This window comes from Pinus tabuliformis, chromosome 6 (genome assembly GCF_031772625.1).
Source record: "Pinus tabuliformis cultivar Carrire ecotype Pingquan chromosome 6, CPIR1, whole genome shotgun sequence".
In the NCBI taxonomy this organism is placed as follows: Eukaryota; Viridiplantae; Streptophyta; class Pinopsida; order Pinales; family Pinaceae; genus Pinus; species Pinus tabuliformis.
In genome coordinates this window covers 911,211,355-911,355,533 of record NC_142292.1, presented here as the reverse complement: position 1 = coordinate 911,355,533, position 144,179 = coordinate 911,211,355, and the positions used below count along the sequence as shown (strand labels likewise).

General features: G+C 38.4%; 1 protein-coding gene across 1 annotated transcript; it reads right to left on the bottom strand.

Moving 5' to 3' along the window:
• Positions 1–56,295: 56,295 nt before the first annotated feature.
• On the bottom strand, positions 56,296–138,505 carry HCF164 (Thioredoxin superfamily protein). The gene is made up of 3 exons (XM_089423016.1): positions 138,040–138,505; positions 74,778–74,881; positions 56,296–57,089 (listed from the first exon to the last, which is right to left on the bottom strand). Exons 1-3 carry the CDS (start codon positions 138,364–138,366, stop codon positions 56,801–56,803), a joined length of 720 nt encoding a protein of 239 aa, XP_089279142.1. The 5' UTR covers positions 138,367–138,505; the 3' UTR covers positions 56,296–56,800.
• Positions 138,506–144,179: the final 5,674 nt, after the last annotated feature.

Sequence of the window (144,179 nt, the reverse complement as noted above, 5' to 3'; positions counted from 1 at the left end):
AACAACATATCTAAGCATTGGGGTCTCGTACTCATCAGGAATCGCTAAGAAGCATTGATGCCTCAACACATTAGCTTCCATTTCATCCATTAGGCCATAGATACATATTAATTCATTTACAAGTAAAAACATGATGAGATCCATACATAACCATTGTCATAATACATGTTCATAACCAACATAATAACAACAGAAATATCAAGGCAATAATAGTGATATAATCCACATATAAACTAGTATAATACTCATGAAATAACAAGGAGAAATAACCTCATAATACTAATGTAAAGGCCAACCAATTATGGGACTTCCACGAACCACCCAACCATAGACATGGTTGAGCCAAATATATCTTCATACAGTCACCTCCATGCCTTATTTCAAGCATGAATGTGGGATATCATAAAACACATCAATAAAAACCATCCAAGGCTTCATGAGGCCAAACCACCTCAACCCATCAAATAGTAATTCCACCTGACAATCGAACATCACAAAACCGTCATCATAATTGTCTCTACCCAAGCCTTCTAGGGCTTCAAAGTGTTTGTTCCAACCAAGGCTTCTAGAACTAGTAACTCAACCCACAGTTGTCGTAGGGTGTCCAAAAAAAATTTTCCACCAGGGCTTCCAGGACTAGTAACTCAACCCACCAAGGGCATCCAAAGAATTTTTCCAACCAAGGATTCCAGGACTAGTAACTCAACCCAATCTCTTACAGTGTTTCCAGAGCGTTTTTCCAACCAGAGCTTCTAAGAACTAGTAACTCAAACCAAGCTAAAGGAAACATGAGAACCAACCAGAAAAACAAAGAAATGAACCCACAACACCATGGTTATCCAGGAAATGGAAAGGCTAGGAAAATCCATTGTCAATGTAGGTAAAATCCTCCATGCATATGACAAATCATGACCAATAAACCACATGCATATGCCATGCATGCCAAAACTAGTGAGGAAAACATACATGCAACTCGGTACCTACAAGCAAAACCCTATGTAGTTGTTGATCCCGATGTCCTCTTGCACGTTCTTACTCTTCCTTTTCCTTTTTTCTCCAAAACTCCAAGTATGCCACACTCTCCAAGAGTGTTCCAAGAAAACTCTAAGTGTCCAAGAGTATGAGAGAGAGATAACTCCAAAACTGAACCGACAAAAGTCTATGAACTAATCCTTAGAAGCCTTTTTATTAATGAGGCGTCTATTTTCTTCATTTTCCATTATTTTCCTTCATTTTCCTCCTCACATGCAACATGTGACCTTTCACCTCCCTTTTCTCCTAATTTCCATTATTTTCATAAATAAATGTGCCAAAATGACATATTTCCTATCCAAAGCATTTTCCATTTCCTTTTTCAATTTCCTTAGCCATTAATCAATCACCAATGATCCCCATCACTACGATTTTTCCCAACATTCATCTTGAAATATGTGTTCCATCTACCGTGGTTATTATTTTTCCTTTATTAACTTTTATTACATGGAATTTCCACCATGGTTGTTACAAATTTGGACAATTGGGTCTTCAAATCTTGGATAATTTCTTTGTCATTTCCAATCAACAGCATATCATCCACATACAATACCAAATAAATAACATAGTCACCAATTAATTTAAAATACACACAGTGATCCTCTTTTATTCTGGTGAAGCCAAGTCCTCATATATATGTATCAAATTTATGATACCACATCCTTGGTGATTATTTGAACCCATACAGAGACTTTTTTAACATGCATACGAGTTCTCTCTTGCCCTTCACTACAAAGCCTTCAGGTTTCCTCATGTAGATCTCTTATTCTAGATCCTCGTAAAGAAATGTTGTCTTCACATCCATCTGTTCTACCTCAAAATCAAATGCAGCAACAATAGATAAAAGTAATCTATAGAAGCTAACTTGGCAACAAGAGAAAAAAATATCACCAAAATCCATTCCCGACACTTGTAAATAACCTTTTTCTACCAACCAAAATTTTTATTTCTTGACCTTGCATTTTTCATTCATCTTCTTCGCTAACACCCATTTGCTTCCAATGGGTTTCCTTCCAGGCAATAACTCCACCAAATCCCAAACCTTATTTTTGTCCAAAGATGTCATTTCATCAACCATGGCCTCTTTCTAGAGTTTTCCATCCTCTTAATCCACTGCCTCCCTGATAGTTTTGGAATCATCATCAGTAATAGATAAAGAAAATTTTGAACAGAAAGCAGATGGACTATACCTTTCTGGTTTCCTTCTCTCTCGAATTGATCTTCTCAAAACTGGAGTTTGTGGCTCTTCCTCTTCTGATTTTTGTTATATTGTAGAGTATGATTGTTAAGTTATGGTATGTTCTATGCTTATAACAGTTTACTTCTTTTTCTTATTATATTCCACCGATTAGCAATCACATGTACATAAAGTAAAGTGCAGATAGAACATTAAAATATCGACAGAAAACAAGCCAAGACAAGAGACACAAGATGTGGCGGCTAGCCAGGGACAAACCCCACAATGTGTGGGGAAACCCTTTGATCAAATCTTCTTTTATCTTCAATAATTCAGCAGAGAGAAATAGTACAATAAATTTGATTCATATCAGCAGTAGCAAACCCTAGATCAGTAGCATCAGCATTAGCGGCTTCATTATCAAACTAGGGCAGACCATATCTCACAAACCGACAGTCGGATTGACTTCATTCCACCACCAAAAGTTTCAGCTTCCAGAGGAGGTTCAGATGAACCTACAGCACAGTTCAGATGAGGAGATCTTCTAGGCCACGCAAGTCAATCTTTACTTCTGCAGTTGCAGCTTCAGTTTCAGCAGTTTCTGGTTTCAAACTAGGGCAGTCGATATCTTGCAAACCGTTCGTCAGATTGACTTCATTCCACCACCAAAAGTTGCGGCTTTCAAAGGAGGTTCAGATGAACCTATAGCGCAGTTCCAAAGAGGATATCTTCTAGGCCACGCAAGTCAATCTTTACTTCTGCAGTTGCAGCTTCAAATTCAATAGCTTCTGGCTTCACATGTGTGAGAGAGAGAGACCCATTTCAGCGCAGTAGAGAAGAGACTCATATCTGTGCAGTAGAGAGAGAGAGATGTGATGAGATGAGTGATTCCAAATGAGGAAAAGTCCTCTTATATTTATACACAACGTTGGTGGGTGAATAGATGCGACTGTTGGGCTTCTCTGCCTACATGAGTTGTAGGTCGGCTTGATAATAATTCCATAATCAAAATAAATTCATATCTCCATGAATACTTATCGGAATTGGATGATCTTTATATCAATCCTACACCTCTCAACGAGAGGAATCTAATAAAAATATTATTAGCCATGAATAAGATGACCCACATGAAGTTTTGCCCTGGTTGCCAATTTTAACACTCCCTCTAAACCATGGAGAACTTCATCTACAATCTGTCTATCGGTCGTTACTTATTCATCCATCAAATGCACTACCCTGTATAGCCTGACCCTTGCCCTGCTCTGCTCTATTATGCCTGTTCTACTTTGTCTTGTTCTGCCCTGCACTGATCTGACTGTTTTGCTCTGTTCTGCTCTGCTCTTGCATTGTTCTGTTCTACTCTGCTTTTGTCCGAATTATGAAGAAGAAGAAATGATCGAGGATGTATCATACTGACTCAAAGTCAGTCTCAGAGTATGTACCACTGGTCCCAGACCAGTCTCAACCAACCCAAAGTCAGCATCATAGTGAGTAAAACTCCAATGGTCCCAGACCAATATCATCCTCCACTGACTCAAAGTCAGTCTCAGAGTATGTACCACTGATCCCAGACCAGTCTCAACCGACCCGAAGTCAGCGTCATAGTATGGTACAACTCCTACCATTGGTCCCAGACCAGTATCATTGATCCCATATCAATGGAGGTCATCCTAGCGTAGGGAGTACGGTAGTTACAACGATGCGTCCATCGGTACTACTATGGTCCCTAACTTCATTTCCCTGCTCATTGATCAGATGAGAGGTACTTCCCATGAGTCCCAGACTGCATGGGTAGGATGCCTCGACAGGAGAACTAATCAATCCTATCCTCACAGGAGAACACATCAATCCTACTACAATTTCCATGGAGAACACATCAATCCAGGCCTCACAGGAGAACACATCAATCCTGCTACAATTGCCATGGAGAACACCTCTATCCAGGCTGCCATGGAGAACACATCAATCCAGGCCTCACAGGAGAACACATCAATCCTGCTACAATTTCCATGGAGAACACATCAATCCAGGCCTCACAGGAGAACACATCAATCCTATTAAAATCGCCATGGAGAACACATCAATCCAGGCCTCATAGGAGAACTAATCATCCTGCTACACAGGAGAGCGAATCATCCTGTTCCACAAGAGAGTGAATCATCTTGTCCCACAAGAGAGCAAATCATCTTGTTCCACAAGAGAGCTAATCATCTTGTTCCAGTGCACACCACCAGGGGAGGGTGAGTCACCCTGTGGTCATATGTTGCTCCAGTAAGAACCACAAGCCCTCAGAGCTCCTAGAGCTCAACATATGCAACATGCAGGACCCTTGCACAAGGGTTTCTTGCCGACTCCAAGTCATTTGGGAAAATCACAGATTAGATCTTTCCTCGGGGCTTTGACAAGATGTATCAACCTGTACATCATCTTAATGTGATGGAGCTTCCTTGCTCATCAACTTACCATATCCCAGATGATGTCTATCTGCTGGAGCAATTGACGAATACAGGATTCCTCAATAATTGAATCCCACCTCTGGTTGTTATAGAGAATCACAGTGGTATCCAATGTAAATCCAAACAGCTCACTGAAGAGCTTTCGCAACCAAACTGCCTCACACGAGGTTATGCTAGCAACAATATATCCTGCTTCGGCGGTGCTCAAAGCCACTGATTTCTGCTTCCTGCTCATCCAGGATATCGAAGCAGATCCCAAGGTGAAACAGTACCCGAAAGTGCTCTTACGGTCCACCACACTGCCTGCCCAATCAACATCAGTATATCCAAGTAGTCTCACATCTCTGCAGTGTATCTTAATCCATGAGAGATTGTGTCCTGAAGACATCTCAGAAGATTCCTGACATCAATTCAGTGAGGCTCAACCAAATATGAGCTCACAATGCTAACTGCAAAACATATGTTCGGACGGAGGTTCACCAAGAACATCAATGCGAATGAGTTTTTGAAACTCAGAGGCATTTCCAAAGTCTGGTCCGACATCACTACCGTATAACTTCTAAAAGTTAAGATCCTCGAGGTAGTCACAGGCTTGTAGTCCATCATACCGAATCTTTCCAATATATTTACCACATATTTTCCTTGAGATATGAAAATTTCCCTTGGCTTCTGCCACACTTCAAGTCCTTGGTCCTTCATTTCAAATTCAGAAGCCATCTCCCTCTTACATTTGTGAATGAGAGGGTTTGCACCTGTTAGAAAGAGGTCATCCACATACAACACCAGTATGAGAGGCTTGTCATCTTCAACCTTAGAGTAAAGGTTAGGATCAGCTTCACTCCTAGTGAATCCTAGCTTCATCAAGTAACTATCGATCCTCTCATACCATGCTCGGGGTGCTTGCTTCAGCCCATAGAGAGCCTTCTTCAACCTGCATACATGAGATTTTCGATCATAAATCTCAAATCCTTCGGGTTGCTCCACATAGACCTCTTCTTTGATCGAGCCATGCAAGAACGCAGTCTTGACATCCATCTAATGTAGGTTCCATCCTTGTGAAGCGGCAAGGGCTATGATCGAGCGGATGGTCGTATATCTGGCGACAGGTGCAAATATCTCATCATAGTCTATACCTCCCTTCCAGGATAAACCACGAGCAACAAAATGAACCTTATACTTTTCCATACTTCCATTTGCTGCATGCTTTATCTTGTAAAGCCATTTTGAAGTAACAATTGTCTTGTCCAGGGTCTGGGAACTACTTCCCAGACATCATTCTCCATAATAGACTCATATTCTATGGTCATAACATCCTTCCATAGTTAATGCTTGATGACATCTGAGAATGATGAAGGTTCATTTTGTATGATCGTGCTCATGATGGTCTGGTATCCCTGATACCTGTTAAGTTTCTTACTTTGATGGAAGGTTCCTCAGGGTGCAGCATGTCCTTCAGCATCATCAAGTATCCCCCTAAGCCATGAAGGCCTCTTCCTAGAAGAGGAAGGCTCATGTGGATGAGGATCAATCGGATCCATGGGTTCTTCTACATCAGGCATTGATTCATCATCCTTTTCTTTTGGTTCCCTGGTGTCGGCTTCTTGAGAGCTACTCAAAGTCAGCAGATTGTCCACCTTGCTGAGAGCCATATCTTTAATCGAGTTTAGGCTTCTGTGATCCATATCAAGTTAGAGAAAGATTTCGGCGAAAATCACATGGAATCTCATTTGTCAATGCGTTTCGAACCAACTAGTGTGGTTCATCGTCAGGACAAGATGAAGAAATAGAACTAGCTCCTCATGCTAAATAGTCTGAGCGGAGCCACAGATTGTCCACCTTGCTGAGAGCCATATCTTTAATCGAGTTTAGGCTTCTGTGATCCATATCAAGTTAGAGAAAGATTTCGGCGAAAATCACATGGAATCTCATTTGTCGACGCGTTTCGAACCAACTAGTGTGGTTCATCGTCAGGACAAGATGAAGAAACAGAACTAGCTCCTCATGCTAAATAGTCTGTTTCTTCATCTTGTCCTGACGATGAACCACACTAGTTGGTTCGAAACGCGTCGACAAATGAGATTCCATGTGATTTTCGCCAAAATCTTTCTCTAGCCATATCTTTTTCAAAGGTGACATCATGACTAATCACGACTTCCCTTTGACCGGTGGTGAACATTTCTTCAGGAGTTTAGGAACCTAATGCTTGATGAGGGCATTGATTTTGTACATATACAGGGGTGATTGTAGTTTCAGCCCATAGAAACTTTGGAAGTCTTTGATCATGTAGCATGGCCCGGACAGCTTCCATCATCGTGTGGTTCTTCCTTCCCACCACACCATTCTGCTCAAGAGTATGTGGTGTAGTAGTCTCCCTCTTAATGCCAACCTCAGGTATACCTGAGTAAACCAATTGTAATATATCGGAGGTCTTGCTTTGGCTTGAGGGGAATGGTCCCCTTTTGAGCTTTCCTTTGGCACATCCCGGACATACACCTTCTTTCTCTACTTGGAATTCGGGCATCCCTGTTACCATCTGTCTTACATCGGGTAGAGCTTTGTAATGAAGGTGGGCAAACCTCCGATGCCAAAGTTCGGACTAAAGAGTTGTGTCACAAGACATGACACCTAGCGGACTTCCATCGACATGATATAATGAATCAACACTAAACCCAAGAGTAAAGGCATATTTAACATTATTATTTCATATACACACCTTGCCATTGCTGAAGGTTACCTTGTAGCCTCTGTCTTCCATTGCCAAGATGGACACTAGGTTCCTTTTGAGGTCAGGTGCATTTAATACATCTTAGAATTTCTAGCCTTCTTGGTTTCTTGTCCTCTTCCTTGATTCCCAGCTCTCATCTTACCTTTGCTGTTGAATTTGTCATTCCTTTGATTGCCATCAGAGGGATTTCGAGTTGCACCACTGCATACTGTACCATGCTTCTCTATCATGATTATCATCATGCTGCCCATGTCCATGATTTTATCCATCATAATGCTGCTCAAACTAGTGTGCATCATCATCATTCTATCCTATATGTCCATGATCTCATGTTGCCCTTTATGTCCATGATCTCATTCATCATGATGCTCATGATCTCATACATAGTGACTTGCTTTATCGCAAATGTAACATCGTCATTTTCTTCCACCCTTAAATCCAGCCTTTCTTTTCGATTTAGACCCAGAATTATTTCTTTTCTTAGCATGAGAAGAAAAAGCAGCAGGAGGACCTTTAGGCAAGGGCATTTCCTGCTCTTCTACCCTTGTTTGTTCTTGAATGCATCTAGCCATTAATTCCTCGAAACTAGAAATTACATTATTGTTCAGAAGAGTAGTCCTGAACACATACCATTCAGATGGTAATCCTCCGAGAGTTGTGAGTGCCATTTCTCTGTCAATAATGGTTTCCCCAATAGATAGGAGATCGTTCTTGATCTCGGTGATTCTTAACAAGTATGCTTGCATACTTTCATCTTTACTCTTCTTGATTTCCCTCAACTTATTTCTAAGAAACAAAACTTGATTTGCATCATTAACTTTAAATAAACTCACCAGTTTGTCGTAGATTTCCTTGGAGGTGTCTAGATCAGAGATGTAGGCCACCAAGCGCTTGTCGATAGAGTCCCGGATGATCTTCTTTGTTTTGACTTCTCCATTTTTCCATTTGTTCCAGGCAGCAGCAGATGCATTTGATGAAGGCTCAACAATATTGCCTCTTACATGGTCCAGCACTCCTTGATCTTCAAGGGTTAGATCGATAGACATCTTCCATCCGTGATAGTCAGCTTTCTCACGGAGCTTGTCTTCGGCAGGAAAGAGTGTTGAGGACCCCATAGTTCTTTTAGGATAGCCTTGCCAATCTTCTCTTCAATGATTGCTCTTGCTCTTGCTCGGGCTTGGTCTTCACCTCAGCTCTGATACCATGTTAAGTTATGGTATGTTCTATGCTTATAACAGTTTACTTCTTTTTCTTATTATATTCCACCGATTAGCAATCACATGTACATAAAGTAAAGTACAGATAGAACATTAAACGATCAACAGAAAACAAGCCAAGACAAGAGGCACAAGATGTGGCGGCTAGCTAGGGACAAACCCCACAATGTGTGGGGAAACCCTTTGATCAAATCTTATTTTATCTTCAATAATTCAGCAGAGAGAAATAATACAATAAATCTGATTCATAATAGCAGTAGCAAACCCCAGATCAGTAGCATCAGCATTAGCGGCTTCATTATCAAACTAGGGCAGACCATATCTCACAAACCGACAGTCGGATTGACTTCATTCCACCACCAAACGTTTCGGCTTCCAGAGAAGGTTCAAATGAACCTACAGCGCAGTTCAGATGAGGAGATCTTCTAGGCCACGCAATTCAATCTTTACTTCTGCAGTTGCAGCTTCAGTTTCAGCAGTTTCCGGTTTCAAAGTAGGGCAGTCGATATCTTGCAAACCATTCGTTGGATTGACTTCATTCCACCACCAAAAGTTGCGGCTTTCAAAGGAGGTTCAGATGAACCTACAGCGTAGTTCCAAAGAGGAGATCTTCTAGGCCACGCAAGTCAATCTTTACTTCTGCAATTGCAGCTTCAAATTCAACAGCTTCCGGCTTCACATGTGTGAGAGAGAGAGACCCATTTCAGTGCAGTAGAGAAGAGACTCATATCTGCGCAGTAGAGAGAGAGAGAGATGTGATGAGATGAGTGAGTCCAAATGAGGAAAAGTCCTCTTATATTTATACACAACGTTGGCGGGTGAATAGATGCGACTGTTGGGCTTCTGAGCCTACATGAGTTGTAGGTCGGCTTGATAATAATTCCATAATCAAAATAAATTCATATCTCCATGAATACTTATCGGAATTGGATGATCTTTATATCAATCCTACACCTCTTGATGAGAGGAATCTAATAAAAATATTATTAGCCATGAATAAGATGACCCACATGAAGTTTTGCCCTGGTTGCCAATTTTAACAATGATTCTTCCTCCTTTAGCTCAAACTCTACCTTCTCAAGTTCCTTTGGTATGAATTCATGTTTAATAACATCTTTCACGTCTCTAAACACCACATCTCGGGTGTACACAACCTTCCTTGTTTCTAGGTTCCAAAGCTTATAATATTTTAAACCATCCTTATACCCAATAAAGATGCACCTTTCAGATTTACTATCCAACTTGGTTCATTTCTCCTTTGGAACATGTACATATGCATCACAGCCAAATACCCTCATATGTGAAAGAGATGGTTTATTACCAGTCCATACCTCATGTGAAGTCATATCCTCCAATGTTGATGAAGGTGATCTGTTAACCAGGTAACATGCAGTCTCCACTGCCTCTGCCCAGAATTTTTGTCCTAACTCAGCACCATTGAGCATGCTTCTTTTCCATCAACGTCTTGTTCATTCTTTTTGCAACTCCATTTTGATGAGGTGTGTATGGAGTAGTATTATGTCGTTCTATACCACACTTCTTAAAAAATCTTCAAATTCTTTCTTGCATAACTCTCCACCATTATCTATCCTCAACACATTGATCTTCTTCTCTGCCTAATTTTACACCAGAGCCTTAAATTCTTTAAACTTAATGGTTTGCATATTTATATGGTGTGGTTTTTGAGATTCTGAATTCAGTTATTCCATGGTCTTCATTCTACGTTTCGAGTCTAGAACAAGACTCATCTTCAACACTGATTTACAAAGAAGACGGATGGGAGCTAGATCAGATTCTCTTCTTTGTATCTTAACCCTTATCTTCTCAAGATCACGGACCTTCTTCCAGGTTTCCCCTCCATACAGGATAACAATAATGGTTTGCAGATTTCTGTGGTGTGGTTTTTGAGATTCTAAATTTGGATATTCCACAGTCTTCATTCTACGTTTCGAGTCTAGAACAAGACTCATCTTCAGGACTGATTTACAAAGAAGAGGAACGAGAGCTAGATCGAATTATCTTCTTTGTATTAACCCTTATCTTCTCGAGATCACAGACCTCCTTCCAGGTTTCCCCTCTGTATAGGGTCACAATAATGGTTTGCATATTTCTGTGGTGTGGTTTTTGAGATTCTGAATTTGGATATTCCACAGTCTTCATTCTATGTTTCGAGTCTAGAACAAGACTCATCTTCAGGACTGATTTACAAACAAGAGGAATGGGAGCTAGATCGAATTCTCTTATTTGTATCTTAACCCTTATCTTCTCAAGATCACAGACCTCCTTCCAGGTTTCCCCTCCATATAGGGTAACGATATATTTCTGTGGTGTGGTTTTTGAGATTCTGAATTTGGATATTCTACAGTCTTAATTCTACGTTCGAGTCTAGAACAAAACTCATCTTCAGGACTGATTTACAAAGAAGAGGAACAGGATCTAGATCAAATTCTCTTCTTTGTATCTTAACCCTTATCTTCTCAAGATCACAGACCTCCTTCCAGGTCTCCCCTCCGTACAGGGTAACAATAAATTTATGTGGTGCGGTTATTGAGATTCTGAATTTTGATATTCCACAATCTTCATTCTATGTTTTGAGTCTAGAACAAGACTCATCTTTAGGACTGATTTACAAAGAAGAGGAACAAGACTCATATTTAAACTTGTCAAAGACTTCAAATTTCTTCCTACGGGAATATATCCATCTATTACTTGAGAAGTCATCTATAAAGGAGACATAGTACACAGACTTACCCAGTGATGGAACCGACACAAGTCCAAACACATCATTGTGCACAAGATCTAATATCCCTTTCGCCATCTTAGCACCAGAGGGGAAACTCACCCAATTATGCTTCCCATATACATAATGTTCACAGAAATCAAAATCCAAATAGAAATTAGACATACCTTTTACTTTGGAAGCTTGTATAAAGTTCCAATATGAACTCCTTGCATCAATACCAGTGCTACCCGAATTATCTTGCAAGTATATTTCTCAAACACTAATTTTACACCTGCATTATCCATCTTGCTTATAGAAATCAGATTTCTAGCCAATTTAGGAATATGCAGAATAGTAGGAAGTGTTATAATCCTTCCACCTAGCAACTTTAGCTTGAATTTTCTGCATCCAATGATTTTGGCCTTCCTATCATTCCCTAAGAATACATCACCACCATCATATTTCTCATACTCACATAACCACTCCCTATGAGGAATGAAGTGAAAGGATGCACCTGAGTCAATCAACCATGCCTCATGTTCTACATGTGTACTTGAAGAAGAAGCTAACTACACATCCCCACCTTCATTTGAGGTTGGTTTCACCTCTGCAGAAGGAGCATTGTCAGATCCCTTCCCTTTCTCAAGAGCTTTAGATCTACAATATTTTTTTAGTGCCCTTCCTTTCCACATTTCTAACGTACCTTTACATATTTTCCTAGAGATTTAGATCTCCCACTCGAGGACTTATTTTTGTTTCTGTTCTAGGATCATCCTTGTACAGACAAGGCATCTCCATTCTGTCTCTCCATATTTTTCCATTTCATCTCTTCCGAAAAAAGCATGAGGTGTATTTCTACCTATTGTAACAACCAGACTATCCCAAAAATCTAGTAGAGAACATAGCAAACTAATGCACTTATCTTCATCTGAATTTTTTTTAATCAACAGATAACAATTGGCTTACCATAGTGTTAAAGGCGTTCAAATGCTCTGTTACCAAGTCTCTATCCTTCATCCTCGGGTTATACAGCTTTTTCTGCAGGAACAATTTGTTCACTAGAGACTTAGATTGGTACAAAGTCCCTAACTTGACCCATAAATCCTTCTCCATAGCTTCCCCTACTACATTCAACAATATTGAATCTAAGATACAAAACTGTATTGTGCCCTTTTCCTTCTGATCCAACTTCGCCTAGTCTTTTGTTGACATTGTCATTGGTTTAGTACCTAAATCTACCACAATCCTTTGATATTTATCCACCAGCAAATCCTCCATATTGATCTAACATGACTCAAAACTTTGACCATTAAATTTATCGATCTTTATCTTTCCATTGCTCGCCATCTTCTTTCACTGCAAGAATTGATCCCGCATATCTCCCACTAAACAGGGTCTACCACAGGCCCGAGAAAAACCCCTCAACAGCAAAGGCATCCCCTTGAAGCCGAAATAGCTATGATACCAAATGTAGATTTTAACCCTGTACAACAATTACCTACAAACAAATTATTAAATCATAAAATATACAATGGCGAGAACATAAAACAAATACACAAAGATTTTTCCCCTAGATCCAAAAAATGGGACTACCAGATTGATTTTTCATTATATTCCTTTCAATGTTGCAATACATATATATACATGTCGAAGCATTCATAAACCCCAATCCATTAACCTTGGATTAGAACATAACCATAGTTCCCTTGATTAGATCTGTAAAATATCATGGGCAGAAAACCATCATGCCCAAAATCATGTGCAAAACTCATGCACAAGACCATAGGTAGGTCCACCCACCTATTTTAGGGTCCAAAAAAAATATTGGGGCGCTTCCCCGGACCCTGTGCAAGGGGGCTATCGCCCCCCTGTAAACCCCCCGACAGGGGGAGCAGGATGTCACCCCCTTGTGACCCCCCTACTATGCCCAGTGCAATGTACAACATGTGGTGCTAGTCATAGAAATAATATAATACACACCCAACATTCATTTGTCCACCTGGCTTGTCCTCTCCCTACACTAGGAATCGTAGGTTGAGTGGGCCCCTCTAACTCTACTCTCTCCTCTTGTTCATGTGCTTTCTCATTAAATATGTGTTGGTCAGCCTGCCCAATAACTAGTTGTGATGAAGGCTAAGAAACTAGCTAAGCCTCATAATTGGGAGTCTACTCCTCCTCCTCATGTGTTGCACCTTGCTCATGCTTTAATTATTTCCTAAGAGCCCTTTCTTCCTCGAACATCGCATCATGTTTAATCAATGTATTCTTGAGTGTTGAAATATACACCTTTTATGCCTTAGATGTCACATTTTAGCCCACCAAAATGCTCTTCTTTGTCATGGGCTCCATATTCTTTTGATTATTAGAAGACACATGGTAGTAAATAAGGCTACCAATGATCCAAAAGTGAGATAGGTTAGGCTCCTTTCTTATGAAATCCTCCTCTTATGTGACTATTCCCAGAACCTTGTGTGGACTCTTGTTTTTCAAAAAGATTATAGTGTTTCATGCATTTTCCCAAAGAAATATAGGCATCCCCTGGTCATGTAACATAGCCCTAGCCACTCCAATAATGCTTTGATTCTTGCGCTCATCCACCCCATCATTTTTAGGGTTATGAGGTGCATTGAGCTCTCTCATTATGCCCTCCTTAGCACATAAGTCTCTAAATACGTTGGAGATTTAATCCCCACCATTTTCTAACCTCAGAGACTTGATCCTCCTACCATTCTAGTTCTACACCAAGGCTTTGAACTCCACAAAATTTGAGAAGACTTAATATTTCTTCTTCATGAAGAATATCCAATTCTTTCTTGAGTGGTTGAGTGGTCATCAATAAAGGTGACATAACATATGTATCCCATTAGAGATGGAGAGGAAAATGGTCTGCATACATCCAAATACCAGCTCCAAGATGCTCTTGGCCATGTTGTCTCTGCTAGAAAAAGATGTCTTAGCATACTTTCCAAGTGTGCAGCCCTTGCACACATCATGTTGATCTATATTGTATTGTGGAAACCCTACATTAATCTCCCTCAATATCATCAATGCTCCATGGTGTAAGTGACCCATACGTATATGCCAAATCTCCCCAAGGTCACATCTATGTGCATGGATCTCACTACTACTAAAGGTTGCTTTTGTATCAAATTGTAACCTATACAAGTTCTTCAACCTAACTCCAATATTCTTCATGACTCCATAATTTAAAGGCTTGAGGAAATCCTTTCCTCTACTAAAGATAACCCCATAACCTTTGATTTCCAAGGTTGAGACTGAAACAAGGTTTTTATTCAACAATGGGACATAGATGATATCTCTAAGGTAGAGAGGATTCCTTTACTCCCTCTCAAACTTGAAAAAACCCACACCATGTGCTAGGTTCCTATATCATCTCCCATTTCTATATGAAACTGCATATGCTTCTCTGTCAACGAGTTCAAATATACCTTGTTCCTAGTCATATAATAAGAAGCTCCATTGTCAGTATACCACACATTGTTGGCCTTTGATATTTCCATACAAGCTATCATAGAAAACCCCTTCTCAAACTAAGAAGTGAACTCCTCTACCTTTGTTGATGTTGCCACATGATCCTTCTTGGATCCATTCTTCCTATTTTCCCACTTGGTGTAATAGTGCCCAAACTGGACAAGAGAAGCACTTCACTTTACTGAGATCTCTCTTCTTATTGCCTCTTGAATTGGACTCAGCCCCTCTTGGGTTTTTCTTTCCCTTGTCCCTCACCCCCTTTCCAGCTAGGGAAAATTTTTCCTCTTCCTCAATCTTCACATGAGACCCAAATTTAGTTGTCTTTTGAATCAACATTGTCTATTAAGGTATCAATTTTGCCCAAATGACCAAAAATTGTTGGAATTCGACCATTTTTTTTTAAGATTGACAATAAGAGTGCTTGAATATTGATTTTGATGGTGGAAATGGATTCAACACCATCAAAAACCCATGGTGTGCCAAAAATATCAAAAATTGTTAGTTGTAACCCGAACTTTAAAAAATTTCATAATTTCCATTATTTTCCTGGAAAAAATTGATGCCTCTTTAGACTATGCTCTTCTACATCTCCTCTTCGATGCAATCAATCCATAGCCTCTCCCAATTTGGAATATTTTCTCTTCCACTCATTGCATCAGTGAAGTTTTCCCACGACTTGGGAAATGTGTATTTTCTAGCATAGTCAAGAATATGTTAAGTTATGGTATGTTCTATGCTTAGAGAAATTTACTTATTTTTCTTATTATTATCCATAGATTAGCTATCACATGTACAATAAGTAAAGTGTAGATAGAACATTAAACGATCAACAGAAAAAACAAAAAAAAAAAGCCCAAGACAAGAGACACAAGATGTGGCGGCTAGCTAGGGACAAACCCCAATATGGGGAAACCCTTTGATCAAATCTTCTTTTATCTTCAATAATTCAGCAGAGAGAAATAGTACAAAGATCTAATTTATATCAACAGCAGCAAACCCTAGATCAGCTAAACTGGGGCAGCAAACCCTAGATCGAACTTGTCAAGTCTCCTCCAATGAGTCGTTCACTGTGCACCAGTCCAAGATATCGCCGCGCACCAGAGAGAGAGAGAGATGTGATGATCAGTGTGTATCCAAATGAGAAAAGACCTTCTGTATTTATATACAAATGTTGATGATTGAATAGATGTGACTGTTGGGCTTCTGAGCCTACATGAGTTGTTGGTCGGCTTGATAATTTTTCCATAATCAAAATAAATTCATATTTCCATAAATACTGATCAGAATCGGATGATATTTAGATCAATCCTACACCTCTCGATGAGAGGAAACTAATAAAAATATTATCAACCATGAATAAGATGACCCACATGGAGTTTGGCCCTAGTTTCCAATTTTAACACTCCCTCTCAACTAGGGAGAACTCCATCTGCAATTCGTCTATCAGTCACTACTAATCATCCATCAAATGCACTACCCTATATAGCTTGGCCCCTGCTCTGTTCTGTTCTACCCTGTTCTGATCTGCTCTGCTCTGCTCTATTCTATTCTGCCCTGTTCTGATCTGCTCTGCTCTGCTTTATTCTGTTCTGCCCTATTCTGATCTGCTCTACTCTGCTTTGTTCTGCTCTACTCTACTTTGTCCGAATTATGAAGAAGAAGAAATGATCTAGGATGTATCATACTAACTCAAAGTCAGTCTCAGAGTGTGTACCACTGGTCCCAGAGCAATCCTCAACCGACCTGAAGTTAGCGTCATAGTGGGTACAACTCTTACCACTAGTCCTAGACCAGTATCATCCTCCACTGGCTCAAAGTCAATCTCAGAGTGTGTACCACTGGTCCCAGACCAGTATCATCCTCCACTGACTCAAAGTCAGTCTCAGAGTGTGTCCCACTGGTCCCAGACCAGTCTCAACCGACCCGAAGTAAGCGTCATAGTAGGTACCACTCCTACTACTGGTCCCAGACCAGTCTCAACTGACCCGAAGTCAGCATCATAGTGGGTACAACTCCTACCACTGGTCCCAGACCAGTATCATTGATCCCAGATCAATGAAGGTCATCCTAGCATAGGGAGTATGGTAGATACAGCGTTGCATCCATTGATACTACTACGGTCCCTATCCTCATTTCCCTACTCATTGATCAGATGAGAGGAACTTCCCATGAGTCCCAGACTACATGGGTAGGATGCCTCGACTTGAGAACTAATCAATCTTGTCCATAGGAGAGTGAATCATCCTGTCCCACAAGAGAGCGAATCATCTTGTCCCACAAGAGAGCGAATCATCTTGTCCACACGAGAGTGAATCATCGTGTCCACAATCGCCATGGAGAACACATCATCTAGGCCTCATAGGAGAAGTAATCATCTTGCTACACAATCGTCATGGAAAACACATCATCCAAACCTCACAGGAGAACTAATCATCCTACTACATAATCGTCATGGAGAATACATCATCCAAACCTCACAGGAGAACTAATCATCCTGCTACATAATCGTCATGGAGAACACATCATCTAGACCGCAGAGGAGAACTAATCATCCTGCTACATAATCGTCATGGAGAACACATCATCCAGACCTCATAGGAGAACTAATCATCCTACTATATAATCGTCATGGATAACACATCATCCATACCTCACAGGAGAACTAATCATCCTGCTACATAATCGTCATGGAGAACACATCATCCATACCTCAAAAGAGAACTAATCATCCTACTACATAGTCGCAATGAGGTATCACAGGGAAAGTTTGATTCTTTTCTTTTCTTTTTTTCTATACACGTACACCACTAGGGGATGGTGAGTCACCCTGTGGTCATATGTCGCTCCAAGAAGTACCCCGCACCCCCCGGAGCTCCTAGAGCTCAATACATCATACAGGACCCTCATCAGAGGGTCTTTGAACAACACCAAGTCGTTCTCGAAAAGTCAAGAATTTGACTTTTCCTAGGGGCTTTGTCAGGATGTCAGCGACCTGTTCATTTATACCAATATGTTGGATCCTTATTGCTCCTTGATGCACCATATCTCGAATATAGTGGTACCTGATATCGATATGCTTGGAGCGATCATGAAATATGGTATTCTCTGATAAACAAATCCCACTCTGGTTATCACACAGGATCACAGTGGTATCCAATGTAAATCCAAACAGATCATTGAAGAGCTTTCATAACCAGACTACCTCACAGGTGGCCATGCTAGAAGCAATATACTCTGCCTCGGCAGTGCTCAAAGCCACCGACTTCTGCTTCCTACTCATCCAGGATATCGAAGCAGATCCCAAAGAGAAACAACACTCGGAAGTGCTCTTTCGGTCCACCACACTGCCTGCCCAATCAGCATCAGTATACCCAAGTAGTCTCACATCTCCGACAGCGTATCTTAACCCATAAGTAATTGTGCCACGAAGATATCTCAACAAATTCTTGGCACCAATCCAATGTATGTGGTGAGGTCCAACCATATGTTGACTCAACGTGTTGACTATGAAGCATATATCTGGATGGGAGTTCACTAAGAACATTAATGCTCCGACGAGTTGACGATACTCAGTGGCATTTTGTAAAACATGTCCAGGAGCGTTATCGCTTAACTTCTTAAAGTCAAGCTCCATCGAGGTAGTTACAGGCTTGCAGTCCACCATACTGAATCTTTCCAATATCTTCACCACATATTTTCCTTGAGATAGGAAAATTTCCCTTGGCTTCTGCCAAACTTCAAGTCCTAGGAAATAGTGCATCAATCCTAGGTACTTCATTTTAAATTCAGAATCCAACTCCCTCTTACATTTGTGAAGGAGAGGGCTTGCACCTGTTAGAAATAGGTCGTCAACATACAACACCAGTATGAGAGGTTTGTCATCTTCAACCTTAAAGTAAAGGTTGGGATCAGCTTCACTCCTAGTGAATCCCGACTTCATCAAGTAGCTATCGATCCTCTCATACCATGCTCGAGGTGCTTGCTTCAGCCCATAGAGGGCCTTCTTCAACCTGCACACATGAGATTTTCAATCATAAATCTCAAATCCTTCGGGTTGCTCCATGTAGACCTCTTCTTTGATCGAACCAAGCAAGAATGCAGTCTTAACATCCATCTGATGTAGTTTCCATCCTTGTGAAGCTGCAAGGGCTATGATCGAGTAGATGGCGGTATATCTGGCAGCAGGTTCAAATATCTCATCATACTCTTTTTCTTTTAGTTCCTTGGTGTCAACTTCTTGAGAGCTCCTCACTATAGGAAGATTGTTCACCTTGCTGAGAGCCATATCTTCGTCAAAGGTGACATCATGACTAATCATGACTTCCCTTTGATCGGCTACATAGATTCTATAGCCCTTAGTATTTTCACCATAGCCCACGAAGATTCATTTCTACAGATGCACCCAATTTATTCCTTTTCTCTTTTGGCACATGAAAATATACAGTGCTTCCAAAAATTCTAAAATGAGATATGTCAGGTTTCTTACCAGTGAACATTTCTTCAGGAGTCTTGGAACCCAATGCTTGATGAGGGCATCGATTTTGTACATATACGGTGGTGCTCGCAGCTTCGGCCCAAAGAAACTTCGGAAGTCTTTGATCATGGAGCTTTGCATGGATAGCTGCCAAAATCGTACGGTTCTTCCTTTCTACCACACCATTCTGTTCAGGAGTATATGGTGTAGTAGTCTCCCTCTTAATGCCAGCCTCTTTACAAAAGTCATGAAACTCGATAGATTCATATTCAGTTCCATTATTAGTCCTTAAGATCTGGATCTTCTTTTCGGTTTGATTCTCGATCAAGGATTGAGATGTGTCACAAGACATGACACCTAGCGGACTTCCTCCGACCTGATATAATGAATCAACTCAAAACCCAAGAGTGAAGGCATCTTTAATATTGTTTTTCCATGCACATACCTTGCCATTGATGAAAGCTACCTTGCAGCCTTTGTCTTCCATTGTCGAAATGGACACTAGGTTCTTTTTTAGGTCAGGTACATATAATACATCTTGTAAGTGGATTGTATTACCTTGATTCAATTTAAGAGAGACATTGCCTACACATTTCACGTGATATTTCATATTATCTCCAAGGACAATTTCCAGGTTAGTTTCTTTCTCTATTAGATTATGGAGAACTTCTTTGTAACCACAAATGTCACATCGTCTTTTTATTCCACCCTTAGGTCCAACCTTTCTTTTTTATTTAGCCCTGAAATTATTTCTTTTCTTAGCATGAGAAGAAAAGGCAACAGGAGGGCCTTTAGGCATGGGCATTTCTTGCTCTTCTATCCTTGTTTTTTCTTGAATGCATCTTACCATTAATTCCTCGAAACCAAGAATTATGTTATTGTTGAGAAGAGTAGTCCTGAACACGTACCATTCGGATGGTAATCCTCCAAGATTCGTGAGTTCCATTTCTCTATCTATAATAATCTCCACAATAGATAGGAGATCATTCTTGATCCCGGTGATTCTTAAGAAGTATGCTTGCATACTCTCATATTTGCCCTTCTTAATTTCCTTCATCTTATTTCTAAGAAACAAGACTTGATTTGCATCGTTAACTTTAAATAAACTCACCCGTCTATTGTAGATTTACTTGGAGGTGTTTAGGTCAGAGATGTAGGCCACCAAGCACTTGTCGATAGAGTTTCGGATGATCTTCTTTGTTTTGACTTCGCCAGTTTTCCATTTGTTCCTAGCAGCAGCGGGTGCATTTGATGGAGGCTCAACAATATTGCCTCAAACATGGTCCAACACTCCTTGATCTTCTAATCTTAGATCGAGAGACATCTTCCATCCGTGATAGTCAACTTTCTCACAGAGCTTGTCTTCGGCAAGGAAGAGTGTTGAGGACCCCATAGTTCTTTTAGGATAGCCTTGCCAATCTTCTCTTCAATGATTGCTCTTGCTCTTGCTCGGGCTTTGTCTTCAACTTGGCTCTGATACCATGTTAAGTTATGGTATGTTCTATGCTTAGAGAAGTTTACTTATTTTTCTTATTATTATCCACAGATTAGCAATCACATGTACATTAAGTAAAGTGCAGATAGAACATTAAACAATTGATAGAAAACAAGCCAAGACAAGAGACACAAGATGTGGCGGCTAGCCAGGGACAAACCCCTATATGGGGAAACCCTTTGATCAAATCGTCTTTTATCTTCAATAATTAAGCAGAGAGAAATAGTACAAAGATCTAATTTATATCAGCAGCAGCAAACCCTAGATCCAACTTGTCAAGTCTCCTCCGGTGAGTCGTTCACCATGCACCAGTCCAAGATTTCGCCGCACACCAGAGAGAGAGAGAGATGTGATGACCAGTGTGTATCCAAATGAGAAAATACCTCCTCTATTTATATACAAATGTTGATGATTGAATAGATGCAACTGTTGGGCTTCTAAGCCTACATGAGTTGCTAGTCGACTTGATAATTATTCCATAATCAAAATAAATTCATATCTCCATAAATACTTATCGGAATCGGATGATCTTTAGAGCAATCCTACACCTCTCGATGAGAGGAGTCTAATAAAAATATTATCAGCCATGAATAAGATGACCCACATGGAGTTTGGCCCTAGTTTCTAATTTTAACAGAATAGAGTAGTTTTTCACAATTGATAACTACTTCTAATGATATTTCTTTACACTTAAATTGTCAAGTAGTTATACATGAAAAAATGTAACCATTCAATTCATTAATATAGCAATATAGATATCATAGTAGACAGTAAAGAACAGACAAGAGACATTAAGAATTACACTCATAGCCAAAGCAAAACCCATAAGGGGAAAAGCTAACCAAGTTATTTCCTTATGAGAGAGAATTATTTTCCATCAATAGTACATCAAGAATTCTTTCAATAAAATCCAAATCTGACCTTAATAAAGTTCTAATAAAAACCAATCAACATGAGAGAGAAAAGTCAACTATATAAGTCTACATAGTGAGGCTGAATTTTGGCCTTGAGGTAGCTAAACAGATAGGCCAAAATTCATTCATGGAGTAGCCACAAAAAGTCAACACACTAGAAAATAAAATTCGATCAAATCCACAGTTAAAGGATGTCGTTAACAATTGTCAACGTCCCAATGTAAGAGTGAAATCTCAGTCAACAAGAGTCAATGAATTTCTAAAGTATTTGGCCTTCCAAGATTATCTAAATAGAAGTCAAAATAGCTGCCAAGATGCCCAAGTCAAACTTAGTCAACACAACTCTAAGACTAAATTCAACTCAGATCTAAAAGAAGCATTTATGTCCTTCACATGTGTGGTGTATCTCTCTAAAATTACATGTTGAACTTTCTTGAGTTGATGCTCCAAATGAGTCCAATTGATTCCCTATTTATATGTGTGTGAGGAAGGGCTAATTAGTCTAGGTGGGTTTTACTTATTCAAACCATAATGTTGATTTTTATCCATGGTTTTTAATGAAAATTACCAACCGAAACTACTTAAATTTCCAACACTCCCTCTTAGCTAGGGAGGTAGTTTTCGTTCGAGTCTCTCAAGATCAACCTTCCTAACTAGTTCATATGTCTCACAACTCATAGACTAAGGAAGAGATCACAATCTAAGTCTCTCTCTCTTTGTCAAGTTCAATCTCCCCAACCAAACCATAGGTCTCATAGCACATAGCCTAAGGTATAGATCATTAGACTCATCATAAGAAAAGATACATAGCATCAATTTCATCTCAAAGCATCTTCATGGTCACAAGGTATCACAACACATAGCCTAAGGGAGGAACCACCAAATCAAGGCATCTCCTAGACCACAAGGTCTCGTAGCACACAGCATATAGGAATAATCATCAATACATCTCCTAGACCACAATGTCTCACAGCACATAGCCTACGGGAGGAATCACCAATACATATCCCGGACCACAAGGTCTCACAACACACAACCTACAGGAGGAATCACCAATATGTTTCTTGAACAACAAGGTCTCACAGAACACAGCCTAGGGGAGGATGGTCCATAATATGATGTTATGTAGTCAGTTCTCCCTCTCTCTCAGAGAGGGATTCTCAACAACTCCAAGTTGTTCTCTGAAATAACCAAACTTCATCCAAGACGAATTTTTCAACACATCAGCAACCTGCACATCAGTAGGAACATATTTGAGCCTCACAACTCCTCTCTAGATAATATTCTAGATGTAATTATATTTGATCTTGGTGTGCTTTGATATTTCATGGAACACTAGGTTGTCAGAAAGCTTTACACAACTTTGATTATCACAATATATGATGGTCAGCTCCAAAACTTGATCAAACAATCCAAAGAATCACTTTCGAAAACATGTAGCCTCACAATAGGCTAAACTAGAAGCAATATATTTCGCTTCAACCATACTCAAGCAATAGAGGTCTACTTTATACTAGGCCATGAAACCATAGAGGAGCCCAAGCTAAAACAATATTCAAAGGTGTTATTTTTATCATCGTAGCTACCAACCCAATCAACATCAAAGAAATCATACAATTTCCATTATCCATTAGAAGTATACATCATACCCATACTCAATGGTACATCGCAAGTATCTCGATATGTGTTTTTCTATAACCCAATGTACACGAAAGGGCTCAACCAAGAATTGGCTCAATGTATTCACAACATAACGAATATCAAGCTTGGTGTTCACAACATAATTCATCAAGCCAATCAATTTGTGATATATCATTGGATCAATCAAATAAGAACCACTATCTTGAATCTTCTTCAAATTCGTCACCATAGGAGTGTCCATGGACTTACAATCCACCATGCCAAATATTTGAAGAATCAAAATGGTGCACTTTCCTTGGCCTACAAAGATCCCATCAGGATTTTTCCAAATTTCCAATCCCAAATAGTAATGCATGAGGCCAAATATCGTTCATCTCGAATTTAGAAACCATCTCCCTCTTACACTAGGCAATCAGAACTTCAGCCCCTATCAGAAACAAGCCATATACATACAATAGCATTATCAGGGGTTTTATTTCAACAACTTTGAAATATAGGTATGGATTAGCATCGCTTTTCTTGAGGCTAAGACTCAATGTATAGCCATCAATGTGGGAGTACCATGCATGAGGGACCTACTTTAGGATATACATGGCCTTCTTCAATTTACAAACATGTGTCTCTTTATTATGAACCTCAAAACCTTGAGTTTGTTCAATATAGACTTATTCTTCAACTACCCATTTAGAAAAGAATTTTTTACATCCATTTGATACAATTTCAAACCTACAATAGATGGAAGAGCAGTAACAGATCTACTAAATGCATGCCTGGAAACAGGAGCAAAGGTGTCTTCATAATCCTCTCCCTCTTTCTGGGAGAATCCATGAGCCACAAATCTAGCCTTGTATTTTTCAACACTTCCGTCAACAGCATGTTTTATCTTGTATATCCACTTAGAAAAAACAATAGATTTCCCTACAAGTCTTGGTACATTTTCTCAAACAATGTTCTTCAATATGGATTGATATTCTTTAGTCATTGCATATTTCCATACTTGTTCTTCAACATCCTCTTCATAGGAGGATGGCTTGGACTCAATGATCTTGCACATCAAGGTTGTATAACTAGAATACTTCTTTGGCTTCTTGCTTTCCTTAAAGGATACACAAGGAGCATCATGTCCTTCAGTTTCCTTCAATGTATTTTCTAGCCAAGCAGGTCTCTTTCGTGTCTCAGGTACAGGAGCTTTTGGAGATTCAACAGGTTCATGATAAATAGATTATTCATGATGGGCTTGATTCATTGGTTCTGGTTCTTTAGACTTTGATTCCACATTTTTTGGAGCCACATGTACTTCATCATCAAAGTCCAAGTGTTAACCCTTGGACTTCCAAAATGCAACATCCTCATCAAAAATAACATCCCTTCAAGTCTCAATATATCATTTCCTTAGGATATAGACCCTAAAGGCCTTTGAATTCTCACTGTAGGCAAAAAAAGTACCCTTCTTCCTAGATGGTTCCAACTTTTTCCTTTTCTCTTTGGGCACATGAAAAGAAAAAGGACAACCAAAGATTCTTAAATGTTTAACTTTTCATCTCTGACATGTAAAGACTTCTTCGAGAGTATTATAATCCAAAATTCGATGTGGGCATCGGCTTTGAATGTAGACAGTAGTTCTTGCAACTTCTCCCCAATGAAACGTAGGCAACTCTTGATCATGAAGCATAACCTCATCCACTCCCATAATGTGTTGAAAATGCAACAAGAAAATCCTAATTTAATTTTGTCCTTGAATTAAATTAGGAAATAAATTGTAATTCTGCATCTCATGAAAACGTGTAATATTTAACTAAGTTAATTCGATTTAGTTGGCTCAGTTAATTTGACTTGAGGGTCTAACTTGAGTCATGTAGAGTGTCCTTTTTTTAGAAGCCCTGGTTGAAATTATTTTGAGCAGTAATTATATAATTTAGTTTAACTAAGTTAAAGTCAGTTAAACTAGTTCTAACTGATGGAGAAATTAGTGAGAGAACCAATAGCGGGGTGTAAGTTGCAGTGATCAACTAGTAAACTAAAGATTCACTCATAATTATCTCATGCATGTCAAATCAGAGAAATACCTAGTTGAGATTGGATTTCAGGGACAATGAACTATCAATTGTATAATCATCTGAATTGTACATGTGATGCATGCAATCAGAGGAAGGCCTATGAGGATTTCGCAATTCATAATTGTGGAATTTCCCAATTAAATAAGGTTTGATTCCCAAGAAAAATGTGCAAGGAAATAGGAGCTTGGCAGACATTAGAATTGGCTAAGTATTGGCTTGATTTTGTCTAGGAAGCAGTGAGATAGATAGAGATAGTGCAGAGGTTTCTTGGGTTTGAGAAAAGCATTGTAATATTCTCATATTTTTTTATTAATGCAATATACAGATAGCAGAGGGTTTTAGTTGTGGCTTTCCACAGAAAATTATTGTGTTATGTGTGATTGAATTCTTTCTCTTTTATGCTTCGTGATTTCATTGATCGTTTATTGTTTCCGCTAATGAGTAGAGTAGATTCAAGTCAATTTTTTTAGCATATTACAATCTGTAGTTTGAATCTACAAGGAATTTCTACATGGTATCGGAGTTGAAATCACTATGGAAGAGGAGAATATGAGTTTTTCTTTTGTAGGAGAAATCGAATTTGCTGTATCATACTTCTGAGTCAGGGGGATGTCGTTCTATGGATTGAGGCTCGAATATGCCCTTAAGGGTATTTCAAACTATATTGCTTGGAAGGAAAGGATGGAGGCAGTGTTGGAAGACAACAAGCTTAAGGAATTCATAGACAAAGATATTCCTAAGCCAGTTGATGCTCAATATCTGGAAGAGTGGAGAAAATGTATGGCAAAGGCGAGAAGGATTATCCTAGAAGGAGTTTTATATCATATTGTCTCAAGTCTTCATGTTTGGAATTCAAAATGTCATACAAATATCACTCATTACCATACATTTTTCACCTATGTTTCCATTATATCACTCACTATTCACCACCATGTCACTTCATTTTCCCTATTATTCACCATTAATGGGTCTCATTTATATTTTCCAAATATTATTTATTTTTAAGCATTTTTAAGAGAAATTCTTGATTAAATATTAGAAAATAATACATTTTACTTTATATATGGAAAGTGGGTTGTTTTTGTGACATGAGTAGGTGCCAAGGAAGCTTCCAAGACACCTTTATGTGGCCTCGAAGGATCAAATTCGAATTTGAAGAGATAAACCTCATGGAGAAGATTATGATCTCATGGAGAAGATCAATGACAAAAGGGGGTTATGTGTCTAGATGGTTGAGAGATGTATGGAACTAAAAGAGAGATTAGTGGATGATCATTATGAGTTTGTTACTCATCCCATTGTATAAATAGGAGTACAATCTCCTCCATTTGTAATCTTAGATTGTTGAAGTTTTGTAATGTTGAAGTTTTTGTAATCTTAGAATCTTGAAGTTTTTATAATGGAGATTTTTGGAATAAAGGATCATGCTTCAATTTTGCTTCTACATTTGAGTCTTCATTGAAGTGGTGTGGTTGTGGAGTTATGGAGGGCCCCCATGGCCTCACTTGCATGCTTATTTGCTTATTTTAGGTATAATTTGTTTTATGTTTTTTTTTTGTTTGATTTCAACTTTCAAGTTTTATTAAATGTTCTAATATTGGAAGGATCTTATTTGAAAGTGTTTTTGTAAAAGAACCATAAGATCTCATACAATGATTAGATCTAGGTTTACTTCATTTCAGCTTTTAAGTTCTTATTAGATGATCTAATTTTGGAAGAGATCTTGTAGAATATGTTCTTGTAAGAGAATCATAGATCTCAAACAATTGTTAGATCTAGGTTTGATTAGTTATTGAAAGAGATCTTAATGAATATGTTCTTGTAAGGGGACTTTAAGATCTTGGACAAATTAGGAATCTTTCTAGATCTATATATTTTAGATAAGCACTTCTAAGTTTAACTTCCCGGGTTGACATTAAATTAAGCTCTAATTGACATCATCAATTGGAACCAAACACTTCATGGTAATGAAACTCCATTTTCAATGTTGAAGGCCTTGATAGACCTGTTTCAAAATAGAACTGACCACAGGAAGCTAGCACTAAAGGAAAATCTCAGAAAAATCAAGATGGAGAAGGGTGACACAATACAGAAGTACTTGACCAAGTTCACCCAATGTCAGGATGAGCTTGGAAGTGTCAGTCTTATAGTTTTTTAAGATGATCTAGTGAGCCTAGAACTTTTAAGCCTTCCCAAGAGTTGGCACAGCTACCAAGACTCAATTAATGGGAGGGAGAAGCTACCAGAGTGGGAAAAATTATGGTCCGACTTGGTGCAAGAAGAGATTCGACGAAACATCAGAGATGGATCCTCATCCAAGAATGATGAGGAGGAGGATTGTGCCTTAGCTATAAAGGTGAAGAAAGGGAAGGGGAAGCCATCCCATTCCAAATTAGATTCTAGTCATGGCGGCAAGAAGAAGGACATGTCGAAGATTAAATTTTTTCATTGTCACGAGCTGGGACATAATGCCACAAAGTGTCTGCAAAAGAAGGTCGGTAAAAATTCCTCAGGAGGAGCGACAGGTGAAGCTATTGCTTCACAATTCGACTTGGATTTCACCCTCATCGCTTGCATGATGACATCAGTGATGGGTAGTGTGTGGTAACTAGATAGTGGAGCCTCATTCCATATGACTAGAAACAAAGAGTTCTTCAGTGACTTGGAGGAGAAGGACCTCCAAATGCACATCGAGATGGGAGATGATGGGAGGTATAGCGCGATCGGAATTGGTACTTTTACCTTTCAAAGGGAGTTTGGTTCTCCTATCACATTAAAATATGTCATGTATGTTCCAGGATTGAAGAAGAATTTGGTTTCAGTTTCCATGTTGGAGTACCGTGGCTACAATGTGATATTTAGCAAGGGAAAGTATTCCTTTGTCACATAGCCTCAATATAGGTGAAGCAGATCGAGGCTCGGGTGAAGAACCTCTACAAATTAGATGTAGAAGACTACACTGCTTTGAGCACAAAAGCAGAGAAGGTGCAGAGTCGAGACATCGGTGAGTTGTGGCACAGAAGATTGGGTCACTTTCACCACAGAGCTTTGAAGATTATGCAGTAAATTTCTACAAAAATTCCCAAGGGTACAATAGAGAAGAGAGACACATGCAAAGGATGTACACTTGGGAAGTACACCAAAGATTCCTTTCTTGTTGAGTGGGAGTATTGAAAATGCAACAAGAAAATCCTAATTTAATTTTGTCCTTGAATTAAATCAGGAATTAAATTGTAATTCCACATCTCATGACAACTTGTAATAGTTAACTAAGTTAATTTGACTTAGTTGGCTCAGTTAATTCGAGTTACAGGTATAACTTGAGTCATGTAGAGTGTCTCCTATTTTTAGGAGCCCTGGTTGAGTTTATTTTGAGTTGTAATTATTTAATTCAATTTAATTGAGTGAAAGTCAGTTAAACTAGTTCCAACTGATGGAAGAATTAGTGGGAGATCCAGTAGTGGGGTGTAACCTATAGTAGTCGGGTGTAACCTGTACTGATCAACAAGTAAACTGAAGATTCACTCATAATTAAATCATGCATGTCAGATCATAGAAAGAACCAGTTGATATTGGAGTTCAGGGATAGTGTACTATCAATTGTATAATCATCGAAATTGTACAGGTGGTGCATCCAATCATAGGAAGGCATGTGAGGTTGCACAATTCATAATTGTGGAATTTCCTAATTAAATATGGGCTAATTCCCAAGGAAATTGTGCAAAGGAATAGGAGCTTGACAAACAGAAGAATTAGCTAAGTATTGGCTTGAGCTTGTCTGGGAAGCAATGAGATATATAGATATAGTGCAGAGGTTGCTCGAGGTTGAGAAAAGCATTGTAATATTCTTATATATTCTTATTAATGCAATATACAAATAGCAGGGGTTTTTAGTTGTGGCTTTCCCCAAAAAATTATTGTGTTATGTGTGATCAAATTCTTTCACTTTTATGCTTCTTGATTTCATTGATCATTTATTGTTGTCGTTGATGAGTAAAGTATATTCAAGTCAATTGTTTTATCATATTACAATCTGTAGTTTGAATCTACAAGGAAATTCTACATAATGGTCTTGTTCTTTCTTTCAGCAAATCCATTTTGTTCAGGATAGTAGGGAATTATCAACTCCCTCTTAGTTCTAGAATTCCTATAGAAATTAATCAATTCATTGGATACATATTCCCCACCATTATAGAACCTTAGAGTCTTGATTCTTCTCCCTGTATAATTTTCAACCTCTGCTTTGAATTCACAAAACTTCTCAAATACTTGATCCTTGGTATATTATATATATATATATATATATATGTGTGTGTGTGTGTGTGTGTATGTATGTATATATATATGTGTGTGTGTGTGTGTGTATATATGTGTGTGTGTTTCAAGAATAATCATCAACGAAAGATATATAATACAAGTATCCACTTAATTTTTTATTAGACATGGGCACATAGACATCAGAATTCACAAGGTCCAATATTCCTTTGGATCTAGTATCACTTCTAGTGCATCTTCCCTTAACATTTTTCCCAAGAGCACATCGTTTGCATACTCCATCATGGTATGTTTTAAGTTCAGGTACACCTTTAACAAAATATTTCAATCTAGTCAAAGATTTGTAATACACATGAACATACCTTTGATGCCAAATCTCACTAAGTTCAGTAGTGTTGTGTAGAAGGGCTTGGATTGAGTGACTACAAAGATGATATAGTCCTTCAATTCATACCCCAGTGACTTTAGTGACTTCAAAAGATGAATTTTTCTTCCGTACTAAAAATTTTCCATCAACAAAAGCACCTTTTATATCCTTTGTCTTCAAGAGATGATATGGACAACAATTTTTTCTTCAAACCAAGAACATATGAAATATTGTTAATAGATACATTACCTCCGGATTCCAATTAGAACAATGACGTACCAATTCCCTTGACTTCATATTTTCCATTATCTCCAAGTTCAACCCTTTCAGCAATATTCTTTTTAGTCAATTCACATATATGTTCATAATTTCTAGTCATGTGCCTAGAGGCACCATTGTCCACTAACTAAATTTCATCATGTCCTTCAATGGAACCTGTAAGAGTAAAATAAAATGAATATTCAAAATCAGAATCGCGTTTCTTATGCCTTCTCTTTGAAGATGGCTCATTTAGATCAGCAACATAAGCATGATGCCTTTGTTGGAAAATGTAACTAGTTTCAATCTTCATAATTACCTTTGTACTTATGACATTGTATATTTTTGTTAAAAGAAGAAAAATAATTATTATTTTCTAGCATTGGTTTCATGCTCAACTTGATTTGTCACTAGGTCAAGCATATTCTTCATGCTTCTAGGGTTTGTCAAGTCAAGAAAATCTTTGTCATATGTATAGGACCCATTTGGGCAATTTGTAACAAGAAAAAGAAATTATTTTTGAGTCCAGAAAGTCAAAATGGCACCCAAGACCAAGTCATCCCTGCCAATGAAAATTAAGCCTAGGAGAGGCATATTCGACCTCATGAGAAGGGTATATAAAGGAAGATAATTTGACTCATCTGGACATACTTCAAGTTCGATCTAAAACAAGAAGACCGAAGGACAAGAAGACAAGATAAAGTCTAAGGAAAGAAGAAAAATCTAACTTTCATGCTTGGATTCTCTCACATGTGAAAGAATAGAGTTTTTGGGTAACTGCAGCAAGATGAAAAGACCGAAGGACAAGAAGACAAGATAAAGTCTAAGGAAAGAAGAAAAATCTAACTTTCATGCTTGGATTCTCTCACATGTGAAAGAATAGAGTTTTTGGGTAACTGCAGCAAGCTGAAAATTGCAGGTTTGAACTACAGGTCTAAAATAGAGGGTCAAAACTATGATTTAACCAAAGTTTTTGAAGTTTTACTTTCATTGACCTTGTTGAATTGAGCTTGTTTGAAGAATGAATTGTTGGAGGGTTGACTTGGTTCTTGAAGGTGTTGGGAAAAATATTGAGGGGGCGGGGGTGTGGGGTGAATTAGTATTTACAAATCATTAAACTTTTCAATTTCATATCCATATTTATGTATGCGACTTTACTGAAGGGAACTCGGGTATGTACGCGACTGTTATGCAGACAACTAGCGTATATCCAGTAAACTTATTTTTCAGTTAATTCATCATATGTTTAACTTGAGCCAGTGTATTAGTACCTCATTAAACATTAATTAAATAGTAACCATGTGCAGTAAGAACAAAATAAACCATCATACATAAGCAACAAATCAACACACATGAACACCAAGATTTTTAGGTGGAAACCCAATGTGGGAAGAAACCACCATTGTTGTCGTGTTTGTCTTCTTTTTATTATAAAGAAAACTTCTTACAATATTGTACTAGCGCAAACTCATACCAGCATCCAGGAACCCACCTGCCAAAGGCTACAACCTTCTCTCATTCTCTAGCACCCACTGGAAGGGAGCTCCAACCCCCGATCTCATTTACCAACACCCACCAAAAGGGAGCTCCAACCCCCTGATCTGATTTACCAGCTACCATTAGAAGGAAGCTTTGACTTCCTCATTGAAGGATCCAACCCTCAACATCTTTGTGGACCACATTTCATAAATTTTCATACTAGATCCACCTGCTACAAAACATCACAACTTGTAGGCCATGTTTCATCAAATTTTCATACTAGACCCACTACCAACATTTAAGCCCAATACAAAATATCAAAACTGAAATTGATCACTGCAACAAATCACCCAATCATCAATTGAAACAACCAATCTTTGAATCAACCAATCATTGAATCAAATGAAACCCAACTCAATCAACTTATTCTCAAACAACCAGAACAATTATGTCATTGTAACCAGAGTACTAATACTGAATCCAAACACTGCATCATCTTACTAAATCAACTAAAATCCCTTGTCAATAAACTATTAGAATAGATACGCTACTTTACTGTAGCAAACCCGCATGTATACGCACTTTCCATGAGGCAAACCTGCATATAGATCTGAGAACACTGGACCCTGGAACTGAACCACTATTACTCTGAAATAAACTTTGAATCATACACAAATACACTGCATCATTCTGAAATAATCATAGAATCATCATTGATCTTCAATCACAAGTAACTAATAGCTTCATCTTTCTTCAATCAATCAATCCTCAATCAAAGCATCACTATTAATCCCAGATCATCAAGTGAGACTTCATTGGCAGACAACAGAAACACAGCAAGACTAATTAAATTGGTCATAGATCCTTTTCAGCAAAACCCTAGTTTATATACGCGCTTTCTTCAAAACATTTCCACGTTTATACATGCTTTTCAGGAAACAAACCCGCGAACATATCAGAATATATACGCAACTTACCAATATTCAATCCGCGTGTGTACACGCATTTTAGGTTATCAAACCCGCATACATATTTGCAATTAATGGAACAAACCTTCATTGCATCACAGAACTTCAGACATACCCAGATCTCGGCATACACAAAATAATCACACGTCAAGACATTATCATCGCTAATCAAATCAACCCATAATCAAAATTGTCATCTCAGATCTATTGGATTTGATCCATCATCAAATTCTCAGGTTCATACTTAGTCTTAGATCAAACAAATCAATAATAGCCCATTACATGCACACTTGCTTCAGATCTTACTATTCATGAAAAGATTCAGCACTTGCACACCTAAACCACTTTGATGTTCATCTCCTTATATAGCTTAGCCCTTAGACAATACCACAAGTCAAAACCATACTAATGATGATGGTATTCTTAGATGGGATCAAATATTTGTTGTTGGGCTCAATACCACAAGTCAATACCGTGGTAAAGACCCTTGGTATTTATAATACTATGGGGAGGAAATTGTATGTGTTTTCCCTTCTTCATACCCACGTACGTATGCGGATTTTCTTTACATAAGCCGTGTATACTCTACTTTGCTTCACAAAACCTGAGTGTGTACACGACTTTTATTGATATAACTTGCGTATACTTAACTTTGCTTCACAAAACCTGCATATACTTCTTCAAACTTCATCTTTATCATTCTTTTGTCTCTGTACTGATAATCATTTTCTATCACATGTACACATATCATGTTGACATCTTCATCAAATAGGTTTCCATCAAAGGACAACTGATCAAGTAGGTTTCCATCAAGGACAACACATTAGTTATAATTCCAACAATATCCTCCTTTGGACTTGATGGCAACCACTTTGGTGTTTGGTCACCACCGCCTGTAGATACATGTAAAACACATCAAGCTAAGCACCAAGTTGTTCAAACACCAAGTTACTCTTTCCCTTTGACATCAAGGGAAAAGGGATGACCAATTCTGAATGAAGGCTACTTTCTTGAGTGTTGTAGATCTAAATTGCTGAGTATGAACACTGAATACTGACCATGCTCCCCCTGAGAATATGCTGAAATTTCTGAAGGATGTACATTGAAGTACATGACTCTATGACTCAACTGAATATGACTTTTCCTATCACTAAGGACTCAAACTTACATCAATCACCCAATCATAGTGGGTTTACATATTTGACTTCATTATTACATCAACCACCCAATCACAGTGGGGTTACAAATTACATCACATGCCCAAAAAGACTTGACCACAATACCTCATTCATGATTGAACTTTACAATGATTACATCATAGGTCTTTACATGACATTTACATCAAATGACAGATATGACATGTATAACCAAGACCAAATACCATTATAGTGAGGTAACAAGACCAAGATAGTCTTCATCAACAATCATATACTATGTAGGATTTGCACCATAAGCATCTGCTAGCAGCAGCATTAACAGCAACATGTACTTCTTCATCATTAATTAAGAACGGCAACAACATAAGAAACATCACCATTGATAGGCATCATTATGTATCAAGGAATTATAATTGCAATAATGCATTAGAATTATAGCAAATGCTCCCCCTGAACCTGTGCCATTTTTTCATACTATACTCAACCAATTCCAAAATTAGCAATCAAAATTGGAGCTTGTTTGTTCATTATAGCAATATATACGCGATTGTTCAGTTCAGAACTTGTCTATATACGTGACTTGTCTTTATAGGATCCGCGTACAGAAAGTGAAATATTGAAACCTCTTACCTTCAACTCTTCCTGAGCTTGTACTATCTGTGTTAGTTCACCTGAACTTGAAGAATCAACAGAGTGATTAAGTAGTGACCATTCCTAATTTATGTCTGATATATTCAAATGCATCACATGGAAGAGGTTTTGTAAATATATCAGCAACTTGTTCTTTTGAGGGAACATATTCCAATTTGACCTTTTGTTCAAGCACATGTTCTCTTAGAAAATGATATTTAATTGGAATATGCTTTGTCTTGGAGTGCATAATAGGATTTTTTGAAATACTAATGGCACTTGTATTATCACATAGAATTGAAATGGGTGGAGAACAATTGATTTGAATATCCTGCAATGTTTTCATCATCCAGAGAAGTTGTATACAACAAGATGCAATAGCAACATATTCTGCTTCTGCAGTAGATAAAGCAATTGAGCTTTTTTTTTTATTGAACCAAGATACCAAGTGGGGCCCCATATAGAATGATCCTCCACTAGTGCTTTTTCTATCATCAACATTTCCTGCCCAATCTGCATCTGTATAAGCATGAAGAGTAAGATCTACATCTTTGGGATACCATAAACCAAAGTCTTGAGTTCCTTGTAGATACTTGAAGATTCTTTTCACTACCTGAAGATGAGTTTCGTTTGGATTATCTTGAAATCGTCCAACAATCCCAACTGCATGCATGATATCCAGTCTTGTTCCTACAAGATAAACTAGACTTTCGATCATGGATATGTATTTTGGTTGGTTAACTATGGGAGAATCATCATGCGAACTGAGACTACATCCTTTCACCATGGGTGTGCATACTAGTTTGCAATCTTCCATTCCATATTTCTTGACAATTTGCTTGAGGTACTTTGTTTGTGAGAGAAAGATGTCATTCCTTGCTTGTTGTACTTGTCAACTAAGAAAGTATGTTACTTCACCAAGTAAAGACATTCCAAATTCTTGTTGCATGACAGAAGAAAAACCTTGACTCATGGATTTTTCATTGCTACCAAAGACGATTTCATCCACATAAATAACAAAAATTAAAAGTTTACCATCATCCACCTTTATATATAGGTTGCTATCTGTAGACCCCTTAGTGAATCCTTGTTGTTGAAGATACCTGTCAAGGCGATAATACCATGCATGAGGGGCATGTTTTAGCCCATATAATGCCTTCTTGAGTTCGCAAACAAGATTTTAATCATTTCCTAGAATAAACCCTTCAGGTTGTTCAATATATACTTCTTCTTCTAGGTTCCCATTTAAAAATGCATATTTAACATCCATTTGATAAACTTTGAAATGATGAAAGCTTGAAAAGGAAAGAAACATTCTTATGGCTTCAAGTCTGGCTACAAGTGCAAATGTTTCTTCAAAGTCTATTCCTTCTTCTTGAGCATAACCTTTTCAAACAAGTCTTGTTTTATTTCTAATTACTTCTCCATTCTCGTTCAAATTATTTTTGAATACCCATTTTGTCCCAATAACATTATTATCATGAGGTTTAGGAACTAATTCCCAAGTGTGATTATTTTCTATTTGGTCAAGTTCTTCATGCATAGCCTTAACCCAACATTCATCTTTGCTAGCTTGATTTAAATTTTGTGATTCAATTGTGGATAGTAAGGCTAGATGACTAGCAGTTCCAACAAGAGTTCTTCTAGTTTGTACTTCAGTTTCCTTACCATCTAGAATTTGAGATTCTAGATGATTTTTCTAAACATACCTTAATGGAGTCTTTTTTGGTGCTTCTGTATTGTCACTTTCGTCATCTGATGCTTCATTAATTCTTTCTTCCTCATTATTTTGGCTTGTTGTAGGAATATCTTCGTCATCTATTGGTGCTTCCCTTTTTATACTTGTGGATGCTCCTTCAATCACAACATCAATGCATTCAACAATCTTTTGAAGTCTTTTATTGTAACATTCATATCCTTCACTTCTAGAGGAGTAGCCAAGGAGAATTCCTTCATCATCTCTAGCTTCAAAATTTCCAAGTTTTTCATTATTATTCTTTATGTAACACTTACTTTCGGAAACTCTTAAATGCTTAACAGTTGCGGGTTTACCGTACCAAAGTTCATAAGGTGTTTTATCATTGTTCACATGGATATGATCTTTGTTAAGAATATTTACCTATGTATGTGTTTCTTTTCCCTAGAAGGTACGAGGTGTCTCGGACTCATCAAGCATGGTCCGTGCCATTTGTTGAATTGTTCTATTCATTCTCTCTGCTACCCCATTTTTTTAGGAGTCTTAGCTATAGAGAATTGCCTCTTCATGCCATGTTTTTCACAAAAGTCGAAAAAATCGTCTGATATGAATTCTCCTCCCCTGTCAAATCTTAGACATTTTATTTTCAAGTCTAACTGATTCTCTATTAAATATTTGAAGACTTTAAATTTATCAAATGCATCATATTTATACTTTAATAAACCAATCCAACACATTCTAGTAAATTCATCAATAAATAAGATGAAATATTATTCACCTCTAGGTAACCTTTTCTTCATTGGCCCACACAAGTCAGTGTGAATAAGTTCAAGGGGCCTACTTGCAGAACCTTCTTTGGCATTGAATTGTACCCTGGTTTTCTTACCGAATTGGCATGATTTGCATATAGTATTTTCTGGTAGAGAGATGTTGAGAAAATCACGAACTTCTCATAGCTTGCTTGACTTATGTATTTGAGTGAAGCTTAGATGTCCCAATATTTTGTGCCATAACCAACCTTCTTCTGTTTTTCTTAAGTAACATTGTTCTAGACCACCTTCCAAGACATAGACATTACCTGGATTTCTTGTTCCTTTTATTACGGTTTTTTCTGTATCGAGATTTCGAACCACACAATTCTTTGATCTGAAAACAACTTTATTCCCTTGGTAACACATTTGGATAAAACTTAACAAGCTATGCTTCAACCCATCAACAAATAAAACATTTCCAGGTTTAACCCTTTCTTGTAGCAAAACAGTTCCTTTTCATTTGATAGCAGCATGTGCATTATTTCCAAAGGTTACGTTCTTTTCTTTCTTTATTTCATTGAAAGTCATAAACTTATCTTTATCACCTATCATGTGTTTTGAGCATCCACTAGCAATGTACCACGGGTTTTCTTGATCCCCTGCATATAAATCTAGACCACAGTTCTCAGATTCAATGGTCTTCTTCTTCCATACCTTAGATGTTGTTTACATTTGCTTATCATGCAATATAGATCACCCTTTTCTCCTGCATTCAAATTCTTTATGCCCAAATTTATTGCAAAAGGATCATTTAGTTTCATATTGAAGAGGAGAGAAGGCATTGTAAGAGTATTTCTTTACCCCAACCTCATTCTTTTGTTTTCTTGCTTCTTTAGTCATGATAGTTTTGTAAGAAACACATTGAGCAGCCTTATGACCAAAATTGTGACAAGCAAAACATTATAAAGTAGAAGTGTTTTGGAGTATAGTACCTTCTAGTATTGTTTTCCTTTTGATTGAACCGAACATAGTTTACCTGGGAAGTATTTGGTCCTTTATTCTTTTGTTGTAGGATGGAGTGATGTTGACTGCTTCTCTTTACTGCATTGAGATAGCTTCCTGTTTTTGTAGAAGACTTTACAGTCTTTGATGTTTCTTCACAGTATCCAAGACCTGTCTTTATAAGAGGAGAGCATTGAACTTTGATGATTTCATCTAAGGTTTCAGATCCTTTAGCAAATATAAGATTAAGACTTTTTCTTTCTCAAGTTCTTTCCTTAGACTTACTATTTCACATTCTAGCTTCTCATTATGCTCTTCCTTTTCTATGATTTGTTTCTTCAAAGTTTCTTCTGCTAATTTAGCTTCTTCTAAACAAATCTTAAGCTAAGATATTTCTTCAATAAAAATATCCTTTTCTTCTAGGGAATCCATGAAATTATCATCATACTCATTACTACTTATATCTTCAAGTGCCATAAGTAATTGACATTCTTGATCAAACTCACCTTCTTCAACATTTGAAATACCATCACTACCATTATTGCATAGACAAGGAAATGGATCACAGTTAGAACAAAAGTCCATACCTGATAATGCTTTATTACCGTCTTCTTCATTCTTGATCAATAGAAAGCAGGTTGCTCCCAAACTTGAATATTTGCTAACATCTGTGACAATTACTAAATTTGAAACTATCCTTTGAGCTATCTTCTTATTTCCCATCATCTTGACGGATCTCCTTCAAGTGATCAAGCTTCTGTTGAAGGACCTGCTCTAATACCAATTGTTGGGGAAAATACTAAGGGGGGTGGGGGGGGGGTGGGGGTGAATCAGTATTTACAAATCATTAAAATTTTCAATTTCATATCCAAATTTATGTACGCGACTTTACTGAAGGGAACCCGCGTATGTACGTGACTATTATGTAGACAACTAGCATATATCCAGTAAACTTAATTTTCAGTTAATTCATCATCTATTTAACTTGAGCTAGTGTATCAGTACCTCATTAAACATTAATTAAATAGTAACCATGTGTAGTAAGAACAAAATAAACCATCACACATAAGCAACACATCAACACACATGAACACCAATATTTTTAGGTGGAAACCCAATGTGGGAAAAAACCATCGTTGTTGTCGTCTCTGTCTTCTTTTTATTATAAAGAAAAACTTCTTACAATCTTGTACTGGCACAGACTCATACCAACACACAGGCACCCACCTGCAGAAGGCTACAACCTTCTCTTGTTCTCCAGCACCCATTGGAAGGGAGCTCCAACCCCTTGATCTCGTTTACTGACACCCACCAGAAGGGAGCTCCAACCCCCTGATCTAATTTACCAGCTACCACTGGAAGGAAGCTTCGACTTCCTCATTGGGTCTTGGATTTCTCATTTGATCTGATTATATAAGAAAATAAGATATTATTTCTAGGTTTTCCCCTTTGGAAGGGTTTTTCCCTGACTTGGAACCTACTTCTTGTGTCCGTTGTCTTTTATGATCTTCACATTTTATTGGTCTTGATAATTTTTTGATGAAATTAATCTAACAAAGAATAATAAGCTAACATAATTTCACAAGATTTTATCAAGGATAAGAAGAATTGTTTAAATAGTTGTCACACTAGATTTCCCAACATGGTATCAAAGCTAAGGTGAGAAGAAGGCATCTTGAAACTATTGGTATAAGTAAGACATAATTTACTAAAGGACACAAGGAATGGCTTAAGGAAGAGGACCTATTGACCTAGAAGGAAGAAAACTATAAGCTCTCATTAAATTCTCTCTACTGCATTCCATCATCTTGAAGAAGAACGTATATCCTTCTCTCTTGGAGGCTCTTTGTTATTGAAGGATATCTTTGAAGTTTCATGAAGGTTCTAGAAAGCTTAAAAATAGTTGAAGGCATCATCTAGGACACTCATTTGCAAAATAAGTACCATGTATTCCATGTCTCAATCTATAGATCAAATGGCTAGATTTTTCAAGGAAAGAAATAAGCTCAGTGGATCAACAAATTTTCTACCATGGAAGAAAATAATTGGTTTGGTTCTCATAGAAAATGAAGTCATGGACTATGTAATAGGGAACATCAATGAACCAGAAAAAGAGAAGACTTAAGAATTGGAAAAATACCAAAACGAAGAAGTGAGGGCAGAAAGGATTCTTATTGAATCCATAAAGGATCATCCCATTCCCTTTGTTGTTCATTTGATTACATCTAAAGAAATCTATAATAAGTTAGTGAAAGTGTATTTCATAAGTACCTTAACTCCGAAAATATCCTTGAGGAATCAACTATATAAAACAAGGATATCAAGGAATGAAGATATGGCCACATATCTTATGAAGATCTCAGAGTTGAGGGACCAATTACAAGGGCTTGGGGAAGTTATCTTTGATTCAGAGATGACTACTTGTGTACTAAATGCTTTGCCAGCTTAATGGAGTAGTTTTGCAACTAGTAAAAAAAATATACTACTCCCTTTGATGAACTATGGACTGAATGTATCTTGGAAGAAACAAGATTGAAGGCAAAGGATGACACCGAATCAAATGAAAAGTCTCAAGCCTTTGTTGTAAAATCCAATAAGAAGAACGAAGTTTGGAAAGTCCAAAAGAAAACAAGATATGTCCAAGATACAATGTTGTGGGTGCAATGAATATGGACATTTTAAAAGGGATTTTCAAAACAATAAAAACAACAAAAGGAAGGAAAGGAGTGGATCTCACATAGCTGAAGAAAAAAAAGAACCTGAGAAGAAGCCGAAAAGTGAAGATCCAAAGGATCGATACTATTGAAGGAGCTCCACATCCATTAGGTTCATTTGCAATTTGTCTTTCTTTTATTAGAAAATAGTAGTTGGAGTGGCATACACTATTGCATTCTTTATAAGAGACTTGGTTTTTGTGAAGTATGGGATAATAGAAGGAAGCATATGATAGTATAAGATTTAGAGTCTGCATGATCAAATTTCTTTGGAAGAAGTCATCTAGCTAACATAAATCTAAATATTTGGACCATCTTATACATCACAGTTCATCCAAGTATTTTATAGCATAATGTTAGAGGTAGTCTTAGTGCAAAAAGGATCATTAAGATCCTCCAATAATAACCATCATTTAGGGAAGGTTCTACAATATTTGAAAGAATAATTAGGACATCTTTGATACATATTCCATTTAGTATGGAAACAAGAATGATAAAGGGATAAAGATGGTCAAGTTGTGTTTTGAAAGAGGGTTGAATTATTTCTCCTATTAGGAAGTGAAGCTTATATCTGATAAGGATAGAAGCAAGCTCATTCGAAGAAAATATGGCTAGATGAATGTAAACATATCTTCATTAACTCTTTTGCAAAAGGTAGAATTCATGTCTACTGGAATTTTGTAGAAAGAGTTGGTCGTAAGTATGTGCTCGATAACATGAGCATACGAGATCTTCCATGTGGTTACTTGATGCTTGGAAGGAGTTTGGTATGCTTTGAAATGACTAAAGATCAAGGTTCTTCCATAAGATAGCATGGCATAGACATGATGATATTGTTGAAACATCCAAATGGTATCTTAAAGAAAGAAAGAATATTCACAATGACAACTTCAAGGAGAAGATATTGTAGTTTTTTGATTAGCTTGCTCCACGGGTGCTTTGATTGAAAACTAAAAGCATGTAAAAATATATGGAAATAGAGCATGCATAAGGATGTTGATCTCAATGGAAATAAGTAAGCGGAATCTGACATCTTGACAAAAAGGCCCTCATGATGAGGTAATTATGATATTGATGTTTTGGTATTAGTTATTTGGTTGGTATATGGTTTTGTTACCTAAAAGATTGTTGCAAAAATGTGTAATGGAAGTTGAGATTTGTGTGTCTACAACTGTTTGTTTTGAACTAAATTCAAAGAATAGATGGATTGAGTGGACAAATTTGGTAATCCTTGGAAGATGATATAGCCAAGATGTCTACATCATCTTGGGATTGAAAGGTAGCAATGAAAAAAGATAACCTGATGTTTATGTTTCAATGACAATGAAGATTATTTTCATGATTAGAGGGAGCTATGACTAGCTCTGCTTTGATTGGCTCAATATAATGCCTTTTTTAATGATGATTGGAGGAAAGTGATATGAAAGGTTGATGGCATGAACTCTATCATAGATTGAAGAAAGAACTTGGATCCATAACATTTTAAAAGATAAAATCTCAATATGATGATATGCAAAGAAAATAAGGAGTCATGCAGCTACTTGAAGATCTCCATGAAAGAGCTAATAGTTGATGTATTGATAAAGCTTCTGACAAGCTAAAGAGTTTGTGGTTAGAGCTTGTGGTTATGGCTTCCTAGTTAAAAGGGAGTAAGGAATCTCCTCTATGCTTTAAAAGGAGTAAAAAGTCTACTTAAATGTTTAATAAGGATAAAGGATCTATTCCTTGATCAAGAGGGAATGAGGATCTCTTCTCTGGTTGAGAGGGAGTGATGATGGACATCATATTCTCTTCTTCATGTGTCATGCACTAGTTCAGGACTAACAATTGTACATCTTGTGAAGGCCATGGAGGGAGAATGGTGAATAGAGGATTGGATATGCATTTAGGATTAGTACTCCTTGAGGATTGGGAATTCCAAGAAAGGAAGTAATCATGTGGACCAACACTCTTTGAGGATTGGACAGGGTATCCAAGACAAGAGTGGTCATAGAGGACTAATATTCTTTGAGAATTAGGAATTGAAGATAAGAATAATCCTAGAAAAACATACCTATTGAACATCTATATGGAGTATGTGCCCTGAGAGGTAGTGTGGTGCCTCACATAAAACCTCCTAGCATTGTGCTCTGATCTAGTGGAGAGATAGAGTTTGTTAGTCAAGGCCTTGATATGTTGACAATGTTGGTTATGATGTTAATGCTTAAAGATGGCTTATCAATATGATTATTCTTATAGAATATTTCAGTTTGAGAGAATCCTTGTACTGATTATGTAATTATGAATACCTACCTAGTTAAGAGGGAGTGTTGGAAAATGTAACTAGTTTTGGTCTTCATAATTACCTTTGTACTTATGGCATTGTATAGTTTTGTAAAAAGAAGAAAAATAATTATCATTTTCTACCATGAGTTTCATGCTTAAGTTGATTTGTCACTAGGTCAAGCATGTTCTTCATGCTTCTAGAGTTTGTCAAGTCAATAAAATCTTGGTCATATGTATAAGACCCATTTGGAAAATTTGTAACAAGAAAAAGAAATTATTTTTTAGTCTAGAAAGTCAAAGTGATCCCCAAGACCAAGTCGAACTTGCCAGTGAAAAGTCGGCCTAGTAGAGGCATATTCGACCTCATGAAAAGGGTATATAAAAGAAGATAATTCAACTCATTTGGACATACTTCAAGTGCGATCTAAAACAAGAAGAAGGAAGCAAGAAGAGTGAAGGACAAGAAGATAAGAGAAATTCAAAGGAAAGAAGAAAAATCTAACTTTTATGCTTGGTTTCTCTCACACGTGCGAGATTAGGATTTCTAGGTAGCTACAGCAAGTTGAAAGTTGCAAGTCCGAACTCCAGGTCTGAAATAGAGGGCCAAAACTCTAATTTGACCATAATTTTTGAAGTTTGACTTTCGTTGACCTTCTTAACTTGAGCTTGTTTGAAGAAGGAATTGTTGAAGGGTTGACTTGGTGCTTGTAGGAGGTCTTGGCTTTGGTCTTTGGGTCTTGTATTTCTCGTTTGATCTAATTCTATACGAAAAGAAGAGATTATTTATGGGTTTTCACATTTGGAGGGTTTTGCCCTAGCTTAGAGCCTACTTCTTGTGTCCATTTCCTTTGATGATATTCATGTTTTATTGGCCTTGATAAATGCTTAATGAAAAGAATCAACAAAGAAAAATAAGAAACTAATATAAGTTCACAAGCTTTTATCAAGGATAAAGAGAATTGTTTAAATAGTTTCCATACTAGATTTTTCAACAACCTTCCTCTTATTTTATGATCATTCCTTTCATAGTCATATATCTTATTCTTATGAGGGCAATGAGCTTGATAGTGACCATAAGCTTAACAACAAAAACATTGAACATTTGTTAGATAATTTCTATCTCTTCTGTCACTTTTATATTGAGAGGGAGGAGGAGGGATTCTTTGTGAAGTGGATTCCTTTCTTGGAGCAAATATAGAACCTTGTCTTTTACCATAACTTCTTTGAAACTTTCCAAAATTAGGTCTCTTCTTGTTACCCTTAGCATAGGATACAAAGGCTTCCTCATTTGGATATTCAACAGGATCTCTAAAATGGATTCTTAATTCCTCTTGAGTAAAGGCAACCCATAGTTTGTCAAAATATTGGAGCATTTTCCCTTGCACTTATAATTGATGCAAAAGAATCCAAACATCTAGGCAAACCACCCAAGGCAACAGCTACCAACTCTTTGTATATTTCTTCATCAATGGCCTTGAGTTGATCTCTTGATGAAGTAATATGCCACTTTATCATTCTTTCTCATCTTTATATTGTGAAGTAGACCCCTTAGATTGATGTATTGGTTGACATTGTTGATAGTGTATAATACAAAAATGCAATCAAACATGGTCTTGGAAGTTTTATGCTCAACAATATACAGAATTAAACGATCCATAACAAAGTATAATATGATGCTTCTTGTCAAGATATCATCTTCATGAAACTTCTCCTTTCCTGTTTGATCAAATGGTTTAGTAACTTTACCAGTGAAAATTCCCAATACTTTGTCCCTTTCAAGTATAATGTCAACCCTAGCCTTCCATGATCTGTAGTTATTAGCTCCTTCAAGTTTGCTTTTAGTCTTCATGTAGGAATTCATGATGAAGATGAAGATGACCAAGCAAAATAAAAAATATGAAGAACCCCAAATGCCTCAAAGATGTTCCCAAGGTGATCTCTTAATGCTTTCTATTCACCAAAGCTCTGATACCATGTTGATTTTTTAGCACAGTTAAGACTAGAGTAGTTTTTCACAATTGATAACTACTTATAATGATATTTCTTTGCACTTCAATCATCAAGCAGCTATAAATGAAAAAATTCAACCATTCAATTCATCAATAGATCAATATAGAGATCATAGTAGACAGTAAACGATAGACAAGAGACACCAAGAATTAGGCTCACAACCAGGGCAAAACCCACAAGGGGAAATCCAACCAAATTTTTTCCTTATGAGAGAGAATATTTGTCCATCAATACTAGATTAAGAATTCTTTCAAAAAAATCCAAATCTAACCTCAATAAATTTCTAGTCAAAATCAGCCAACAGGAGAGAGAAAGTGAACTTCTGGTCAAATATATAAGTCTTCATTGTGAGGCCTAATTTCAGCCCTGAGGTGGTTGAACAAACATGATGAAATTTGTTCCTTAGGTAGACACAAAAATTCAATGCGCCAATCAATAAACTTCAGTCAAATGTATAGTCAAAGGATGTGGTTAATGCTATTCAATGTCCCAAAGTAAGAGTGAAATCTCAATCAACAAGAGTCAATGAATTTCTGAAGTATTCGACCTTCCAAGCTTATATGAACAAAAGTCAAAATAAATGCCAAGATTCCCAGGTCAAACTCAATCAACGAAGCTCTAAGGAAAAGTTCAACGTAGATCTAAAAGAAGCATTTCTATCCTTCACACGTTTGTGTCTCTCTCTAAAATTGTAGATCGAACTTTCTTGAGTTGATGCTCCAAATGAGTCCAATCGATGCTCTATTTATCTGTGTGAGGAAGGACTAATTATCCCAAGAGGGACTGACTTTTAGGGTATGAGGGACGACCTGTTCAAACTACAATTTTGAATTTTCTCCAACAGAAAAGCCTAATAGTGAAAAACTAGCAAGGTCTATGTCTAGGTCTCCCCAACTCTAGCTAATTCATCCCTCACATGGGTGAATCTAGTAAGGTATGAAATCACTAGCTTAGGCTTGGTCATCTTTATATTTATGAGTTTATCTCTGAGTACCAACTTCCTAGCTTCACTCAAACCTTACTATAGCCCTACGATAGTTGTCCACATGGCCTGAGTTGTCTTTTTTCTAGAAAGGTGAGGCATGATGTGATCCTTGACTCCTTCAAGAATTATTTTTCTAGCCTTTGCATCCTTCTTATTGTGATAGGCAAGTTGTTGAGGGTCTTGTGGTTGGGCTGGTGGACTATCCACAAACTCTCAAACTCCTTGCTCGTCCAACACTACAACAATCCTCTCCTTCCAAGAACAGAAATTTGAGGCACCTTAAAATCAGTGCTCAAATCTCAACCCCAAATATGTCATTCCGCAAGTTCAAATTGCTTAGAAACCCTTACACAAAGCCTACTTGGAAAACCCTACATAGATTATGCCTTAGTCACGCAACTAGAAATCCTAGAGAAAACCTGAAGTGAATTATGTCCCCTTTCCTGCATCTTTCACTTGCTCCTATGAAAAATAACATGTTTTCTGGTCTTCAATCATAGACCCACTCTGATACCATGTTAGCTTTCTAAAAAATGAGATGAGGTAACTGAAAATTGAACTCCAAACTCTTTTACTAAATATGTTGAGTATTCTAACAAATAATAGTAGCGGAAAATAAAATAACAAAGACACAAGCACACAATAAATAATACACCAGAAATTACCCAGGAAACCCCAACTAAGGAAAACCTACCAACTTATGTATTCTATTATTATTCTTCTCAACAAAAATCTCTGAAAATTTATTACAAACATTGGGAAAAAATCCCTTTCAATTAATTGTCCCTAAACACATTGTTTTACGTCTTTCTAACCAACTTGGCCTTTGCATATGCAGTTGTATGGACTCATATAGGCTATTCATCCCTCCAGTGCAGGATGACTCGACCTTGGAAAGTGACCACATTGGTTGAAGAAATCGTTGAGGTTATTCGACCTTTGTCTTTCTTCCCTAGCACTCTGAACTGGAACCTCTTCTTACTGAGGTAAAATACACACGTCTCTAGTGCATAATTTGATTAGCCAAGTTTGTGCCCTTCCCCTTTTATAAAATCGAACTGAATCATCAACACAAGTCAAGATGGCCCAACAACTCAAGTCGAATGGGCTCAACAAATCAAGTCGAACTTGTTCAACAACTCAAGTTGAACTAGTTGAGATCAATTTACTTTTCTACTATAGGAAAATTAGAATTTTCCTAGGTCAAAAATTAAGAGAAAATATAAGTGTGCCTTAGCTTCACTTGTGGGTCCCACTACCAAATTTAGTGCATTTCTAAATTTAGGGGAACCCTTCCATCTCTAACTTCAATTAACATGATTGGTAATGCAGCCCTTCATAATTGTGTAATGTCAATCTATCTAGCTCTAAGGAATAAGAGAATGCCCGATTCGACCATTGATTTTTAAATATTCCAATCTTAATTTGCACCCTTCATTAGTACATAAGTCTGCATCTTTATTAAGATCACGAAGAACATGGAAATATGTTATTGAAGATAACCCTTCTACTACTTTCCTAATTATCTGCATAAGAATTTTCTAATGTTTTGTCCCTCAAAGAGGATTCCTTCACTAAATATTGAATAAGGAGGGAGTCTCCCAAAACAGTGAGAGAAGTTACATGTTTCTCTTTGGCTAATTGAATCCCTTAGTAGAGGGAATTGGTTTTAGCTTTTGTTTTTCATGCATCCTAAGCCCCATAAATACTCTGCAACTTAACTTTCTCAGAGCCATAAAGAACTCCTCCCCCTCCTGCAACTCCTAAAAAGAATATATATATATATATAAAGAACCATTTGACCATATAGATTAAAATAATGATTCAAATTCATAATGATGTTGCTTCATATTTAAAGTTAATTAATAAGCTTATAAATATTCAATATTTTAAATCAATTGTTTCCAAAATTATGTATTTATATCATCAATGTTATGCATATTATGTTAAAAAAAATATTATAAAACATGTTAAAGAAAAATGCCACATATATGTAACTATATGTATGAATAGTGTTTTAATAAAATTAAAAACAATAATATTTTATATAGAGGTGTAAAATTTATATAAATATAAATAATATTATTAAGAACTATTTTGCATTCATCTTAACTTGAAATCTACCAAGTGCTAGTAGGAATCAAGTATGCAAACATTTCCTCACGCGCTCAAAAAAAGGTTTGCATATTGAGAGATTTGATTCTTCCCGACTTTTGGTAAATTCAAAGTTATGATGACTCTCATCGCAAAAATATTAAAATTTATAATATTTGAATTTTAAAATATTGTTTTTATATTTTTAAATATAAGCAATAATTATTTCAATATCCTAAAAAATTGTAATAAAATTAAACCTTATAATGAGTTAATATAAAAATGATTTTTTTAAGGCGTTGTCTAAACATGTTAAGTTTTGGAGCTTTTGGCCAAAATCTGGCGAAATAAATGTTAGTCAAATTTTATTTTTTGTTGTTTAAAATGGGTTTTTGATTGCATATATGGATTCAACACCCTAAAAACCCTTAGGGCACTCAGAGTGTGGGGAGTTTACATTTCAAACTTATAATTCCAAGAAATATTTTTCGAATTCTAGGCAAATTAGACCAAAAAAATATGCTAGAAAAACCTACAAAACGTAGATCAGATGGACTATGACATTTTTTAATATTTTTAATATATATAGTAAATGGCTTCAATATCGTAAAAAAATTCATTGAAGTGTCAAGACAATTTTAATAACGGTGTTGTCTATTGAGGCGACAATTTCACTCAAATGGCCATTTCTCGTAGGAATTTGGTTTTTTTTCAAAAAAAATCGAACAATGGTAGTGCATGCATCATTTTTTTGATGGTAGAAATAGATTTAACACTATCAAAAACTCCTAGGACACCCAAAATCCTTAAACTTGACATTATAACCCATTTTTTCAAAAAAAATTGTCAGATTTAATCAAAATCACACTATAGTTTCCAATGTTTTCCAAGCAAAAGTGTTGCTTCCTTAGACAAGGCTTTTAATAAATCTCCATCCAAATTGAGATTAATTAAACATTACTATATAAAATTGACTTAAAGAAAAATTATAATTTTTTCAAATTTTTATATTATTTAAAAAATAAATATTAATTAAATATAACCATATAAAATTGACTTAAAGAAAATTTATATTTTTTAAAATTTTTATATAATTTAAAAAATAAAAGAAAAATTATAATTTTTTCAAATTTTTATATTATTTAAAAAATAAATATTAATTAAATATTACCATATAAAATTGACTTAACGAAAATTTATATTTTTAAAATTTTTAAAAAATTTTATATAATTTAAAAAATAAATATTAATATAGTATTTTTAAGTTTTAAGATAAATATTAAATTTATACTATATTTATAATAAAATCTAATTACATTATAGATAGATAGATAATAGATAGATAGATAGATAGATAGATAGATAAGAAATTGGGGAGGCAGGAGCCGGAGGGTTAATATATCACCTCGATAAAGAAATCAAGACTAAATTTGCATGGGATTAGGGAGGACCTCTAATAACCAAGTAGAAGCATTGACTCTTTGGCAAGGTTTAAAGATAGCTTTCAGCAAGAGGAATTCATCAAATAGTTATAATGGAAAACTCGATGATAATTATCCAAAAGTTTCATAGAGTCAAAGATCCCATCGAGAAAGATCAGTCTCCTCTGGATATAAGAATTAGGAGACATTCAAAATTTTGATTTTATATCATTTTATCATATTAAGGGAGGGAAAATCAGAATGTTGACGAACAAGCTAACAAAGGTGTTTGTCTTGAGCAAGGTGTCCTTCTCCAGGATCGAGGCAATGCAATCCACCAACATATTCCATGAAGGCCGACTTGTGTAGGATGGAAGATGTAATAATCCAAACATATTCCATGAAGGCCGACTTGTGTAGGATGGAAGATGTAATAATCCAAATGTTAACTTGGAATAATCGGGCCCCAAGGCCTACCACAACATTAATTAATATTGTTAATGCTTCGATAATGATTATTCTGGAATGTCAACTCTCGATTAAGGTAATTTAGGTTGAGTGCTCCTCCATATAGATGATGGAGAGGGAATTCATAATTTTCAAGGACAAATTGTGTCATTACGCATGTGGTTTCAATACAGGAAATAAAACCCTTCAAGTTGGTACCCCAATTCCATCTCTACAGTGTAAATACAACAAGCTCAGGCGTTGGGTAAAGGATTTATTGTAAGATACAAGGGAATTGAGAAGGCAAACTAGGATCAGAAACATTCAATGTGATACAATGGATGTTGGAAAGGGACGTGGACACATTCCCTGTTATAAATGGCGCTTTATAAGGTAGGATATGCTCATAATCAAGGTGAAATTCTGTTTGTTTGATTCCATGGCAGCAGAAATACCAGGAAGGTTCAAAATCTAGTCTTGTTGGAGGATGGCTTTGCCAAAATGGATAAAATTGGCAAGTAGGTAGTGTTGGAAGCTTTCTCCCATTTCTCTAATTATTCGGTAGCCGGAGGAATTGTGTGAGGACATGGAGCGACTCCAACTGTTGGTGGATAATTTGGCTACAAAAGTGGACAACCTAGGTTTAAAGGTCGACGGGATTGAGGTGATAGTGGAAACAGTTGCTATGGGAATTCTCAAAGAGATTTTTGGTTTGCAGGATACATTTCCTCCCGGTGTACAAGAAGCTCAGCGAGGTGAGCCTATGGAACAAACAGTTGCAAAATTGCCCATGCAGACGTTGGAAGTAGAATAAAACTCACTTGATGATAGTGATCCAACAGGGACATAGAATAATCTTGGTTAGGGAATTTCCTTTTTTTGTTTAAATGCTTTGTAAATTTGTAGTATTTAGTGGAGTTTTTTTTTGAGAATTTATATGATAAATGTTGTTAGGGGTATAGTTGGACAAGGGCAAGGTAGAAAAAGATCTGTTTTTGAAAAGCTTTGGATTATTGTACATGATGAACAGTCCTTGTATGTAAGGCTACTACCCGTTTACTCGATTGATCAACACAAGTTATCTGTTTCTTTATAATAATATAAAAATAAAATTAAAAAACGAAACAAAGCAAAATAATAATTGAGATAATAATTTAATAAATATTATCATTAATTTAATCATTATTTTATAAGGAAAATTAATTATATTTTTGTTGAAATGTATTTACAATTTAATAGGAGAGATGTAATGTTTGTAAAATAAAGCATAAAATCTAATAACAATAATAATAAAACATATTGTCAGATTAATTAAAAAGTAATAAAAATAATAGATGGATCCAATTCACTTCGTTATATTGTAATTTTTTTACTAAAAACATTACAAATAATTTTTTATAAGCATAGTCTAAACAAGTGTCAATTTCACACGAAATTTCCCACACAATTTTGAAGAAATCCAACATAAAATTTCAGAAATCTAGGTTATAGGCATCAAGTTTCATAATTTTAGGTGGTTAGTGAGTTCTTATGGGTGTTGAATCCATTTCCACCACTAAAAATGATTCAAACAGTTTTAGATTTTTTGAAAAAAAAAAAAAAAAAACCATACAAACTACTTAGACAAGTCTTTTTTCATGATATGCATATTACATTAAAATAAATTTAAGTAAAAATGATTCATATTGATAACCATGATATTTCAAAATAAGCACATAAAAACATAATAAATTTAATTAATAAGCATATAATTAAAATATAAAAAAATAAAAATTCTAAATATAAAAATATGATTCATATTCATAATCATTGTATTCCATATCTCATATTCAAATAAATTTAATAAACATATAAAAATTCAATATTTAAAATAAAATTCTGCTTGGGGTAGCTCAATTCGCAATGGAATACAAATAACTACTATTATTTATATTTTAAAGTAATTTATTAAAATTTTAATTTCTCTTTTTTTCAAAAAGATAGTAAAACATCCTCGATCGGGGTGCGAGTGGTTTAATAGCGATCATAGTACTATGTGATGGACATCTCTCAGATCCCAAGGCGATGCTTCACCACCCTCCACATGCTCGTATCACATGGAGCTATGGCAAACCATCTGAAAGCAATCAATGTAAATTACGAAGGTGGCAAGGTCGGTTTAACACGGCATGCTCCTGGCCTTTTTGGTGTTCAATTTGGTAAGTTTTCATTTTGTGTATGTGCTCGACATAAGTTTCGAATTGAGCATCCCTGGGGACCTATGGCAGAATTCTGTGGTGGAAATTTGCATGGCTCTGGTTCATTCACCGTGGGTTCAGGTCATCAATCTCGGGTATGTGCTCAGTGTTCTAACTTATTTCTCTGTCATGACACGCTCTTCTTGTCTGTGGGTTTCATGGGAGAAGGGATATGATTTGTATAAAATGGGTTTGGAAATGTATTCTTTGGAAATGGGTATGGTCATCTCTGAATTGCTTGAAGGTTGTCTCGTTTTCTTTATTCTTGTGTTTGTTCTCTATGGAGTTTTGTTGGCTCGTATGGGTGTTCTGTTGATTAGGTCGACGAGTCGCTTATGGTCTCTTTGGTTCTGTCACGGGCGCCCCAACCCTGGTTCTCCTCTAGCATTTTGTGGCTATGGCCCGAATATTCTCAATTCTGCAAAACAATGGTTTGGCTGGTCATTCTACCCTCAGTCGTTTTGATTGTTGTTGGACTTATGGTTCTGAACATTGGGACGCCTTCTTTGTAAGGCTTTGGGGCCGCAATTGGGGCCACCATTGGGTTTTGTATGGGTTGTGGTTCTCACCATCGATTACCTTGACAGGTCCTCTCAGGTGCGACCCCCAGCAACACTCTGCTCCTGGGTTGTGGCTCATTTTGGGTCAGCATTTTGGGTATCAATTTGTGGGTTTCAGTTTGTTTTATCTGTGTCACCAGCATTGCATCATGGCCTGAGCGACTTCTAGAAGAGGTCGGACCATTCGAGGCTCTCATGGGCACGAAAAGAAGGCCAATTCAGCTAGTACCTCCAACAATCCTAGCACATCTTCTGGCAAATCGCATGGACGCAAGTCCACCTCCAAGATTATTGAAGAAGTAGCTACAATGTATCACGTAGGCTCGGCCCCGGTTCGTCAACTCATCGCCAAATGGGAAGCAGAGTTAAATGAGACAGCGAGACTATTGGACCTTGACTTAGATGATTGGCAGACCCTGGTGCCTGATCCAGGGCATTCTCAAGGTCAGGTTTCTCAGTATAAGCAGATTGTGCACTTGTATTGGTTGTTAAAGGGCCTCCTGGTTAAAGCCCTAGAGCACATCCCCCCAAGATTGGCCACGACTACTCAAGCTTTACCAGACTATAGCAAAGATTTTCAGCAAATCAAATTTCAATTACAGCAACAAAACAATCGCCTTAGTCGTATCAAGAGGCATATCCCATGCATTCCGCAATCTAAACTTCCCGGGTCAAGGATCTAGCTCCGGTTGACTCAACAGATGACGAGTAGTTTGGCGTATCACTTCTCTTTTACTTATTAGTATATGCAACAGTTTTTATCTTTTCAGTACCTTCAGTATGTATACAGATATTTAGATGTTAGGCAGTTTAAGGACAATCAAACTTTTTTAGCATGGATGGATAGACTTATTCTATTTTGTTTTTGGACGGCTTATCATGTCATTAGGTGGCCAACAAACCTGGTTTCCCACTGGGCAGGTTGAAGTCACCTAACCATTCAGCATATGGATGTAATCTACCTGTGTTTTATGATAATGAAAAGAAAGGTCCTACCAAGCTTACCAAAAAAAAAAGTGGTAAAACTTAGCATAACTCATTTTTCAATGTGTAAAAATAATTGTTATTAGTTATTTCTCTTGGTGATGTAAACTAACTCATCACTATTGTTCAAGATATTAATTAAAGTAATTTACTAATAATTTACAAAAGGTAGAATTTCACTCTTCAAGGGTTAATTTATCTACTTACTTCCAAAATACATAGACTCTTTAACAAATTAAAAATAATTTGAAATCTTCCTATAAAATTAAAATATAATTTTTAGTTAATAATAAATATAACAAAAACACAAAAAACTACTTTTATTTATATTTTAAAAGTAATTTAGTACAACTCTAATTTCTCCTCCTTTTTTAAGAATGTAGTAAAACCAATCATAACTCATTTGTTAATGCTTAAAAATAATTATAATTTGCTATTACTAATCATCACTATTATTCCAAAAAAAAAATTATAAAAATAGATTTTCGCTTTTAAAGATTTAACTTATTTACTTATTTCCAATGAACATGGACTCTTAACAAATTAAAAATAATTTGAAATCTTTCTATAAAATTAAAATTTATTTTTTAATTAATAATAATTAAAACAAAGCCTACGGGGCTTTGGATTAACGGTGAATGGGTGCATTGTTAAGGCACTTCTTGTGATAGGTCACTAGTTCAAATCCCCCGTGGGTGCTTACCTACCAAAATATATATATATATATCCCTTGGGCTTTGCCCACGGGGCTTTGGATTGACGGTGAATGGGTGCTCTGTTAAGGCACTCCTTGTGATAGGTCACTGGTTCAATTCCCCGTGGGTACTTAGTTTAGTCTTAACATAGAAAAAAATAATAATAATTAAAACAAAACCGATATCCCCTTTCATTGTTAAAAAGACCTCTTTAACCCTCTCATTTCATCAAATAAAATAAATTTTGAAATGATTGTCAAACTTTTAATTTTCTCAACCTAAATGAATATTGAATTGATAAACTAAAATAGGCCCAAAAGAAATATTTAAAAAAAAAAAAATTAATACCAATCGTACTGAATCAACCAAAACACAATGAAATATTAGCCAAAAATCTTAAAAAGTGTAGCACACAATCCTTTGTAGCAAATTATCAACCTCCTGCTGTGTGTAAACAATGGGGTCTTCGATAATATTGAGTTCCAAAGGCTCAAACAATGTGGTCTTCGATAATATTGAGTTCCAAAGGCTCAAACCATCTTCAGCGCTCTGGAATGTCTTTTATGCTTATGACTCTTGTGTTTATTGCACTCTATTGAATAAAACCTTTGCGACCAAAATCAAGTGGACAAATGGAGATATATGGGGTTTTCACCTTTTATTGTTTTGATTCTTATTATTCTTTTGCTTCAATGTTTAACCACAGAACATGAGCACGGAATGACCATTATAACATGTTTACCCATGGAACAGGAGCACGGAATGACCATTATAACTATGACTCCAATTCTCATTATTATTCGGATTCAATGTTTAACCATTGAACACTAGCCGGAAATGGCTATTTTAATGTGCGAGGATACAACAAATAGATATCACTCAAAGCCCCAATCAAATCCTTCTATTTGGAGAAATAGAAAGTTCATGCTTTTAAATAATCTACATTAGAGAAGAATGCCATAGAAAAAACCATGGGTTAGAAATACTACACTTAAAATCATGAGCGAATACAATGGCTTAAAAAGCCATTTTTATTTTATTTTATCCTCTCGGTATTTTTATTTTTATTATTTTATTTGCATTGTTTATAGGACAAGACAACATCTCTTCCATACTAGGTTGGAGAGCACCTCTAGACAGAATAAAAAATGACTAAATTTATTAAAAAATTAAAATTATTATATTATATATTAAAATACAAAATTTACATTTTAAAATATTATATTCAAAATATAGAATCCAAAAACTGCCAAAGTAAAATAAAATATTTTACTTTAATTAATAATTATTTTTATTTTATTTTTATGTTTTAGTCAAAATGCTAAACAAAGGAGGACATTACAACATCTCTACTACACTGGGCTAGAAAGATAGAAATGTAAAATTTCTATAAATATAAATAATAATATTAAAAACTAGTATAATTAACTTCGAATCTACTAAACTTCGAAAAAAACAAATTATGCAAACTTTTACACTAAAAAAATTATATCTTAAAATATTTTATCGAATGCTTAGTAAATCCAAAATTAAAATAAATCTACACAGGTTATAAACAATTATATCATATACACAATTATATCATATACCATGAACTCATTCGAGAAAGCATTCATGTTTTTAGTCAGTGGGAGTGATTAGAACACTACGCTATTCAAATAAGCAACCAACAGGACCCTGGACACAGACATTCATATATTAACTATAAACATGAGATACAATTAAGTTCAAAATGTCATATATCGTACATACTGCATGCATTTATGGACACAGACATTCATATATTAAGGTTTCCTGAAGGCCTTTATACATGATCCAGGAATGCGTTTACTTTTTTTATCATAGAACATTACACTATTCAAATAAGCAACCAACAGGACCCTGGACCCGATAAATATAAACATAAGATATGATTAATTTCAAAATGTCATATATCGTACATACTGCATGCATTTATGGACACAGACATTCATATATTAAGGTTTTCCGAAGGCCTTTACACATGGTCCAGGAATGCATGTACTTTTTTTTCGTCGTGGCGGTTATTGGGGTGTTTGTCTGTATACCTCATTCTGGCCTTCAAATTTGACAAATGGAATAGAAACAAGTCCAGGATTCTGCATGAAGCTCTATAATGTTGCTCTCCAAAATTTTCTGGACAGCTAAAAGAATACCAATAACCAGAGAGTCTTTACACCTTTTGAAGTTTATAAATGCAATAAATGAGTCATTTCATCTGTCTTGATCCCATTCTTTTCTTGCGCGGGGCCAACGTGCCCCTGTGATAAAAATTACATTCTGCTTGGAAAGTAGCATTATAGATAGTATTATACAGAAATTTGATATATCGAAAATCAAAAGTTGTATTATGATGGTTTAATAACATTGTATAGAATGAAGAACTAAGTAGTGCCATGGCTCCTTGGATTAACCACTGGACGTACTTGCCTGGACTCTGTATTAGAGAACTGTCCTACGACCCTAGAATGAGGAATTTTTGCATCACCTCTTGCAAGAGCAGCCACATCTTCAGATAGATATTGCCTTGGAATCCTGCCAACTACATTTCCTTCTTCATTGCCTTCCTTGTCCAAGAAAGCAAAATGGGGAATTCCCTCCACCCCAAATTCATCGAGCTCTTCTTCCCACTTGCTATTGTCCACATTTAACATTACAAAATTCACCCGATCCCTGAATGAAGGAAATAAATGTTACATGTCACTGAATATGTCTTGTGTACACAACAACGATTTGGAAATACAATTCACTTTGTTTCCATATGGTTTTGCCGCTACATGTGCATCCATGGATACTCAAACCTCTCAGCTCACAAATATCAGACCAAGGTCCTGTCATCGGGGTATTCGAGTAACAAATTTTGTTCCCAAAAACACACTGATTTTTCATTTGGATATTGAAGAAGAACTGAAGATCTTAAAAGAGATGATAATAAACATTTTTATCTTAATTTTCCTTGTATGATAAAGGAACAATGGAGCATTCAAGTAAGATGCAATGATTGTCTTTGTTATTAATCATAATAAGTGAATTACAGATTCACAAGCATGCAAACCAGTTTTCCTTATTGGAGAAAGTGTACGTGATTAAAGAGTAGACAGAAGGCTGCCCATAAAAGGGATATATCCCCACCTCATATCAGTCCTGAGCAGTTGCTTATCAAACAAAAACATTCAAGTGACAATCTTATAACAAGTTTAATAGTTTGCAACTTTCCCTCCTAAAAAATTCTGAATCACTGCTATGAGTAAACATTTAGTAAATAAAGTTAACCTTGATGCCCGTAAGATAAAAGAAAGCAGTGATATCCTCAACTTTGTTTTACTCGTTAAAGAGATTCTGGCTCCTTTCTGTGCCTAAATACATATTTGATTTCTGAATGGATTTGCTTCCATCATTAGTTAATCTTTCTAAATGCATAATTACTCTCTTTCCGACACTAATGTTGATCTACAAGGAAACAAGTGCATTGCAATCAGTGTCACCTCTTTAACAAACCATATCAGTCAGTGCTCCCCATTCTTCATGACTCTGCAAATTCTGATTCACTTAACAAACAAACTACAAATAATCAAGAATTTTTAGGAAACTAGATTACTCATTGGATGCAGATCATGGGTGATGGGTAGCAGCAGCTTAGACTACTAGGAGACAATTGCACAATCTATTAGCCACTTGCTAAGCTCATGTGCCCCTTTTCATAACCCCCCTCTCCTTCCAATTCAAAGCCTAGTCACAATAAGCAGTTACTAACAATCCCTGTGTTGCTATTACTTCAAAATCTAGCAATCTATCATGTTCTTCATACTTATTGGCTGTATATTTTCTACATGCACATCCTTCACATGATAAATTGATGTTAGCTCTTCTGATTGTCATCATTGGCTTAACCTTACTTTTTTCTGGACTTTCCTTTTACAACAAAATTTCAATGACATGGCAACTTGACATTGAACCAGCTAGCAAAGGAGACAACTCCTTGGAGATAAGCTTGGGTCTTGCATGAAGTCACCGATGGCATATATACAAACTGTATAAGTTATGGAATATAAACATTATTTATGGTCTTCAAAGAAGAATCCACCTTGCCCACATTCTTTGACATGTTTAGGAGCCGTGATCCTCAAATAATGTTGAGAATGTTAGAATCAATGCCCATTTCCGGAGGGTAAAATTTACGAAAACAGTTAAGTGAATATGGTGAATCCAATCTTGATCAAATGAAATATGCATTAAATTTATGTGAACAACAATTAGCTAGGCTAAGATTCTATACGTGCAAGCTAGTTAGAAACACATGTACGTTCTAAAATTAGAAAATATTGTATAAAATTAGATTAAGTTAGATAAGAATAGATGAGATTATGATTAGCATTAAAGAAACATTTGGCTATCTTTTGCAGACTTCTTAGATATTTTTAGTGCTCCTCGTGTGAAAAAAGTTGGGCTAGATAGTGTACGCTCGTTTGAACAATTGCTTCTTTGAAATTTAACATGGTATCAATGTACTTGTGACTCTATAAATCTATGAGGTAACCTTCAATGCTGTACAAGGGAGATAAGTCTCAGGTCGAGCATCAGAACATGGGATGGGGAGACATTGGAAGTCAGGTTGAGGAAAGTTGGACCACAGAATTGTAGTAGCTCTCGCTTCAAAGAGTTTGTACATTTCAGGGGTCAGCAGCTTGAGAACCAAGTGAAGATTAGTTGGAGAAAAACTGCAGTGAAGATACTGGTAGAGATGGAAGGAACTTTCTACAATGTTATACTGCCAGATTCGCACAAGCTTGATTATTGGAACTACATTGTTTGTAATTCAAAGAGAAGCATTCTTCTGGTAATGATATCAATATGGTAACAACGATGACAGTACTCACACACAACAAAGGAAACAAGGAAGAAAGTAGGAGGATGCTGAACTGCACTTGTTACATTGTTTGGAAATTCAAAGTTAGAAACATTCTTCTGGTATTGATATGAACACGGTAACAATGCGAAGTACTCATACACAAAAAAGGAAACAAGGAAGAAAGTATGCAAGTACAATAGGAGAATGTTGAATTGCACACGTGTACACTATATTGCATTAGATTATGTAGGAGTATAAAACTGACGGGCAGTGATCATATTTGACCAAATCTCCTATAAAATACAATAAAGTAGGTCACTGACCATTTTGGACCAAGTGAACCAAAAATAATAATTATAAATGTACTAAAGCACAAGAACAAATCTCCTATAAAATACAATAAAGTAGGTAAAATGCAACCAACTCATTGCACATTATACTTAGCATCAAGGTTCTGCTCAATGCATCAATGACTTAATTTTCCTTGCCTAACTTATGCTTCAAAACAAAAGTATAACTATGTAGGAACTCAACCCATCACATATATCTTTGGTTTAACCTTGATCTGTTGCTCATAAACTTCAGTACCTATGATCAATATACAAAACAAACTCCTTGGGCAACAAATAATGCATCCTACCATCCAATGCATATATGATTGCATTGAATACCAAATCATACTTAAACTACTTTTTCACATCATTTAGCTTCTAGATAAAGAATATTATTGGGCAGCGGGCCTAACTCGCTGCCCTACCTTTGTTCCAACAGTTATTCCACTTGCATCGCACTCTATTCGCAAAACTTTGTGAAATTATAGCAACAACAACATTATACTTGGAATACTTTGTTGAATGTCCTATGAATACCCACATTAGATCTCCATTTCAAAATATTTGAAACTCTATCATCCTTCCTAACCTATTGACTCATCAAAACTATGGAGATCTAGGAAAGCTTCTCTCCAATATAATAAAGTAGGTCACTGACCATTTTGGACCAAGTGAACCAAAAACGATAAATACAAATGTACTAAAGCAAAAGAACAGGTCTCCTATAAAATACAATAAAGTAGGTAAAACGCAACCAACACATTGCACATTATATTTAGCGTCAGGGTTATTTTCCTTACCTAACTTATGCTTCATTACTAAAGTATAACTATGTAGGAACTCAACCCATCACATATATCTTTGGTTTAACTTTGATCTGTTGCTAATAAACTTTAGTACCTATGATCAATATACAAAACGAACTCCTTGGGCAACAAATAATGCACCCTATGATCTAATGCATATATGATTGCAATGAATACCAAATTATACTTAGACTTCTTCTTCACACCATTTAGCTTCTGAATCAAGAATATATTGTCCTACCTTTGTTCCAATAGTTATTCCACTTGTATCGCACTCTATTCGGAAAACTATGTAGAATTACAGCAACAACAACACTAGGAATATTCTGTAGAATGTCCTATGTATGCCCACATTAGATCTCCATTTCAAAATATCTGAAACACTATCGTCCTTCCTAATCTGTTGACTCATCAAAACCATGGAGATTTAGGAAAACTTCTCTCCAATCTTTTTGAGCATATAAATAAAATGCTAAAACAAAACAACTAATTCCTTATTGCTTCTCTTAAGGTCTAATATACCAAAGTTGGTCTTAGTGGACATTAACGATTATCATTAATCTTCATTTACAATTATACAAAATTCATCTATGATTGCATGATCCATTGTAATCTCTACACCTTCATATACTTTGTCATGGGTGTGCAAATCGACCAAAACCTCTAATAAACTTCCTATTAAAATTAGAAATGCCATGGAAGCTTATTACCTCACATATAATGTGGGGTGCTTGCCATTCCAAAATCGGCTTCACCTTCACAAGGTCCATGTTCCATCCTCACCATGAGGGTACAAATCTTAATATGAATTCCAGTTTAAAGAAATCATATTTCTTCAAATTAATGGGCAATCTCTCTCTATTCAACACTATCAATACCAATCTAATATGTTAAAATTCTACTACTGTATAGTAGGATATCATCCAAGTACAACAATGTACTCTTTTTTTCTTCCAAGAAAAACCATGCAAGGAAAACCAAGGGACACTTCCCCACATTCATGGATGGTATCCACAGTAAACCCGTTGGCTTAGACAAGTGCATCTCACCAACAAGGATTTGGACCAAGCACTTGCCAACATGGAACTAGCCAAATACCCAACAACATTGGTGACAACCAATTGAACTAACCTCTATTTAAAATGTTTAGAAACATTTGACCTTGTTACCATGCACGTCACACTAGGCCCACACAATAGAGAGTATCATTGTCTTGTAGTCAATGTTGTGAACATCGCAATTTAATCACAATTTTTTCAAAAAATCGCAATTTTTTCACCCGAACGATTTAATTGCCGATGTTTTCGATGATTTTTTTATTTTCAAAAAAAAATCGTGAGTCGATGTGAAAAAATCGTGGGGGTCCGAAACAACGCGTTTTTAAAGCGAATTTTGGGTTTTTATTTGTCATTTTTTGCAGACAGCGGGCTTGTTTGAGAGCTAAGGAGGAGAAGAAGTTGACTACAAGGGCAGAGGAGGAGAAAAACGAAAGATTTTAGCATCCCAAGCAAGATAAATTCGAGTTTGGACCAAATTTCTTCGGCAAAGCGTGGTTTCCAGGTATGGGCACCAAATTTGGCCATTTTTTTTGTTTTTTTCCTTGTTTTTGCTTGGGTTTCTATAACCCATTGATTATCAATGATTTTTGAGTGGATTTGATTGTGTTTTTTTTTTTTTTTCATTTTTGTTGCATAGAGTGGAGAGGGTTCATTTTGGTCAAAAATGCAAAAACTTGATTGTTAGATTTATTAGTTTAATTTCTTCTTCTGCTCTATTTTTTTGCATCATTTTTGTTTGGGTTTGAATGTGCATTTTTTCTATTATTGTTGCATTGAGTTGAGATTTTTTTTTTGTCAAAAATTCAATGTACTGTATGTAATTTTTATTTTTATTTTTAACTTACAATTCTTCTTGTGCCCTAGGTTCAACTTCAAACATCATCTTACATTAAAACTCAAGAATTCAACCAAGTTACAAACATGCCAAGGAAATTGGACCCTCTGTGGGAATTTGGTGAACTTGATGGAGGGTTTGACAGAGCAAACTTGTCTTGCAAGTTGTGTGGGCATCATATGACAGGGGGGTGTATAGATTGAAGTATCACCTTGCACAAATCCTTGGACATGAGGTAGGGCCTTGCACCAATACAAATCCGGAAATCATCCGAAGAGCCCTCAGATCATTGGAAGAAATAGAGCAAACCACATTGTTTGAGTCAGATCTGAGGAATCAACTAGCAGGGAATAGAGTGTTGGGAGGTGAATATGAGAGTGGCACTGGTTCTACTTCAACATCAGTATCTACAACCAACCCTGTAGCTACCTCATCATATGTTGTTCCTAGAACCACGGCTGGTTCATAACCATCTATCTCTTCAATGCTTTAAAAAAATGAGAAAGAAGAAGCTGACAAGTTGTTGGGAAAGTTTCTTATTTGGAGTGATATTCCTTTCAGTGTTACAAGGAATAATCCATTTTTCCACCCTGTTGTTGATGCTATTGCAATTGTTGGCCCATGGTACAAAGTCCCTTCTTATGATGACTTTAGAGGTTGCATTCTTCAAAATGAAAAGGTTGACTGCACCAAAAGATTGGAGGAGTTTAGGGCATCATGGGCACACACAAGATGCACTGTGATGTCAGATGGTTGGACCGATCAAAAGGGGAGAATTCTTATAAAATTCTTGGTTAATTGTCCAAAGGGGACAATGTTTATGAAATTTGTTGATGCATTTGCACATATCAAATATGCAAAATTATTATGTGATTTGTTGGATGTGTTTATTTTGGAGGTGGGTTCAGAACACATTGTCCAAGTCATAACGGATAATGCTGCAAATTATGTTGCTGCTGGCAAGATGCTTATGGAGAGGCATCCTACTTTATTTTGGACACCTTGTGCTGCACATTGCATTGATTTGATGTTGGAGGACATAGGAAAAATTCCTTTTGTCAAAGATATTGTTGACTCATCAAAAAGAATTACAAAATTTATATATAATCATACATTTGTGCTTCATTTGATGAGAAAATTCACCAACAAGAAGGAGTTGGTGCACCCAGCCATTACATAATTTGCCACAAGTTTCATATCTCTTCAATCCCTCTCGAATTCTATGTGGGATGTGAAGAAAATGTTTCTTTCAGATGAGTGGCTTGCTTTGGCATTTAACCGCAAACCAGAGGGAGAGGCCATATGCAAATTAGTTTCATACCAGGAAAGCTTCTAGGCGGGAGTGCAGGAGGTGTGCAGCATTACTAAACCTTTGGTAAAGGCTCTTCGATTAGTTGATGGTGACAAGCCCGTAATGGGCTACTTGTATGAGGCCATGGACAGGGCCAAAGAATCCATTCGGACCTACTATGATGATAAGGGAGATGAGGGGTTTCAGAAACAACTCCTCCTATGGGAAGCAATTGATCAACGATGGAACAACACACTCCATCGTCCCATTCATACTGCAAGGATCTACCTGAACCCCGCATTTGTTTACCCCTGTGGATTCTTATTTGATGCTAAGGTCATGGATGGATTCTTCACTTGTGTTCAGAGGATGGTGCCATCTCCAACAGAACGTGTAGAAATCTCCAACGAAATGGAGATATATAGGATGGCAGGTGGCACATTTAGCTTTGAAATGGTTGTGGTTGATAGAAAGACTAAAATGCCAGGTCTTTTTTAGTTTGTTTCAAATTTCATTGTCTCTTCAAGTTCATAACTTCATACTTTGCTTCAACTTTCAAATTTCATTTTTTTCTTATGTTTATCTTATTTGTAATTTTGTTTTAGATGCATGGTGGAGAAGCTATGGTGCCAAAGTACCCCATCTGCAAAATCTTGCCATTCGAATCCTCAACCAAACATGTAGCTCCTCATGATGCGAGCGCAACTGGAGTATATTTGAAAAAATACACACTAAGAAGCGCAACAAGTTAAACTTAAAACTTAAAATATTCCAAATTTCCATATTAATTTTTTTTTTCATTAAATAATATTTTTTTATAATTGTTATTTTATGACCTTTGTATAGGTTGGAGTCCCAGCGACTTAATGACATGGTCTACGTCTACTACAATCTTCGATTGTGGGTGAGGCAACTTGAGACGACAGCTGATATGGATGCCATCTCATTGGATGGGATTGACACCACTGCTGCATGGAGGGTTGAGGCAGAGGGGCCTCTCATGAAGTCTGTCGATGATTAGTTAGAAAAGGAGGTAGTGGAAGAGGTAGAAGGGGCAGAGGAGGAGGAGGAGGTGACACCACCTACCCAGGCTACCCCTGTCACCAGTAGAAGATGTGGTCTACCTCCTGTAGCTCCTACTTCTTCAGCTTCTAGAGCACAGCAAAGTCCACTGCCAACTCCACCAGCATCTACATCTAGAGGGAAAGCTATTGCATTTTCTCGCAAGAGGGGCAGAGGAAATCAGTAGTATTAGTTATTTGGTTCATTTCATTGTATATGACATTATCCTCATGATATGAGATACATTATTATATTTTTTGTTGATATTTGAGGCTGAGTTGGGACTCAAGAGTCAGTGCTTACTATTCAGGACATGATTCACTGTTATGTGTGATGTAGCACTAAAAATGATATTACACATCTTCTATATTAGTTCTTTTATCATATTTATGTGTCAATGTATTTACTTTATGTTGTAGATGCTTTAGATATTAAAAAAAAAAAAAAAAAAAATGAATATTTTTGTATTTGCTGATTTTTCCCGAATTTTTTCCAATTTTTTTTTTATTTTTTCCCCTCGTCGATTTAATCCCAATCGCAATGTTCGCAACATAGAGCTATAGAGGAGGCTACATGAGGCTATTCTAGATCGTATTTGTCATCCACCAAATCAGTGTCATCATCAGAAATCAAGCACTAGTCTTTCTTGCACACAATTGCTCCAATGAGATGTGCATGGTTAAGAAGGGGGTGTGATGTCCCCTTTCTCGCTCCTTTCAATATTATTGATTCCCAGCAATTGCAACATGCTTGGAATTCACATTTGGTCTAAGTCACATGACACAAGGACATGAGACACGAAGGACACAAAAATATGAGTATCTAACATGTGACATGGTGACCCCCCAGAACATGACACAGGGACACGTTATATAATTATATATTAAAAACTATAACAAATTAGTGAATTATACATAAAAAATGAAATGTATTAAACATTTACTTGATGATGATATAAATTCCATCATACAACTAATGCATATAACCCAAATGGCACTGAGTGCAATCCATCTCTAAACCAAAAATACATCAATAAGGAGGCCCTAAATGCCCTGTAGATTCCAAAACAAAATCACGCTACAACAAATAACTAGTACTACATATCATCAAAATCATTCCCTATATTGGGATCCACATCATAAATATCACCCTCTAAACATTAAAATAAGATAGAAAAAAGCTTAAATGTCAAATTGAGATTTTATTTGAGCGATGGGCACATTTTTATGAGGATCATGATAAAGGAGTTCAACAATCATTGCCACCAACATCAAGGTATATAGAGGGCTTGGTGCTCTTGATTAAATGCTAGTTCCAAGCCCTCATACATAACAAAGTCAAATGGAAACATTGCAATCCCCAAAATCCTAAAATCCTGAAAACTATTAAGTCTGCTGAATTTTGAGTGGGATCTAAAATTCCACTTTCTCCATATGAAATCCAATGAGGTGGGAACCACTCTTAAACATCCTGAAACAATTAATGATGATGTTTAAAATTTAGGTAAAAGGATGAAAATGAAATCATTTATTTTCATCCTTTTACCTTAAGAATTTAATATTACTATTAATTACATATCATTAGTAGGACCTAGACAAATCCAAACCCCAACTCTTGGAATCCCTTCTAACATTGCTTAATCGCGTCTAATTGCACTTCAAAACCATTGACAGCTTCAAACCTGTAACTGAATTGTGTGAGAATAAGACAAACAATCTATTTTAAGATGCTTTTTCATTGGACACATGTTCAAATTTCGGGACACTAGTAGGGCTCTTGTCTAACACTAGTCAAACTCGTGTCTTATGAACATGACACGAGTCAAACTTGTGTTGGACATGTGTCATGTTCGATAAGTGAAATACGTGACACAGGTGAAGGACGCCTCATGTTACTTAGCATTTGGGCCATATCACATGTAATTGTATACTCCGTTGTAAAGGAGGCTTGAATTTTGGGTCTGTTACCCATCAAAAGGTGGGTAACCCCATAGGAGAATTTCTTTCTCCTTTGGATGGTCAGCCAACCAATAGCCCTACATTTGCTCAATGCATGGTGATATTCCATATGCCTCCACCATTTGCACTGATTAGATAACTCTCACCATCTGGCACTCCTCTTGAAGGAAGGTAGGTCATCATTCAACAAGTACTTTAAGCATCTTGCAATCATGTGCTTTTACTTAATATTTTGGGCATTCTAACATGGATTAAGGGGTGATCTGGATCAATGTTGATAATATCGGTATTAGTGAAATATCGGTGAGGGCCCTGAAAACATTTTTTCGGCAATATCGGTGAAAATATCAACAAAATATCAGAAAATACCGGCAAACATAAAAAAATGCATAATATATTCATTTTGTTTTTCAGCTTTTTAAACATATAAAGCAATAACAACATGAAATAAACACATTGGCACATAAATCTGAAGAAAGCATTGATATATATGATGTAATGGATGTAAAATAAAAATGATACATCAAAGGCTCATTATTAGGGATAATTGTCCAATCAAGGACTCAAATGTTGAGAACCAATACAAAATAACATAAAATATATAAAAGTATCTCATCATCATGAGTTATATGTAGCAAAAAAAAAAAAACTAGCAACTAGCTATCTGAGATCAGTGCCCTCTCCCCCTTTTACGGGAAAACATGATGGGTTCTTTGCCAAGCCTACCCCTAGTCATGGAAGGCCCTGACCTTGCACCTAATGTCAAATAAGGATTGTTGGGTATGGAGTTGTGCTCTCCTAAATCTGTAGCAGATGGTGTTGACGTTGACGCTTCCACAGTCTCCTCCTCCTCCCCCGAGTTCTCCTCCTCTTGTTGCCCTTATACAAATGGTTCCTCCTCTAACCATGTAGGTGACTCCTCTGTGATGGGCACCTCAGACTTTACCCTCCACTAAGACAATACATCAATATTGTCCAAGGAAATGGCATCTGGATCCATTGGTTTCATTATTTGCTTCACTCAAAGTGGGAGATTTTAATGCACATACACTAAATCATTGGGTCATGAAAACTCCAACCTGTAAGAGTGTCAAAAAAACTAACGAGTCTTGACACTTGAGAGTCACAAATTAAAATTACAATAAATGTAATTGCTCAGTTGAAGGTTGAAGCTCAAATTTATACCTATTGCGCTTCTTTGCATGTGTTTTCTCAAATACACTCCAATTGCACTCACACCCTGAAGAGCTCTAGGTTTGACTTAAGATTTTTATGGTCAATTTCTACAAATTTGGTGACCTTGCACCATAGCTTCGCCACCACATATATACAACATAAAGAAAAAGAAAAAACTTAAAACATAATTAAACTTTCAAATAAAATATAATTGAATTTCAAAAATCTAGAATTATAAATCAGTAAATTGAAAATTCTAATGAGTTATGACTCGTCACCTACGTGGCATGAAGAGGGTCCTTTCCCAAATAGCATCATCAAAGCCAAATAGGCCAACACAATCCCGATAAAACTATATCCCGTGATTGATTTTGTTGCGAAGCTCGGGACCAGGTACCATCCTATGAATATAGAAATGGAGCCCTTCATCACCTCACTATCAAAATCAAGGCCACATTTGTATGAAAATGTCGAGTTGAGGAAGAGTGTTGCTGCATGAATGGGTCAATGAAGCATCCCTGTCCACCGACTATCAATCGCATCCCATAACATCATTTGTCTATTAAGCCCAGCAAAACACGTATCTGCATAATAAGCACGAATGGTCTCCTTGGCCCTATCCATGGCCTCATACAAATAAACCATTGCAGACTTCTCCCCATCTACCAATTTCAAAACCTTTACTATAGGTTCACTAATTGAGCACAATTCTACTCCTTGCCAAAATGTGTTAGTGTACACCATTTTTACAATGGCTCTCCCATCCTATCTCCTGTTGTATTTACAATCATGCTACTCATCAGAAACAAACTTTGCTTCAACTCAAACTGGAATTGAAGCAAAAACTGAAGAGTAATAATAAAGTTGGTGGCAAAACGTGTGATTGCAGGATGTCGCAACTCCCTGTTTCTAGTGTATCTCCTCATGAAGCTAAGAACAAAAGCATGGTTATATATAAACTGTTGGGAAAGATACTGAGGGGGGGCGGTGAATCAGTATTTACAAATCAATAACTTTTTGCATTTCATACTCAAATTTCTATACGCGACTTTACTAAATCGAACCTGCGTGCACGCGACTGTTCTTAAGCCAAGTAGCGTATATCCAATGAACTTATAATTCAGTTAATTCATCCTATGTTTATCTTCAACTAGTGCATTAGTACTTTATTAACCATTAGATAAACATTAACCATGTGCTGTAATAAATAAACCATCACACATAAACAACACACATGAACACCAAGATTTAAGGTGGAAACCCAATGCGGGAGAAAAACCACCTGTTGTTGTTGTCTATGTCTTCTTTTTAATATAAAGAATAGGTTATTTACAATCTTGTACTGGTGCAAACTCCTACCAGTACGCAGGCACCCACCCGCAGAAGGCTACAACCTTCTCTCGTTCTTCATTTTCTACTAGAAGGGAGCTACAACCCCCTAGCTCTTGCACTAGCTGATATGTTTACCATTACGTAGGCCTCGGCCTACAGAAAACTACTTCATTCACTCATTCTCCAGCTACTAATGGAAGGGAGCTCCAACCCCCAAATCTAATCACCAACGACTACTGGCAAGAAGCTTCGACTTCCTCACTGAAGGCTCCAACCTTCAGTATCCTCTAGGGACCACGTTTCATAAATTTTCAGACTGGATACTCCTGGTACATAACAACACAATATGAAGGCCATGTTTCATCAAATTTTTATACTGGACCCATCAGTAGCATTGAAGCTCAAAATCAATCACCACTGCAATACATCCAACAAATACATCTGCATCAACTAATCACTGAAACCCAAGTATCAATCTCTGATATAACTAAAACCCAATCATCAATCTCTAAATCAACCACAACTGAATCAATCAATCACTGAAACTCATCAACTCTGAAACTCAATCATCAATCTCTTAATCAACCAATCATTGAAACTTCTGACACAACTGAATCAAACAATCACTGAACCTTTGACACAACTGAATCAACCATTCACTCAAAATCCAATCAACCGATACTTAATCAAAATTCAACCAATCAACTGAAACAGTCGGATTACTGTAACCAGTACACAGATCTGAACCCAAAACACTGCATCAACAACCAGAACCAACTGCAACCTCAAAAATCATATGTCAGAATGCATACGCTACTTCAATGAAGCCAACCTGCATGTATATGCTACTTCCTTTAGCCCAACCTACGTATACCTCTAAAGATACTGAATCATAAAACCTCTGAACCACAAACTGTACCAATCAGTGACATTCTGAAGATCTACTGTCAATTTACAGAGTTCTAAACAGATAGCAGCAAAGATCACCCTTCTCACTCAATCAATCAATCAATCAGACTCAATCTCCTTATACAGTCAGTTCTACTTTCAGATATAATGAAGACATCATTGACAAACAGCAGCATTGATCAAATAAATCAGTCATCTCTGAACAACAAGCTTTTCTTTTGCATACGCTACTTGGAAGAGCTGAATCAACATGTATACGAGTCTTTACCAAGGCAAACCAGCGTATAGATCTGCAAATACTTACTTATAACTTCGCAGCTATTCCAAAATTCGGACATACCCAGATCATAACATATAAAGGATAAAACATACGTTAGCATTCAGATCTAGCCTATCCATTATCAGATCACATAAGTCATTCAGGTCTCATGATCCTGATCCATCATTAGATCTCATCCATTATCAAACACTCCGGTGCATACATAGTTTTAGATCAAGCAAAGCATCAGAAACCCATAACATGCATATTTTCTTTTTGATCTTACTCTTCATAAAATATTCATTACTTGCTCACCCTACACTTTGATCTTCACCTCCTTATATACTTAGAGCCTTTTCAATACCTCAGACCAAAACAACACTTAGAACCTGTGGTATTCTTAGACGGGATCAAGTAACCATTATTCCACTCAATATTGTGGGCTAATACCATGGTATGGACCCTTGGTATTCTTTAACCTTAATTTTCCTTAATTTTTCATCCCATATGCACTTTTCCGCTTGTGAAAGTGCGTGCATTCATATACGCTCTTTTTGTTCTGTGAACTCATTTGTATACGCTACTTGGACTAGATGAACCCGCGTATACAACTTAAAATAACTTAAAACATTCATTTTCTTCAATTGCTTGATTCTGATCTGTAATCCTTTGTCCCATCATGATGTTCTTTTGTGCCATTACTCTATTACCTCTGAATAGACCTGTTACAATGTGAGTTGTCATCATAAATCACTTTTGAACTGATTCCTCTGAATTGTCCTGCATTTTTTCACAGCTGTAAACACAACTGCCATGTATTCTATCACATCCTATTTATACCTTTATCAAGTAGTCCATTCATCAAATAGGTTATCATCAAGGGCAACACTAACATAATCTCTCTATATCAAACCTTTGACCATTATTTTGTTCCATCATTCTGTCACCTCTGATATCTCTGTGTTCCATCATTCTGTCACCTTTAATCTGTCCTGAAAATTCATCTAGTTACCATATACAAGTGAGTTGCCATCAAGGATAACACATGCATCACAATGCCAACAATCTCCCCCTTTGGACTTGATGGCAACTACTTTGGTGTTTAGTCACCACAACCTGTAAATAACATCAAGATAATCACCAAGCTCATCAAGCTACTCTCCAAACACCAAGCTACTCTCCCCCTTTCACATCAAGGGCAAAGGGCTGACCAATGTTAAATGAAGACTTCCATATTTGAACTACTGAATATGAACACTGATCATGCTCCCCCTAGGCACACACTGAATTCTCTGATCAAACTCCCCCTTAGTACATGTTGAGATGCACTATACCGTCCATGCTCCCCCTGAGCACATGTAGAGTCAGCAAAAATATTTTTCAAAAGAATAACATGACTTTATAACTCAAGTACATGAGTATGACCTTCCTATCACCAATGACTCATACATACATCAATCACCCAGCCAAGTGGGGATACACCAAATGACTCAACCACTCAACCAAGTGGGATTACATATTTGACATGATCTCAAAAGTCCTTACATGATTGAATATAGCAACTATTACATCATATGTCTTTACATGACCTTTACATCAAATGATATACATGACATTCATAACAAATACCAAAGATCTGAACAAGACCATGATAGTTATCAGCAACTATCATACACCATATATGATCGACACCATAAGCATCTGTCAGCAACATCTAGAACAGCAACCTCTATATGTCCATCATCAGTTTGCAAGATAAGCCAATGTACCTTTAATATCATCAACCTGTGACAAAGTATGCCGCATATAGATATCAACTCATCTTCTTGATCTTATCAAGATCACCTTGCTCCATAGCCTTCCATGAATCAACTAAGCATATGTCATATCTCCAAGCAGTAATACAAAACCATTCACATCATATCATATATATATGTGAAACCACCATAGTCATCATCTATGACCATAATATCATCATTGTCGTAACAAGAACTGCATGATCTTTCCATAACCACCCTCAATATATCAACCATGTATCTTCACTAGGGATTTTTCCAACATCCACATCTGATAAGCATCAACCATGATAATCAATACATGTGAGAATCAAGCCTATCATCATAAAGTAAGAAGTCATCATCATTATGTGACTAAGTAAGCCATGTCTCCAAATATCCATGTCTTCAAATGGCTATGTCTTCATGAAACCTGCAGTAACACCATTCTCTTGGCCAACCAACAATATTTACCAAGATGCAACTTAAAGTAATCATCCATGTATCCAGCATTATGTGTATCTAACTTCTCATCAATGTGAAAAGCAAACCAGGAGCTCACAATCATTTTGTCAAACTTTCTTGATACCATCAAGTGCAACAATCCTCAACCAATATACCATGTGAGATCCAAAAACTATAGGAATCCTCATCCATAACTTCACCATATGAAATTTAGGTATCTTTGAAGGTATGATGGCAGCAGCATAGAAAATATGAGTGACACTTATTAAATAATGAAGTTGTGTACTCAAGCTTTGTTCTTCTCCTTAACCTTATGAAGATCACCATGTAAGCAACATACCATATGTAATATATGCATCATCAAACGAGTCATTCACAATCATCCATAAATCTGATATGAACAACAACTATGTGGCTCAAGCAAAGTATCATCTGAGATTTCACCATAGGCAACTCATGACTGCAGCATAGCATGATGCATCATTTAAACACTTCAACAACACAAGCATCCTCACCATTGATAAGAACCATTATGTACCAAAACATAATGCCAACAATGCATTATTAGTAGCATAGCATATTCTCCCCCTGAACCTGTGCCAACTATTCACTGTCAGATCTGATCATTGCAAATATCAGTAAGAATCATCAAGGCATCATCATCAACTACTTATACATCAAGTCATCAATAATTTATGAGGGTCAATAGCACTTCTAAATAACATCCACAGATTGTAGTCATCAAACATCAATCACAGTGGATCGACCACTGTCTGACAATTGCAGTTGTTTTCTTGGCTCAAGACTTGTTGTCTACCCTCGACATTTTGTGTGGGCTACTGACAAACTTGTAGCAGTGGCTTTGTTTCCCTGTCAATCTAAACTGACTTTCGGCTGCTCACTTCTTGATCTATGCTGCCCATGCTGCCTGCAGTGTGCACTCAGTGTTGTCATCCTCTGCCATGTAGAACCAGGTCGTTATTCTACCTATCGGCTCTCTCCATAGCCCGATGACCCATCGTTCGTCTTTATCGTGCCTTCAAAAAAGAAAAATCAACCTTTCGCTCGCGACCTCAACTGTCAGCTACAATTTTTTTCCTTCGGCCCCTTGCATTGCATGTACAATGAAGCAAGATCTTAGCCATTGGAAGCTCTGCTCTATTTGTTGTCACACATTAACACCCTACAACCTTTGCAGGTGGTTTGACCTAGCGGTCCATTTGATCGGTTGTTCAATGAGTCTGCCAGCTAGTGGTGAAACTTCCACCCTCCGACCGATCCTCACACTACTCACTCCTCTATGCTCCGTCGAGTGATCCCTATCGAGCTAATGGGTTGTCAACTAAGTGTGGCTTGCTGCCTTTCCTTCCGCCTGTGTTAGACTGTTGTTGCTCCCTAATGATCGATGTTTCCTCTACAACGACCCATTCAGCCCTATCCCTCAATCAGTTAGCCACTACCTTTACGACTGTCGTCCTCAATCCCTGCCCGGATCAGTCGTCTTGACCTCAACCAAACCTACAAACTTTTTTTGGCGACTACTTCACTTGCACAAGGGGTTGTCGATCTGTGCTCTGTCGATTGGCCGATTGGTCCTGGCGGCTGTCGGCTGCTCCAATAGTTGAGTGGGCCGTCAGGCCTATCAACCATAGCCCCCACTGCCTTTTTTATTTTAATTTTTGTGAAATCATGCCATACAAAAGAAAAAATCAGTCCTCAAAAAATTTTCTCCACCGACCGATTTACTTCAGCCCTTTAAAAAAAAATTGGTTTGTACGATCCCAACCAAACCTGGCTCTAACAATCCAATACGAACCTGGCACCTACGATTCCGAGATCGATTCATAGTTTCGGCTTTTGATACCATGTTAATTTTCCCACAACCCAGTACCTGACATTTAATTCCAAGAAATAAATTACTGAATAAACACACAAACTAGATTCCTAAAGATGAGCATTATATTTATTCATGATGAGTAAAGTTTATTATTCTGCTTGCTATAGTAATATGGGTTTGAGTCTAGCTAAATATAAGGCTCTCAGGTTTGTAGTGTGTAGAGATAACTTCATGGACTACATAAATCTTTATAGCTAATGGAAATTCATTGTACGTAATTTTGGCAGCCAGTGGGCATGCAAGTCACCTCTTTTCGACATCAGTGATTAAGCACATGCTGTTCATAAATAAAATAAATATTGTTGCAAAATGATCAATAGGTTATTAACATGCATGAAAAAGACTGTTACAACTTACTTATACTCCTGTTCAATTTTGTAGACATCAGGAGCCAGTTCACGACAAACTTCACACCAATTTGCATAGAACTCCACTACTGTTGGCATGCCATTTTTGAGTGCCTGAAAACCACATTACGTATTGTCATACTAAGATATTATAGACATATAATTCCGTATTCTTACTCACAAAGCAAAAAGAATAGTTTCTTGTATGCATGCACTTACAACTCCTGTGCTCCACTGAAGTTATGCATAAACATTCACTAGAGTTAATATCTGCATTAGATCTTGCAGCCACAACCTTGCTAACAGAAAAAATGGGCTACCTATTGCTTGCATTTAGCAGTGATGAATTGCAAATTTTATGTTAGATGAGATTCAGAAATCCTATTTCCAACTACTGGATCCATTACCAAAAATCTGCCAATGATGGTATCAAAAAGGTACTCTGCACAATGAGTTCATTAGGTCTACTTTGCAAGATGCAAGAAAGTGTAGATGAAACCCCCTATGGTCCTTGATGTGAGAAAAATGCAAGCAGCGAAAAAGAGGTTTCCAATTATACTGGCATCCAATAAGAATCAGAATCAGGTTGATATGGCCATTAAAAAATACAGTGTACCATTTGACTTATAGTTGTCTGAAGCATGCAAGTTTATTAGGTCTACTTTGCAAGACACAAGAAAGAGTAGATGAATCCCCCTATGGTCCTTGATGTGAGAAAAATGCAAGCAGTGAAAAAGAGGTTTCCAATTATACTGGCATCCAATAGGAATCAGAATCAGGTTGATATGGCTACTAAAAAATACATAGTATACCATTTGACTTTTAGTTGTCTGGACTCTGAAGCATGCAAAATAATTCCATATTAATACCTTCCAAAAAATTTAAGGAACATGTTCTTAAAAATGAAAAGAATGTACAACAAATGCCACATTCCCAAAAGTAAAAAGAACGTGTAAGGAATAAGGAACATGTTCTTAAAAATGAAAAGAACGTACAACAAATGCCACATTCCCAAAAGTAAAAAGAACATGTAATGAATGCCATATTCCTGGCTCAGCCCAACACCCAAATCACATGTTGAAATATTGTAGATATCATGCAATTACAATAGGCCAATAAAACTGATTATGGTACAATTTCCAAAAGAAGGCTATCATGTTGAAATGTGTAACTAGGTTCGGTCTTCATAATGTCTATTGTAATCATGATTTTATATATTTGATATTAAAGAGAAAAGAAATTTATTATTGTCATTCTTGATGCATAGGTTTCATGTTCAAGATAAATTTATTTATAGGTCATACACCCATTGAGTGCTTCTAGGTTTGTCATAGAGTTATGAAGTCAAGAGAGTCAGTGTCATACAGATAAGACCCCTTTGGGCATGCTGTATCTTGTAAAGAAATTGTGTAAAGTCAAAAGTGTCATAAAGACCCTCCAAGACCTTATCAAACAAGTTGGCTTACAAGAAGGATCAAGTCAGCCTCCTAAGAAGCCTATATATAAGAGACATCGACCTCATTTAAGGATCAATCAATCAAGCAACAAGAAGTTCGATTAAGCAAGAAAGAGGAGACCTAAAAGAGCGAAGAGGAGGACTAGAAGAAGGAAAGGAACAAAGTCTTTGAAAGTTGTTTTTGGGCTATCATCTCCTCACACGTGTGAAGATTAGGGCTACATCACTACAACAAGACCAAATTGCAGAAAGGAGTCGAGTTAGGGCACCAAAAGGTCTACTTTGCAAGCTGAGTTCCAAAGAAGGAAGAACCAATTCAAGCAAAGGAGAAAGAAGGAAGAAATCACCATCTTTTCCACACATGCAAGAGCTAGGGTTTTTGCAGTAGCCGAAAATTGCAGTCAAGAAGCTGCTAGATCGAAATTGAAGAAGTTGTTGGGGAAGTCGAAGTTGCAGAAGAAGTTGTTGGGGAGGTCGAAGTTGCTGGAAGCTGCTAGGTCAAGGTTGCTCATCAAGAAGGAAAGTTGGCTTGGTCTTGGAGGGGTCTTTGACAAGGGTCTTAGGTCTTGGAATTCGCCATCTGAACATTCTATAAGAAGAGAAGATATCTTGTGGATTTTCCTCTCAAGAGGAGAGGTTTTAGCCCTGGCTTATAGCCTATATCTTGTGCCCTCTTGTCTCATTGTATTTCATTGTTTGATAGCTATTTGATGATAAGAACATAATAATAATCAAGTGAAAGAAGAAGATAATCAAGTTGAGTAAAAATACATCACAAGCAGATATCAAAATAAGAGAAATCACCTGATTAAGCTGCTCCTTGATTTCTCAACATATCAATCATTGGTACATAGTTTAAAATTAAACCACAGAACTGCTCCCAAATATCTACCATTCTGGCTTTGTGGAAGCAATGTAAGCAAGCAAACAAAATCCTTGCCTGGAAATCTATAGATGTTAGAAGATACATTTCCTAAATCTTCTTCAAATACATGGAGATGAAACATGCATCTTGAAAGTGTCTTTGATTATGTAAAATCATAAACAAAAGTTTTGTTGGTTGAGGTCATTTTCCATTAGTTATGTTCTCAAAAATTACAGAAATTGTCCTTGAACTTGATGGGGTGACTACCAGTCCTAGATGATGATGGGAAATTTGATTTGGAACCTAAAGTCATTTTACAAAAACATACTGAAAATGTCCACTCTTGATCCATTACTGGGTATGTTACCTCCCAAACATGCACTTCAATTGTTACAAAGTCCCTTAACCAAGTGCAACCCATGGGAAACTTAGGAAAGCTACCATTGTCACCGCAGAAACTCTTTCTCTTGCTTTAGGCCAGTTCTTGTCTAGCACAAGGGGAGAAACCCTACAAAATGTTGTTTTTATGATATTTCTTTTGAAATAAATGAATGGTGGAATTTGCCAAGACCAGCACTATCCAATTGGATAATAGAGTCCTAATCAAAGGGCAAAAGGGTTGGAATATAACAGAGAATGCGTAATTAATCCATTCACTTATGTGTCATAACTAGTCCAAACCAGATTTTCAGCTTATGTAAGAATAAAGTTAAAGCTCCTTAAACAAGATGCACCAAAACAACCACGAAATTACAGCCAACATTAACATACAATAAATAAATCAAGAAGGCAGCAACAAGCCTCTCTGAACAATAGACATGGCAGCAGCAAAATCCTTCAATAATTCAAGGATACATCAAAGGATCAGGGAGGGTTTAACAAAATCAACCCTAATCTCTTAATTTGTGACAAATTTACACTATACAAAGATTATTTCAGCAACAAATCCTTGCCAAAATCTTACAAAAACCCTAATCATCCATGACAAGAATAAAGAGATGAAAAAACCTCACATTGTACCTGCCCTTCTTCCAATCCTCCCAAAGATATTCAACTAAGAGCTTGGAGAGGAACTTCAAACCTTCCAAACATCTCCTTAGCAAATAAATCCTCTCCTCCGTTTATATGTTTCAAATCAACCCTAATTCATAAAATAATATTTCTTTAAGAAGGCCCTAGAATCCTCCTTGAGTGGAGCACTCCCTTTTTCCCTTTGAACGAAGAAAATAGGTCCACAATGCCACTTATCACCCCCATAAGCAAAACACCTTTCCTTTGAGAGTTTGATCATGTCAATGACGCCACATGGTATCTCCTAATGCAAAACGCTTGCCTCCAAATATGTACAAAAGACCTCGAACAAGATACTCTTACCCTCAAATACCTCAAAAGGTGGAAAACAACCCCAAATATGTGAAAATGGATTAAAAAATGTATCCTTAACCCCAAACGTTCTCCTTTGAGCGGAAACATGCCTTCAAATATGAGGAATACAGCTCAAATAATGTGCAATGACCCCAAGGGACATCTTTTATACATGCAAATGCCTTTAGAGCCATCTCACCTTTCTAAGAGAGGCATTCTTCCTTTAGCTTCCTTCTTTGCCACTTGTCATGCTTTGAGCCTCCTCCATGGTATGGCATTTGCTGTTTTGGTCTCTCTCCCTACCTCATGTCATGCTCTAGGCATCTTACAAGGTAGGGTGTTTTCTCCTTGGGTTATGTTTGACCCTTATCTCACCATAAATAATGACTTGGACACCTTTTGATATAGTGCATACATCTACAGTTTTCTTTTTCTCACACCCTCCATCCATGTGATCACAGGCCCCAGGTTTTGTTGAATTTTGTAGCTATGGTCGGTCTTCATAAATAATGTTCTTCATGTCGATTTCAAAAGAGGCAAAATTCTATTTTTAAAAAATCAAATTTTATGCCTTCAAAATGTCAAGTCAGCCCTCCAAGAAAATCATGTCGGCCAGCCCCAAAGGACACATCTATTCGTCCTCACCCATTCACTAATAGGCCATTTGTCCTCCTCCATTGGGTAGAAAATTAGGAATCAGGATCACTTCTAAAGCTCAATTCGGATCATATGAGGCACATTTCAGATCACTCTTCTTTTGGTTATGTGAAGTTAATTCTCTATGGAAGATCGAGCTCTTGGACAGGCTTATTCTTTGTGATAGATCAAGTTCATGAGAACCTAATTTCTGAAGCAAAAAGCCTAATTCCCGAGGCATAGAGAATAGGGTGAATTCTAAGGCAAACAATTGGCCAAATTCTAGGCAGACAAGACTGAATTATTTGGATAGCAAATTGACTTGTCCGAAGGGCAGTATTACCAAGGGTTGTGTTTGACTTTATGTTTGACTTGATGTATCTCTATTGAACTTAATGATTTCTCTAAGAAAAGGTTGTTGGGTTTTCCCCATGTGGGTTTTCCCGGGGTTAACTCTTGTGTCTCTTTTTTGGTTCTCTTTATGATCCTATTGACATTTTGTTGAGATCTTCTACATACTTACTTAATGATAAATTGAATACAAGTGAACCTAAATGAAAATGATAAGAAGTAATTATCAATTTAGGAGATCCTTGAAAAATCAACATGGTATCAGAGCCATGGTGAAAGAGAAACCTTGAAAAAGTCGTTCTTGTTTCAAGCTATCCTTTGGGGCTTCATTCTGTCACTAGTCCTAGAAGTCCTAGTTCAACTTTCAAGAAGCACATTCCAAAAGAAGGTCAAGATCTGCCATTCTGGTTTGAAGAAAATCTACATTCTATTCAACCAAGTCACTGATGAAGACATCATCTACTGACCAAGCTGAACGTATATTGTGGAGAAAGGAGTCCTAGTTCAATATCACAGTTTGCAAGAAGAACAAAGATCTATCTTTGCTTTTGATCGAGATTATAAAGAGGGTCGAAGCCCTAAGTTCTGGGTCTTTGTCCATTTGTTAGAAAACCGAAGGCCTCAGGCCCAAAATAGGTCGAAATAAACCTCAGTTTGTTTTAGTAGGCTGAGGGAGCCTCATAGTTTGTGACAGAGGGTTGAGAAAGCCTCAGGGTCTATTGCAGGGAGATGAAAAACCTCAGATGAAAGATACAAAGGTTGAATAATCTCATAAGGTCACCGATTTAACTGATGTACTACCTAAGACCATTTTATCATTCCAACAAGAAGGAGAAGCATAACTTGTTTTTTTGATGCCATCAACTCATCAACAAGGAGAAGCCATGTTAATAGAAGCATGAACTTGTGATGGAAGATGCCCTTGTTTTTGTACTCACATGATCGTGAGTGTACCAAAAATCCAAGCCACTATGACTAAGGTTGAGGAGTCTCAGAAAGCAACCAAAATAAATTCGAAAATATCCGAGGATAAGCCTGCAAAGTCATATTTTTTGCATGACGCCTATTTTTAATCCTTGGTCTGATAAAAGATATCGACCATACTGTTTAAAGGACTTTGTACATTACACATTGTTTCCATGCAAGTGTTGGAAAATGTAACTAGGTTCGGTCTTCATAATTGTCTTTGTACTTGTATCAATATATAGTTATTGTAAAAAGCAAAAAGAAGAAAAAGAAAATTATTATTAGTATTTCTAGTCAAGCATGTTCTTCATGCTTCTAGGGTTTATTGAGTCAAGAAGAAAATTTATCTTGTGCCAAAGTCCCATTTGGACTATTTTGTATCAAAAGAAAATTATTATTATTGAGTTTAAAAGAGTCATTTTGACCCCCAAGACCAAGTTGGCCCTACTAGGAGAAGTTGGCCTAGAAGAGACCCAATTCCACCACATGGATGGCTATAAAAGGAAGAGACTCTGTCCTCGTTAGCACACTCACACACACAAGTTCGATCTTTGAGCAAGAAAGGAAGAAAAGAAGTATGAAGGCCAAGGAAGAGAGAGAAATTCAAGGAAGAAAGGAAAATTTGAATTTTTGCTTGTTTCTGCACACACATGCGAGATTTATGGGGTTATTCTGCGAACTGCAAGACCGAAGTTGTAGGTCTGAATTGCACATCTAAGTTGCAGAGCCGAAATTCTAAGTTTGACCAAATTTGGTGAAGTTTGACCAGTGTTGTCTGTGTGGACTTTGACTTGTTTAAGGAAGGTTATGAAGGAGGGTTAACTTGGTGCTTTTGGAGGTCTTGGTCTTGGTCTTTGGGTCTTGGATGTCTCATTTTGACTTGATTCTATAAGAAGAGGAGTTCATTGGGTTTTCTCCCTTGTGGGGTTTTTCCTTGGCTTGGAGCCTATATCTTGTGTTCTTTGTGTTCTTGTGATCTTCATGCATTTTATGTTTTGGTAATTGCTTGATGAAGAAGACATAATTAAGTAATAAAAGCCAACAAATATTCACAAGTAATTATCAAGTAAGAGGAATCAACCCTAATCTACAAGTACATTGATTTCTCAACATGGTATCAAAGCTAAGGTGAAGGAAGGAAGTTTGAAGATCACATCCTTGTTGGCACTCTTGTTGGAAGACACTCTTGAAGTAGTTATCTATTCTCTCTCTCCCTCTCCAATGGCAAGCTATATGAAGAAAGGTCTCAAGGCTCTTAGGAGTCTCCTTGAAACTATCAAAGGTTGCATCATCAAATTCATCTCCAAGCTATCTAAAGATGTCATGGATGGAAGTCTCTTTTCCACTCTTACAGGTACTTTTGAGGATGATAGTATATGGGTAAGTCGATAGTGGAGCCTCAAGACATATGACAGGGGAATGTGGTCAACTCCAAACCTTATCAAAAGGAATCTCTTCTCATTCAGTTGAACTTGGAGACAAAAAGAGTTACTCGGTCAAAGGAATTGGATCTACTTCTTTGGAGCTAGAAACTGGTGGAAACATTCATCCCAACAATATACTTTATGTTCCAGGTTTGAAGAAAATCTTGCTTTCTATTTCTTGCCTAGAAGATAAAGGTGATAGGGTTGCTTTTGTTGATGGCAAAGTTATTGTATGGGGTAAGGGATCTAGTATTGAAGATGCTAAGACTATTGGGATTCATGAGGGGAGGTTGTATAGGCTTCTAACACCTCTTCCTCAAGCTCTAGTGCATTTAGATATCAACCCTTGTGAGCTATGGCATAGAAGGTATGGTCACCTTCATTATAAGATATTGCCATCATTGAATCATATGGTTACTAGTATCCCCGAACTGAAAGAAGAGCATGAAGGAGTTTGTAAGGGATGTGCTCTTGGCAAGAATGTGAAGAAACCTTTTGCAAGTAGTGACACTAGATCCAAGGAGATTTTGGATCTCATACATTCCGATGTTTGTGGACCCATGGCAGAAAAGTCTCTTGGAGGTCATCAGTACTATGTAACATTCATTGATGATCACTTTAGAAAGACATGGATATATCTCCTCAAGTCTAAAGATGAAGTGTTTGAGAAATTTCAAGAGTTCAAGGTAGAAGTAGAAAATTTGATAGAAAGGAAGGTCAAAAGCCTAAGATCAGAATATGGTGAAAAATACACTTCCAAAGAACTTGTGGCTTTTTGCAAAGAAGCAGGAATCAAGAGGGAGCTAATAGTTCCCTACAATCCTCAACAAAATGGTGTAGCTAAACGGAAGGACCGATCAATTGAAGAATGTGTTAGAGCCATGCTACATGACCGAGACCTACCCAAGTTCTTATGGGGAGAAGCTGTTGTGACAATATTAAATATACAAAATCGAAGCCCTCATAAAATTCTCAATGACATGATCCCGAAAGAAGCATGCATAGGAAAGAAGCCTAGCGTTGATCATCTCTAAATATTTGGATGTCTCGTTTACATTCACATTCCCAAGGACAAAAGGAAGAAATTGGAGGTATTAAAGGCATATTTGTTGGATATAGTTCTTCATCAAAAGCTTATAGAGTCTACATCAAGGAATATCGATGAATTGAAGTAAGCAGAGATGTTATCTTTGATGAAAGCATTGCATATAAGAAGTCCAAGGACATTCCTATTGATTCTGATGAGGAAGAAGAACCCATCTTTGAAGAAATCTCAAGGCATGACAATATTCAAGAACCTACTACTAATCATGAAGAAGTTGAAGGACCAAGTGAACCCGTGCAGCAAGTCATCATTCCAGAAACTCACAAGAGGCCAGCTTGGTTGAGGACAACTCTACAGGAAGCCGAAGGACATGCAACAGCAAAGGGAACTTTCAGAGAAAGCAAGAAGCCTAAAAGATATTCAGGTTATGCAACTTACATAACTAAGCTTATTGAAGCAGAACCTACCACTTATGAGAAGGCAATCGAACATCAAGAATGGAAGAATGCAATGCAAGAAGAATACCAGTCTATAATGAAGAATGATGTCTGGGAAATTGTTCCTAGACCTAGAGACAAATCTGTTGTCACTTCCAAATGGGTATACAAGATCAAACATGCAATTGATGGGAGCATTGACAAGTATAAAGCGAGGATTGTGGCAGGAGGATTCTCTCAAAAGGAAGGAATCTATTATGAAGAAACCTTTGTTCCTATAACTAGGCATACAACCATTAGATAACTTATCTCTCTGGCTGCTACTATGGGATTAAACATTCATCAAATGGATGTTAAAACAACTTTTCTAAATGGGACAATTGATGAAGAAGATTACATTGAACGACCTCAAGGATTCGAGGGCCATAATAAGGAGACACATGTCTGCAGGTTGAAGAAGGCTCTATATGGCTTGAAGCAAGCTCCTAGAGCATGGTGGGCAAGAATGGATGCATATCTTCTAAGACTTGGTTTTATCAAGAGTTATGCAGATCCTAATCTCTACATCAAGGTAATCAAGAATGAACCTGTGATCATACTATTATATGTCGATGACTTACTAGTTACAGGCGTAGAGCATCATATTCAAGAATGCAAGAAGCAGTTGGCAGCGGAATTTGACATGAAGGATTTTGAGCTTATGCACTACTACTTGGGATTAGAAGTATGCAAAAACCTGGTGAGATCTATCTTGGTCAAGGGAAATATGTGATCAAGATATTGCAGAAGTTTGGCATGATGGACAGTAAACCGATGACAACTTCGATGATCACTAATTTGAAAAAGTTGAGAAGTTCATAATCAATCCTTGTTGATCCTACATGTTACCGACAGTTGATTAGCTCCTTGATGTATCTTGTGAACAGCCAACCTAACATATGTTATGCAGTAAATGTTCTTAGTCAATTCCAAATGCACCCTGTTACCGCTCAAACTAGCAAGGGTACTAGGGGGAAATCCTAAAAGGACAATTGCTAGGTCAAGGGCAACAATGGAGCAATAGCCCACTATCACCTCAGCCAAAGCTCCCTTCTATTTACAAACTTTCACCGATGGGAGGAGACCCAGTATATTATGGAGTCACCGATGAAGGATAAGTCAATGAAAGGATGGGGAGTGACCCAAATAATCCCTTTCCCGGAAGAGTTAGAAGGATAGAGCTTGCTTGCTTTCTAAGCAAGGTACAATGTCTTTTAAGGAAAGGAAGGGAGGACTTGAGGGTTAGGTTTATGGAATATGACTTGTGAAGGAATTTCCCAATCCTAAAATCCTTATTGAAATTGGTATCCCGGATGGTTCTTGAAGAATTGTCTTTTCAAAGGAACGGGACCACACGGGGCCAAGTGGACCCGGTCTAGGATAGGAGAAATGAGTGTGGCAATCAATGATGTTCTTACCCTAGACTAGGTGGAAAGGATCAAAGAAAGAATTTCACTTGAAGGTGTTGTTTTGATCCTATGAGGTATTAGCCTTGGGGATGCTAAGGCAAGTTTGGATCGTGGAGCTAGGGCTTGGATTTTCTCCCAACTCCACCGTCGGAATGGCTTCAAAATTGGAGGAGAGTTTGAGGAAAGGCCAGTGTAGGAGACCCTAGGAGATCGAACTTTTTGGAGGGCTAGCTTGTCGGGAAATTGATGCCCTAGGTACCCCAACTTGGCTAGACCTGGAAGGAGGTGAAAAAAAGTGGTTTTTGGTGACCACCTTTTAGTAGATCAGTGCCTTAATCTTAGGGAGAATGGATTCTATGATGAATATGAGTAGGCTTTATTGGTTCCCAGTCAAGGAGGCCTCAAGACCACTTCGCTAGCGTTCTAGGTCAAGGAGAAGCAATCTTGCGGCTTTTATATTTCAATGCTCAAAGGGAATGGCTTAAAAAGGTCAAATTCTTTGATAGAATTACCCCTAGGAGATTTCGTTCATATTACATGGCCCATACATTGAGAGATGCTATAATAGAGACAAAATTCCACAATTTTAAGCAGTAAATGCATGCAGCAATTAGCCCTAGAACAGCGAAAATCTCAATCCAATGTATATAAGTAAAACAAGAATAACATTAAAAGTATGTACTTACACATATTAGAATATATCCAACCATTCACAATTGACAAGAGAGAAGCTCCAAGAGAAGATAGACCAATATCCACGCATCAAAATTCATCCATAAAGCTACAATTCATCCTCTAGAAAAAGTGCGAAAATCTCAAGAGAGAGAAAAGATCCAACCCAAAGTGATGATGAGAAATGAACTCATCTCACTTGTATTTATACACAACTTAGGAGTTCAAATTAGCCTCCTTGGCCTACATAAGCTCCAAAAATAAAATAATGTTCTAATAATTCAACTTTTGGTGACAAGCTGTTAATTTTAGGTATGTTCTATGCTTAGAGCAATTTATTTCAATTTTCACAGTTAGCTCCATATCTTTTCCAGATTAGCAATCACATCAACATTAAAGTAAACTGCAGATAGAACATAAACATAAATCGCAGAAGACAAACCAAGACAAGAGGACACAAGATGTGGCGCTAGCCAGGGACAAACCCCAATGTGGGGAAACCCTTGATAAATTCTTCTTCTATGTTCTTCAATAGTTCAGCAGAGAGAGAGATAGTACATATACATCAGAAATCAACACTTTGACTTGACAAGATAAGAGATCAGTCATCAAAGATCTTCACCATGAAGATAACACAAAATGGCAGATGATAGGCCTAACGCAGCTCAATCAAATAGCTAGAATATTGAAGCTTTCCCCCTATAACACTCTTCCTCCTTTGCTGCTTCACTGAGCACCTTTCATATGCAGTAAGGACTGATGCATTTCATAGCAGAGCTGGACACCAGATAGAGTACAAATGCTGTGAGCTACAACACTCTAAACAAACCCCACAGTCCACCTATAGACTGCAGCTTGCCTACACATATTTGCTTCAACGATGCATGGCCTTATAGGGTCTGAACGCTGCACTTGAAGAGGCCTACAACAAATGGCTATGGCATGTGGCCTAGCCCAGCTGTTGATTGCAACCTTGTCTCTTCATACAGTAACCCAATTATGCAGCAACCCCATAGCTCCTCCTCAATGAATGCTTTGCCCATCATATCATACCCAAACAATACGGAAAAGGTCATGCTGTCACATACAACTATAAAAGTAGCTTGAGACTTTGTTTGCAATGGCTGGAACCTCCTTGGACTATGATCAGGGCAGATAGAAGCTTCATCAAACTGTGGATAGATGTGAGATTATATCTTCCTCTTGATAGCAGTTAGGGCTCTTTTAGAGCTTCATTATATAGCGTATTAAGGCAGCGTATTAAGCCTCTCCTTGCAGCGATGTATAATCTCATTTAGGACAGCGTATGACTGTGTATAAGGTCAGCGTATAGTTCTCATTACCTCAAATAGAATCTTCATTCTGTCAGCGGAAATGAGGAGCTGCTTGAAGCCTTCTTTAATGGATGAAGGACAACTTCTATTGCAACATAAGCCCAGAAGTTATAGTGCAACTGTGGCTCTACTTAGGGCTGTGTAATGCCTCCTATAGTTGTAGATGAACCCCTTGATGACTACGGCTTAGAACAGCGAGTTAGGGATCTCATTTAGGGCCAACGTTTAGAGTATCTTCTTTGACTGCATACTAGGGCTGCGTATGAAGCTCCTTTGGACAGCAAATCATCTCCTCTAGAACTGTGTATAGATCCTCTTCCTGACTGTGGATAAAGAGTCTCTTCCTTGCTGCATATAGTGTCAATAGACAGCGGATTTAGACCTTCATTTAGGGCCTATATTAGCCCTCCTTTCATATGCGGATTGAGCTTCTTGAGACAGTGTAATCCTTATTGCGACTAGGGCATCATCTACTTAGCCCAGCGTATATTCTTAGTGTCTCTCCTTCACCAAAAACCCAAAGACGTGGAGAGAAGGAGATCACATGAAGAATATGTCTCCCAAATGACTTCAAGTCCTCTTCTATTTATACTAAAAATGTAGATGATGAATAGTCATGACTCTTGGGCTTCTAAGCCTACATAAGTTGCTGGTCGACTTGACAATTTGTCTTATAACACAAATAAATTCATAACTCCATGAATACTTATCGGAATCGGATGATCTTTAGATCAATCCTACACCTCTTGATGAGAGGGATCCAAGAAAAATATCAGCTACCATAAATAAGATGACCCACATGGAGTTTGGCCCTAGTTGCCAATTTTAACACTTCCTCTCAACTAGGGAGAACTCCATCCGCTGATCCATATGTCCAACTGTACTATCTCTCCCATCAGTGCCCTGCACTGCTGTGCTGTGCTCTGCTCAGCTCTACTCAGCTCTGCTCTGCTCAGCTCAGCTCTGCTCTACTCAGCTCTGCTCAACTCTGCTCAGCTCAGCTCTGCTATGCTCTGCTCTACTCAGCTCAGCGCTGCTCAGCTTAGCTCTGCTGAACCATGAAGAAGAAGAATTGATCAAGAATGTCTCATACCATTCTCCACTGACCCAAAGTCAATCTCAGAGTGTGTACCACTGGTCCCAGACTAGTCCTCTACTGACCCGAAGTCAGTTTCAGAGTATGTACCACTCTCATTGGCCCCAGACCAAAATCATTGATCCCAAATCAATGAAGGTCATCCTAGCATAGGGAGTGCGGTAGATACGACGATGCGTCCATCGGTACTACTATGGTCCCTATCCTCATTTCCCTGCTCATTGATCAGATGAGAGGTACTTCCCATGAGTCCCAGACTACATGGGTAGGATGCCTCAACAGGAGAACTAATCATCCTATCCACAGGAGAACGAATCATCCTGTCCAGTGGATGCCACGGAGAACTAATCATCTTGATCTATAGGAGAACGAATCATCCTATTCCACAATCGCCACGGAGAATGAATCATCTTGGCCCACAGGAGAACTAATCATCTTGTTCAACGCGCACCACTAGGGGAGGGTGAGTCACCCTGTGGTCGTATGTTGCTCCAATAAGAACCAGAGCTCCCAGAGCTCAATGTATGCAACATGCAGGACCCTTTTACAAGGGTCTCTCGACGACTCCAAGTCGTTCGAGAAAATCACAGATTTGATCTTTCCCTGGGGCTTTGACAAAGTGTAGCGACCTGTACATCATCTCAATGTGATGGAGCCTCCTTGCTCATCGACTTACCATATCCCAGATAAGGCAGTATCTGATGTCTATCTGTTGGAGCAATCATCGAATACGGGATTCCTTAATAAGAGAATCACAGTGGTATTCATCATGTGTACAAACAGCTCACTTAAGAGCTTCTGCAATGCAACTTCACACGAGATCATACTCGTAGCTATGTATTCGGTTTCAGCAATGCTTATAGCAACGGACTTCTGCTTCCTGCTCATCCATGATATCGAAGCAGAATCCAAAGAGAACCAGCACTAAGAAGTGCTCTAGTGATCCTCCACACTACCTGCCCAATCAGCGTTCGAATAATCCGGCAGTGTATCTCAATCCATGAGAGATTGTGCCTCGAAGATATCTCAGAAGATTCTAGGCATCAATCCAGTGAGGCTCAATAAAATATGAGCTCACCATGCTAACTTCAAAACATATGTCCGGACGGAAGTTCACAAAGAACATCAATGCGAATGAGTTTATGAAACTCAGAGGCATTTCCCAAATCTGGTCCAACATCACTACCATATAACTTCTGAAAGTTAAGATCCATGAGGCAGTCATAGGCTTGCAGTTTATCATTCCACATCCGGAATCCAACTCCTCCTTATTTCTGCAAGTGAGAGGGTCAGCGCCTGTCAGAAATAGGTCGTCCTCATAAGGTGCCGGTATGAGAGGTCTATCATCCACAACCTTTGGGTAATGGTTTGGATTGGTTTCACTCCTAGTGAATCTCAGCTTCATCAGACAGCTATCAATCCTCTCATGCCACGCTCGGGGTGTTTTTGCTTCAAGCCATAGAGGGCTTTCTTCCACCTGTATACATGAGATTCCTGATCATCAATCTCAAACCCCTCGAGTTGTTTCAAACTTGTGGACCTGCTATCTGAGGGGAATGGTCCCCTTGTAAGATTTTCCTTCGGTACATCTCAGACATGTACTTTCATGCTCCTTTTGAATTCAGGCATCCCTATCACCATCTGACTCACAGACCTTCGGTGCTGTGTCAATGGACATGGTCCCCAGTGGACGACCTGCAACCTGATACAACCCTGAACTCAAAAACATCTTTGAAAATTCTATTTTCAAACACGTACCTTTCCATCGATGAGTGCCACCCTGAAACCTTTGACTTCCATCGCTGAAATCGACACAAGGTTCTTCTTGTGATCAGGTACATAAAAGAGATTCTGTAAATGATTCGAGGTACCCTCACTTTCTTGATGGATAACATTCCCTACATCCTTTCCGGGATAGCTAGCATCGGCTTCAAGTATAATCCCATGATTGTTTCCATCTCTACCAAATTATAGAGCGCACCCATCTACCCGATGAAGTGCCTTGAAGCACTGGGGTTCCTTGCTTTCTTTGAAGAGTTGACCATTTCTCCTTGATGAACTGTATTACCTGTCATTCCTTTGATCATTGAAGATGTCCCGGAATGATTGTTATCTTTATCATATGTGTCTCTGCCATTCGCACACTCCCTTGCATAATGGCCGAACCAAGGCATTTGCCTTTCCTTTCACCCTTAGATCCGAACTTTCCAATGAAGTGATCTTTAGGTAGGCCATCAGAAACTTCCACTTCGCTATTCTGATAATATTCTCTGCTTTGACTTCACCCTTGGTGAATTAGAAGAGGGATGAGGAACCCATTGACCCTATTGTTCTGTCCCAACTGTCTTCAGTGATTCCTCTTTCACTCTAGCTTGGACATTGTCTTCACCTCAACTCTGATAGCATGTTAATTTTAGGTATGTTCTATGCTTAGAGCAATTTATTTCAATTTTCACAGTTAGCTCCATATCTTTTCCAGATTAGCAATCACATCAACATTAAAGTAAACTGCAGATAGAACATAAACATAAATCGCAGAAGACAAACCAAGACAAGAGGACACAAGGTGTGGCGCCAGCCAAGGACAAACTCCAATGTGGGGAAACCCTTGATAAATTCTTCTTCTATGTTCTTCAATAGTTCAGCAGAGAGAGAGATAGTACATATACATCAGAAGTCAACACTTTGACTTGACAAGATAAGAGATCAGTCATCAAAGATCTTCACCATGAAGATAACACAAAATGGCAGATGATAGGCCTAGAGCAGCTCAAACAAATAGCTAGAATACTGAAGCTTTCCTCCTATAACATTCTTCCTCCTTTGCTGCTTCACTGAGCATCTTTCATACGTAGTAAGGACTGATGCATTTCATAGCAGAGCTAGACACCAGATAGAGTACAAATGTTGTGAGCTACAAAACTCTAAACAAACCCCACCATCCACCTATAGACTGCAGCTTGCCTGCACATATTTGCTTCAACGATGCATGGCCTTATAGGGTCTGAACGCTGCACTTGAAGAGGCCTACAATTGCTGGCTATGGCCTGTGGCCTAGCCCAGCTGTTGATTGCAACCTTGTCTCTTCATACAGTAACCCAATTATGCAGCAGCCCCATAGCTCCTCCTCATTGAATGCTTTGCCCATCATATCATACCCAAACAATACAGAAAAGGTCATGCTGTCACCTACAGCTATAAAAGTAGCTTGAGACCTTGTTTGCAGTGGCTGGAACCTCCTTCTTGGACTGTGATCAGGGCAGATAGAAGCTTCATCAAACTGTGGATAGATGTGAGATTATATCTTCCTCTTGATAGCGTATAGAGGCTTCCTAAGGCAGCGTATTAAGCCTCTCCTTGCAGCGATGTATAATCTCATTTAGGACAGCGTATGACTGTGTATAAGATCAGCATATAGTTCTCATTACCTCAAATAGAATCTTCATTCTGACAACGGAAATTAGGAGTTGCTTCAAGCCTTCTTTAACGGATGAAGGACAGCTTCTAGTGCAGCGTAAGCCCAGCAGTTATAGTGCAACTGTGGCTCTACTTACGGCTGTGTAATGCCTCCTATAGCTGTAAATGAACCCCTTGATGACTACGGCTTAGAACAGCGGCACCAGGTGGTAAGCGGATGTTAATCCAGCTCATCCATCCTGGGGCCAGGTGGAAAGAACAAGTATTCAATACATTAAGGTTGTTGCATAAGTGCTGGAGCGAGTAAGGTGTAACGTAACTATACAGGCGTGAAAACCAATATGTTGGTAAGTCATAACCTGTTAATACAAAGTGAAATAAGTTTTGCGCATGAATTATAATCTTATACCATGGTGCCGATTCCCTTGTGGTCACGGTGGGAAGTGACTTGTAGGGGTTAGGTAACAACAATCTTTTTATTTATGGTATAAGTTAGAATGTTGTCGTGACAATGTTAGGTCTCATTTAGGGCCAACGTTTAGAGTATCTTCTTTGACTGCGGATTTGGGCTGCGTATGAAGCTCCTTTGAACAGCAAATCATCTCCTCTAGAACTGTGTATAGATCCTCTTCCTGACTGTGGATAAAGAGTCTCTTCCTTGCTGCATATAGTGTCAATAGACAGCGGATTCAGGCCTTCGTTTAGGGCCTATATTAGCCCTCCTTTCATCTGTGGATTGAGCTTCTTGAGACAGCGTAATCCTTATTGCAGCTAGGGCATCATCTACTTAGCCCAGCGTATATTCTTAGTGTCTCTCCTTCACCAAAAACCCAAAGACGTGGAGAGGAGGAGATCACATGAAGAATATGTCTCCCAAATGACTTCAAGTCCTCTTCTATTTATACTAAAAACGTAGGTGATGAACAGTCATGACTATTGGGGTTTTGAGCCTACATAAGTTGCTGGTCGACTTGACAATTTGTCTTATAACACAAATAAATTCATAACTCCATGAATACTTATCGGAATCGGATAATCTTTAGATCAATCCTACACCTCTCGATGAGAGGGATCCAAGAAAAATATCAGCTGCCATAAATAAGATGACCCACATGGAGTTTGGCCCTGGTTTCCAATTTTAACACAAGCCCACCAAACTAGCTCATAAATGAAAAAGTAAGCCTCTCAAGAGATCAAATAATAATATATGCATGTGGTAGGGCCCTCTAAGAGGCCTAATTAGGTCCATGGGTGCCACAATGAAGAGTAGGACCCTCAAAAGTAGTGCACAAGGGGATGGCCACTTGTAATAACCTGTGGTGCTCCAAATGACATGTGGGGGCACACAAGTGTCCTCATGGGTCTCCAAACAAATCAAATATGCCTGTAGATCGCCTACAAAGGGCTAGGATGATAGTGTAGGTGATGCCACATCATCGTGCAAGTCCTGGATCATCTGCCAAGTGTATGGTGCAAATCTGGGGCCAGTTGGGTATGATGGATCAGGTGCATTTTCCTCGTCCAATAAGTGAACCACAAGCAATCTCTGAATGGCTATGGGGGTCCATGGAGTGTTGTCTGTTGCTTGGGCAAGGGACCACATGGCTAGTTGATGGCTGCAAGGGGATGTTGGCTGTCGGCTGAGGACCATCTTGAAGAAAAAAATTCTCATGAGGATATTACCCATAAAATGGTGGGCAATATCTCCTAAACTGCAAATGGGGTTAACCAATAATCCTATTAGGTGGTTTCTACTTCTAAAGGAGATAATATAGTCAAAGTACATCCTTCGAAAGGTGGTGGCATGTAACAAATAGGTGAATGAAATAGGGGATGAGAAGGGGCAACCCTAGGTCACATGCTGGAGTACAAGGGTGGCTAATAAGAGGGAAGCCCACACTTGGGTTTATGTAGTAGGGAGTAATCGTGGTACATGAGGTGCCCGGGACTTAATTTCCACCCTTCTCTATTTGCCTTTTGCATTTTTATGATTTTCTTTGATTAATTGCTCGAGCTCAAAGGGGTAAGAGCATGATGTATAAGATATAGCAATGAATATCCCCCTTTTAAGGTGGAGCGGTTCATTGCCCACTAGGGGTTGGGACAATCATGGGTTCCTATATGATGAAGGAGGCTCATAAAACCTGTAGGAACAAGGGGGATGGCCATGATGATGCGGTAGAACTCATGTATTGGCTTTTGCCCACGTGCTAAATGTGTTTGTCCCGACCATCTTTTGCATTTCGTGGTATATTTTCCTGTTGAATGTGGCCATATATGCTTTTATCTTTCTTTTTAGTTGCATCAACCCTCATGCTTCATTCTAGGCCATGACCCAACTTGTGGGCAAGGGGAAGAGACATGCTAACCCTATGTGGACCCAGTAGAGAATGTGGGCCCAGGTGGGAGAAATGATAAATGGGGCAATAATGAATGGAAAGACGATAATATAAACAGATAAGGGAGTGGGACCACGCAACCAAAATTGGGGTTTCCCATGAAATACCATCCCTAGAGTCAAATGGTCAGTAAAAGAGATCCCATGGGACTAGAATCCAATGTCAATACCTAAAAGGGCTCTAGGGGACAAGAGCATTGATCAAGAGAAGCTTCAATAAGAGAAATTTGAGAAAGGGTTTTCCTCTCTAAGAGAGAGAGGTTTTGCCCTGGCAGAGAGTCAATATCTTGTGTTCTTGTTTCTTATGTTTTTGGTAGCAGTTTGATGAAGTTAAAGAACATAAACTAATAATAAAAAGAAGATCAAGCTAACAAGAAAAGTAAAAGTGCTTCACAAATTGTTATCATTGTTAGAAGAATCCTATCATAACTAATTGCCCTAGATTCTTCAACATGGTGTTAGAGCTAAGGTGACACATAAAGGAAAGGGCATCTCCAGAACACTCATAAGGTGTCTCATCAAGGAAGGACATCTTAAGAAGTCTCAAATTCATCAAGAACAAGAAAGATCTACTATCTACTATCCATCAAGGAAGACTACTAAGCAAGAAGAGAAGCCCTTCATACAAAGACATCTACAAGAAGATCCAGTCAAAGTAGGACCTACATCATCTTCAAAGGAAAAGAACCACAAATCAAGCCTCACTCTCCAAGCAAATCTCATCATCAAGTCGAGTCCATTTGAAGAAAGCAATTTGAAGAGCATCAATATCCAAAAAGGCAAGCCATCAAGTCTTCAAGAAGAAAGCAAGACTACTACATCACAAACTCTATCAAGTATATATGTCCCCTCCTGAACATACATCAATGTCTTTTTGCAAGGAAAGCAAAAAATTGGTTGGGACCACTAACTTCCTTGCATGGAAGAAGAGGAACTGATTTACTTCTCAAGGAGAATGAACTTCTAGACCTCATCAAAGGGAATATCACTATCCCTGCTAAGCAACAAACTCAAGCATTAGCCAAATACAATAAGGATGAGACAAAAGCTCAAAGGATTCTAATAGAACCTATCAAGGACTCTCTCATTCCTTATGTCTCCAAGTCTGAGACATCAAAAGAAATCTATGATAAACTAATTGAGCTATTCTTGGTAAGCACGGTTGGAGAAGTGATATATCACTACGTAATGATTTGTACAAGATGAAGATATCAAAGGAAGGAATAGCTCCATACTTCATGAAGATCTCTGAGATGAGAGATCAACTTCAAGAACTAGGAGAAGTCATGTCTGACAAAGAAATGACAACTGTAGTACTCAATGCTCTACCTGAGGATTGGGGCAACTTCACATCAAGCATATATGCCAAGAAGGAAGCTACCCCACTAAGTGAACTATGGTCTCTATGCAAAATTGAGGAGACTAGACTCAAAGCCAAGGATGATGTGGGATCAAAGGAACAAGCATTTGCTACCATGGCCAAGAGAAAAGGAAAATTTGGCAAATTTGGTCCACGAAGAACAAGCAATAGAGATATGTCCAAAGTCCAATGCTTTGGTTGTCAAGAATATGGACACTACAAAAGAGATTGTCCCAAACTTAAGAAGGACAACAACAAGAAAAAAAAGGTAAGAAGCTCACATAACTCAAGAAGTGAAAGAAGAAGACAAGAAGCAGAAGAAGGAAGATCCTCAAGATCTCTACTATGACTAAGTCAACCTCTTCACTTAAGTCTTCTTTCAAAGTTTTAAGTAGTATAGGAGCATATAGAAATAGGATAGAATGCATGGTATAAAGATATCTTCTAGAATATAGGAGCATGATGTAGATATAATTCAAGATATTCATGTAGAAGGAATATCCATACCAAGGACCTCATCCACGATGAAAGAAAATGATCATGATTAAAAATCTTAGAAAGCCTCCATCATCAAAAGAAAGAAACATTTGCAAGATGAAGGTCTTCAAGATCCTCTGACAGAATCTTCAAAAGGAAGTTCATAAATAAGAGCAGATGTCTCAATGGGAGTTCCATTCATGGGATTCAAGAAAGGATGATATGCAGGCAAGAAAAGATGAAGCAAGAAAAGCTACACCAATCAAGAAGGACCAACAAACATGAAGTCGGGATGATCAAAAGCAGAATCAAGATGAGGTATGTATGCATCAAAGTTTAGTCATGCCATCATATGTCTTATTGAATCATGGAATAGTTCTAAAACATGATCAAGTATAAAAGGATCTCTTTCACCAATGACATGCTCGAAAGCATGTACTACAATCCAATGAAGTTCAACATGAAGAAGTGCTCTCATAAGGAGTATGAGGTGGTTGACTAAATAATCCAAGAAGAAGCAGATGAAGAAGGAGATCAAACATGTGAAGAACACCATGGCCACAAAGAATCATTATCTGATAAGATCCATTAAAAACATCTCCCGAAAGAAGGCATGACAACTCTGACAAAGAAAGAAAAAGATCAAAGGACCCTTGACACCTATGAAGACCTTGGAGATATTAAGATGCAGATAATGAATTCAACTCCACAAAGATGCCATGATGAAGAGCCATCCAGCAAAGCACTATTTGATGTTGAAGTAATATCATGATAAAGTCATGAAGGGCTACTAGACCAAAGTATGGGAACAAGCAAGTACAACTAAGCATCCATATGATAAATATTCTGAAGTATATGACAAAGGAGTAGCCAGATGACAAAAGATCCTAACATGTATCAAGAAGGCCACTTTCCACGAAAGAAGAAATGACATGACAAACTAGGAAGAAAAGTGATCGATGGCCAATGCCCTACAAAAAGAAGAAGTTCAACAAAACTTCATGACATCAAAGGGAGAAGGCGATCAAGAAGCTGAAGGACCCACAAAGAAGAAGCTACTGATGCATGGACAAGTCCCTAGCTAAGAGGGAGCTTCTAACAAGTTCCTAATTACAAAGGAGCTTGATCAAGTTTCTGGTCAGAGGAAATATGGGCATATCTTCCCCAATTACGAGGAAGTGATAGACACAACATTCTTGTCTTCACTTTGGAAGAAAGAATGGAGGATTGGGTAATCATTTGGCACGAATTCTCTTTGAGGATGTGTAGGGCATCCAAGATAAGAGTAGGCAAGAGGACTGATATTCTTTGAGGGCTGGGAACCCAAGATAAGAATAGTCCTAGAAGGTCATACTCAGTGAACACCCGAGTGGGTATGTACCGTGAGAAACAATGATAAAGGTGTCTACATATCATTTGTCTCGCCAACATTGTGCTCTGATCTTATGAGAGATAGAGTTGTTATTCAAGGCCTTTCTATAAACAATGTTGGTTACTATGATGCTATAACAGAGGGATTACCAATTTGGTTTCTCTTATGTGAATTCTTCAAGATTGAAACATAGACAAACACCTTGTAATGACCTATGAATACCTCCCTAGTTAAGGAGTGTTGAAGAAAGTGTAACTAGGTTCGGTCTTCATGAATGTAATTTTGATATTTGTATTTATAAAAGAAAAGAAATATTATTTTTGTTATTTATATCAATGAGTTTCTTGCTCATTGAATAGGTCTAGCACATGTCAAAGTGCTATAGGAAAGTCAAAGAGTCAAAGAAATGTTGAAGACCCTTGGGGACATGTTACACCATGTATATTTATGTATTAGAGTCAAAAATACTCCTCCAAGCAAAGTCACAAGTCCTCTCCTAGCAACGACATCACCAAAGAAGCAAATCCGAAGTAGAAAAATGAAGTCGGTCTCAAGTCGACCTAAAGGAGCGACAGACCTCTATATATAGAGGTTGTCCACTCCTCCAACGACAAGACACAATCACCTCTGAAATCAGCGAGAAGGAAAACAAGATAACGGAAAAGGAAAAGCGAAGAAAAGGAGCCTCTAGTGCAGCAAAGGAGGAAGAAACACCGAACCTTGGAAGTCTATTCTAGGGCCTATTACAATCACACATCTGAGAAAGAAAGGGTCTCTCTGCTATCATAGCAGCCCTCTATCACAATCACACATACTTCAATATTTGGACTAGATAATTAGGCCTATAACGCCTCTCACTCAAGCGAAGGAGGAGCTCACTCAAGCGAAGAAGGAAGAGGTCAATCTCACAAGGAATCCCCTCACACGTGCGAAGAAATAGGGTTGCACTACTGTCATAACAAGTCTGCAACTATATATCAAGAAAGAGCTCGGTTGGGCAAGAGAGAAAAGTCTCCTCATATGTGCAAGAATCCACTAAGGGTCAAGGAGAAATATCCATGCTAGAGCTATCATAACAAGGTTTATAATTAGTTGTCGGAAGAAGAACGAAGTGTCAGAAGGAGGATGAAGTGCCAAAGGACGAAGTGCTAGGAGACGAAGTGACGGAATAAGGACTTGACTTGTGCTTGGAGGATAATCTTGTCAAGGGTCTAGGGTTTGGCATTAATCAAGAGAAACTTCAATAAGAGAAATTTTAGAAAGGGTTTTCCTCTTTAAGAGAGACCGGTTTTGCCCTGGCAGAGAGCCAATATCTTGTGTTCTTGTTTCTTATGTTTTTGGTAGCAATTTGATGAAGTTAAAGAACATCCACTAATAATAAGAAGAAGATCAAGCTAACAAGAAAAGTAAAAGTGCTTCACAAATTGTTATCATTGCTAGAAGAATCCTATCATAACTAATTGCCCTAGATTCTTCAACAAAGGGCATATTAGGTCCCTATAATACTAGTGTAGCCCCCTTATTGTCATTGTTGTTCCCATGTATCCCCCATATTGTTATTATTGTGCCCCATAGAAGCCCACTATTGTTATTGTTGTGATGTAGGCTCTGATTATATTGTGACCCTTTAGACTCCTATATCTACAAAGGAGGTATTGTCATTTGTATCATCCAAGAATTGTTCATTTATGTAATGTAAAGGAAGTTTCCCCCTCGAAGAGGATAATTTTTAAGTCGTTGATCTATCTTGCTGCAACTTTTGAATGAGTGTCCACACATTTTCGTCATTCTTCCATTGATCCCTTGCTTCGGCTATCCAATTAGGTTGGATAATAGAAATGGCACAAAGCAATGCTTCCACATCCTCATCTTTTCTTGAGAGTGCATCTGCAACAACATTTTACTTCCCTTTTTGTAAATGATTTCAAAGTCATAACCCAACATCTTTGTGACCCATTTTGGCTGCTCTTCTGAAGATAATATTTGTTCCAAAAAGTATTTAAAACTATCATGATCTGTTTTTACCTTGAAGTGTCTTCCCATTAGGTAAGGTCATCATTTCTTTAGTGCATGTAGTATTGCCAATATTTCCTTCTCATAAATAGGTTTGTGTAAATACTTTTCTTTCATTGGATAACTTTCAAAAGCAATGGGTCTTCCTTCTTGCATTAAAACAACATCAATTCTATGTCATGAGGCATCACATTTCACAATAAAGGTTTTTGTGAAGTTTGGCGTGGCTAAGACCAGTGCTTGGCACATTTCCTCTTTAATATATTCAAAGGTCGTAGTTGCTTCTGGAGTCCAAGAAAATGCATCTTTCTTCAGTACTGTTGTTAGAGGTGTTGTTATTCTCCCATAATTCTTAACAAATTTGCGATAATACCTTGTCAACCCGAGAAATCCTCAAAGATGTTTTATGGTTGTGGGGATTTTCCATTCCTTAATGGCTTTAATTTAGGTAGGGTCTACCTTAACACCCTCATGAGATACAATATGACACAAATATTCCACCTCTTGTACTCCAAAGAAACATTTGGAGTTTTTTGCATATAATTGTTTCTCCCCCAATAGTTTGAGCACCCTGTCAACACGTTGAACATGATCCTTCCAAGACTTGTTGTAAATTAGTATATCATCAAAAAATACTAACACAAATTTTCTAAGGAAAGGTTTGAAAATGGTATTCATCAAACCTTGAAATGTGGAAGGTGCATTAGTAAGGCCAAAAGGCATGACCAAAAATTCATAATGACCCTCATGAGTTCTAAATGTTGTTTTTGGAATGTCTTCATTCTTCATTGTAATTTGGTGATATCCTGAACGAAAATCCAGCTTGGTGAAGTAAATTGCTCCATGTAATTCATCCAACAATTCATCAATGATAGGAATGGAAAATTTATCTTTAATAGTGAGCTTGTTGAACTCCCTATAATCCGGACACATGCGCCACGATCCATCCTTCTTGTGCACCAATACTACTAGAGCAGAGAAATAACTTTGACTAGGTTGAATTATATGGCCTCTAGCATTTATGCAATCATACGTTCAATTTCACTCTTTTGGGCATAGGGATATCTGTAAGGCACGATGTTTGGAGGAACGCTTCCTGGAATCAAATGAATAACATGATCATGATCACGAATAGGGGGGAAGCCTTTGGGAGTCTCAAATACCTTGGAATGATTGCCCAAGACTTTTTGGAGATCTGGAGAAAAATATGATTTCGATGTTTGAACCTCTAGTGAACATAATTGTGCAAGTACACCCCATTGTTCTTTCTTCAGAAGCTTTGTCATGCCATTAGAGTTGATTATTTTTCCTAGTTTCCCTGCAATACCCCTTAATTCAACTTCCTTTCCTTCACAAAAAAAATTCAAGAAAAGTTCTTGAAAATTAAAAGATATCATCCCTAAAGATTGTAACCATTGGACTTCTAGTACAATATCGGCAACATCCATTTGAATGTAAAGTATTGGACTATTCAACACATATTCCCCCATGGCTATCTTGATATTATGGCACTTTTCATAGCAATTTATAGTTCCTCCATTTGCAACCATCACTTGACACTCTGGTGCTGGATATAGGAAGCAATTCAATTTCTTTCTATTATGGGTACTACCCCAATCAATCAACACTATTAGCTTTTTTTTCTTGATATATCCTTCTATCTTGAGAGTTTGGGTGGTAATTCCTGCCAATGCATTATAAGATATGATCGGATTCATTTCTTTTTTATTTGGGGTTGGTTCCTAGTGTATATGTTTCTTGTTCATTTTCTTCCTCTTCTTCACAATCTATGTAAAATAATTTATTTTCATCACACTTATGACCTTTAGTATATTTGTTATCATAATTATAACAAAGCCCTTTTGCTTTTTTTCCTCCAAATGTTGTGGCGTCAACCTTGTAGGTTGTAGAAGGCTAAGAGCAGCAACACTTCCATCTTTATAGTTGTGAGTGGTAGACTTCCTTGTTGCCATAATTTTGCTTTCAACTTTTCTTGCTACCCTGAATACCTTGTCCAATGAATCAGGTTCCCAAAGGCAAACCTTATGTTGAATGTTATTCTTTAAAGTCCTTATGAAGACATCAATCCTATGCTCCTCTGGAATATCAGTTACCCTGATATTCAATTTTTGGAAGTCCTCAATGTGTTTCGCCATTGAACCCTTTTCTTTGAGATTTATCAATTGGCTAAAGAAGGTGTTGATCTTTGTATCATCATAGTGTGTTATCATTTCCTCCGTAAAAATTGACCAAGTGACAAGTGGTTTACGAGAACAAAGTCATCGATACCATACAAACTGATTGGGTTCTAAATATAAAAATGCCATGCGTACCTTTTGTGTGTGTTGCACATCATGGAGATCAAAATATTGCTCTATCTGTAGTATCCATGACAACGGATCCTTGCCATTAAACTTCCTCATATCGATCTTTGGAATGTGGTGGTTAACACAACATTGGAGTCTCTAAAATCATAATTCATATTCCTTTTGTCCTCATTATGATTTTCATGGAATACCTTGTCACCACTAGGAAGTCTTTCTTACAGCAACTTTGTCAAACCTTCCATGTGTGCTTTTAAACCATTCATGTTGCCTTTTATTTCTAATTTTAAACCATCCATGTCACCTTTTATTTCTGCTTTTAAACCATTCATGTCACCTTTTAAGCCATCCATGTCCCCTTTTAGTTTCTCTTTGTTTGTTCTTTGTGAGAGCGAAATTTGTTGCACTTGGTCCAATAATTTTGATATATCATGTTGCAATTCTTCCTCTTCATGCATCATAGTAGAGCTTTTTGATGGTTCAATGGGTGTAGAATTCTTTTGTTTGGGAGGCATTTTAGAACCAAATATTAATATTTCTGCTTCAATATACCCTTGTGTTAAAATTGGCAACTAGGGCCAAACTCCATGTGGGTCATCTTACTAATGGAAAATGATATTTTTCTTGGATCCCTCTCATCGAGAGGTGTAGGATTGATCTAAAGATCATTTGCTTCTGATAAGTATTCATGGATATACGAATTTATTTGTGTTATGGGACAATTCGTCAAGGTCGGCCAGCGACCAAATAAACCCCACTTGTGCTCAACATTTTAGTATAAATAGAGGTGGCCTTCAAGTCATTTCAACACACTTGGGATCTCTTTCTCTCTACTTGTCTTTGGGTTTTAGTAGGAGGAGAGATCCTAAGGGATAACACTACGCTAATCCAGAGGGCAGAAGCCGGAACTGCCAGGAATAGCCAAAATTGTCGGAATTGCCAAAATTGTCGGGAAAAGCTGGAACTGCCGGGAAAAGCAGGCACTGCCAAAACTGTTGGGAAAAGCCAGAACAGCAAGAATTGCCAAAACAACCGGGAAAGCTGACGCAAAGGGCAGAAGCTGGAACTGCCGGAACTGTCGGGAAAAGCCGGAACTGCCGAAACTGCTGAAACTGCCGGGAATAGCCGGAATTGCTGGAACTACCAAGAACAGCCGCAATTGCCGAAACTGCCAGAACAGCCTAAGCATCTGTCTCCGAAGGACAACAGCATGCAAGGGACAACTAACTAACATTGGGACAATTGTATGGTACTTAGCAGCAAATACACCAAGCATGCAATGTTACAGCAAGCATGCAAGGGACAGCTAGCATGCAAAGGACAACAAGCATGCTAGGGACAACAAGCATGCAAGATGCAGCCAGTATGGCAACATGTTGCAGCAATGGCACATATGCAATACAGTGATGGGTACAGTCATGATTAATGAAGCATGATGAGATGCAGCATAGTGATGATGGGTGCAGCACGGTCAGGTGCAACATGATGACGAAATGCAGCACAACAATAGGTGAAGGAGTCACCTTGGAGAATCATTTGAAACAGCATGTCTTCAAATGATCTCATGTATCATCTTCTTAGAGATGATCTATGCTCTTATCTAGATAAGTCAAAGTGTTGAATTCTGTTGTAAACGTACTATCACTCTCTCTCTTTGCTGAACTATTGAAGAAAATATAAAAAGAATTGATCAAGGGTTTCCCCACATTGGGGTTTGTCCCTGGCTAGCGCCACATCTTGTGTCCTCTTGTCTTGGCTTGTCCTCTGCGATTTATGTTTACGTTCTATCTAGAGTTTACTTTAATGGTGATGTGATTGCTAGTTCGGAAAAGATATTGAGCTAACTGTGAAAATTGAAATAAATTGCTCTAAGCATAGAACATACCTAAAATTAACATGGTATCAGAGTTGAGGTGAAGACAATGCCCAAGCAAGAGTGAAAGAGCAATCACTGAAGACAGTTGGGAAAGAAAAAAAGGATCAATGTACTCCTCCTCCCTCTTCAAATTCACCAAGGGTGAAGTCGAAGCAGAGAATATTATCAAAATCGCGCAGCGGAAGTTTCTAATGGCCTACCTAAAGATTACTTCATTGGGAAGTCTGGATCTAAGGGTGGAAGGAAAGGCAGATGCCTTGGTTGCAATAAGTTCAGCCATTATGCGAAGGAGTGTCCGAATGGCAGAGACACATCTCTTGATGAAGATAACAATCATTCCAAGGACATCTTCAATGATCAAAGGAATGATAGGTAATGCAGGTCATCAAGGAAATGGCCGACTCTTCAAAAAAAAAAACAAGGAACCCTAGTTATGAAGAATCAAATGTTTTTTTGATAAGATAAAGAAGCGTTATCTTGTATTGGCCCTCTCCTTCAGATTCTTTGGGAATTTGGCTTATTGATTGTAGTGCTTCAAGGCACTTCATTGGATAGTAGGGTGCACTCTCTAATTTGGTAGAGATGGAAACAATTGTGGGATTATACTCGGAGCCGATGCCACCTATCCCGGAAAGGGTGTAGGGAATGTTACCCCTCAATGGAATGAGGGTAACTCGATTTTACAGAATCTCTTTTATGTACCTGATCACAAGAAGAACCTAGTGTCCATCTCGGAAATGGAAGTCAAAGGTTTCAGGGTGGCATTCATCGATGGAAAGGTACGTGTTAAAAGATAGAATTTTCAAAAATGCTTTTTCTCATGGGTTCAGGGTTGGCAATTTGTATCAAGTTGCAGGATGGTCCATTGGGGATCATGTCAATTGACATATCGCATCTATAACACCGGAGGTCTACCTATGGGGCCCTACCCGATGTGAGTCAGATGGTGATAGGGATGCCTGAATTCAAGAAGAGCATGAAGGTACATGTCTAAGATGTACCAAAGGAAAATCTTATAAGGGGACCATTCCCCTCATGCAACAGGTCCACAGGTTTGGAACAACCCGAGGAGTTTGAGATTCATGATCGGGAATCTCATGTATACAGGTGGAAGAAAGCCCTCTATGGCTTGAAGCAAAACACCCCAGGCGTAGTATGAGAGGATTGATAGCTGTCTAATGAAGCTGAGATTCACTAGGAGTGAAACCGATCCAAACCATTACCCGAAGGTTGTGGATGATAGACCTCTCATACCGGCACCTTATGAGGACGACCTATTTCTGACAGGTGCAGACCCTCTCATTTGTAGAAGTAAGAGGGAGTTGGATTTCGAATGTGGAATGATAAACTGCAAGCCTGTGACTACCTCAAGGATCTTAACTTTTTGAAGTTATATGATGATGATGCCAGACCAGATTTGGGAAATGCCTCTGAGTTTCATAAACTCATTTGCATTGATGTTCTTGGTGAACTTCCGTCTGGACCTATGTTTTGCAGTTAGCATGGTGAGCTCATATTTGGTTGAGCCTCACTGGATTGGTGCTTAAGAATCTTCTGAGATATCTTCGGGGCACAATCTCTCATGGATTGAGATACAATGCAGGAAATATGATGTTGCATGATTATTCAAATGCTGACTGGGCAGGCAGTGTGGAGGATCACTAGAGCACTTCACGGCGCTGGTTCTCTTTGGGTTCTGCTTCGATATTGTGGATGAGCAGGAAGCAGAAGCCGGTTGCTATAAGCACCATTGAGACCGAATACATAGCTACGAGTATGATCTCGTATGAAGCTACATGGTTGCAGAAGCTCTTAAGTGAGCTGTTTGTACACATGACGAATACCACTGTGATTCTCTGTGACAACCAGAGGGGGGGATTCGATTATTGAGGAATCCCGTATTCGATGATTTCTCTAGCAAATAGACATCAGATACTGCCTTATCGAGGATATGGTAAGTCGATGAGCGAGGAGGCTCCATTGCATTAAGACTGATGTACAGGTCGCAGACATTTTGTCAAAGCCCCAGGGAAAGGTCAAATCTATGACTTTCTCGAACGACTTGGAGTCGTTGAGAGACCTTCTTATAAGGGTCCTACATGTTGCATGCATTGAGCTCTGGGAGCTCTTGGGGGCTTGGGGTACTTAATGGAGCAACATACGACCACAGGGCGACTCACCCTCCCCTGGTGGTGCGCTATGTACATGATGATAGGTTCATCCTTCCCCTGTGATACCCCGTGGCGACTGTGGAACAGGATGATTAGTTCTCCTGTGGGACGGGATGATTAATTCCCCCGTGGCAATTGTGAAACAGGATGATTAGTTTTCCTGTGGGCCGGGATGATTAGTTCTCCCGTGGCAATTGTGAAACAGGATGATTCGTTCTCCTGTGGGTCGGGATGATTAGTTCTCCCGTGGAAACTGTGGAACAAGATGATTAGTTCTCCTGTGGGCCAGGATGATTAGTTCTCCCATGGAAACTGTGGAACAGGATGATTAATTCTCCTGTGGGCTGGAATGATTAGTTCTCCCGTGGCAACTGTGAAACAGGATGATTAGTTCTCCTATGGGCCAGGATGATTAGTTCTCCCATGGCAACTGTGGGGCAGGATGATTCGTTCTCCTGTGGACAGGATGATTAGTTCTCCTGTCGAGGCATCCTACCCATGCAGTCTGGGACTCATGGGAAGTACCTCTCATCTGATCAATGAGCAGGGAAATGGGGTTAGGGACCATAGTAGTACTATCGATGGACGCATCGATGTATCTACCATATACTCCCTATGCTAGGATGACCCATTGATCTAGGATCAGTATGAGTGGTTTGAGACACTCCCTTGTGATATTGATATGGGATCAATAAAACTGACTTTAGGCCAGTAAGAGTGATGTGACACACTCTCTTCAGATGAAACTGACTTCGGGTCAATAGAGAATGGTATGAGACATTCTCAATCAATTCTTCTTCTTCATGGTTCAGCAAAGCTCAGCAGAGCAGTGTAGGGCACTGGTGGCAGAGATAGTACAGTCGGACATATGGATCAGCGGATGGAGTTCTCCCTAGTTGAGAGGGAGTGTTAAAATTGACAACTAAGGCCAAACTCCATGTGGGTCATCTTATTAACAGAAGTGATATTTTTCTTGAATCCCTCTCATCGAGGGGTGTAGGATTGATCTAAAGATCATCATATTCTGATAAGTATTCATGGAGATACAAATTTATTTGTGTTATGGGACAATTCGTCAAGGTCGGCCAGCAACCAAATAAACCCCACTTGTGCTCAACATTTTAGTATAAATGGAAGTGGCCTTCAAGTCATTTCAACACACTTGGGATCTCTTTCTCTCTACTTGTCTTTGGGTTTTAGTAGGAGAAGAGATCCTAAGGGATAACGCTTCCCTAATCCAGAGGGCAGAAGCCGGAACTGCCAGGAATAGCCAGAACTGTCGGAACTACCTGGAATTGCCGAAACTGTCAGGAAAAGCCGGAACTGCTGGGAAAAGCCGGAACTGCCGGAACTGCTGGAAAAAGTCAGAACAACAGGGACTGCCGGAACAGTCAGGAAAGCTAACGCAAAGGGCAAAAGCCGGAACTGCCGAAACTGTCGGGACTGCCGAGAATACCCAGAATTGCCGGGAATAGCCGAAATTGCCGAAACTGTCAGAACAGCCTAAGCATCTGTCTCCGAAGAAGAGCAATGTGCAAGGGACAACTAACTAACATTGGGATAGTTGTATGGTACTTAGCAGCAAATACACCAACCATACAATGTTACAGCTAGCATGCAAGGGACAACTAGCATGCAAAGGACAACAAGCATGCTAGGGACAACAAGCAAGCAAGATGTAGCCAGTATGGCAACATGGTGCAGCAATGGCACATAATGCAATGCAGTGATGGGTACAGTCATGATTAATGAAGCATGATGAGATGCAACATAGTGATGATGGGTGCAACATGGTGCAGCACGGTGAGGTGCAACATGATGATGAAATGCAACACAACGATAGGTGAAGGAGTCACCTTGGAGAATCAGTTGAAGCAGCATGTCTTCAAATGATCTCATGTATTATCTTCTTAGAGATGATCTATGCTCTTATCTAGATAAGTCAAAGTGTTGAATTCTGTTGTAAACGTACTATCTCTCTCTCTCTCTGCTAAACTATTGAAGAAAATATAAGAAGAATTGATCAAGGGTTTCCCTACATCGAGGTTTGTCCCTGGCTAGCGCCACATCTTGTGTCCTCTTGTCTTGGCTTGTCTTCTGCGATTTATGTTTATGTTCTATCTACAGTTTACTTTAATGGTGATGTGATTGCTAATTGGAAAAGATATTGAACTAACTATGAAAATTGAAATAAATTGCTCTAAGCATAGAACATACCTAAAATTAACACCTTGGAATCACTTCAAACTAATTTTTCAAACAAAAGTTATGCAATTTTTAAAAAATAAAAAATACACGCATTGTTCTTGCTTTTAGGATCTCAATCTTGAAACGGTTGTAACTCTGTAATTTTAGCTCTACAAGCTCTGAAATTTCACCATGTGGTAGCCCTCCAAGTCTTCTTTCCAACCCCACAAGTGAGACTAAGATTGGATTCTTCAAGAAAGAGTTATGCCCAATCTCCCATGATGACCTGATTATAAACTAGTTTAATATAGCGAACTTGTACGGAATACCACGTGCCAATGTTTCGACCATCAGATCTGAAAATGATACACAAAAAACCACAGTGCGTGCACTTTTAGTCACTTTTTACGAAAATCAAATCAGATGCTCTGAGAAAAAGTTATGACAATTTTCCCTAGGTCACCTGTTTGAGATTGAATTCTAGAGTCTGCAAAAACCCTAACTTCTTCGGACCATAACTCATAAACTATAGCAAATCAATATCTGAAATTTTTACACGAAGTTCACCAAGATTTCGGCTCCACGTGGTCAAAATTTCAGTTTTTGAAGCCTCGTAGAAAAAACATTATAGCGAAATATCCAAGATTACATGTTTGAAGCATCAAAACCCTAGAATCCAAAGCTTTGATACCAAATGTTATGCAACCAACTCACAAAATAAAGGAAACGATAGATCAATGACTTAAAAATTATCCTCTTCGAGGGGGAACCTCATTTACATTACATAAATTAACAATCCTTGGATGATACAAATTATAAGATCTCATATATATATATATATATATATATATATATATATATATATATAGGAGTCGGGGTCACAATATAATCAGATCCTACATAATAATAATAATGTAATAACACAACAATAACAATAGGGGGCTACATTAACAATAACAATAATGGGGATACATTAGTATTATAGGGACCTAACATGAAGCTATAGTACTTCTCCACAGACGAACAAGTAGTTGACATATTGATGAAGTCTCTTCCGAATAAGAAGCTTGAGTACTTTAGAAACAAGCTTGGACTTGTAGATATCTCCTCCCTGGTTGAGAGGGAGTGATGAGGGACACCGTAATCTCCATGTGTCATGCACTAGGCTAGGACTAACAGTCGTAAGTCTAGTGAAGGCACTATTAGGGAGAATGGAGCATTGGATAAGCATCCGAGACCGATACTTCTTGAGGATTAGGAATCCAAGATAGAAGTAGTCTCATGGATTGATACTCTTTGAGGATGAGGTAGGGCATCCAAGATAAGAGTGGTTGAAAAAGACCGATATTCTTTAAGGATTGGGAATCCAAGATAAGAATATTCCTGGAAGGACATACCTAGTGAACATCCAGATGGGGTATGTGCCTTGAGAGGTTGTGGTGATGGTGCCTATATGTATGCCTCCCGACATTGTGCTCTAATCTAGTGGAGAGTTAGAGCTTGTCAGACAAGGCCTTGTTATTTTTGAGATTGACAATGTTGGTTATGATGTTGATGCTTAAAGATGGCTTATCAATCTGACTCTTATTAGAATATTTCAATTTGGGTATCCTTGTACCTCGTTGTGGAATTATGAATACCTCCCTAATTAAGAGGGAGTGTTGGAATATGTAACTAGGTTCGATCACCAAATAGTTGTGTCAATAAATATGCTTGGTTGAAAAGACTTGTATCAAAGTTGATAAGACTATGATCTGCTCCTTGAAGGACTAGATTTAGTCGGATCATAGTACTAGGTCTAATATGTTGCCTTTTAGGGCAATTATGCTAATTATTGAAGGATTCCCTCCACCTACAATTTCAGTGATAAGACTCACATATGATCTTCAATCATGCTCATGCAACTCTATGAAGGTATTGCTAGATTTGTAGCATGAAATTCATTTCAGATGACGGCATCATAAATTGGGTTATGACTCAAAGCAAGATAATGTCAGTACTAAACGTTGAACTGTGATATAATGAACCTGTGTTCTTTCTTAAAGATGTTGCATTCTGTTAATTTTAGATAACAATGGTATGTTCTATGCTTTAGAGCAATTTACTTCAATTTTTCTTATAAGCCCAATATCAATTTCCAAATTAGCAATCACATTAACATCGATAGTAAATGCAGATAGAACATAAACAATAAGCAAAATACAAGCCAAGACAAGAGGACACAATATTTGGCAAATGCCAGGGAAAAACCGCAATGTGGGGAAAACCCTTTGATCAAATCTTCTTATTATTCTTCAAAAGTTCAAATACGAGAGAGTATATCATACAAAATTTACTTGCCTAATCACTGTCAAAACAGTCTAGCCAAACAGCAATCAACAAAATACCCTAACCAGAAAGTCAATGTTGATCAAACCAACAGAAAATATCCTCCAAATGAACTCTGTCAAACCCTGTCAACTCGGCCTCCAAATTCAGTGAAAATAACCCAAAACATTCCTGAAAATATCGGTCAAACTCAATCAACACAAAGTCAACGATGCGGTCAACGCAAGTCAACCTGCTCCAATTGCCTTGGTTTTTGTGCCAAGAGATGTGGCTTCAAAAGATCAGAATAACTGCCTGAAAACCGCAGTCAAAGTAGATGAGTTGACCCTCGATCAACACTAGTCAACACCCCTGCAAATAGCCCAAAAACAGTCCTGTGATTTCTACCTAAAATTTTCGGTCAACCCAAGTCAACGTGAGAAGAGAGAAGAGCTACTCCTTTGCTATACGAACCAATGAGGAGAGGAAAGAGAAAGATGTGTTCAGTGATGATCCAAATGAGGAGAATGACTCTCTTATGTAAACAATTAGATGAGGGTTGGAGACACATCTATTGGGGCATCATGTGCCTACATTAGACTTCTAGCCGACCTTGACAATTTGCACATGTGTGAGAATTAAATTCAAAATCTCACCTCTGCTCATCCAAAGAAGATGATCTTTAGATCAATCTTGCACCTCTTGGAAAGAAGAATCCAATAAAAATAACATCTCCATCATATGAGCGGTCCAAGGTGGAGTTTGGCCCTAGTTGCCAATTTTAACACTCCCTCTCAACTAAGGAGAAATCCACCTGCCAAATCATCTATCAATCTCCACCATCTTTGTCATCCTTGCTCTGCTCTATTGTATTGAACCATGAAGAAATAATGAAGAAGAAATGATCGAGATTGGGTCACAAGACCTTGCCACTCTCCACTAACCCAAAGTTAGTCTCAATTGATCCTGGATCAATATCAAACATCCTAGCATAGGGAGTACGACAATACACGATGTGTCCATCGGTAGTGCTATGGTCCCTATCCTCATTTCCCAACTCGTTGGCCAGATGAGAGGTACTTCCCATGAGTCCCGGACTACATGGGTTGGATATATTGGCAAGAGAAGGTGAACCACTCATCTTTCTCATATGCCATAGGAGAAGGTGAACCACTCATCCTATGCATATATCAACCATCATGGGGTATCACAGGGGAAGGTGAACCACTCACCCTGTACACAGAGCACCACTAGGGGAAGGTTAACCACTCACCTTATGGTCGCTCATAGCTCCAACAAGCACCCCAAGCGCCCCGGAGCACCCAGAGCTCAATATCCAACTCAAACCAGACCCTCATAAGAGGGTCTTTCCACAACTCCAAGTCTCTCACGGAAGGTTAAGAATTTGACCTTCCCCAGGGGCTTTGTAAGAATATCTGCGACCTGTTCATCAGTCCCAATGTGATGGAGCCTTATTGCTCCTCGTTGTACCATATCCTGGATAAAGTGGTACCTGATATCAATATGCTTGGAGCGGTCATGGAACACGAGATTCTCAAAAAGACGAATCCCACTTTGGTTTTCGCAGTAGATGATGGTGGTTTCCAGCACATGCCCAAACAGCTCACTAAAGAGCTTCCTCAACCAAACAACTTCACAAGAGGCCACACTTGCAACAATGTATTCGGCCTCGACAGTGCTCAAAGCGACCAATTTCTACTTCCTGCTCATCCAGGATATCGAAGCAGAACCTAGTGAGAAGCAACATCCCGATGTTCTCTTACGATCCACCACACTGTCAGCCCAGTCAGCATCAGAATAACCATGGAGCCTCAAATTCCGGCAGTGTATCTCAATCCATAGTTGATTGTGCCCCAAAGATATCTCAAGAGAGTCCTGGCAGCAATCAAATGTATGTGATGAGGCTCGACCATAAATTGACTCAATTTATTCACTGCAAAGCATATGTCTGGACGGGAGTTCACCAAGAACATCAGGGCCCCCACGAGTTGATGATACTCAGAAGGATTTCCCAAATCGGGCCCAGCAGCACTTCCGCATAGCTTTTTGACATTGAGTTCCATCGAAGTAGTCACAGACTTACAATCCACCATCCCAAATCTTTCAAGTAGCTTCACAATGTGTTTTCCTCGAGAAACGAAAATCTCACCTGGCTTTTGCTAGACCTCCAAGCCTAGGAAGCAGTGCATCAATCCTAGATCCTTCATCTCGAATTCGGAAGCCAACTCCCTCTTGCATTGATAAATGAGAGCGTATACACCTGTCAAAAAGAGATCATCCACATAAAGTACCAAAATGAGAGGTCTATCATTTTCAACCTTGAAGTAAAGGTTCGGATCAGCTTCACTTCTTGCAAAACCCAACTTCATCAGATAGTTGTCGATCCTCTCATGCCCAGCCCGAGGAGCTTGCTTCAACCCATAGAGGTCTTTCTTCAACTTGCATACATGTGTCTCTCGATCTTGAACTTCGAACCCCACAGGTTGCTCCACATAGACTTCCTCCTTAAGTGAGCCATGCAAGAAGGCGGTCTTGACATCCATTTGATGTAAATTCCATCCTTGAGAGGCAGCAAGGGCAATGATCGAACGGATGGTGGTATACCGGGCAACTCATGCAAATATCTCATCAGAGTCCACACCTTCCTTTTGAGAGAAGCCTCGAGCAACAAACCTGGCCTTGAACTTTTCAACACTTCCATTAGCTCCATGGTTGATCTTGTAGAGCCATTTCGAGGTGACAACAGATTTGTCCTTAGGTCTAGGGACCACATCCCAGACATCATTCTTCATAATCGACTCATACTCTTTGTTCATAGCATCCTTCCAAACTTGGTGCTTCACAGCTTCTTCGAATGTGCAGAGCTCAATTTGAACAATGGTGCTCATGGCAGCTAAGTACCCTTGGTACCTATTTAGCTTCTTACTTTCATGAAATGTCCCCCTTGGTGCAATATGTCTCTCGGCATCTTTGAGAGTGTCCCTGAGCCATGAGGGTCTCCTTTTTGAGGAGGAGGGCTCATGGGGAGGTGGATCAATGGGATCCATCGGTCCTTCAGCATCGGGCATCAGCTCGTCCTTCGGTTCTTCCTACTTTCCTGTATCTTCTTCTTTGTCCTTCCTTGGAATAGGAAGGTCTCTAACCTTCCCAAGGGCAGCATCTTCATCGAAGGTGACATCATGACTTATTTCCACTTCTCTTTGACCAGGCACATAGATTCTATATGCCTTTGAAGTTTCACTGTAGCCCACAAATGTTCCTTTCTTCCCAGATGCATCCAATTTGCTTCTCTTTTCTTTCGGCACATGAAAATACACGGGGCTACCAAAAATTCTAAAATGAGAAACATCAAGTTTCTTACTAGTGAAAACTTCTTCGGGAGTTTTGGAGTCCAATGCTTGATGAGGGCATCTATTTTGAACATACACGGCAGTGTTGGCAGCTTCTCCCCATAGGAACTTCGGAAGGCCTTGATCATGAAGCATGGCATGGGTGGCTTCTATAATGGAATGATTCTTCCTTTCAGCAACACCATTTTGCTCGGGAGTATATGCGGTAGTAGTCTCCCTCTTAATGCCAACTTCTCTACAATAGTCATTGAACTCATTTGATTCATATTCGGTTCCATTATTGGTCCTCAATATTTTGATCTTCTTCCCTGTTTGATTTTCAACCAAGGCTTTGAAAAAGCAGAACCATTTGAACACTTCGTCCTTCTTCTCTAAGAAATAAATCCAAGTTTTGCGAGAAGTCGTCCACAAAAATAGCATAATACAAATATCCTCCCCAAGATGTCATGGACAACATACCAAATAGATCAGAATGAACCAATTGCAAAATGTCAGTAGTCTTACTATCACTTAAGGGGAATGGCCCCCTTGTATGTTTTCCTTCAACACAACCCTGACAAACACCTTCATGTTCTACTTTAAAATTGGGAATACCTGTCACTATCTTCCTTGCATCGAGTAGAGCCTTATAATGAAGATGAGCAAACCTTCAATGCCATAATTCAAATTGAAGAGATGTGTCACAAGACATAGCTCCTAGTGGACTTCCGCCAACTTGATATAGGTTTTCAACCCCGAATCCAAGAGTGAATGCTTCCTTGAAATTTCTTTTCCAAACACGTACCTTTCCATCAATGAATGCCACCTTGAATCCTTTGTCCTCCATCATCGAGATAGATACCATATTCTTCTTTAGATCGGGTACATATAGTACTTCTTGTGGATGAATGTTGTTACCTTGATTCAATTGAAGAGTAACATTCCCAGTTCCTTTCACGGGATAGGTGGCATTGTCTCCAAGAATAATTTCCAAATTTGTATCATTTTCTATCAAATTTGAAAGAGCCTCCTTATACCCAGTGAAGTGCCTTGAGGCACCACTATCAATCAACCAATTATCTAAGGTGTTCGGAGGAGAGGCAATAGAGAGGGCAGATATATAATAAATTATTTTTGCTTGTAATCTACAACATTCGATTCATCATACCTAGAGTTTCTTGATCTTTTTGGAGGTCAACCATTTCCATATTGATTAGCGGGAGCATTCCTCTTTCCTTTGTTGTTGAACCTACAATTCCTTTGATTGTTGTTGCCTCTGAAATTGTTGCGGTTGTTGTTATCATCATCCCGAGGTGTATCCCTTTTATTAGGACACTCCATAGCATAGTGGCCAAACTTGTTACAATTGAAGCATCTTCCCTTTCTTCCATCTTTGAATCCCTGTCTTCCTTGACCTTGTTTCTTTGAACCAGCATTGTTCTTCTTTTTAGCATGAGCGAAGAATACAGTAGGATCATTCCTATTTGAAGGCATGTCTCTCTCCATCATCCTTGTCTCTTCTTGAGTACATCTAGTCAACAATTCATCAAAACCTAGAATCTTGTCATTGTTGAGGATAGTAGTGTTGAACACATCCCATTCACGAGGGAGACCTCCAAGGGCAATGAGAGTGAGCTCCCTATCAGCAATAACTTCTCCAATGGATAGAAGATCATTTTTTATTTCGGTAATCCTCATGAAGTAGGATTGGATATCTTCTCCTCTTCCCTTCTTTATGTCCTTCAACTTGTTCTTGAGAAAGAGGACTTGGTTTGCATTGCTAGCTTTAAACATGCTAACCAACTTGTCATACATCTCCTTAGATGTGCCCAAATCGAAGATGTAAGCAACTAAATGCTTGTGAATAGAATCCCTGATGATCTTCTTAGCTTTGACCTCACCTTTCTTGTACTTTGTCTTAGTGGCAGTCGGTGCATTTGAAGGAGGTTCAACAATCTTTCCCTGCACATAGTCCATAGCATCATGCTCTTCCAAAGTCAAGTCAAGAGACATCTTCCATGCATGATAATCAAACTTATCATTGAGCTTGTCATTAGATTTGAAGTAAGATGAGGAGGCCATTGAATCTTGTCCTTTTCGAACAAATCTTAGTGATTGATTTTCTCACTCTTGCTTGAAATTTGTCTTCACCTGTGCTCTGATACCATGTTAATTTTAGATAACAACGGTATGTTCTATACTTTAAAGCAATTTAATTCATTTTTTCTTATAAGCCCAATATCAATTTCCGGATTAGCAATCACATTAACATTGATAATAAATGCAAATAGAACATAAACAATAAGCAGAAGACAAGCCAAGACACAATATTTGGTGGATGCCAGGGAAAAACCCCAATGTGGAGAAAACCCTTTGATCAAATCTTCTTCTTATTCTTCAAAAGCTCAGCAAAGAGAGAGTACATCATACAAAATTTACTTGCACAATCACTATCAAAACAGTGCAGCCAAATAGCAGTCAATAGGATGCCCTAACCAGAAAGTCAATGCTGGTTAAACCAGCAAAAAATCTCCTCCAAATGAGCTCGATCAAACCCAGTCAACTCGGCCTCCAAAGTCAATCAAAATCAACCCAAAACAGTGCTGAAAATCTCGGTCAACACAAAGTCAACGCTACGGTCAAAAGTTTTGTGGTCAACGTAAGTCAACCTACTCCAACTGCCTCAGTTTTTGTGCCAGGAGATGCGGCCTCAAAAGATCAGAATAACTGCCTAAAACCCGCAGTTAAAGTAGATGAGTTGACCCTCGGTCAAAGCTGGTAATGCCCCTACAAATAGCCCAAAAACAATGCTGCGATTTCTGCCTGAAATTTTCAGTCAACGTGAGAAGTGAGAAGAGTTACTCCTTTATTGTACGAACCAATGAGGAGAGGAGAGAGAAAGATGTGTTGAGTGATGATCCAAATGAGGAGAATGTCTCTCTTATTTATAAAATTCAATGAGGGTTGGAGACACATCTATTGGGGCATCATGAGCCTACATTAGACTTCTGGCCGACCTTGAAAAAATGCACGTGTGAGAATTAAATTCAAAATCTCACTTTTGCTCATCCAAATAAGATGATCTTTAGATCAATCTTGCACCTCACGGAAAGAGGAATCCAATAAAAATATCATCTCCATCATATGAGTTTTCCAAGGTGGAGTTTAGCCCTAGTTGCCAATTTTAACACATTATGTTTAGAGGCAAGGTGTTGAAGCCACAAGCTCTTAAAGAATTAACGACATTTGTTGTCATGGACCTTGCGTTGTTAAGTAAAGGCCCTGGAAGATGCATTACATATGTTGATGATAAGGTATGTCCTCTGTTCTATTCTTTAAGCAGTCAAAATAAGGTTCACTGTCACTAATATTATATATATACTCGAAGAAAGCATACCTTGATGGAACAAGTTCATTGGATATGACAAACTTACAAGATTAGACAACAAAATCCTCTTGAGAAAAAACAGTGTTCCACAGGGGACATGTCCCCCAGGGTGGGGGACACACTTCCTCGCTCCCCCACGCTCCCAGAATGAGGAAACTCCTGGGGAAACGTTTCCCCACATCCCCTTTTTTGGGGAAACTCAAAGAAACTTCAGAGAGACGTTTTTGTAGCGACGAAACATGTCTCTCTTATCGGGGGGACAGGGGGACGCAAGAGCGATGCAGGGGCAGTGCAAGAGGGATGCCGAGGGGGTCACAGGGATGCATAGACATCCCCCCAATTTTTTTTGCTATTAACAATTAAAAACATAAAAAATAAGAAAATTGCAAACTTAAATATGACTTCATGCAGTAGATGGATGCAGACGACCGGTCATTGTAGCATCAACGCACTCCTTGATGCCTATTAGTTATTTGATCATGATGTTCATTTCTTTAAGATGCTTTTCAATGTTCTAGTTTTGAACTTCTCACTCTAGACACTGATGATTGAGTCCTCAATTCTTCTAGTATTTATTAATTAGTACTTTTTGAGAAATTTACTAGTATTTCACTACTTTCTATGTTTACTTTTAGTTTAGTCTTCTATGGTTATTTTAGACTTCAGCATAATGTCGTGGTCGTATGATGAATTTACTTTTCAATGTGCATTATGTAATTTCAATTGTCAAATGATGAATTTAATTTCGATGTACCTTACATAATATTAATGCCCATTACCAAAGATGAATTTAGATGGAATATTGCATAATGTCAAATGATGGATTCAATTTTGTAATTTACATTTAGATTTACATTGATGATTGCATAAATGTCAAATGATAATTTTGATTCATAATAGTCTAATACGAAATGATGATCATATTTAGATGTACATTTCATAATTATGATCATAAATGAGTCACTTACAAAACTAGAGATATTCTTATTATCACCATTGTTATGATGAAGAGCTCTTGGGTTGAAACTTAAGAAAGTCAAAATCAATGTTTAAGTTGAGAATACATATTTGTGAGAATATCATTGCACTCTTGATTAGAGATCCTTAATTTTGATTCATATGCCTAAGTATGATATTAAGATGGAAGATCCTTGATTGTTTGGGGACTCTAAGGCATTTGGATACTTGGATATGAAAAGGATAATTTGCACATTACAAAGTATGTTGGACTTGTAAGAGGTGTAAAATGAATTTTGAAAAACTAGGGTTTATCCTAGAAGACTAAAAGTCTTGAATATAAAAATCCTAGGGTTTGTAGATAAAACCCTAGATCTGGACCTAGATTAATGTTTCCACTGAAAGAAGAAACCCTAACTCATGCAAGGAAGGAATGACATCATGTTGATGATGAGGAAGAGGATGATAAAGTTGCAAGATGGATGCAAGAAGGCTAAGATCAAGAGGGAGTTGGCATTTCCTATGATCCTCAAAAGATAAGTAACTTATATCTCTCTTTCTTGATTATTGTTGTTGTTTTACTATTAGCTAACCTCTTATCTTTGTTTCTCTTTGTTGGATTATAATTGTTCTTCCATGGTCTCCTAGTGAGAATTACAAGTACATAGCAAAGGTTGCCAAGGCTCTAGCAGCAGATGGAAGTAGTGGAAGAATGAAGCAAAGCTTGTGACAAGAGGACTTTCCCAAATTAGTGATTTGTGTTGAGATCTGAGCTCAAAGAGAACACACATATCAACAAGTTTCAAGTATACCTTGATTGTGCTGAAGAGAAGTCAATGGTGACTTCCAAATGGATCCACGAGATTTAGCGTGCAACAGATGGAAACATAGACAAGTACAAAGCGAGACTTGAAGGTTCTTCTAGAAAGAGGGAGAGGATCATGAAAATACATTTGCTCCAATTGCCAGGTACACTTCTATTAGAATTATTGTTGCTTTTGTTATGGAATTACATCAGATGGATGTAGAGGTCGTTTTTCTCCATGAAGAATTTGAGGAATAAGTGTACATGGAACCACCTCAAGGCTTTGAGGGTCATGAAGAAGTCTCCTATTTGCAAATAAAAGATTGCCCCTGAAATTTGGATTGATGGATCAAGGTTGATCTTATATGATTTGTTTATAATGGAAGTAGAAGGACTCGTGTGTAGGTTTTAACCCTGTACAAAAATTACCTGCATACGAATTCTAAAAGACAGAAAATAAACAATGTCAAGAACATAAAACATAAAACAGATATACACAGAGATCTTCCCCTAGATCCCAAAACTGATACTATTAGATTGATTTTTCATTATATTCCTTTCAATGTTACAATACATACATACATACATATATATATATATATGGATGCTTCGACATATCTATATATATATATATATGTCGAAGCATCCATAAACCCCAATCCATTAACCCTGGATTAGAACATAACCATAGTTCCCTTGACCTAATCTACAAGATACCATGGGCAGAAAACCATCATGCCCAAAATCATGTGCAAAACCCATGCACAAAACCATAGGTAGGTCCACCCATCTAATATAGGGTCCAAAAAAAAAATCCCGAGGCACTGCCCCGGACCTCGTAGAGGGGGACTACCGCCCTCCTCAAACCCCCCGACAGGGGCCCATGCTACCCCCCAGTGTTGCACATGGGGCTAGTTGTGGAAATAATATAACACACACCCAACATTCTCCCACTTGTTTTCTTTTCCACACAGGAGAGCTTAGTCAATGGTCCAGCCCTGCAACGGCCATTGTTTCTCTACACTAAGAGAACTTCTCATTGCTCACGGACTTTTTCAATGCATCTACAGTATTGTTTAAAGTGTCCACCTTTACCAGCAACACCTTTTTGTCCTCAACCATATCCCTCACAAAGTGATATTGAACATCAATGTGCTTTGTCTTTGAATGATAAGCAAGGTTCTTTACCAAGAAAATTGCACTTTGGCTGTCACAGTCTATCCTTATAGCTCGTTGTACTAACCCCATACTTGAACACAATCTTTGCAACCAAACTACTTCCTTGCTTGCATGAATGGTTGCCATGTATTCTGCCTCTATAGTTGAAAATGCCACTACACACTGTCTCTTACTCATCCAACTAACCGCACTTCCAAATAGGTTAAACACATACCCACTTGTAGATCTTCTCTAATCCAGATCTCCAGCCCAGTCTGCATCAACAAAGCCACAGATGTCCAAAACTTTGTCTAATCCTGGTCTACCTAGAGTTGACAGCAGTGCAGTTGGCACAGAGCAAAGGTCAGCAGCAGCGCAGAGGCTTCAGACAATCAGTGTAGAGACTAGTAGCAGTCAGACTCCAGCAACGAGATGCATCATCCTGAACACCAATTCAATAATTTGGGATGCTTTTCCATCTCTAATGCAGTAGCAACAGCAATTGGAGAAGATTGCAATGCAGATGCAGAGTTGGCAGTGACAGTGCAAGCAGCAGCACGGATGCAGAATTGAGAGGGAGTTGCAGTACGGATGCAGTGTTGACAGTGGCAGGGTTAGCAGCAATATAGATGTAGCATTTGCGCAGTAGTTGGTGGACAAGATGTCAGACATCAGCAGCGCAGAAGGAGATGTTACAGAACAGAGTGATGCTTCAGCAGGGTGCATTGCTAGAGCACATTCCTCGCTAAGAGTGAGTGTTGATTTCTGGTAGCATTAGATGTGCTCTAAGTCTCAAAAATTGCAAGGAGGCTTAGACACGTGCATTCTCTAATACCCAGAAAACGTTTTGGGAAATTCCACCGGGAGACAGTTTTATTAAAATAATTAATTATTTTTAATGGGACCCTAAGTCTAAATTTAGGAAATTAAAATAATCAATGGGTATAAATCTAAATTGTGGGTGAAACTTCTAGAAGAAGACGAGGATCAAGCCAAAATGATCTAAGCCATTGATTAGAAGTTAATCTAGGTCGTTGGTTGTCCAACAGAAAGATATAAGAAGAGGCTTGAAGGGCACTTGGAGAACACACAGAGGGGAGATCAGAAGTTTGATTTTCTGAAGCAGAGCAGCTGCCGGAGAAATTTTCGATAGTGATCTTTTGCAGTGAGGGGCAGGGATAGTATCTGAAGGGAGATCTTTCCCGGTCGGAGAATACTCAGCAGAGAAGAGAGAGAGAGATCTAGTAGAGGCAGCGTAGAGCGAGAGAGGCTGGCGCAGAGCCACGCAAGGCCATGCAGAGGTAGCGTAGGCTAACGCAAAGCCTTGAGGAAGTCCGAAAATTTGCTGAGGAGATCGATTTTTGTAGCTGGAAGCCAGGGTGTGAGACCAAGAGAGCAGAAGTCAGAATCTCAGAGGCAAATCGATCAACCGAGAGGAGTGACGCAGTCCCCAGAGGTGTGACGTTGGGCTGATGCAGTGACTGCGCAGACGCAGTGCAGAGTTAGCCAAAGGCAGTTCATTCAGTGGCTAGATCAACCAAGATTTCCAGTGATCGTTTGAGGTAACCTCACTTATCTCTCTGTCAGTGATATTCTCTATAACTGGATTGTCGGGAAGGAATCCAGAGATTGTATTCAGAAATTACCACTGCATAATAATAAAACCCTCAAAGTTGTTGCATCAGTTTTCCCGCATTGGGTTTTTTCGGGGACATTTGTCCAAAAATAACTATGTAGATGTGTTGTATCTCTTTCATGCTCAGTTTCTTGTTTTCATTTATAATTTAAATGGTGTAGACTGCAGTGTATTAGTTTCGATATTTACTATAGGAAACAGTGAATAACTTGATTCAGAAATTAACAAGTGGGAGAAACTTAATCAATTGCTGCAGTAGAAATTTGGGCATCCAAATTTTCACATGGTATCGAAGTTGCCAGGTGGAAAAAGAGAACAGTGCCAAAAGAACCCAGCGTTGAAGGAGGAAGGGAGTTCGAAATTCCTGCAAAGGCAGCAATTCGAATCCCCTGAGGGTTTGCGCAGCCAGGCCAGGAGGGCAAGATTTTCGTGATAAAACTCTCTTTGAGTGAGTCAACAGAGAGGTAGGATTTCTAGATCGAGATTTGTCAACAGCAGAGGGAATAGCACAACAAAAGCTTCAGCGAAGAGGGGTTTCTGGTGGGACACAGTTTTTTGCTAGGCAGAAAGACGTCAGAAGGAAGAAGAGAGACACTTGAGGGAATTTCTTCCTCAAAGAATTCCTAGCTACGGAACTCGAATTCTCATTTGTTGAGCAGCAGCAGGAGAGAGGAGGTCATTCAACAATTCAATTGGCAAAGATGGCAGCCAGTGGACTGAGAGATCAGGATAGGTTGGATGGGGCATCCACTTATGTGATCTGGACGGCAAGGATGTCATGCATTCTAGATGAGCATTTTCTCAAAGTCTACGTCGACAGCATGGTAGCTAAGCCCGCAGATCTAGATCCGCTCAAGAAGTACAAGGGCGAAATGACAAAGACCAAGAGAATGATCCTCAATGGAGTGAAGGACCATATAGTTTGTCACATCACTGGCAGAGACACTGCCAAGGAGATGTGGGATGCTTTGTCAACGCTATATCAGGGATCTTTCGAGCAGCAGACGATGTACTTGGGACAGAAGATGAGATCTATGCAGATACAGAAGGGGGAACGCATTGATCCATTCCTCACTAAACTTCAAGAGACCCGAGATGAGCTGGCAACTGTGGGGTCAACACCTCCAGCTTCCGAGATGGTAATACTGACCCTAAATTAGTATCTGAGGAGTGGCAAGTCTTTGTCCAGAGTATCCTGGGCAGGGTGACTTTGCCAAACTGGGATAATATGTGGGAAGCTCTTAAGCAAGAGGAGCTGAGAAGAGACTTGGTCAAGTGTAAACTTGACAAAAGTAGCAATAGTGGGTCAAAGTCCAAGGAGGAGGAAGAGAATGCAGCACTCATATCCAAGGGGCAGCAGGAGCAACGAAAGAAGAAGAAAGATGTTTCGAAGATCAAATGCGTAAAGTGTGGAGAATTCGGTCACTACGCAACACATTGTCCTCTCAGGAAGAAGGACAAAGATAAGAAGCATGATCTGAAGGTTGTAGCCGCAAAGATCGAAGAGGAGGAGTTTGCCATGATAGCCCAGGCATCTCCAGGAGGGAGGTGGGGTGATTTAGAGTTGTAGTTCGAAAGGACTACAGATGGGCAGGATCCTTGAGGAGCCCACCTCTTGAATCAATTCCTTGCTACGGGAGCCCAGATCAGTAGTAGCAGGATGGACCGGGTCAGTTGATTCAGAGAGAGTGTCGGAGTGACAGTTGCAGTGGCTAGGAGCGCCAAAGACTGAGCAACGTAGAGCTAAAGTGGACAGCAGTGCAGTTGGCACAGATCAGAGGTCAGCAACAGCACAGAGGCTTCAGACAATCAGTGTAGAGACTAGTAGCAATCAAACTCCATCAATGAGATGCATCATACTGAACACCAGTTCAGTAATTTGGGATGTTTTTCCGTTGTTCATGCAGTAGTAGCAACAGTTGGAGAAGGTTGCAGTGCAGATGCAGTATTGGCAGTGGTAGTGCCAGCAGCAACACGAATGCAGAATTGAGAGGGAGTTGCGGTACGAATGTAGTGTTGACAGTGGCAGGTCAGCAGCAGTACAGATGCATCATTTGCGCAGTAGTTGGTGGACAGGATGTCAGACATCAACAACGCAGAAGGAAATGTTACAGAACAGAGTGATGCTTCAGCAGGGTGCATTGCTAGAGCACATTCTTCGCTAAGGAGTGTTGATTTCTGGTAGCTTAGACACATGCATTCTCCAATACCCAGAAATTGTTTTGAGAAATCCCACCCGGAGACAATTTTATTAAACTAATTAATTATTTTTAATGGGACCCTAAGTCTAAACTTAGGAAATTAAAATAATTAATGGCTATTAATCTAAACTGTCGGTGTAACTTCTAGAAGAAGACGAGGATCAAACCAAAATGATCTAAGCCATTGATTAGAAGGTAATCTGGGTCATTGGTTGTCCAACAAAAAGATATAAGAAGAGGCTTGAAGGGTACTTGAAGAACACACAGAGGGGAGATCAGAAGTTCGATTTTCTGAAGCAAAGCAGCTACCGGAGAGATTTTCGATAGTGATCTTTTGCAGTGAGGGGCAGGGATAGTATCCGAAGGAAGATCTTTCCCGGTCGGAGAATACTCAGCAAAGAAGAGAGAGAGAGATCCAGCAGAGGCAACACAGATCCAGAGAGGTTGACGTAGAGCCACGCAGGGCCATGCTGAGGCAGCATAGGTTGACGCAGAGGCAGCACAAAGCCTTGAGGAAGTCTGAAAATTTGTTGAGGAGATCAATTTCTGTAGCTGGACGCCGAGGTGTGAGACTGGGAGAGCGAAAGTCAGAATCCCAGAGGGAAATCGATCAGTCAGGAGGAGTGACGCAGTCCCCAGAGGGTGTGACGTTGGGCTGACGCAGTGACTGCACAAAGGTAGCCGGGGGCAGTTCATTCAGTGGTTGGATCAGCCAGGATTTCCAGTGACAGTGCGATCTAACCTCAATTATCTCTCTGTCAGTGATATTCTCTGTAGACGGATTGTCAGGAAGGCATCCAGAGATTGTATTCAAAAATTAACACTGCATAATAATTAAACCCTCAGAGCTGCTGCAACTGTTTTCCCGCATTGGGTTTTTCCGGAGACATTTGTCCAAAAATAACTGTATACATGTGTTGTATCTCTTTTTTGTTCAATTTCTTGTTTCGTTTATAATTTAATTGGTGTAGACTGCAGTGTATTAGTTTCGATATTTACTATAGGAAACAATAAGTAACTTGATTCAGAAATTAACAAGTAGGAGAAACTTAATCAGTTGCTGCAGTGGAAATTTGGGCATCCAAATTTTCACAAGACATTCTCCCTATGTCATGTATGTTGACTGGAATTAGAGAGAATGGTCCAACATAGGACAATCATTCTTCCTATGTCAAGTATGTTGACCGAAATTAGGAATAATGGTCCCTGAGGCCCAGGATCGCTCAGTTGACTTGGTGCCTTTCAGAATCATGCTCAAACTCTCTCGATAGTTTGAGTGAGCTCATTTAACATCAGGCCCGAAAATACTCAGGTAGAGTGTGGTCTTTGGAGATTCACCATGTGTCAAGGATATTGACCAGAATGATGGTGAACCAAGACTAGTCAGTGTACCATGTGTCAGATGGACCAGAATTATGTTGACTAGTTGATGCTAATGATGTACCATGTGTCAGGAGTACCGACCAAGATTATGGTGAGAATACACCATATATCATAGGTACCAACCGAAATTATGGTAACTTGTTGATGTTGTTGATTTCCCATGAGTCAAAGTTGTTGACCAGGATTATGGTAATGCTGATGCTAATGATGAATTGTTGTAACCTTTTCTTAGAGAAATTTGTCAACAACAGAACATCTGGATAGTTATTGTGAATACCTCCCTAGCTAAGAGGGTGTGTTGAATTTTGTAGCTATGATCGGTCTTCATAAATAATGTTTTAGCCCTTCTAATATATGTTATGATAAAATTAAGACATGTTCTTCATGTCTATTTCAAAAGAGAGAAAATTATGTTTTTGAAAAATCAAATTTTATATCTTTAGAATGTCAAGTCATCCCTCCAGGAAAATCATGTCAGCCATCCCCAAAGGACACATCTATTCGACCTCATCCATTCTCTATAAATAGGCCATTCGTCCTCCGCCATTGGGCAAAAAATTACAAACACTTCTGAGGCTCAATATGTATCATCTAAGGCACACTTCGGATCACATCTGAGGCACATTTTGAATCACTCTTCTTCTGGTTATGTGAAGTTTATTCTCTGTGGAAGATCGAGCTCCTGGACAGGATTATTCTCTGTGGCAGACCGAGTTCATGAGAAGACCTAATGTCTGAGGCAAAAGGCCTAATTCCTGAGGAAGAGATAATAGGACGAATTATGAGGCAGACAGTTGGCCGAATTCTAGGCAAACTAGGCTTAATTATTTGGATAGTAGATTGACTTGTCCAAAGGTCAATATGACCAAGGGTGGTGTTTGACTTTATGTTTGACTTGATGTATCTTTGTTGAAATTAATGATTTCTCTAAGAAAAAGTTGTTGGATTTTCCCCCATGTGGGTTTTCCCAAGGTAAAAATCTTGTGTCTCTAGTTTGGTTGTCTCTTTATGATCCTACTAGCATTTTGTTGAGATCTTTTGTGTAATTACTTAACTATAAATTGAATACAAGCGAAAATAAATGAAAATCATGAGAAGTAATTATTAGTGAAGGAGATCCTTGAATAATCAAGAGGTTCAACCTAGGAAAAAGGCACTTCATCAATGACGCAACAAAAGACAATGTAAGCTATGTAACCATGTCTCTAAATATGTGTGAAGTTTGATGTTTCCGAGAAAGCCTCTATCAAGCGAACCATACTCTTCCACACCTTCGCTTCTATCTCTAGATAAAGAAAAGTGATTGGGAAGATAGAAAAAAGGTGGATGACCTCCAAAATCCATCACAACCTATAACCATTATTCAAATCCAAAGACCTTCTATTGTGCTGCTAGGAGATTAAAATCCATCAAAATCTGAAATAAACCATGCATTTTTAAGGGCTACCAAGGTACATCATCAAGTGGAAGCAACTTCAACACAAGGAATCCACATGAGAGCTCACCACTTTGGTCAATGGAGGAAGTGAGGGCATGTGATGACCACAAATGTATGAGGGCAGTGAGCTTATTATTTCTTAAAATCACAAGGTGACTTAAAAATGGTCACAATCAACATAATCAAGATTATGCTATTACTTTAACATTTTATAGGATGGCCTAAGACAGCCCAGCGTTTGTATAAACAAGATCCTCAAGTGCCATAAGGATATCACCAATTTGTCTTTGTATCCAGCGTCTTGGAGGTTAATAAACAATGTGATTTCATCCTTGTTAATTTTAGGTATGTTCTATGCTGATAGCAAATTTACTTCAATTTTCCATGTTAGCTCAATATCAATTCCAGATTAGCAATCACATTGAGCATGATAGTAAAATGCAGATAGAACATAAACATAAATCACAGAAGACAAGCCAAGACAAGAGGACACAAGATGTGGCGCAGCCAAGGACAAACCCTAATGTGGGGAAACCCTTGATCAATTCTTCTTATGTTCTTCAATAGTTCAGCAAAGAGAGAGATAGTACATATACATCAGAAGTCAACACTTTGACTTGTCAAAATAAGAGCAAAGATCTTCTCTACAAAGATGTCACATGAGGTAGTTGATCTAAATAGAGGTGATTCCATCACCTTGTTGTACCTGTCACTATGTTGCACCATCATACCATGTCCATCATCACTATGCTGCAACATCACCATGTCCATCATCACTGTGTTGCACCATGTTGCACCATCACCATGTCCATCATCACTGTGTTGCACCATGCTACACCATCACCATGTCCATCATCACTGTGTTGCACCATGTTGTACCATCACCATGTCCATCGTCAGTGTGCTGCACCATCACCATGTCCATCGTCAGTGTGCTGCACCATCACCATGTCCATCGTCACTATGTTGCACCATCACCATCCATCATCACTGTGTTGCACCATCACCATGTCCATCATCACTGTGTTGCACCATGTTGCACCATCACTGAGTTGTACCTCATCATGTTGTACCCAACATGCTGCTCTTCATCATCATGTTGTACTATTCATCATGTTACACTATGCTGCACCATTCACTATTGCACCCATCACTATGCACTATGCTGCACTCTGACTGTTGTACTTCAATACATTCATGTTGTTGTACCCTATTACTATGTTGTCCCATCATATCATATTGTTGCACCCTATCACTATGTTGTCCCATCATATCATATTGTTACACCCTATCACTATGTTGTCAATGCTACAGGATCAGGCCTGTAGTTAGTGCAGCTAGGGCTATGTATCTTCAGCTTATTGCGGATAGGGCTAGATGAAAGCCTCTTCAAGCCAGAGTATAAGTGTCCCTTCTTGCTGTGTGTACTATGGCTAGGAGACTAGATCCTCCATGACAACGTTTAGCATAAGGATGACAGCGTATAGTTTAGGCATCCCTTCCATGACAGCGTATAGAATTTAGGCTCATTTCATGACAGTGAATAGGATTTAGGTTCCATAACAGCGTATAGGTAGGCTCATTTCATGACAGCATATAGGATTTCCTATTAGGACAGCGTGTACTATCTCTGCCATCAGTGCCCTGCACTGCTCTGCTTTGTTGAACTATGAAGAAGAAGAAGTGATCAAGAATGTAGCATACCGTCCTCTACTGACCCAAAGTCAGTCCCATATAAAAGAGAGTGTCTCATACCACTCTTACTGACCCATAGTCAGTTCCAATAAAAAGAGTGTGTCAAAACACTCTTATTGACCCGGAGTCAGTTCCAAATAAAGAGAGTGTATCATACCACTCTTACTGATCCAAAATCAGTTCCAAAAGAGAGTGAGTTATATCACTCTTACTGACCCAAACTCAATTCCAATTAATCCCAGATCAATATCATCCTAGTATAGGGGGTATGGTAGTAACACGATGCATCCATCGATACTACTATGGTCCCTATCCTCATTTCCCTACTCATTGGCCAGATGAGAGGTACTTCCCATGAGTCTCAGACTGCATGGGTAGGATGTCTCAGTAGGAAAAGGATGAACCACTCACCCTGCCTACATGTCGCCAGGGGTATCCCAGGGGAAAGTTGAACCACTCACCTTGTACACATCACTAGGGGAAGGCTGAACCACTCACCCTATGACTATGTCTCAGCAGGAGAAGGATGAACCACTCATCCTGCCTACATAGCAGACCACTAAGGGAAGGATGAACCACTCGCCCTATGGTTGCTCATCGCTCCATGATGTACCCCCAAGCCCCCTGGAGCTCCCAGAGCTCAATGTCCATATCATACAGGACCATTAGGAGAGAGTCTCTCCACGACTCCTAGTCGTTCTTGGAAAGTCAAGAATTTGACCTTTCCCAGGGGCTTCAACAGAATGTCAACGACCTACACATCAGTCCCAATGCGATGGAGCTTTCTTGCTCCTCGATGTACCATATCCCAGATAAAGTGGTACCTGATGTCTATATGCTTGGAGCGATCATAGAACATGAGATTCCTCAACAACTGAATCCCCCTCTGGTTGTCACAGAAGATCGCGGTGGTATCCAGCATGTGTCCAAATAGCTCACTTAAGAGCTTCCTCAACCAGGCAGCTTCACACGAGGTCATACTCGTAGCTATGTATCCGACCTCATCGATGCTCAAAGCAACCAACTTCTGCTTCCTTCTCATCCAGGATATCGAACCAAAACCCAAAGAGAACCAGCACCTAGATGTGCTCTTGCGATCCTCCACACTACCTGCCTAATCAGCATCAAAATAATCATGCAGCTTCACATTTTCGGCCGTGTATCTCAATTCATGAGAGATTGTGCCCTGAAGATATCTCAAATGATTCTTGGCACCAAACCAGTGAGGCTCAACCATATATGAGCTCAGTATGCTAACTGCAAAACATATATCCAGACGAGAGTTCACCAAGACCATCAATGCTAGTATGAGTTTATGAAACTCAGAGGCATTTCCCAAATCAAGTCCGGCATCACTATCACATAACTTCTGAAAGTTAAGCTCCATCGAGGTAGTCATGAGCTTGCAGTTTACCATTCCAAATCCAGAATCCAACTCCCTCTTACTTTTGCAAATGAGAGGGTATGCACCTGTCAGAGGTCGTCATCATAAAGGTGCCAGTATGAGAGGTCTATCATCCACAACCTTTAAGCAATGATTTGGATCGACTTCACTCCTAATGAATCTCAGCTTCATCAGACAGTTATCAATCCTCTCATATCAAGCCCAGGGTGTTTGCTCTAAGACATAGAGAGCTTTCTTCCACCTGCATACTTGAGATTCCCAATCATGAATCTCAAACCCCTCAGGTTGTTCCACATCTGAGGTCTTGCTACATGAGGGGAATGGTCCCCTTGTAAGTTTTCCTTTGGTACATCTCGGACATGTACCTTCATGCTCTTCTTGAATTCAGGCATCCCTGTCACCATCTGACTCACATCAGGTAGGGCCCCATAATAAGTAGACCTTCGGTGCTATAGAAGAGATGTGTCAACTGACATGGTCCCCAATGGACTTCCTACAACTTGATACAAATTGCCAACCCTGAACCCAAGAATAAAAGCATCTTGAAAAATTCCTTTTTCAAACACGTACCTTTCCATCGATGAATGCCACCTTGAAACCTTTGACTTCCATTGCCGAAATGGACACCAGGTTCTTCTTGAGATCAAGTACATAAAGAACTTCTTGTTAATGAATCGTGCTACCCTTATTCAATTGAAGGGTAGCATTCCCTACACCCTTTCCGGGATAGGTGGCATTGACTCCAAGTATAATCTCCACGATTGTTTCCTTCTCTATCAAATTAGAGAGAGCTTCCTTCTATCCGATGAAGTGCCTTGAAGCACTACTATCAATAAGCCAAATTCCCAAAGAGTCTGGTGGAGAGGGCCAATATAAGATAATACTTCTTTAGCTTATCAGAAACAACATTTGATTCTTCATATCTGGAGTTCCTCGCTTTCTTTGAAGAGTCGGCCATTTCCTTGAGGACCTTCATTACCTGTCATTCCTTCGCTCATTGAAGATGTCCCTGGAATGAATGTTATCATCATCAAGTGATGTGTCCCTTCTATTCGGACACTCCCTCGCATAATGGCCAAACTTATTGCAAGCAAGGCATCTGCCTTTCCTTCCACCCTTAGATCCGGACTTCCCATTGAAGTGATCTTTAGGTAGGCCATCAGATGCTTCCACTGCGCCACTCGGATAATATTCTCTGCTTCGACTTCACCCTTGGTGAATTTGAAGTGGAACCCATTGAGCCTTTTACCTTGTCCAACTGTCTTCGGTGATTGCTTTTTCACTCTTGCTTGGGCTTTGTCTTCGCCTCAGCTCTAATTCCATGTTAATTTTAGGTATGTTCTATGTTGATAGCAAATTTACTTCAATTTTCCATATTAGCTCAATATCAATTCCAAATTAGCAATCACATTTAGCATGATAGTAAAATGCAGATAGAACATAAACATAAATCGCAGAAGACAAACCAAGACAAGAGGACACAAGATATGGCGCCAGCCAGGGACAAACCCCAACGTGGGGAAACCCTTGATCAATTCTTCTTATGTTCTTCAATAGTTCAGCAAAGAGAGAGAGATAGTACATATACATCAGAAGTCAACACTTTGACTTGTCAAAATAAGAGCAAAGATCTTCTCTAAGAAGATGTCACATGAGGTAGCTGATCTGAACACAGGTGATTCCATCACCTTGCTGTACCTATCACTGTGCTGCACCATCATACCATGTCCATCATCACTATGATGCACCATCACCATGTCCATCATCACTGTGCTGCAACCATGCTGTACCATCACCATGTCCATCATCATTGTGCTGCACCATGTTGCACCATCACCATGTCCATCATCACTGTGTTGCACCACGCTGTACCATCACCATGTCCATCATCACTGTGTTGCACCATGCTACACCATCACTGAGTTGTACCTCATCATGTTGTACCCAACACAATGTTGCACGAAGCGGGAGCGAAGCGGAAGCGCGGAAGCGGAAGCGGAAGCGGGAGCGCGGAAGCGTCATTTTCCAAAAATCTAGGAAGCGAAGCGTCCGCGGAAGCGTCTGCTATATATATATATTTTTTTTATATTTTTTTGCATTTATACTCAAAACAAACATCCCAAATACCAAATTAATTGTAGAAGACATGAAAACATGCATATTTTTGCATAAATCAAGATAGATATGGCATCCATGATTCCATTGTAGTTACTAGTATGTACAACAATCATCTATATTCTAGCTATTACAAACATACATCAAATTTTTAAGCATATTATAAAACATAAAACATTTAAGCATATTATAAAACATAAAACATAGAGCATATTATGATTTATCTAGCAAGTGAGCAACTGTCAACATTTGTCATGTCCAAAATTCAAATAATAATGTTTACAAAATATGTCACTTGGTCACCGCCAAGCCAAAAAGGTTCAAAATTCAAATTCACAAGTCTACAAGTCTAATGAGTAATCTATGACAAAAAGTAGTAGATTGTGAATATATCTACTAATCTCTCCTCCTTCCACCACGAATAGAACGTGATGGCGGGCCTCCACGTGGTGGCAATGAAGAAGATGGTCCCTGTGTAAGTCGTGGCACTGAAACTGATGAAGAAGAACCCCCTGCTGTTGGTGTTGAACCATGGAACCTAGGAACCAAGGGACCAGATGGGGGTGGGGGTGGTGGCATATCAACACGGTCATCATCATCCTAGAATCGCTCAAAAAATTCATGCAAAAAAAAAAAAACACTAGTTAACAAAAAAATTAAAAACATGAATTAGAGAAATGCTTTATAAGGGAAAATTGGAAAATTCATACCACAATGGACATACCTGGATAAGAGCATCCTCTAATTGCTCTAGTCGCAACACTCCATCCTCCAAATTGGGCTCCTCTGGATTCTTGTCCCAAATCAACAAGTCTTTATTAGACTTTGCATCTTCACAGTAATGGGACAACAATCGCAAGTTGTAATGAACATAAACCAAGCTCTCTGCCCGGTCTAAATTCAACCTGTTCCTTTTAACACTGTGGATGAAAGAATAAGAGCTCCAACACCTCTCTGCAGAAGAAGTGTTTACCACCTGTGATAGCACCCGCAATGCCAAACTCTGTAGAAGTGGAGTACCCCCTCCATGCATGTTCCACCACTCAAGAGCAGAAAAAGTCTCTCGATCTTGAATTGCATGCATGCTCCCAAATGGACCAGTGTTGAGCGTATAGTTGCTCACCTGTCTCCGTACCAATGCAGCCTCCTCCTCATCAGGGATTAATTTACTCAATGCAGCCATATATTTTTCGTGAACCTCTCTATCTTGGTGTGGTTTTTTCCTGCTTCCCCCCCCAGGTGCTAGTGTTGAAAGCCATGATGGATGATAGTATTTAGGTGTCAAAACATATGCTAATGCATGCAATGGAATATTTAGCATTTCCCATCGGTTTTGCACCTCTACACGAATATAATTGTACAAGGTGGTATCTCTAGGCTCAACAATGTCTTTAATCTGCCCCAACATGCTATCCATTTGCTCATACACCTCCCCAATTACTGGTCGATCTGAATCTGCAAACTTGATCATGTAATAAATTGGTTTGGTGAATTGCAAAACATATTTAACCTGTGACCAAAAGTAACTGTCAAGAACAGTGTCCTTGACTGCATTAGCACCATCTGTGTCAGTGTTAATTTCATCCCATGTTTCAGCACACACCAGATTAGTTAAAGCTTGTCTCACCCTCACTAGCCGCCTAAAGGTGAGGTAATAACTAGCAAATCTTGTCTTTGCAATTTTAAGCAATTGCAACTTGGAGTAAGTGCCATAGAAGTAGTTTACCCTTGTATGCCCTGTGATGAATTTAATGAGCTGCTTCCCTTTCCTGTAAACCTCAGCAATCCACCCACAATCTTTGTGTTTCACAATATCATGCATCAAAAGGTTCAATGTGTGAACCAGGCACCCAGACCAAAAGATGTGTGGATGAGTACGCTCAATAATTTTTCCTGCTGCCTTACAATTTGTTGCATTATCTGTGATCACTTGAACCACATTATTCGGACCAACATCTTTGATTGATTTCAATAGGAGATCTGCAATGTTTTGTGCAGTTGCACTGATGGAGGAGGAGTCATGACATGCAATAAATACTGCACCACTAGAAGAAACACCAAGAACATTTATCAAATGTTGGTTTCTAATATTTGTCCACCCATCTGATACAATGGATACCCCAGAATCCACCCACTCATGTGTAAAACGTGTCAAAGCTCTTTGAACCTTAGCTTTTTCTCTTTCTAATAACACTGTTCTAGCTTTCTCATAGTTGGGGGCCTTGTATCCTTTTGGGGCTTCATTGATGGCCTTTACCATGTCATGCCAATAGGGAGAGCGAAGCACATTGAATGGTACACCGCAAGCACAAAGAAAACGGACTATCTTTCCATCCACATCATCCCTCCCAGCAACATTAAGGAAATCCCCTATTGTTCTTCTACCTCCAGAGGTTGCAGAAGTACCATGAGGAGATGGGCAACTACCAAATTTAGAGGTTGCACTTGAATCAGAATGAGTTTTTTGTTTCTTGTTTTTTTGTTGTGCAGCCATCTCTATTTGGATGTATTTTCTTCTTTCTTCAGTTGAAATGTTTGGGCAAATTTGTACCCCCACAGAACCCTTTTTTTCATCACTGTCCAGCACCCCACAAAGATGCCTCCTCAGACGGGTATATGAACCACAATATGGTTTTCCTCCATGACAACCATGAGGGCACACAAATTTGTAAGATCCACCACCCTTTCCCCCATCAAGTTTGGTCACATAGTTCCACAAGGGTGTTGATGTACCTTTCCCATCTTGTGCTTCAGTGTCCCCTTCAAGTTCATCCCCTTCCTCTTCAAACCCTTCCTCCTCATCATACATTGGGTCACTACTATTAGGACCAAGTTCATCCCCTTCCTCTTCCCTTCTATTCCTCACCCTTGCCATCATTAAAACCAAGAGTGGAATGATACATAGAAGCCAAAAGAACACCATCTTGGAATATGGATATAGGTGGTGGACAACCTGTAAATAAAGGAGCAAGTAGAAACAATGGGAAAGAGTAGGAGATGGAGGAGAAAAATACAAATTTTTTTTCAAAAAAACAAGGGAGTTTGGGGTTTGAACTTACCTCTTTAGCTCTTGTAGATGAAGTCCTCCAAGCTCTTGCTCCAAGCTCCTCCTCCTTCTCCTAGCTCCTCCTTCTTCACTCCTCCAAGCTCTCCTCTCTTCTCCTCTCCTTTCCTCTCTTCTCTTCTCCTCTCCTCTCTTCTCTTCTCCAACTCTCATAAACTCAAAGTGAGAAAATGAGGAATGAATGGGAGCTTTATGCTTTTCATTCCTCACCCTAAACTCACCCTAAACTCACCCTAACCCACCCCCTCATTGCTAAGTTAAGTTAACTTTAAAAAAAAATGAGACATTTTTCCTTGCCCGCGCGGTTTTTTCGGAAGTGCTCCGAAGCGCTCGTGAAGCGTACGCTTCCGGGCCCGAAGCGTGGCGCTTCCGGAGGCCCGAAGCGCCCTCCGAAGCGCGCTTCGGGGCCCACGCTTCATAAAAACCAGGAAGCGCATTAAAAACTCGGAATCGCGCTTCCTAGAGCGCTTCCGGAACGCTTCCGTACGGGGCGCGATTCCGGCCTAGGATCCGGGGGGGGGCGCTTCCTGCAACGTTGACCCAACATGCTGCTCTTCATCATCATGCTGTACTATTCATCATGCTGCACTATGCATCATGTTGCATTATGCATCACTGTGCTGCACCACTGTCACTGTGCACTATGCTGCACTATTCACTATTGTACCCATCACTGTGCACTATGCCGCACTATGACTACTGTACTTTAATACATTCATGCTGTTGTACCTATTACTATGATGTCCCATCATATCATATTGCTGCACCCTATCACTATGCTGTCCCATCTTATCATATTGCTGCACCCTATCACTATGCTGTCAATGCTACAGGATCAGGCCTGTAGTTAGTGCAGCTAGGGCTGTGTATCTTCAGCTGAGAGTGGACCTCCTTTATTGCGGATAGGGCTAGATGAAAGCCTCTTCAAACCAGAGTATAAGTGTCCCTTCTTGCTGCGTGTACTGTGGCTAGGAGACTAGATCCTCCATGACAACGTTTAGCATAAGGATGACAGCGTATAGTTTAGGCATCCCTTCCATGACAGCGTATAGGATTTAGGATCATTTCATGACAGCGTATAGGATTTAGGTTCCATAACAGCATATAGGAATTAGGCTCATTTCATGACAGCATATAGGATTTTCTATTAGGACAGCGTAGATGCTTCTCCATGATCTTCCATAGACTGTGTTAGGACTTTCATGTTAGGGCAGCGTAGATGCTTAGGGCACTCATTCTATGGCAGCATATACTCTTAGTGACTCTTCCTTCCACTAAGACCCAAACGAGTGGAGAGGAAGAAATCACAAGAGAAAATGTATGTTACTCAAATGACTAACAAACCACCTCCTTTTATACTAAAACATTGAGCACAAGTGGGGGCAATTTGGTTGCTGGCCGACTTTGACGAATTGTCCCATAACACAAATAAATTCATATCTACATGAATACTTATCGGAATCGGATGATCTTTAGATCAATCTTACACTTCTCGATGAGAGGAATCCAAGAAAAATATCAGCTGCCATGAATAAGAAGACCCACATGGAATTTGGCCCTAGTTGCCAACTTTAACAATCCTACTTCTTCTTGAGGACCCTTGATATCTAGATATTGATGTTCAATTCCTTATTCTAAAAAAAAGATTCAAGATGATCGATAAATGAATTTTGAAATGAACTTGATTCATGATCAGGATTTATCTGAGTTTCTTCTTTGCAACAAAATTCTTTGAATGTAACAGTAGAAGAATAAATGTTCTGCATAGAATTTGAAATCAGTCAATCCTCTGTTGGTTCTTTCAAAGTTATTGCTTGGACTACAGTAAGGATTGGTGTGGAGTGTTTATCAAGATAATCATTCTCATCATCTTCAGGAATCCTTAACGGTTCTTCAGTTTCTTCAATGGGTCTGACAGGAGGATATACTTTTAATTTTTTTACTGATTCTCCTTGAGATATTGCCAAATTTCCTGAGCGACATTCTATGTAAGCATCTACAGTTGCTAATTAAGGTCATCCTAGGATTAATGGATAGCCTCCTGTACTGGCTTTGGTGTGTGAAACAAGAAAATCAGCAGGGTATTCTCATGAATCCACAGTGATAATAATGTCTTCCAAAATTCCCTTAGGTTTGACTGTGGACCAATCAGCCATTTGTAACAAAGTTGGGGTTTGTCTCATGAGATTCTGAAGATTCAAACTCTTCATAATTTCATCCGTCATCAAAATAATGGCTGCTCCAATATCTATAAAAGCATTTGGAATGTTTCTTCCCTAATTGTACTTGAACAACAGGAGTGCCAGGGTCTCAAATTTCAATGCTTCGGATTCAAGGTTCTCCCATGCATAATTTCAGATAACTGACCAGTCACTTCAATATTTGAATACCTTTATAATCTTACTACATTGCTAAGTATCTCTCTCATCCTTATCACCCATGGTTTTTTTCCTTTAATAATCCCATGTTCTTTAGCCCTATCAGATAAATTTTCACCTCAAAATAATAGAACAAAAAAGGTGTGTTCCTTAATAGCCCTTTTTTAAAGGCCTTTTGGGCACCAAGGTTATCCCCGGTAAAGAACACATGTATTTCACCTACTTAGCAATAATCCACACCTTCAGTTAGCTTATACTAATCTACATCTTCTGTTGGCATGAGACAAACTTGGAAGAATGGATTCAAAGTTAGCAAGTTGTAACCATAACAAAGCAATCTTCAGATTGATAAAGGGAGCTCCTACATATCCCGCTAGAGAACAAAAATCAAGTCCGTCTCTCTAAACAAGATTACCAGTGTTCAAATCATGTGGAGAATTGGTTTTGTGCTAACGAGGATCCGGGAACAAACATGACCCCATACATTTTAAGCGCCCACATTCTCACCCCAAAAGGAATGAGAAGGAAAATGAAGAACCCCTGCTTTGGGAAACCTTGTTTAGAAAATCATATTCTCAAACACAATAATCACATCCTTCAACAACTATTAGTAACTTAAAAACTCATTAAACCAGGATTGATAAGAATAGAGCCATTAAACATTAGGCACAGGAGAGGAAAGGAGATTTAATTCATAGAAGCAATCGCAAAACACCACAAGATAGGTGTATCTAACTGTTTTTCATACATAAGCCTACACAACATGTCCTACTAAGAAGGAAGGGGAAGGCCAAAGAAAAAAACTCAATAAACCAGGAATGATAAGAATAGAACCATTAGACATAGGAGAAGAAAGGAGATTTAATATTCATAGAAGCTATTCCAAAGCACACAAGATAGGTGCATCTAACTGCTGTTTCATACATGAGCCTACACACAACTTGTCTTAAGAAGAAGGAAGGGGGAGACCAAAGAATCAAGCATAATCAACCCCAAAGCAATCAACCATTATATTACTAAGAGAAACCACTCTCTTGTAACTGCCCCCCATTGACATGAATATCGGGATACAATTCACAAATTCAACAATAACACAAACATCAGGGTGCTCCCTGCAAAAATTCAATAGGGCTGTGACCTTCAACAATGAAAATAAACCAATCTCCTTCATTTTATTTAAAGGGAGATGTGGGTTTGGCTAATGCTGGAGGATAAAATGCTTAATAAGAATTCCTTCGTAAGACATGTGTATGGTATTTGAATCCATTCAAATATATGTCACAGAGAATGCAAAGTCCATACCTCATCATATGGAACAGCGGTTGCAGAGAGGTCATTAAGCGAAATGCCGCCTCCAATCCAACCCCTGGTTGCCACAAAGAGGCCAACGGCTCCAGAAACTGAAGCCAAAGCAATTCGTCTATTGATCCGTTTAACAGGAACAATCACATCCCGATTAGTGCTTTTAACTTCGGTTTTTTCATCTTCGTCGTTGCTTTTAACTTCATCTTTGAGTTGGCACCTCAAATTTCGGAACCCGAGTGCAGTTTTGGATAACTGTACCTGCGAATTGCTTCGTGGCCGCAACGGATACACTAAATTCAAAGGACTCAGCCCAAGACAAGCCATTGTGTGGATGTGGAAGTAGCTTGCTGTGCCGTTCAGTATCTGTTTCCCTTACCATCTTACCGTCTAAGTAGTTGCTAGAATGTACATATGGATTGTATCTGGTGTATGGTCATTCGAATTCAGTATTTCCACGAAATGGGTTTTTAACTGTCAGTGATTATGAGTGTGTGGCTTTACGCCAATGTCCTCTCCTTTCAACGTGATCTAAGTGTACAAGGAACTTGTTACATAGATACGCCAATGTCTTTTCCTTTCAAAGAGATCCAAGTGTACAAGGAACTAGTTATATAGAAAGAAGGAACTTGTTACATAGATACGCCAATGTCTTGTCCTTTCAAAGAGATTTTCAAAGAGATCTAAGTGTACAACGAACTTTGTTATATAGAAAGAAAGATAGCCAACGTCTTCAAAGTTAAATATAGTCTATGGGACAAATTGTTTTTTCATCTGTTTGATGTATTAGGTCTCTTTTCTGTAAAGCTTCACAATAAATGCTCCAACTTTCTCGACAGACACCTCGCTAAATAGATTATCCCAGGAGCTAGTTGTCATCGTATCTGCATAACAGTCCCTTTGTCTTTGAAAGCCCCACATTCTAAAATGAAATGTTTTTCTATTTCCACTTTTCCGGAAGAACAAAAAATACATACTCTCTCCTCCCACACTTTTTTGGGCCTTTTTCAGCGTCATGTTTCACAACGGAGTTGATGAGAATTAGTCTTTAACTGAGCAATAAGAATTTTGGCTCTCCAAGAGATATTGGCCTCTATGTATGCTTTTGGTTGATGACTATGAGTGGGATTAAGCACTTCAATATAGTACTTTTTCTTTCTTCTTAGTTCCTTATCCCAAGTACACTTGTGGAACTTATCCATAACAAAAGTTTTTATCTCTTTGTTGTTTATGGGACACGCATTCAAGCAAATACCCATTTACTAAACCATTTGTTATTTTGTTGCATCCAAGTTTTTTTTTGTTTCACAATTTGTCATTAAAGACAACCTTAGGCCATCTATCGTCTTCCATTTGCTCAATTTTTTTTAAATACCTTATGACTTGTAACATAGCAATTGTTTCAATAGGAGCAGTGCATGTTTCACTTAACAAGATAGCATAAGGAACTGCACTTTTAATCTTGAATTTGTTTGTAATCAAATGCTTCTGAATTTTCTCAATTTGTCTCCATTGAAACTTCTCATTTCAAAGTAATCTCAGTGTCCAAGGAAATTGTTACATAGATGCATTGTAGTATGTTATAATTGGAATGGGCCTAGTTTATAAAATAGGTTAAATTTGTGGGAAGAATATATATATATATATATATATATATATAAGTTTTAAGGGTTAGTTTAAACCTAGTTTTAAGGGTTAGTTTAAGGGGTTTAAAGTTAGACGTGAAATTTTTTGATATCGTTGTTAGTTGTTGTTGAATATGGGTTTGACTCTCTTTAATTCCTAGAGCAAGGTCACAATCAATTCATATGAAGAAGTACTTTGAGTTTTCTATGCTTTTATTCCCAAAAATAAATATTCCTTAAATACTTGTGTTTATAAATTAGTTTAAATTGTGATTTTTTTTAATATATAAATGAAAAATGGGTTGAATTGACAATTTTAGGATGTGGTTAATTTTATTTTTTTATTTAAGTTTTAAGCATTTTAAAATTTTATTTGCAATGGTTTTGTTTCATTTTAAATTAATTCATGTGTCTAGAAATTTGTAAGTTTGAAATTGATCAAAATTTTAAATTGTTGAATTATTCAATTTAAAAAAAATACAAAAAAGAATGTTAGATGAATAGATTGATTCATAAAATGTATTTGATAATCATAGCTAAGTCATTAAGAAAGATGGAGAGATTAAAAAAACATTTAGTAATTGTTATTCTTAACTCTAACTTATTATAGAAAAAGAATAATAGTTAAATAAGTGTTGTAGGGCAATTAGTCCTTGCCACTAAAGTTAGAAATTATTCTTTCAAAAAATTGGACTAATAATTTGATATTTGAAGTGGGGAAATGAATTGTCTACTTAGACATAAGGACCTGCATATATTTTGGTGGGGAGTAACCACTAGTAAGTGTGTACATTTGCATTTTTACTTTCAATTATTAAAATGTTGAGCAACACATAAATAATGGTGGGTAGTAACTCTTGGTAAGTATATTTATTTACATTTTATTCATATACATTTTGTATGCAAAGGGTTCCTTGAATTATGTTGGGCAGCCACTTGGTATACATATGTTATTTACTTGAGTATGAGTTATTTTGAAATATTTTAATTTTGGGTGGTTTTCCTGTGAAGCTTAACAATAAAAGGTCACTGCATAAATATCTAAAAATCATGGCATGAATGTGAGGCAATGATCCACATAGCATTGTATTGTCCAAAGATTGCAATAGATTATCAAGAAACTATAGATTTATAACCATCCATACCTCTAGACAATAATCTCTGAATCACTAACAAACAAAAAAAACATATACGAGTCCTTAAACCCAGGCCACCGAACAAAAATAAATATCCATAAATAAAATAGCGAAAGGGTGTTCTAAAACGGTTAAATATCCATAAATGAAATAGCAAAAGGGTGTTCTAAAACATGGTTCCATAGTGAACGAAATCAAAATGATGCCACCAACCAATACTATTGAAAATTGGTGTTGTATTGACCAAAGTGCTTTACCTTCAAATTATGATTTAGTAAAATATTTGAAAAAATAGTATATTTAACAGTATAGGAAAAATAAATATTTATTTTTCAAAATTAACATTATTTGTATTCTAAGTCAATATTAAACTAATAATGATCAATTAACAAATCGACAATGTAGACCTAAATGAAAGAAGCATGATTATATTTTCATTAAGTTGATAGACATGTAAATACAATGTCCATAACCATTGGATTCAACTTCCAACGTCTCTTGATAGTTCACATTCTACACCATAACCCTAATGAATTAGGTGTCCAACATTCCACCCTTAATCTGAAAGGTTGTATGTGAGTCAAAGTAAAGAGACGAGGATGCTACTAGTAGTTGAATATACTCTATGAATCTGGTAGTTTAAGGAAGACCACAAACAAAATGGATAGCAAAAGCCAAAGTCTTCTACCTGTGGTGGTTTAAGGCTAACCACCAACTTGAAAAGTGTAGAAGAAGCCAGCCTTCAACCAATGTTGGTTTAAGGGTGACCACCAACTCTGGAATTTGGCATGAAGTAGTCCCTAGAACAATTCTAAATCTAGCTAGAAGTTGAAGTCTTCTGTGAAGTGGAAGTACTCCCTAATGATAATTTAAAGATAACCACAAAGTGTTGAAAATCATGGGTTGAAGTTAACCACAAATTGTTGGAACTTGGCTCTAATGCTCAACAATCCCTAGAACTTTCCCAAATCTAGCAATAAGCTACTATCTTATGCGCCCATTGGAGTGCTCACAAATGACAATTTGAAGATGACCACAAAATGATGTTGGTTTGAAGATGACATACAAAGTGAATCACACTCATATCTTTAGCTCTAGCTACAACTTTGATTATGGTTCATAATTGAGGCCCTATTTTAGGTGTTACTTAGGCTCACTTGTACATATTTGATTGATAAAGTTTTGATGATTAGGCTCACTTGTTTGATTAATAAGACTTAAAAATTAGAAACGTTGTTTTCCATTATTTAAATTAATCCCTATCCAATACAAAGTGAAAAGATGAATATCATTCCATATTGTTCACATGGGAGAAGATTAAAAACTATGATCTTCCACTTGACCAACACCACTATCTTATCTCTGCATTTTTATTAGTTATCAAAATGGCCCAGTCATGCTTGGGCTCGCACTCGTAAGACCGGTCAAACCCTCCACGCTCTTCAAAAACATGAGAAAACTTGAATGCATAAACAAGTAAATTTGAGGCAACCATGAATTATACGCGTGACGGTCCCAACATTATCAGAGGAAATAGTAGCGGAAGGCATCTTGCAAATTGCAACCGTGGCACCAAAATTAGCAGTGAAACTGGAGGCCCTAACTTCATCGCTCCCAGCTCTGATTGTGAACATATCATGATCAAATTCCTCGCCCTTGCCCAGCAATATAGCCCCATTTTCGACCTCTTCTCTCGTGCTCAAACTGTGCCCTTGCTGAAGAACATTTATATTTCTCTCTCGGTAGATTTTAGGGTTTCTGCAACTGTTTTTAGAGAGGGCCCCATAGGCCAGACGAAGGGGAAATTATATAAATTGAGTTTAGAGTGTACAAGCTTTGTACACTGTGAGAAGAAAACATTACAACGACACATCTACGACCTCCCATGTTCTTACCATTATAGAAATCTTCCTTCAGCTTCTTCATTGAAATTAGTTCAAATCCCGATGCCTCGCATTCCAAAGTTGGAACATCAATATTCCATGGCCAGCGCAAAGTCGGATTGGAATTTAAGGATGCAAGAGGGGCCTTGTGATTCAATCTTGAAACCTGTTTGAAGCTTAAGAGAAAACTCGTCGATATGGAATTTAATTTTCATTGATTTCTAATAAGGAAAATGGGTTTGTCGAAATTGCTCAGTGCTTGGACAGTGGGTATTCTTCGATTCGAAATATCTGGCTTCCGACACAATGGCTGTGGACTTATGCAATTCCGCTATCCATCGCACAAGACCTATGCTATCTTTTCATGCCACTGTCAATGAGATCACTGACTTCACCATATCCTCCCACATAAATGAATCCGAGTCCATTTCTATTGTCGTTTCCCATTTTCTTTAGTATGGGAATTTTGACGTGAGAGAACCGTTTGTCAATGAAGTTTCAAAAGAGTAGATTTTGGATTAACTTGGGGCTTTTTTCAATTGAAAAAATTATGCTTGGAACCGCTCTCAGGGGTACAGGCCTGAACCTAAATTTCAAAGGGCGCTGGTACATGACCGGCAGCAAACGCAATAGCTCCAACACTGGCACCTACAAGATAAGAGACTACAATGTTGTCATCCAGTGCAAATACCATAGCAACCACGACTTCTATGATGCCTCTCTCAACCCACCAGTTATGTCACGCCCTTATCTTGGCAGTAGTCTTTCGACCGCACATAAGTAGGTGCGGCACCGCTACCCACATTCTTTTCACCAATACTTATGAGTACAAAATACGTCTAACTCTTCAACACTTAGTTTATTTTCTGCCAATTCTACTAAGTATTATAACACAGTGAAATAAACATTCATACATTTTTCACATCATCATATATATACACCTAACTCTTCAACACTTAGTTTATTTTCTGTCAATTCTACTAAGTATTATAACGCAGTGAAATAAACATTCATACATTCTTCACATCATCATATATATGCATAGCAGAAATACACGTTTCTTCAATGGGAGGGGCAACTCCCCAAATATAGAATCTTCCCAATCAATAAATACAGTTCAATATTTTTACCAGTATGTAATATACAAGTTTGCTGCTAAGTAGACACACTTAGACAATTTCCCTTTGCTTGGAAACCTCAAATTTCCCTCCAGCAAAGCTCCACAAGTCAGTGTGCAACTTGCCTCAAAACTGCAGCTCGACTGCCCACCGTGTCGGGTTGCCCACCGAGTCAGGTCGCCCATCAGGTTGGGTCACCCACCTGTCGTGTCAGTGCGCCCAACTCTCATCGGGTCAGGTCGCCCAACCACCGTGTCTGCGTGCCCAGCTCGTCTGTGTCTGCGCGCAGGGTCGTGTGCAACCACCTCCGTGTCGTCGTGCCTACTCTGCAGTGCAACTACCATCGCGTTGAGTCGCCCAACCTCCGTGTCGTCGTGC

Excerpts from the sequence above, each read along its gene's own strand:
- HCF164 (XM_089423016.1), bottom strand. The coding sequence starts at position 138,366 with ATGGCTTGTCTTGGGCTGAGTCCTTTGAATTTAGTGTATCCGTTGCGG. Across the intron at positions 74,882-138,039 it reads CCGCTGTTCCATATGATGAG|GCACTCAAAAATGGCATGCC; the intron begins GTATGGACTTTG and ends TGTGGTTTTCAG. Across the intron at positions 57,090-74,777 it reads AAAATTGAACAGGAGTATAA|GGATCGGGTGAATTTTGTAA; the intron begins GTAAGTTGTAAC and ends TCCTTCATTCAG.